Source organism: Triturus cristatus, chromosome 9, assembly GCF_964204655.1.
Source record: "Triturus cristatus chromosome 9, aTriCri1.1, whole genome shotgun sequence".
Lineage (NCBI taxonomy): Eukaryota > Metazoa > Chordata > Amphibia > Caudata > Salamandridae > Triturus > Triturus cristatus.
Genome location: NC_140592.1, coordinates 941,539,800 through 941,683,978, shown reverse-complemented (window position 1 = coordinate 941,683,978; position 144,179 = coordinate 941,539,800). Strand labels below are relative to the sequence as shown.

Genomic DNA, 144,179 nt, shown 5'->3' with positions numbered 1-144,179 from the left:
AAGGAGACTGCCTGGGTTAATCTTTTTAAGTTTTTGTGTTTTGGCGCAGTGAATAGATTAGTACATAGTGCCAGATGAGTCACTAGAGGTGTGCAAGTGGACTGAAAGAGTGTTTACTGGAGTTTATAGTTACTGACTGGGAAATTGAAGGTCTGAAAGACAATTGTGTAGGTGGTTAGAGGCCTCCATACATAGTGGATACACATTTGAATCAATCCATGTGCTAAGGTCTGCCTAACTCCATTACTACTTGGATATTAACTGAATGTATACAGTATTGCAAGGAGAGTTCCTGGGTGAATTTATAAGTGTTTAGGTTTTGGCGCAGTAAATGGATTACTACATGATGCTGAATGAGTCACTAAAAGAGTGTGAGAGGAGTGACAGGGTGTTTATAGGAACTGTATGAAGAATGTCTGGGGTATTGAAGATGTGAAAGACAAATGTGTAGGTGGTTAGAGGACTGCATGCATAGTGGATTTGCGTTTGAATCAATCCATATGCTAAAGCCTGCCTCACTCCATTACTACTTGGATATTAACTAAATCTGATTCTAGACAAGCAACACTATCCCTTGGAGTTTACCAAAACTCATTCACTACTCTGGAAGGGGTAAGGGGACTGCTCACAATCTACATATTTCAGTACGGCACTTTAGTGTCAAAGCCTGACTCATTTTGTGAATACATAAGCAATCACTAGCTTCTAATACTACTAAAACTTGACAACATGACAGGATTTTAAGCCATTATCTATCAGCAAATACATGATGTAACCAAATGCTTCTCTCACAATAGTTTCCCAAATGCACACAGACTCACGGTGTGATTCTAGACAAGCAACACTATCCCTTGGACTTTACCAGAACACATTCACTACTCTGGAAGGCATAAGGGGACTGCACACAATCTACACATTTCAGTACTGTACTTTAGTGTCAAAGCCGGACTCATTTTATCAATGCATAAGCAAAGACTGGCTTCTAATGCTACTTAAACTTGACAACATGACAGGTTTTAAAACAGTTATCTGTCAGCAAATACGATGTTACCAAATGCTTCTCTCACAATGGTTATCCAAATGCACACAGACTCACAGTGTGATTCTAGACAAGCAACACTATCGCTAGGAGTTTACCAAGTCATTCACTACTCTGGAAGGGGTAAGGTGACTGCACACATTCTACATATTTCAATACTGCACACTACTGTGAAAGCCTGACTTATTTTGCAATTGCATAAGCAATGACTGGCCTCTAATGCTACTCAAACTTGACAACAAAACAGATTTTTAAGCAGTAATCTGCCAGCAAATACATGATGTTACCAAATGCTTTTCTCACAATAATTGCCCATATGCACACAGACTCACAGTGTGATTGTAGACAGCCAACTATCCCTTGCACAAAATACATTTACTAGTCTACAAGATGTAAGGGGACTGCACACATTGCAGAAAATCTTCTACTACACATTACTACCAAAATGTTTCTCTCAAAATGATTCCTAAATGCACACAGACTCGCTGTGTGATTCTAGACAAACAACACTATCCATTGCACTGTACCAAAACACATTTCTTAATCTAGAAGGAGTACTACATTTTAGTGTAGATATGTTACTCATTTTGCAAATACATAAACAATGACTGGTTTCTAATTCTACCAAAACATAAAAACAGCACAGTTATCTGTATGCAAACACATTAAAAACACAAATGCTTATCACAGAATGGTTTCTACATGCACACACACTGACAATAAGTTTGTAGACAAAAAACAGTACACCATGCACTTTAGCAGGAGAAATACATTAGTCTGATTAAAATCAAAATACACCACATACATCCCCTCACAATTAAATAACTAACCTTTCAAGTTGTTTTGTAGATTAAGAAGTATGTCAGTCACACACCTGATTTTCTTATACAGAATCTCTGCACTGTGCACCTGTCAGCAAAACCAAAGAATGGCAAAGTTTCCCTCTCATTTTGCACATATATACATGTAAACATCAAATCACATTCCTTCCCACATTAATTCAAAAGCTAACACAAATTTCTATTGGTTAAACAATTCAACCCTTTCCAAATGACATACATTTGAACCCTACCCCCAATCTACCTTCTGCCTGTTACCATAGAAACAGTTCATGGAACACTGAACTGAGCACACAGGTCACAAGTTCAGCACACAATGTTGTTAATCAAAACAGCAAGTGTGCTTGACTTTTCAACATATCAGCTTATATATAATGTTCCTTTCAATCAGTTTTTGTTAACCAATAAGAATCATGCGTTTAAAAAACATAAACATGCACCCTAGTTATCAGTGTAGAAGGTTGTCAAACAACCAATGATTTATTTTCTTTTTTCAAAACTGCATCTTAGCCACCATTTTAGAAAAATCTTACTTTTCAAACTACCATTTCATTTACAGAGACCTTCTGAGTGCATCCAGACCTCCCTTCAAGATGCTTAGAGTGTGGATTGTGAGACACAGCTATATTTTCTGGAGCCAAAGGTATGCAGAAAACAAAGGCATTCACAAAGACCTAGGTTTGCCAAATGTAGACATTAAATGGATTTGACAGAGAGGGTTAAAGTGGCACCAATTGATGCCATTGGTAAAATCCTTTATGCATCTCCAACACCCTGACCTCATAATAGTGCACTGTGACTGGGGGAGGTCTGGAAATGCTTATGAAGGACACCTTTGCAGAATTGATTTCACTTTTTCCCAAAGCTGCTTTTGTGTATTCTAACATATGCCAAAGGCAGAAATGGAACTGGTCCAATCATTTTTGTCCACAGATTGAGAAAGCTAGGAAACATGTGAATAAATCTGTTTCTGCTTTTCTCCGAGACTATAGAATGGGGCGCATTTACACTACCAATCTGCGCTTTCATATGCAAGAGATGTATAGGAGAGATGCAGTACACTTTACTGATGAAGGAAACAGAGTCTTCCTCAACAACTTTAGACTCTGTATAGGTACTTACTTATAAGTACCAAAAACTCTCAATGAACACAACGGCTCTTTTTAGAGCCACTCAAGCACAAAACACTTAAGCTTGAGGTTTATCTCCCCAAAATTTCATTTTTTTTCCTTGGTGTCGCTCACCCAACGCGCTAGGAACTGCGCACCCTACGCAAGAGAAATCGCGCACCTGACGCATTAGGATGCGCGACTCCTAGTTTTACCGTTAAAAAAAAATAGCCCCAATCACTAATTTTTATTATCCCCCGGGACCCCATCCCCCAGGGCTTATAAAAAACATTGGGGACCGTGGGGGGAGCCCCAACGACCCCACGGTCCCAGCCGGCTCCCCGTGTCCTTCGGGAGCCAGCATTCCTTTTCCACATGGGGAGCTGCTGACATGCAGCTCCCCGTGTGGAAAAGCAATATGGTTTGGATTTTGAAAGAGAGCGCAGGTTTCCCTGCTCTCTCTTTCAAAATCCAAACGAAGTTTGCTATGGGAGGGCGGGAGACTCCCGCCCTCTCATAGCAAACAACAGTGTCCTGGGGGTGGCCACCCCAGGACACTGTAGGAGCCGGCCCTCGGGGGTGGCAGTCCCCAGGGCCCTCGAAGGCTCCAGGAGGGGGGCCACGCAGCCCCCCTCCCTCAATAAATCCCCCCCTGGGCCCCCCATTAATTTTTGACGCATTTTGCCCCCGGGATTTGGCCCCTCCGGGGGCTAAGTATTAAGGAAGCGCGAAAGTCCGCGCTTCGTTTTTCTTTTTTTTTACGGCCGTATCGGCGCACCCTGCGTGCATTTTGCCGTTAAAAAAAAAAGGGGGCCCTGTGAGTGCTTCTGGGACCCCCTAAGCAACTCTAGAGGGTCAGAGTATTTCTACCCTGCCCCCTTTATATCTTTCATACACTTATTTCCCTTACTTCTTCAGCCTCGCTTCTACCGAGGCACAAAATGGCTGCCAACAGTTCCTGCTTTCGAATGTTGACAGACACTTGACAGCCAATTAGCATTCAGCGCGTGATCGGGAGGGTGCGCGCACGGTTCGCAGAGGGTGCGCTCAGGGTGCGCATAGGGTGCGCGGATCCTCCGAGGCCATAGATATACATGTACTTTTAACTCTAATTTTCTCAGGAACTACTGAACAGATTTACACCATTTAAGTAAAAGGCACGAGTCCGCACTGAGGACTACCTTTTTGCCAAATTTGGTGTAATTCCGTTCAGCAGTTCGGGCTGTAGCTGCGTCTAAAGGTCCTATGGGAAAATGCATGGGGAAAACGCGTTTTCGAACCCCCCTTTTTTCTTGGCCCCGCTTGAGAATCACCCCGAAACTCTCAGGATAGGAGCGGACCGGAGCTGGCCAAAAGTTTGGAACATTTCGCAAAGATTCGTCAACTGGCGCCAGACTTATTGGGAATAGAATGTTGCGGATTTCCCATGGAAAATAGCCCCTAACTATAACTACCTACTGGCGACCGCCAGTAGGTAATATATATATGTGTATATACACACATACATATATATATATGTATATACACAGGTTGACCATGTATGCTAATGAGATTGTGTGACTGACTATGAAGGCTAACGAGATATTTGAAGTTTGTAATTGGGGAGTCGAGTGTTGTGTCACAGTTGGTATGGAGGGAGGTTGGTTGAAAGTTGAGTCTGTTTGGTGCTACTCAGGTAGTGAGAAGGGAGTGTGTGGGTTTTCTAAATATACCGATTGGATTGCACTGGAGAGATGGTGAAAAGAATGTATGATTAGGTGTGTCTTCTAGTAACTATATATACATTGGTTTACCCCAGCAGAAAGCATCCAAGAAGGCATGCACCCCCATAGCTATTAATTAACTGCCAACCTTTTTAGTCAACCGTGGGCATGCTTACTAGTGGTGTCCATAGCTGGAAAGTCAGGTGAGTTATGACCATGATTTTTTTCAAACAATATGAAAAGCTGTTTTTTGTAGGTCTCGCCTGCAGGCAGAGAGCATGCACTGTCACTTGGCAACGACTATGGTGCTTTAAAAAAAAAAAAACATCTAAAAAGGGTCTTTTAGCCTGCCCATTATTTACCATTTGTTGGCATCATTATCTCTCTTCTTTGTTGCTAGGCTTCACTTTTTGAATCACTTTCGTTTGTGTGTTGCATGGACAAGGCCGACGGACTGATGGTACCGGGCATAAGGTGTTTCTCGGCAGGCTGAAAGGATAGCGAGCTATTTTTGTATTTTTTTTTTTAAATAGTTTTTATTCATCAATAAACACATAAATTACAGGCCCCTGAAATCCCAGAGGTACCTGCCGAAGCATTACAACCATGATATCATTGACATTTTACATTAGTAGAATACTTGAAGATGAACTTCAGATGAAAAACTGACTCCTGACCACCTCCCCTCAACTCCCGGATCCCCCTCCAACCGCACCAAACCATGACCAACAAGCAACATCCTGTATGAGCATAGGCTAGACAGTTCCGACCCCGGGCCCAAGGTAAGCCCTCCCTCCCAGGGGGAACCAGAGGAACCCCTCTTCCGACCCATCCGGGACTGGCCCCAGGGGGATACCCCTGTAGTCTGCTCAACGCTTCCATATCTTATAATGTTTACGTGGACACCCCCGGGCTGCAAATATGGGAAGCTCCCATCCCATGCTAAAGTCCAGACCCCTCTTCCACACTCTTGGCCAGCGTGAGACCCAACAGTAGCAAGTGCCTCTTATATATGTTTCCTCCAATATCAGCCATGACGTGCAGAAGTGTCCGCTTAGGGTCTGTGGGAAGATCCCAACGCAACACCTTGGATAGGCAGGACAGCACCCCCTCTCCAAAACCAGGATAGTGACACACAAAGCCATACCGTGTGATACAAAGAGCGTTCCTCCCGCCTACATCGGAGACACTCCGGAGATGCGATCAGTCCAGCCCGCCACAGCCTCCTACATGTAAAATAAACCCTATGCAGATATTTAAATTGAATGAGGCGTAGTCGAATAGCTATGGCTGCCCCCCGGGGCGAGGCCAGCACCTCCATCCAGTCAGTCTCGTCGAGGGGACCAACATCTCCCTCCCATTTCCCCTTTAGATGCCGGAGAGAGGAGGAGCTGTGAATGACAAGCGTTCTGTATATCTTGGATATTTTCCGCTCTTGGAGGTCCCCCATGAAGAGCTTTGCTTCCACTGGGCTAAACTCAGCTATGGAGTCCAAACCCGCTAGGCTGGGGGGAAGTGCAAGGCGGAATTGGAGGTATCTATAGAACTGCGTGCGGGGCATGCTGAATTCTTGTTGTAGATCCTGGAAGGACTTCAAGGCGCACCCCCGTACCACATCGCCTATGGTGGAGATGCCTACCCAATCCCACCCCTCAAACCCGGACAGGGCCGCCATCTGTGGTAGTCGCTCATTGTGCCACAGGGGGGGGGTCTCCCGCGTGAGCACGTTTCACCACCCAATTCGTGTCAGCGCCTGGCGCCAAATCTGAAAAACTACCTGCGTCGCCGGTGGCAACCGTGCCCGGTGCGGGCGGAGTATAGTAGGGTATGTAGTGTATGTGGGTCCATGAGTCACCGTTCTACCGAGTAAGCCGGATCCCCCCTATCCCCATACCACCACTCGTTCAAAACTAACAGGTGGAAGGCCTCATAATAGGAAAGCATATCTGATGTGGCCAGCCCTCCCTCATAGGTTGAGAGGAAACACGTCCACAGGGCCACCAGAACCGCCCCACCCTCCCACAGAAACTGACCCAGGGTCAAATTCACCCGACGGAACCAGCCCAGTGGAATCGTATACGGATGACTCTGAAGCTGGTACAGAAGACGGGGAAGGGCCACCATCTTAAAAATCGCAGACCGGCCGAATATGGTAAGCGGCATGCGGGCCCACAATTTGATGTCTTGATCAACACGATCCCACACGGGCACCACATTACGCTCCCAGGAAATCGCCGGGGTAGTTGACAGAAACACCCCTAAATACTTGAGTCCCCCAGCCGCTATCTGCACCGTGGAGTCCCAACCCTGCATCTGAGTCGGACCCCCCAGAACCCACAGGGTAGATATACGGGGATTCATGAATAGACCCGAAGTCTCACCAAAGATCTGCATAATACGGAGTAGCCGGGGCCCCGTGCGGTCCAGATCTGTTAGAAAAAACAGGACGTCGTCCGCATAGAGACGGAAATTTGCGCGTTTATCTGCACCCAACCTGCCAACGGCTCCATGGCCAGGGCAAACAGATATGGGGACAGGGGGTACCCCTGGCATGTTCCACGTTGTACGGGGAAAGTCATTGAGGTCGCCCCGCTACCCTGACCGAGGCCGTAAGCTCCGTATATAGAAGCCGCACGTAGGATATGAACCGCGGACCAAAATTCAAACGCTGCAGCAGCAGGAACAGATATCGCCAGCTGAGGGAGTCAAATGCCCGGTCCATGTCCGCCAACAACAGGGCTGCCGGAACCCCCAGCCGCTGCACCTCGGTGATCGCAACGTGAGCCCACCGAATGTTATGCCGCGTAGCGCGGGATGGCATATAACCCGCCTGGTCCTGGTGAACCAACGAGGTGATGTATGGCAAGAGACGGTTGGCCAAGGCTGTCGCCAGGATTTTTGCCTCCACGTTGAGGAGGGAAATTGGGCGATACGAGGCGTGTTCCTCCGGGGGTCTGCCTGGTTTGTGGGACACCACAATCTCCGCATGCCTCCAGTCCCGAGGCAACAATCCACAGTCCAGAGCCTCCTCCACCACCGCTGTGTAGTGTGGACCTAATTGGAGGAAATACTTCTTGAAAAACTCATTCGGGAAACCATTTGGGCCCGGGGCCTTGCCCGGGTTGAGGCCACCCAGCGCCTCCCCAAATTCCTCCACCGTAAGCGGGAGATCCAGTTTGGTCCTCGCCGCCTCTGATAAAGCCGTGATAGGGTGATCACGTAAGAACCGCTCTACTTCCGCTTCCGTGAGGCATTCACTGGGACTATATAGGCCTGCATAGTATGCAGCAAAACTATTGGCGAGCGCACCTGGATCCGCCAGAGGTGTGCCCTCCGGGTCTACGATCCCCGGGAAATCCTGAGTATGATATACACCCTGACACAACCTGTGCAGCATTGCACCTGATTTATCCCCCCATTGGTATACTCGACTCCTGGTAGCTAACCAGGCCTGGCGTGCCTCGTCGAGCAAGAGAGATCCGTACGTCTGCTGTGCGTAGAGTAGCTGCCGGCGAGACACCTCACCCCCATCCTCCAATTCCGCGACTTTGGCCTCCGCTTGGGCCAACCCCGCTCGGCGCTCGCGGCGGGCTGCTGCGCAGTATGAGATATCCGCCCCACGTAATGTCGGCTTCCATGCCTCCCACAACATGTCGGCTCCGGACACGGACCCCACAATCAGTGTCAAGTATTGATCTAATGCCGTAGTCATATGTGCCCTATAGTCATTTTGTTGCAGGTGCCACACCGAGAGCCGCCAACTAAATGTCCGCCCCACGCCCCCCATCCGTTGAACAGCAGACACTGGTGAATAGTCCGAAAGCCCTCGCGGAAGAATCTCCGCTTCCTCCAAACGGGACACCGCGGCCCCAGAAAGGAAGATGTAGGCAAGGTGGGAGAAGGAACCATGTACCGCCGACAGATACGTGTATTCGCGGGCGGTGCTGTGGCGGCGCCTCCAGGCATCCACCCATGCTAGGCCACCAACCAGTGCATTTAGTTTCGTTGGCCTCCCCTCCCCCCTGCCCCCTCCCCCGGCCCGTCGGTCTCTAGAGAGGTCCATCACATCGTTCCAGTCCCCCCCCATAATCCCCAGAACCTTTGGGATGTCCGCCCAGAGCGCCATGAGTTGTTCTGCAAATGTCCAAGACAGGGGGGGGGGGCATACACACTGCCAAAAACTACCTGTTCCGCCCCTAAATGCCCCAGAGCGAAGATATATCTCCCATGTGTATCTGCCCAGGTTCGATGATGCATGAATGGGACCCGTTTGTGAACCAAGATACCTACACCCCTGGAGCCCTGAACAAACCCCGAATGAAACACTTGTGTGTAGCCATATCGCTGGAGGCATAGAATTTTCGTCCCAAATAAGTGCGTCTCCTGCAGGAGCAGTACATCAGCAACGGACCTCTTGGCGTATTGCAGGATAGCCCCCCTCTTGATTTTGTCCAGGGCGCCCCGGACATTCCAGCTCATCACTTTGATTGTGGCTAATCGCCCACTAGTCCCCCGGGAATCTGCCGCCATGGGAGGTATGGCAATAGTATGGTAGCAACGAAGAGACTACGATGTCTGTCTCTGCCGATGCCCAGCTCTGTACCCAAGTGCGGTCAACACCCAACCTAAAACCCCGACTAACCAACACCCCTCCCCAACCCCACCTCCCCCACCCCATACCTCACAAACACTGAAGTACCTGTTGCGGTGAGAGACATCCCAAGGCCCCTACCGTGGACCTCCGGAGTTCCCAACCAATGGATCCCCAACTTACCTCCCACAACTAACACACAGAAACCCCACCCGCAACCTGCTACGGTGGTATCTGCCCTTCACGCCATTCACCGGGGCCAAGGCAACCCCGCGCCCAAAGGAAGATGATGCAGCCAAAGGCTAGCCCATGAGGCAAAGCCAAACATAACTTGAGCCCAGGGAGCGCCTGGACCCTCAGGAGCCAGACGGCGGACGACCAGCCACCGGGCCAGCCCCACGCCAGGCCCCCCCAGACTTATTGGGACGGCGGGATGTGGAACGCCATTGTCTCTGTGATAACCCCTGCGAATTGTTGCCTGACGCCTCATTCTGGGACGAGTCCGATTCCCTACCAGGGGGTGTATGAGGACGCAGCTTTACTGTCTCATCCGTCCATTTGAATACCTCCTCCGGCGAATCGAAGAACAATGTTCGGGACTCGTAGACAACCCTCAGGCGAGCTGGATAGAGAAGAGCGTAGGGGAGATGAAGCTCTCGCAGTTGAGCCTTGGCCGCCAGGAATGACTGACGCTGCTGTTGGACCATGCGCGGGTAATCCGGGAAGACGAGGATGTGGGAATTTTCAAAGTGAAGAGGCTCCTTCTCTCTAGCTTGGCGGAGAACGACATCCCTGTCATGATAATTGAGGATTCTAGCAATGACTGGCCGCGGACGGGCCCCCACCGGCGGCTTCTGGATAAGTGCTCGATGCGCCCGCTCCACCACTAAGCAGCGGGACAGCGACTCAGGCGGGAGCCAGCCCTCCAGCCATTGGGAAAGAAAGCGCTCCATGTCACTCCCCTCGCAGCCTTCCGGAAAACCCACAAAACGCAAGTTGTTTCTGCGGGCCCGCCCTTCTGCATCTTCGACCCTGCCCGCTAGGCACCGCTGGGTCGACTCCAAGGTCGCAAACTGCTTCTTCAGTGTCGCCACCTCATCCTCCACTCCCGACACCCTGGTTTCAGTCTCAGTGATGCGGGCAACCGCATTGCACAGATCCTGGCACAGCAGCATCACATCCGACCCAACTGCCCCAATCTTGGCATCCAGCATGTCTCGAGATTGCGTTATCGCTGCCAGGAGGGCTGCGTTGTCCGGCGTCGCAGCCGAGGAGCCCCCCGCGGCTGTCCCCGCCAGGCCCGGGCACGTGAATTTATCAATCGGCCACTGTTTAGCCGCGCCTCCAACATGTTTGTCCTTGGTCATCGTCTCAGACCCCGCTCCAAGGCCACGGCCACGCGAAGCCAGACGGGCCCAATGGTACGTCCCCTCTGCCACCTACAACGCCACCTCCAGGATGGTGCCCCTGGGAAGAGTCCTAAGCGCCAATCATCTGGTGAAAACCGTAGGGATCAGGGTCCTGGCTTCCCCACCCCAGGCGCCCGGCTGCCGCCACCTAATCCGCGCACCACCGGCCTTCTCCGGACTAGGCCCAATCACCGTCAGCAGGACCCAGGCGCCACCTCTTGAATAATGCCCCGGGGAGGGCGCGCCGTCCGCACCAACCCAGCCGGCTGACTGAGTCAGGTCCCTCCGTCTCAGGGGTCAAGGATACTGCTGCCCGCCCTGTCCGGACCAGATTTCTGTCGGTCCGTCCGAGCAGCCCCCCACCGGTCTCCTCACCCCCTGTGGCCCGAATCGGCTGCCGAACCCCCGGATCTCTGGCGTAAGGGGGGAGGGGGGGGGGGGGGGAGGAGCGCGGCGCCCGGAGGCCCGGGGAGCGACGCTGATATGGGGCCCACTGCTCGGCCGGGACACTCACCGCACCTCACTGCCTCACGTGCCCCTCCGGGCCAGGGCGCTCCAGGATGCCTCCACAGGTCTCCTCCAGACTGGGCTGACTCTTTTTGCCCCAGGGCGCCACTCCGCTGTCAGCCACCTACGCCCGTCCTGGCGCTGCTGGGCTCGATGCGAGTCCCCTCCGCTGCTCCTCTCCCAAGGGCTGAGCCCCGCCGCCCCGCCCACCGGAGGCCGCGGCTTACCGCGCCGCACCAGGCCGGGAACGCCGCTCGATCGTCTGGCGGCACGCGGGGGACTCCAAACCTCAAAAATCGCTCCAGGATGCCTCCACAGGTCCACTCCAGGCTGGGCTGACTCTTTTTGCCCCAGGGCGCCGCTCCGCCATCAGCCACCTACGCCCCGTCCTGGCGCTGCTGGGCTCGATGCGGGTCCCCGCCGCTGCTCCTCTCCCGAAGTCCAGGCCCCGCCTCCCCGCTCACTAGAGGCCACGGCTCACCGCTCCACACTAGGGCGGGAACGCCGCTTGATCGTCTGGCGGCTCGCAGGGGACTCCAGACCTCCAGAATCGCTCGGGCTGCCACCGCTGCCCGTCACGCCCCACAGCTTCAAAGCAGGGCGCCTCAGCTCCGAGGAAAAGGATAATTTAGCAAGATAAATGTAACGGACGGGCAGGAGCCGGCTCAAAGCTCGACCACCATCTTGGCTCACCGAGCCACGCCCCCAGCGAGCTGGTTTTGTTAATGGGTCCACTTTTGTAGCAGTGCAGCAGTTTTAAAAGCACTGCAAAGTTCCGTTTATATCCAGCAGTTTTTGCGCAAAAATAAGTGTCAAGATAACTGGTGATTAATGTACCTGCTGAAGAGAGATGGGAGCTTTGTCTGGTGGCAGTTTTGACTCATCTACCGTAGGGCAGACGATTAATATGCTTGCTGCTAAGAAGGTATACCAGGCACATCAAAGAACAGTATTTTATGTGCCTAGCACAGTGGGTTACCGCTTCTGTCACAGATATTCTTTTGTTATTATGCAGTTCATTAGTTACAATCGTAATCTAGCACAGGGAGTTATGAACTGCCATCAGAGAGCTGCATGCAAACTGCATGGTACAGGCTAGAAAGTTATGTTTTCTCCCCAGTCTTTCATTATCCTGTTGTTGCTAAAAAAGGTTTGTTTGGGTAGAAATCTATGCTTATTATTAAAATCAACCCTAACCACTGTGTTATGTTCTGAATCCTGAGTTTGTGCTTCTCCAGACCAAGCACTCTTAAAAATGCCTACCAATATGAATGACACGTGAATCATACACCTTGTGGTCCCCTTTGTCTTATGTAACATTTTCTATACTCTGATTTACACGCGTATGATTCATTGTCTCTGTATGTATGTGATGTAAAGTGCTCCAACACCATACAATGATTGTTGTTTCCTGGTGCACTGTAGGGTCATCATTGACATACTATGCTGTAAACGCAAATACAATTGAATATATAATAGCAAATGTGTTGTAGAATGCACTGTTTTTCCCCAAATTGTCTTGGGGGTGGAGGGGGCCCCCCTGCCCTCCCCCCAAAGCCCCTCTTTAGTGTGGTCAGGCTCCCTCTGCACCATACGGGGGGCTGGTCTGACAAAATTTGCACTACATCCTTTTTCCACCCACCCCTTCTCCATTTTTAGTTCGAGCCTAGGCAGCATGCATGCGCTGCCTCTCGACATGCTTGATCTCTTCTGTGGGCTTTCAGCACACCCATTGCTTGTCATTCGTTGGTTAGTGTTACTTTCTAAAACCCATACTTTGCATTGGTAAATCGCGGCCATTTGTCCCTCCTTTTGGCGTGTCCTTACTTCCCATGGCTACTAGCCCTGTTACATGTCTTATTTTGCTTCTTGCTACTTGAGTTAGTTATGGTGCAGTATTTTTTTTTTTATTGCTTTGGCTCGTATGTTTAGAATGCTGTGTTTGTTGGCTTTCCGAGGCAAACTCAAGCAGCTGATGTTTTCAACCACACAGATTTTTTTGGTTTATTTGAGAAACACATTGGTTACATTGGCTCCACTAACAGCATTATTTTTTACATCGTACATGGTGTGACCAGGGATCGCACTTGAGTTTGTGTGGTTGTTGCATTGCCAGCACCGGCACGTCTCCCGCCTGTAAGTCGCAATTCACCTGGAAAGAAAACCTGATATCTGGCCTACAACACGCTGCAAACATTTTTAATGTCGCTGTTGGAAAGAATGATCAATCTCTAGCCACATGAGGTGAGCATGTTTGGTTGAAAGTGAGGAAGGGTCACGGTGGCCAGCTTCGCCTCTCTGCCAGCACTGGGCGGGCACAGATCTGACACTGTGTAAAAACAAGGAGAGGGGCTCAATAACGTCCAAAGGAACAGAGCACCAAAATATACTGTGAAGTAAAAGGTTTTCCCTTTGGACTGTCTCACATCAATAATAGAGGCACTACTCAGGTATCATGTCAAAGAGAGATATAACTTATGGAAATGTCTGCCAAGACAAAATCAGTGGCCATATGAAGTTCAGAACTCCCTAACAATATGCACAATAGAAACCAATAAATGAATGAAAATCGATCTTTCCAATAAAATATCACAAGGGTGATCCAATACACAGCAATGCAATTAAACAAAGAGCATACATAAAGGAAATTTAGTTAATCAATACATGTTTTATTAAAACAAATTTAAAAAAAAAGAGAGCGCGCATCATAGATACAAACAAAATAAATCTATACACAAAAAGTTCTATTTATAAAAAACAATTTCTTCATAAAAATATATACACAGATTTTTAAAAAAACAACAATCTACCTCACAAGTCTAAATCACACAAATTAGGTGGAAGGACACATTTTGTAATAAAAGCACCACAATTGTGCTTCAATAGTGTTGGTTTGTGTTCCCTTAGGACCAGTACCACTAAGCTCACTATACCCAGATATTTGGTAATTGGTCCCAGGACAAATACAACTCGGGTTTCAAGCGTCGACGCGTTTCGGTGGACAAGTTTATAGAACCACCTTCTTCAGGACGGGTAATTAAGGTCCTTCCTTCCGTAAATCGTACTTCTAACAATACCTAACAATAAAATGCATACAATACATAGTCAAATTTCAGAAATAATCAAATAAAAGCAACATATATACTTAAAAATTGTAAGCGAACATCTTAAAGACCTCATGTCTACAAATTTTAAAAACATTTCTTTGTATCACAATTCCCTTTTAGGCAACAAATTCATTCATAATGTTACTCATTGCTGTGGTAGGATCAGACCAGGAAAGACATATTTCCAATTTATTGAGAAAAAAAAGGGGGCCGAAGGAGACCATATATATTAAAGTGGCTATCAATAAGCTTATTATGGAATCTAAATATCAGGCGTAGTGTAGTATTTTAAACAAGCAGCCAGCGTAGTGAAGGTTCAGGCTAATAAACCTGACCTAAATAATTGTTTCATGACAAGGTAGAAATAAGTCGACATATAAAAATATGTACCTCAAGATTGAGAATTAAGGGGGATGCCTGTAGTCTGTAATGGTTAGTTGACCACTCGCCGTGTCCACATAATGATTCAGCTTATTCACAAGAGATAAAGAAATTGGTGTGGATATATCTGTCAAATGGCAGAGAAAACAAACTACACTGAGTAACACAAGGCTAACTAAGTTGTACTGAAATGTACCATAAGTAGTTAAAAGTAGTAAATACTCACTTTAATGTATTTCAACTCTCATCGTAGAAGAGTGGTACTTATTTACCCTCTTATAAAGTAACTACGACGAAGACACTGTAAGCTTCACACTCTAAAATAAGAAAACATCTAGATTAACATTATTTTAGATGAGTCATTATTGAGTTAGTCTCACGTGTATTAGGAAGATAGCATTCGCTTACCTCTCAGCACCACGTTTATTGATAAGCGGTAGTGGAGGAAGATGGGAGATGGTGGTTGGTAATCTATCTCCACTTATTAGGAAACTCGCCAGCATAGACTTTCATCTGTTTAAGACTGGTAGGCTATTGAGGGAAACAATGCCCCAGATTATTAAAGCCAGAGATAATCTAAACAACACATTGTTGTATGTTTTACCCAACTTAATTATCGAGTATCATTATGTTAGGGGTGAGTCTCCCCACATCCGGTAGGCTCAAGTGGGAGATAATGCCCTAATTTGTTAATCCCTAGTTGTCGTAAAGATTTTTTTAGAAATACATACTGTCCACATTCTTAGCACATCGTGTGGACAAAAGGATAACATGTGAGGTGCCTAACAGAGTCCACATATCCCCAAAGGACAACACTGAGGTAAAAATAACCTGAAAGACGAACATTCTACACTGCTAAATGCCCATCGATGCCCTGGTCTAATATCATCAAGGGTCAGAGGAATATTTACTTATATCGTATTACCCCTCACTTGCCTGTATAGCTCTACATAATCCGGCCTTCGTCACGCCACCTCGTTTTTCGCGGGTAAACACATAAGCCGTGGTTAGAATGCCTTAAGTACACGGCTCCGGCTCCATCTACGTCATATGGAAGGGACCACCCATGTCTAAATAGAGTGACTCTGTAGTGTCTGCACGGGCGCCATATTGGAGTGTTCTTATCATTAATCAAGGTGTTGAGTCCTCTATCTCGGCTACCCGTGCGGATGTCGAAGTGGGCGAGTGCTCACACTCGATCTAGTATCAAATCGAAGCAAACAATTAATTTGACTGACACACGCAGTGAGAGAAAAATATCTCACGGAGTGTTATAATGACCGATTTTTGAAGTATGAGGTTATGACAAAGGAATCCACTAATGGATATCCAAAAATAGTCGGGCAAGAATTATATAGAAATATATTGGAACAATGTCCAAAACTAGTTTAATTACGAGTTCCACTATATACACAAGTTTTAATTAATTAACTAACAAATCTTCCCAGGGGCGGAGAGGTGTACTCATTGTACGTCTATCGGCGGCGCCATGTTGGAATAGGTACCAAGTACTCGATAAGGATGGAAAAACAATTTGGCAATGCAACGCTGGTTGGATGATTGACCAGGTATCACATATAAGAGTATCTGGAACCAAATCGACATCAGGGCGTTTGTAAATGTCCAATGTATAATTAAACGATGCCGTTTTCAAACAAGGTTTATTGGAAGTCGCCCAGTGTCCTTAATTAGTATGGACGTGATAAAAGGTCATATTCACGTTACATGCCTCAGTGGACACAATACACCTGCCCAACTGAGATGGAGGTCGCTGAAATAGATCAAAATTCAAATATTGTATATAAACCTACACATCACCCAATTAATGTGTAATATATCCAATAGCACTGATGAACACCTAAACCACCAGAGCCAATGAGTTCATAAAAATACACAATGGTGATCTCTTTATTACCATTCTCACTACTGATTCCTGAATAGGTATGTTTCATAAGGACCAAAGAACTAATCGTACAGTGTCCAATGTGCCAGGTCGCATCGGTTATGGACTAAAGTTTCGATAGGTGAAATTGTATAAGTTACAAGATCATATCTAAAACAACTAATTTCATTCTCAATATCACTATGTCTACCACTGTTATTCAGTTGGAGTAATGTAGTCCAATAAACGGATATAGCACCAAGGAAAACAATTCATAAAGATAAGATGGAATTCTACATTACCAATCTCATCCAGTCCTCCTTCGTGTTTAGACCCCTATCTACACTGTCCAAAATAGATATGTACCATTGTTCCCTATTTTTCCGTTTCTTTTCCATATTGCCCCCTCTGATGTTTCCAATGATTTTCTCAATTACAAACCATTTGAAGTCTGTGTGTTTGTGTTTCAACAATTCATAGTGTTCTACAAGGGGGGCATTATGTTTCTTGGTTTTCAATGCCGATCTATGCTCCAACAGTCGCAGTCTCAGCTCTCTCCCAGTTTCACCCACGTAGACTAATTCACACGGGCAAACTAGGAGATATATCACGTTGCTACTCCTGCAGTTATTGAGGCTTTTGGAAGTGAGAGTAGAACCATTGTGTGACACTGATTTGGTGTTTAAGCAGTGTTCACAAATGCTGCATGACCCACATGGAAAGTTGCCTACAACTTTCTGCATGTGTACCGAAGCCTGTACTTGGGGTTTGTTGGATTTGTAGGTTGTAACTAGATTTTTCCGAATGTTATCATTCCGCTTAAAAGCAAACAACGGTTTCTGAAGTTTTATCTCCATACCTTCATTAAGAATCTTCCAGTTGGAGTTGATAACATTTTTCAGTTTATTACTGATATTTGAAAATTGTGTTACACACACAAGGCGTTTTTCTGATGTTGAATCCTTCTTCCTTCTATTCTCTTGGTTTTGTTCGAACATACTTTCACGGTTATAAAACCTAGCACGTTTAAAAGCTTGTTTTATAAGTTTCTTAGGGTACCCACGATCAAGAAGTTTACTCTTAAGTATCTCAGAGTGTTTATAAAAGTCTTCCAAAATTGTGCAGTCCCTACGTAAACGCAAGAACTGACCAAATGGTATATTATCCCTCTGGGCACGGGGGTGATAGCTTTTATAGTGTAAAAGTGTGTTCTTGTCCGTGGGTTTTGAAAAAAGTTCGACCATGAGGATACCTTCTGTGTTTTTGATGGTAATGTCTAAGAAGTTGACTGAAACATTGTCATATTGGGCTGTAAACTTAAGGTTGGAATCGCCCAAGTTGAGCCAGTCCAGGAATTCTAACAGTATTCTCTCTTCACCTTCCCAAATAAAGAATATATCATCAATAAAACGGAGCCATAAGGTGATATTTTGATATTTTCAAAAAAGGGCGCCGCCTCATTATAGATATGTGTATTCTCAAAATTTCCAACATATAGGCAGGCCAGGCTCGGCGCACAGGTAGCACCCATGCTACCTGTGCGCCCATGCACACTCACCGCACCTCACTGCCTCACGTGCCCCTCCGGGCCATGGCGCTCCAGGATGCCTCCACAGGTCTCCTCCAGACTGGGCTGACTCTTTTTGCCCCAGGGCGCCACTCCGCTGTCAGCCACCTACGCCCCGTCTTGGCGCTGCTGGGCTCGATGAGAGTCCCCTCCGCTGCTCCTCTCCCAAGGGCCGAGCCCCGCCACCCCGCTCACCGGAGGCCGCGGCTTACTGCGCCGCACCAGGCCGGGAACGCCGCTCGATCGTCTGGCGGCACGCGGAGGACTCCAAACCTCCAAAATCGCTCCAGGATGCCTCCACAGGTCCCCTCCAGGCTGGGCTGACTCTTTTTGCCCCAGGGCGCCGCTCCGCCATCAGCCACCTATGCCCCGTCCTGGCGCTGCTGGGCTCGATGCAGGTCCCCGCCGCTGCTCCTCTCCCGAAGTCCAGGCCCCGCCTCCACACTCACTAGAGGCCACGGCTCACCGCTCCACACTAGGCCGGGAACGCCGCTTGATCATCTGGCGGCTCGCGGGGGACTCCAGACCTCCAGAATCGCTCGGGCTGCCACCGCTGCCCGTCACGCCCCACAGCTTCAAAGCAGGGCGCCTCAGCTCCGGGGAAACGGATAATTTAGCAGGATAAATGTGGCTGCTTTCACCAAACAGTTGGACTCGGGGGCTTGGTGTTGATGTTTTAACATCGAACCCCAAAGGTGAGCATCGGAGTGCAGAACAGGTTTCCGTTTCCCAGCGGAAGTCCAGTGTTAAGGTGAGCTCAGCAGGCCCGTTTTTATTTTAATTATTGTACCAGCCGGGATTCTCAGAGCGGGACAGAGCAAGAGCAAAAAACTCCCGTGAGCCCTTGCTCCTCACCCCACTTCCGCCATCAGCGCGCCCGGAGGCGCTTGAAAAGCAGAAGCTCCCTCGGTGGAGCAGGGGGCTTTGTTGGAGCGCGAAGGCAGCGACAAGGCCGACAAAACACCAGGATCACCTGAGCGGAATCGCTGACCGGGGTGCCTCAGCAGTATCTCTCCCCCGCTGCCGGACAACGCTATTGCGAGGGGACCACAACTCCCGTGAGCCCTTGCTCCTCACCCCACTTCCGCCATCAGCGCGCCCGGAGGCGCTTGAAAAGCAGAAGCTCCATCGGCGGCGCGGGATGCGCGCGCGGGCGGCGCCGGGCTGAGCCCCCACCTCGTGAGTTATATAACTGGTGATATGCTTGTGTATGAAGTCGATTGTGATATAGGGTGCGCATAAAGCTTCATAGTGCCTTATTATTTAAGACTTTGAACTTGGGACTTGCTACTTTGCCAGCACTGTCTCAAGTGATAGCGGAGACAGGGGTGGTGGGGTACAAACGGCTGTCATTCCAAGTTGGGTGAGGTGGAGGTTTGGGGTTGGAGGAGGGTGATTAAATCTCCCCACGACATCTCTAAGGGTAGGGTCAAATTGGTGCTGGGAGTATGGCAGGTAAAACGGTCACACGCTCGATAAGGGCAAAACTGACATCTTCACCCGCCCCTCAGGCGCATAAAGCTGTCTCTAGTTCACCATTCCCCGTCATCATGCAGCCCACAGCTATCGCCCGTATGCTCAAAAGAGCACTAGGGGCAGTTTCCAGTGAAATCGAGCGCACAGAAAGGCGTCTTTCCATATACTCAGTACCTGACCCAATTGTAGGCACCCACGATGATGACCAGGAGGTCATGCTAATTACTTCTCCCAGACCTTCAGAGCTAAGTGTGCAAGATATCCCGTGTGCCCAACCGCCCACTACTAGGATCAGGGAGGCTGTAGGGAGGCTGTAGGTCCAGCCAAAAGCGCCACCACACAAAAGAAGAAGAAAGGCTGCCCAAGGAAGCAGAAGACTAAAAAAAGTATAGATAGCCCCTCCCACCTTGTGAGTAGCATGAACGCTGGGGTTGAGCGAGCAATACAGACAACCTCTCATACAGAGCCACCAACATGGTTGTTGCAAATCACGTCTGATCTACAATCTCAATTAGAAATTTTTATTATAAATCAGTTAAAACCATTGGCAAGCCAGTTTGATAAGATCATGACTGAATTAAAAAATAGGGAGAAAAAAGCCTGTATAGGTGGTGAACCAAGTATTCCAACTAGTACCCTAGCCTCTAATGCAGCTCCCCAAAGGGAGACGAACACCAGCAACAAAGGGATCACCCACTTAACAACTGCACAGATTCATAAAGCCCCGGTCTCCCACCCCCATGGGGAGAAGGCCACTGACACTAGAGATAGAGGCACGGACACCACTAATGGATTAGGTGTGTATCAACAGGAAAGGCTATCTCAACTCCCTGTGGTTTCCACAACGCGACCAGCACACAATATAGAGAGGGTTCCCACATCAAACTCCAGTAATGCACTTCCTACAATAAATTTGCCACCTGAATCATGTCCACTCGTGGTGGTATTCGCTGGGACCCCGGAATTAAAATATGGTCAGAGCGAAACACACCAGGAGTTAAAAAACAAACTCACCCACTGGTTGACTCGAAATAGACCACTAGCACCTAATCAAGAGGGGGAACTTTTATTGGTTAGGAGAGTGAACTGGATAGGACCTAGACACAAAAACATAGAAGGCAACTGTATCATCGCCAATTTTAGGGACAGGGGAGTGGCTGAGCACATTCTCAGACAGGGGCCACTAGGGTGTGCGAGTGATATAAAACCACTGTCTCTTAGTTATTTCTACCCAAGGCAGCAGGAAACCTATGAGGGACAGTGTGATATATGGAGAAGAGGGGAGGGCTTATACCCGACCCCAAAGAGGGTCCCAAACGGTACACGAGGAATGGCAGGGACCTGGGAAGGTGGATACCCATGTTGGGTAAATAGGTTTAATCCACTAAGGTCCTTAGATGAGAATGACTGACTAATGACCCCATATATCTCGTTAAAGCAGGTTGCCACTAACTATGCAAATGTCGACCCGGACACATCGAATGGGGGAGGTTTAGAAAACAGAGGGGGCACATCAGGTACTCTTTTTTTGGCCAATGAGTCTAGTCTGGCATCAGCAGAGGTGGGTAGGAGCAGGAGCCTAGTAAAGACTCCGGAAGCCTCGGACCACTCGCCCGAGGGTCGCTCGTATGCACTTCCAGGAGCAGGAGCTTTGGCCTCAAACCTAACACAGCAGAGCAAGTATCTGCAGAAGTCACCATATAGGACTAAAGTTGGGTTGCCTAATACCACTCAAGGTGTGCCTGGGCTAGGGCCTGATAATAGTGTGGAAGAGGGATTGAGAATAATTTCTTGGAATATAGCTAGCCTGGCAGGTAAATTCGACAACGTGGACTGGTGGCAATATATGGCCCATTTCCACATAATCTGCCTGCAAGAAACCTGGGCAACAGATAATTCCCAATTTCACATGGCAGGATATAAATGTTTTTTTATCCCAGCACAAAAAACCCCCTCAGGTTGTGCCAAAGGAGGTCTGTCCATATATGTAGACTTAAAAATACAAGGCAACTGGTCCAGCGCAGACTGGTTTGCTTGGAATATCCAAGCTTTGAGGCTTAGGAACAAAGGGTTAAGGCTGGTACTGTTTAACGTGTATAACACTGGCCCTTCCGGAAATGATATTTCCACCCTGGGGGAACTAGACCACAGATTGAGCCAAGAGTTGGCGCCCGTTAACGGTGCCCTGACCCCATTGACAAAAGTAGTGGGTGACCTGAACTGTCATTTATACCCCCTATTGTTTCCGATTAACGCAAGTTGGTCACAATGCCCAGTGGAAAAGGCCCCCACTTTAGCCACTCATCGAATGGTGCAGAACTGGGAAAGCTCCTCCTATCTCACGATTTGGAACATACTATTGACTTGACGTCACTGGGGTTAGACGGCACTCTCCCACCCACTTTTAAAGGGAGAGGGTGCTCTTCTTTTATAGATTATGTTTTTGTTTCCAGATGCTTAAAGCACCGGATTACTGAAGTGGGAATTGAGTGGAGTCCCTTCAGTGACCACAACCCCTTGGTTATGGAGTTTCTCTATCTGGCAAAACAAAAGTTGACTCCAGTCGAGGGTATCTCCGAGAGAGTAACGGACCAAGGCAGAAGACTTAGGTGGGCAAAACTAGACGGAGAAAGATTTTACCGGTCCTTAATGGATAAAGGTAAATCACTCATCGATAAGTGTCTAGATTTTTCAGTTGAAGGGGCCTGCTTAACAGACGCTTTTGGCCAAATAACTAATCTGGTGGATGGGCTATTGCGGACCAGGGCTCCAAAAAAAAACAACCCGAATTTTCTGAGGTGGTTTGATGGGGACTGCACACGAGCCCTGAGGAAGTTAAAAAAAGCCCTTAGTAGTAAACCCAGGGACCCATTAAAAGTCCACATGTATAGACTAAATTACAGGAAGGAGCTAAAAAGAAGGAAAGCAGCGCTGCAGGGGGAAGCGTGGGCGGCCTTGAGGGAGGCCTCCGAAAAAAGGGATATAACGGAATTCTGGAGAATAATAAATACCCCTTGTTTTCAAGATAAAAACTCACCCTCGGTTGCCACAAACATTTTACCAGAGCAGTGGACCGTGCATTTTGAGGGCCTGTATAATCACGGGGAGGCGGACAGTACAGAGGAGAGGAGGGTGGTCACGCAGGGACAGATTTTGGAGTTCACCCTGGAAGAAATAGGCTTGGGCATCGAGGGATTAACCAAAAATAAAGCCCCGGGCCCTGACGGGACCCCCCCGGATCTGTTCTTGAGTAATGTGGAATTATGGGCTCCCATTTTAACCAGAGTAATAAATGCGGTGTCGCGGTTACGCGAACACCGGCCAGGAACTACATTGCCCAGAACACCCTGGGGCTGGCGAACAGAACTCGCGTCAGCCAGGGTCGCATATCTCGCGCCAATAAAAGACCGCCTCCCCTAAGAGGAGGCGCTTGACAATCTCGCCCCCAGTTCCGGTATTGTTTCCGTGACCTTCGTCGCTACGAGCGCCGTGTGCGCGCTAACCCTTGGACTTCGCGGATACCACGAAACTGGAGAAACAATCCCTCGCCCCTACAACTGCAGGAGCCGTGTGGGAGAACTACGGCGTCCCGCTACATTCACCAGATCAACAGGAACCGGAGTAAGTATTCACAAAAGCCCCTAATTTCGGAGTCGGCTCCCGCGGTGACGGAACCGCGGAGAAGCAATCAGGCCTGACAGAGCTATATGGTTCCGAAAGAACAGAGCACGACTGCCGTGATAGCGCAACGGTGTGTGCCAGCAAAAGGAGAAGGGAATTCTCTCCTCGTGCCCAGGGTGCCCTGCTGTGACGTAACAGTGGAGAGCAACACATTCTTTTGATTTACGCCAGGACGTTGGGAGGGAAGGTAGACAAGACGCAGGATTGTAGGGGGTCAGCGAGCCCTCCCTTGTCTCCCTTCAGACAGTCACTCCGTATCTACTTTCACTGCGCAGGACAAAGAGTCAGAACCTACCCTTTCCACAGAAGACTCTGTGCGTGTGTGAGCTGACCCACAACCGACTACCCAGTACTCCCAGAGGATGATTACCAGATACCAGTTGTAGGACCACCCTCCTTGAAAACCGTGAGTTCCAGATAGTGGGGCAGGGGATGGGGATATTCATAGTAACGGTAGTGGCTTACGTGTCCTCTGTTTCCTTGTCCATAGTCTCCGACGCAAGAACCCTCATAGAACTTCTACCTGACCGACCTACTGGACAGTAGGCTGCCCTGCAACTCCTCCGGTGGGCATCTTTGGTTCCCTCCCCCTTCTCCCAACCGCTTTCTCTCCCTACTCTGGTGGCCTGTCTGGGGGGAGCGTTAGCGAAGGGGAGAAGAGGGGGGATTCTTATCGCAAGCATCGTTCCTGCTGGCTGGCTCAGGTTAGTGGGTAGTGTATCCTGCTGACACGCTGACGCTTCCGCGACATGCGGCCATCGTGGTAGGTTTGCCTAGGTCCTGGTCGCTGGCCATCATAGTACCCATTTTTAAAAAGGGTAACAGAGACAACCCCCAATGCTATCGCCCAATCTCCCTGATAGACGTTTCAGCCAAAATTTTAGGAAGAGTTATTCTGAACCGACTGACTGATTGGGCCGAGGATAACAACATCATCTCGGACGTTCAGTACGGTTTTCGGTCCGGTAGGTCCACTAGTGACCAATGCTTGAACCTCTATATGTTGGTCGCCAAGTACACGAAAACCAGTAAAGAAGCTATTTACTTGGGGTTCATGGACTTGGCCGCGGCATTCGACCACGTAAACCGGAACAAGCTCTGGGCGATGATGAGTCATCTAGGAATTGATCCAGGTATAATTTGTACTCTGAGGGAATTGCACAGAGAGACCTCTGCCAGAGTACGTTATAACATGGAAGGGGGGCTGACCGAGTCTTTTAGATGTACTAGCGGTGTTAGGCAAGGCTGCATATTGGCTCCTTTTCTATTCTCGTTATATATTAATAATCTAGAACAGTCTCTAACCAACTTAAAAACAGACTGCCCAAGGGTAGGAACACGCAATATCCCGGTGCTGCTGTACGCAGATGATGCGGTTCTTTTGGCGCGCACCCCTAAAAGTCTGCAGATTTTAATTGACGGGTTCGTCAAATTTATGGATGCGTTAGATCTGTCTGTGAATTTTAAAAAATCTTACGTAATGGCAGCAGGTCATAAACCACGGACTAGCTTTGCTTACAGAATTGGGAATCACACACTAGAAAGGGTGCAATCCTATTCGTATTTAGGTGTGCTCTTTGAAGAGTCCCTGAAATTTGCCCCTCTGGTACAGGAAAGGTGTGGAAAATTGGTCGCATCAACTGGGGCCATAGCAGGCTATGGGAGGAGAGTTGGTCGATGGTCCCCGGAACAATCAATGAACCTTTATGGCTCTATGTGTTGCCCCAAAGCCATGTATGGTTCAGAAGTGTGGAGGTTCATAAACCTTGACCTTTTGCAAAGGGAAGAAAATAAAATTTTCCGTTCAATCTTGAAAGTCCCCAACTGCACCCCTGCCGCCATAGCTCAGAGAATTAGGACGACCTTATCTAGAGGATTTGATTAAATTCAGACCAATCCTGGCCTGGCTGAAAATTTGGCTTAACCCTGAAGCTGCATTGAGTAGGCAGATCCTAACAGGTTGCCTAGGGAGGGATAAAAGCTTGAATATCCCATGGCTTATTTACGTGAAATCCAGTTTGGAAAGTATGGGTCGTAAGGAGCTGTACTCAAACCCTTCAGGGATTATCCCACAGGATAAGCAGACTCTTAAGAAAATTTTTGTGGACCAAAGATTTCTTGCAAGATCCACAGTGGAAGGGGCAAAACCCTCAGTGAGTATTTATAGTAGGCTTGAAACCACTGACGGGATGGAACCCTATCTTTGTGTCGTGTATAATGCCCAAGAAAGGTTTTTAATGTCACGTTTTAGGCTCAATTTTTTACCTTTTTTGTTAGCTGATCCAGTTGGTTTTAGTCAGTCAATTGAGCAGAAGGGTGCCTGCGGCTGCGACAATAAGTCTCCGCAGGACACCCTTCATTTTGTACTTCTATGTCCCTTGTATGCAATTCCAAGATGTAGATTTTTAAAGGAAATTTAAAAAAAGGCCAGGTTCACTCGAGCCAAAGAAGCACTGATCTTCCTACAAAGGGCCGGTGATCCGTTAACCTTGTGTTCTGTTATTAGTTTCCTGAAATTTTCACTAAGACTAAGGGTAACCAGAGGATAGCATTACCTGAGAACCCTGTAGGACTCCCCACCCCTCTACTGTGATTAAGTTTTTATGGTGCCCGTATTGTGAATAATGAATTATTTTATGTATATAGACTCAGTCAATGTTCTTGCATAATGATTTAATACTATTTTTACTTGTATATATATGTAATCTTTTATGACGGTTTTTAACCACCGAATAAAGAATTAATGGAAATGACAAGCGGACTGGCCAACTTGGATGCATTTGTACATAAAATGGCAGTCACTAGCAGAGGCTGTTAATAGAGGTGTAACGGCTAGAGCGGCCGACTTTGAAGCCAAGGAACCCGGTCCGTGTCTCAGCACGAGGCTCAACATCCTGTGAAGCTGGACAAATCACTCCGTGCCTAAAAATGAATGTGTCTGTAACGCAACTGGCGATCACATAGAGCGCCCCGATATCTGTGGGTCGAGTTTGCGCTATATAAAAAATACCTGCAAAAAAGCAAACAAAACAACAATGTACGTGACAACCAACCTGTGTATGTATTTATCGAGCAGTAGTGCAAAGAAAGCTTGAGAGTTCTACGGAGGAAGGATGCTTTCCATGGGTACAGAGTATTTTCATGTTTTTTAAACTGCGGTGTTCTGTAAGTTTCCCGGAAGGGTTTGAATGCCGGAAGGTTGGCGCAGCTGCGCCAAGCTGGAAGTCGCTGGCACAGAGGTTGCCCTGTTAGCACGTACTGCCACTGCACTTTCCCTTTCTCCTTGAATTCAGCAAAAAGCTTAAATGAAATAGTCTCCAAGTGCTCTAGCGCCCTGCCCCCCCCCCCCCCCGCCCAACAAGGCATCTGCTCATTTGATTCATTTATTTAATGCAGTTATATATAGCGCAAGCTTTATCCAAAGGTGTCAGGGCGCTTTACAATAGAACCAGAACCAGGGAAGTTAGAAAAGGTACACATGTGACATGATAGAATTTTCATCCAGTAAAGGGTTCAGACGATTTGCAGAGCGCTTCACAGACATTTTACTGTAGCAGGAGCCTCCAAAAAAAGAGGAGCTAATAAATGGAGTTGTATGGAGTATGCAGGCTCCACTTTAGAACAAATTACAGAAACACAGCAGGTGCAGTGGCACCGGGGCGCTGAAGCTTAAGGGGCCCACCACATCCTAATTATTGATATACTTAACAATTCAAACCGCAGCCAGAGCGCACGTTTTCATTACTGCCCTAGGGCCCATGGCACAATGGCTGCGCCACTGCAGAAATCTGGGTGTGACGCGTTCATCTTCAAGAATGGCTGACTCGCCTTTCATATTAGCGCCTTTATCTGTTCACATCTGACGAAAGCTAGGGTCCAGTCAGGCAGAATGCATTCGCGGAGTTAGTTCCTTTGCAGCGCTTGTGTTCAGCGGACATGTGGATTTTCTTTTATATATATATATATTTCCTGGAAGCTACATACATGTGCTTGTTTGTAGGAATACCTCACAGAGCGGGGGCTCGGATCGGCTCTCAGCAGTTAACTTGGGCAGGGGGGGGGGGGGGGGGAGGGTGTGTGTGTTTGTGTGTTTGTGTGTGTGTGTGTGTGTGTGTGTGTGTGTGTGTGTTCATAACAAAAGGCTCCTATGATCCCTGCAGGGGAGTCAGGCTGTTTGGGAAGGAGGCTGACATAGTACCCCCAGGGGCACCCCGCTGTCCCCCCTCCCCCATGGAAGGTTACCCAAATGACACACACAAGACAGTTGGTGTTGGGTAACAATGCTGCAGGTTTATTACATAATTCCAGAATATGTAATGGGTGGGTTATCTTACGGGCGATCCAAGGGCAGGCAACCAACTGGGTCGCCTGCCCGCCTGATGAGCCGGGCAGCGCGGCAGCGATGCCCGCTGATGCTGCCATCCATGTGATTCTTTCTACGATCACGTGCCGTTGGTAACTTCTACTCACGCCCCCCCTCTCGGGGCGGAGCGTCGCTTAGCAAGCCCCCGGTTGTTCAGGCCCACAACCGCCCGCAGGACTAGTGGGGCGCCGACACGGCTTCCAGGACCCTCCCATGAGGCTCCTCGGTTTTGGCTCAGGCACCCCCTATGGTGCCGCGCAGAGGTACCCTTTGTACCGGCCTGCTTCCAGATCGCCCTGTAACTTCGCCTGCAACAAAAAAAGAAAAACATTACAACGCTCATAAACCCCCCCCCCCACCCAACACCTACGCCGGGTAAGCGGTAGGGAAGGATGTGGCGAGGTGGGCGACAAAGAGGTCGCCAGGAGGGTGGGGGAAGGCTAAATAGCCTCCCCCTCACACCTGGGCCAGGAAGTGACACGCATTGCGCATCACTTCCGGCCCAACTCGAGGAGGGGGGCTCCGGTCGGCGTCTCCGCCCCCTCCCGTGGGAGGGGGTGGGGAGGGGTGACCGGTGCCCCTGGGGCACTAAGGCGCCGACCGCTGATTGGCCCCCTGCGGGGGCCGCGGTCAGCGGCATAGTACCCCCAGGGGCACCCCGCTGTCCCCCCTCCCCCATGGAAGGTTACTCAAATGACACACACAAGACAGTTGGTGTTGGGTAACAATGCTGCAGGTTTATTACATAATTCCAGAATATGTAATGGGTGGGTTATCTTACGGGCGATCCAAGGGCAGGCAACCAACTGGGTCGCCTGCCCGCCTGATGAGCCGGGCAGCGCGGGAGCGATGCCCGCTGATGCTGCCATCCATGTGATTCTTTCTACGATCACGTGCCGTTGGTAACTTCTACTCACGCCCCCCCCTCTTGGGGCGGAGCGTCGCTTAGCCAGCCCCCGGTTGTTCAGGCCCACAACCGCCCGCAGGACTAGTGGGGCGCCGACACGGCTTCCGGGACCCTCCCATGAGGCTCCTCGGTTTTGGCTCAGGCACTCCCTATGGTGCAGCGCAGAGGTACCCTTTGTACCGGCCTGCTTCCAGATCGCCCTGTAACTCCGCCACAGCCCTGGAGGCGGCTCACCATCGCAGCCAGGGCCCCCCACCAACCCGCTATAGTCTTACCTGCAACCTCTCCTGTCTAGGGCTTCCTGCAACTAGCTGGAAGGGAAACATCCCTGCAGAAAGGGGAGTTTGAAATGTTGCCCCCTTCTGACACTTTGACAGCGCTGGCGGGATTCAACCCTTGTCCGGTGGGATCCTTTACAACCTCAGGCACAAGACTTACCCGTGAGCTATAGATGGCCCCATCTATGTCCCCAAGCCCTAGACGCTATCCTGGGTCGGATAGGGTCTGCTGAATTAAAGGACCCGTTGGGCCTGTGAAAATGTGCCAAGACCTATTCTCCCCCATGCAGGAAAGTTACATCTCTTCACAATTCTGGGCGGGAGGAGGCCGGCACCCAGGCTCGCAAAGCCCCCTCAATTTGATGACCTCACCTAGCAGCCGCCCTCCGCACCGGGTGTGCCTGAACCTGCGTGCCCATCTCTGCGACAGCAGCCCACTCGCTGGGTGACCACTCGCCCACCCGCCTGCCTGCTTTGGCTATTGTGGCAAGAAGGGATTTACGTAACTTTTGGACAGTCCCCTCTGTATGCTAAACCTGGTGCACAGGAGTGCTCCTAGCTGACAGCGCGTGACCATGGGCAAGGGGCGACTCTTGCCCCTGCCCACCATCCCTTATTTCTCATGGGAATTATGCCCCTACAGATCCCTCAGTGATGAAACCCCCTAGGCATGCCAGCTTCGGGAATCTGTCTGGTTTGAGCAGTGCGCGCTGTCTGTATGGTTCAGGCCTTGAGGATTGACTAAGTCATATTATGCCCCTCCCATCATGCTCCCCGGTAGGAGGGTGGCAGGGGGGTACCCCCCGCCAACCCAGAGCATCACCTGCGGTGCCAAATTCCTGCTCCGTTGAAGTAGAGTTTTGGTGGCACCCTGGGCGTGCCAAATGTTCTATTGACACAATGTCCCCTTGTGTTTGGCCCGCTGACACCCCAGTTATTGGGACGGCAGCACCAAGTGTTGGCTGGCCGCATCCCCTAAGCGGGGAAAAGTGTCCGTGAACCAGGTTCCCATTTCCCTGCAGCTGCAGAACGCGACCTAGTAAAACAAGAGACATGGTTCACACTCATGGTTATTTAATCTACATTAACTTATCCATACAATAACAAAACCACTACAAATCACGGCACACCCAAACGGGGGGGGGGGGGGTGGTGGTTGGGGGCCGTTGGACATCGTTTCAAGGGTGAACATACGTTTGTAATAGTCCGACTCCCACCGCTCCCCCAATTCCACCTTGGCGGGTGCTAAAACAGCTGGGTGGGCCGCCGTGGCTGCTCCAATCCTAAATGAGTGGCTGGGGTATCACTTCACTGGCTGTCCCAGCCCTGCCCTGGACAAGCTGGCCCCTATCATTCGCTCAAACTGGTATCTGGGGTGGGTTGGCCAGGGCTGTCACGCTTTGAGCATGCGGTTGCGGCATGGGGGGCCCTGCATTTGCTGCAATTGTGAGTGAACCGGCATGCTTTGCCCCAGGAGCAAGACCCTGCGTTAAATAGCCTGCAGGGGCCGGAAGACTGTGCCCTAAAGCCCGGCTTGCGGCCCCCCCCTCGGCCGCCTCGAGAGGGCTTCCTATTCTGCGCTTTCCCTTCCTGCTTGTTTTCCTTGCTCTTCTCGCTATTCGTTGTGCTTGATTTTGTTGATGCCTCTATCGTGTGCTTGCCCATGTGCATCACCCATAATCTGACTTCCAACTGATCCCACTCTAGTTCTGGGCAAATAGCCCTCTTCTTCCGGAGGTCACAATCGTAACGGTACCACCCCATGCCCCCACACTTGGCAGCCTCCTCGGTGATGACGCTCGCGTAATGAAAGAGCCCTGGCCCTTCATCAGGGAATTTCTCCACTATCACAGCTGCCATGATGGCGAAAGCCTGACCCCAAGTGACAATATTTTTCTCAGGCCAGGTTTGGAAGCACACCTTCCTGTCCTCCTCCTTGGTGCCCATCCTTCTAGTATCTACCCCTTATGCCCCATGCATGAGAAGGGTGAATATATCTATGAACTCCCTACGCCATATACCTTCCTTGGCCACCAATGGAACCTGCCAAGCTAGGGAGCAGCGGCCAGATACTAGTGGAGCGGTGGTGACCAGCGGCTTGGGCACCACAGCCAGGGTCTGCGCCGCCGGGGGCCCCGCCGGTAAGTTGAGTGTGCTTGCCACAGCGCCTGACACTACATTCGTTGCGGGGGTGGACAGCGGGGGGGGGGTGCCACCACTGCAGCAGGCTGGCCACTCAAGGGTGAAACTTCGGGGGCCAGCAAACCCCCCGCCACCCCGGTAGGACATGGCTGGCTGGCCCTTTCCCCCCAGACTTGTGTGAACGCCCCCGACACCGGGGTCACGCTCGGTGGGGCTGTGGCGGACGGCCCAACCCCTGTGGGTGACCTGACTAGCATCAAACCTGATTTGACCTCCTCCATAAAGTTTCTCAAGGTGTCCGAGAGCTTACCCAGGTCATCCGATGTCGCGAATGTCACCTGGGATGTGCACAAGGGGAGGTTCGCCTGGGGGGCCAATGCGGCCCTGGGGGAAGCAGCGGCTCTGATCCGTGCCGGCGGTTGTTCAGCCGGAAAGTCCTTAATTGTGGGGCGGCGAATCCTCTTTGACCGCGAGGGGCCTGCGTCGTCTCCCAAGTCCCTGTCAGCGGGCGGAGCGTCACTGGCTATACCAGAGTCAGAGGGGTTATTTGCTTTCAACAGTTCCGTTGCCCAAGCCAAACCCTTGGTCTTTGCCAAATCTAAAAAGGCGGCAATACGGGCGTCCTCTGATGAGCCTGCCTGGGACTCCTCGACTTGGGGCCCTGTCGTAAACAGCGGGGGGAGGATCCTTGACTGTCCATCTTATTGCGGCGGCACTCTATCCCTCTGTAAGGAGGAAAAGAGATCATTTAACAATATGCTCCTCCTCTGCGGTACTCATCGCCATGCTCCTGGGACTAGGGATGCAACTCCAGGCCCCCCCCCACCAGCCCGTACTTACTATCTAAAGCGATGGGAATTGCAATGTGCGCCCACTGTCGTTCGCTGTTCCGTTAGTTGGCCGCGTCTAATCGTAATCTGGCCAGGGCGGAACTGTAAAACAAACCATAGTGAGACAAGGAACCCACTCATGCCCAAGAACACACATGGCCGGGGGGTGGGGGGGCAGGAGACAGGTGCAATATGCGCAACATCAATATATATAGAATAGCCATTAGCAGCAGCTCACGTGCATTTATTTGCAATACATTGATGGACACCCTTCACTACGTTGCATCCTCATTTATCATGCACAGTTTGATAACCGGGCACAGGCCATCGGTGTGTGTACCGCCGTGATACCGACCAATCCAAACCAGGGAGCCATGCGCTGGGCTCTTGCCTGCCAAAAGAGTTTTACCTGAACAGAATCGATAGGAATTGAGCATGTAACCTTGAGAGTAAGAGTCTCAGACCTTAACCATTAGGCCGCAGTGACTCTTATTGTCTAGCGCGGCACAGGTGTTGGAGCACTTCACAGGGCGCCATGCACCGGTGCTCTTACATGCATATTATCTAGCGCGTATTGGCGCGCTTTACACCGCACCGTGATTACATTACAGATTCAAGCACACGGTACAGAGCATGGCTCTTCATTGCCTACTACCTAGCGCGAGCCGAAGGTGTAGGAGCGCTTCCCCAGTACAGCGTTCGGAGAAATATTATCGAGCGCGATGCAGAAACGACCTACAATAAAGTAGTCCGTGGCAGTAGTCGCAAGCGCAGAGTGCTGAAAACAGTCCGTCCCGACTTGGCCGCAGTGCAAGCCTGGAAGCCCGATGGCGAGGAAGAATTTCCTCTTCCGACCACAACATAAATAAGGCAGCATCCCCGCAGACTTCACGCGGATCATACCTCTGTGTAGGCTTCTATGAATGTCCACACTATGGAACCGGAAACAACCCCAAGGCACCACGCCTTTGTTTTGTGGACCAGACAACCGGCAACAGTTATACAGCCTGCCTGATCTTGAGCACATGTTGCCCTGATTATCCCTGAGGGGGCCAAATTAAATGATCACCGAGCTGATGGTGACCCGACCACGAGGCTCGCACACGCATTCCCGCACTTCGGCGGCAGCGGACCACATCCTCCCGGCCCCAACTCGGCGCCAAGAGGGGGGTAAATTAATGACTCGCCCAGGAACACTGGATGATGAGCACCCCCCCAGGCTCGCAGCCTGCATCACCGCGCCCCTGGCAGCAGCGCAGCAGACGGCACACCTCCTCAAGGCCCTGGCCGGACCCGACCCAAAGCATAGGGGGGACGCAGTTAATTGTATAATCCTTTATACAACGTGAACTCGACCCGCAGGTCCTGGAGCGCTGTACCTAGCATCGTACTTACATTACATACTCAGGCCCGGGGAGATTAAGTGATTAGCCCCGAATCACCGGGCGTGGACGCGGCCACGGGGCTCGAACCCTGGTTTCCTGCACTGAGTCGGCAGTGCGGCCGGCGGACCACATCGCCCACGGAGATCTCGACCCGCGGGACCTGGAGCGCTGTACATAGCACTGCAATTACATTACATAACAGGCACGGGGTGATTAAGTTCTTTTGCCCAGAATCACCGGGTCTGGACGCGGCCACGAGGCTCGAACCCTGGTTTCCTGTACCGAGTCGGTGGTGCAGCCAACAGACCACATCGCCCACGGGATCTCGACACGCAGGTCCTGGAGCGCTGTACATAGCATCGTATTTACATTACGTATTCAGGCACGGGGAGATTAGGTGATTTGCCCAGAGTCCCCGGGTGTGGACGCGGCCACGGGGCTCGAACCCTGGTTACCTGCCCCGAGACGGCCGTGCCGCCGACGGACTGCATCGCCCACGGGGATCTCAACCCGCAATTCCTGGAGCGCTGTACATAGCCCGTATTCACATCACATATTCAGGTACGGGGGGATTAAGTGACTTCGGGGCTTTTAATTTACGCAACCCTTTCGCGCCTTTTCCCCCGCACCACAAGGGGCCCCCAGTAGTCGGGCTAAGTTCCTAACTACACTGATGATAACCGCGCTTTGCCGGCGCCGCTGACGGACCGCAGCAACCGCCTATCACGCCACCCATGCCCCCATCTTGCGCCCCCTCCGCCCGTGGCCGACCGCGCCACAGGGCCCCGTCGACCTGGTACTGCCCAGGGACAGGGCCGGGGCGGAGTGGGTGCAGCAAGACTCACCGTTGATCCTTTAACCAGCGACGAGAGACGACCGATGCGGCGTGGATCCGGGGACACAGCGACGAGACGAGCCTACGACCGTGGCGAGGTGGGCGACAAAGAGGTCGCCAGGAGGGTGGGGGAAGGCTAAATAGCCTCCCCCTCACACCTGGGCCAGGAAGTGACACTCATTGCGCATCACTTCCGGCCCAACTCGAGGAGGGGGGCTCCGGTCGGCGTCCCCGCCCCCTCCCGTGGGAGGGGGTGGGGAGGGGTGACCGGTGCCCCGGGGGCACTAAGGCGCCGACCGCTGATTGGCCCCCTGCGGGGGCCGCGGTCAGCGGCAGAGATGGTGTATGGGGTGTGGTGAGGCAACAGGACATGTTTTCTCTTTTTTTTTGGGACTGTTATTACATGGAAGTGCTTTTTTTTGTGACTGGAAGTGCGATAACTTGGTGTGAATACCTCAGCTTGAGGCTCAAAGGCTTTGTTCAGCTTGGCCAGTGTGTTTTGTGTGGAGGTGTTCTTTTCAAACATGGCGGCGCTCCGATCACAGGTTCTAAGCATGGTGAGTTGTTTGTCTGGCACTTGCTCGAAGAATTCTTTGAGGGATATTCACAAGGATCTATAGCCGAGTTAATGGCAATGTTGCAATAAACTTATTGCCCCAATCACAAGATGGTGTTAACATCCCACAGCACCAGTTTACCCACAATAGCAACCGCAAAAAACATTGCCACAGATGACCCCCGCAACTATCGCGAATGAGATGCAGAGTAGGCGTTCCTGTGCCAAAAGCTGCGACAACACCACTCCACAACATTCACAACGACCAGCCAGAACTAAGATAAGAAAACAAAACAGGCGATAAGGCGCATTAGCAGCAGGAAAATAAAACCTGCTCTGACCTGGTGCAAAGTCGGACCACAGCCTGCACCACAAAAGGGAGCACAGCCCAGAGCCACACCTGAAAAACAACAGATGCACCCGGGCAACAGAACATGCAGCCCGGAGGGCCGAAAGGGCAACAACACCCGCCGCTACCACCCCCAGGACCCCCCTCCCCGGCACCCCCGTGACCCAAGACATACCACATCAGCTACACCTAAACATGTACAAAATAATCTGCTTGATGTCGCACAGTCACAACTGGTGACATGCATGTGTCGTCACAAAAATGAGCATCACACATTCACTTTGGGAGCAACAAATGAAACTTTATTAAAATGAACACTGAAATGAAATGAAGACACATGGCGGCTCCCCTCGGGACAATCTGTAGGTCACAGCCTGCAAGACAAAAATCATGATGAGAAGGTGTGTCCTGCGCACATCAAAGGACAGAGAGATAAGAAGAGAGGGGGAAAGAAAGAGAGAGAGAGAGAAGAAGAGAGGGGGAGAGAGAGAAGAGAGTGAGAGAGAGAGAGAGAGAGAGAGAGAGAGAGAGAGAAGAAGAGAGGGGGGTAGAAAGAGAAAAGAAGAGAGGGGGGATAGAAAGAGAAAAGAAGAGGGGGAGAGAGAATAAGAGAGGGGGGAGAGAGAGAGAGAGAGAGAAGAAGAGAGGGGGGATAGAAAGAGAAAAGAAGACAGGGGGATAGAAAGAGAAAAGAAGAGAGGGGGAGAGAGAATAAGAGAGGGGGAGAGAGAGAAGAAGAGAGGGGGAGAGAGAGAGAAGAAGAGAGGGGGAGAGAGACAGAAGAAGAGAGGTGGAGAGAGAGAGAGAGAGAGAAGAGAGAGAGAAGAGAGAGAGAAGAGAGAGAGAAGAGAGAAGAGAGGGGGAGAGAGAGAGAGACAGAAGAAGAGGGGGGGGGAGAGAGAAAGGGGAGAGAGGGGGAGAGAGAGAGAGTGCCGCCCCTGGGCACCCAAGCCACACTGCTCACCTGCTGCCACCGGTGTGTCTCCAACCACTTGCCGGTATGTATAGCAGTTCACCAGGTCACACATCTGAAACAGAGTCCAGATACATGATTGGCACAGTACACACAATTGCACAAGACAACATCGCCTACCCGCCCGCCCGCGCACACCCAGACAGAGGCACCCCAGCCCCTCCCGCCGCCCATCGGAACATGTCCACCCATGCACACCGGCGTGCAGACAGGAGGTCCCACCACGTGCCGCTGCAAGCCACAAGCCCGCGGACATGGCACCCTCCACATCATGCAGCCCCGCAGGCCACCAGGTCTCACGTTTGGTGCTGGGTCTTGATTACTCCATGGCAGAGGACATACCCGCTCAGCCCAATAGGTACCACTAACTCTGGGATCCAGGAAGCGACGCCACGTGGCGGTAGGCCTGCGCTGCCCACTGGCTCTGGCCTACACTGCGGTCCAGCAGGGCACACAAAACCTGAGCTGTCTGGACTGCCGGGACGGGGCATCATCGTAGGCTGCACACCCGCTCAGCAGCTTATGGTGCCCCTACCTCAGTGCACCCAAAGTCACCGTCCCATAGTGGGGTGCCTGTGCCGGCCGCAATGCTCCGGGTGCCACTAACCCTGTGCAACCCCAGTGAGCGCCACGTGGTGCTAGGCCCGTGACGGCCGCAAGGCTTTGGGTGCCACTAACCCTGTGCACAACAACTCATGGGCCCTTTATGATTGAGAACTGTGGAGCGTCCGTCATCCAGTCACCACCGGCAGAGGGGAATGTGACATAGTCGGCCCCTTATGTTGGCGGAGTCACATGGCCTGTGACGCCTGTGCCGGATTGGTGTGCGTGCAAACCTGCCCTTAGGGAGTGGCTGTGACATGCTGACAAGACCAGTGACCTGCACACCACCAGCGAGTACGCCTGCGACGGGTAGCAATGAGGGCCTCCCTCAGAGCGTAAGCGGAGTGGTCTGGCCTGCCGTACGCCAGACCAGCGCAGGGCTTGCAACAATGACTCATGGGCTCTGGTTCAGTCCATGTCTGGACATGGAAGTGACTGATGCGTGTGACCCTGTCGTAGTGTCCACGGCACCCTGTACACAATATGCAATGTAGCACCTTCTGACTGGCATCCCACAGGATCAGCATCATTGATGCAAGGGAAATCACTGTCCCTACATTCATCCACACATTAATACATGAATGATGAAAGTCATAACACAGCAGTGCATCACTGGATGTTTATTGCACATCCAGTGCAGTTCTGCAGCTGGTAGCGGTACTGGGCAATGCCGAGCACACTACACAATAAGGGCCCGTGGAGGGCCAGCCAGAGTCCATCCGGGGATGACAAGTACTGCGGAAGAGGAAGGGTACAGTCCGCAGTCTGGTCGCTGTGTCATTGGTCATCAAACAGGATATGGCAGTCCATGTCGCTGTCCAAGGTGAGTGCATCGGAGTGTATCGGGGGTCAGTGGAAGGTCAAGGGGCCATGTGCAGCACCAAGCAGAAACAGGCAAGGTGGCGGAAATGAATGCTAGGGACTCCTGATCACAAACCCATCCACGTCCTCGCATGTCTGCTCTGCCCCACCTGTGGGTGTTACAGTACCGACTGAGGCACTGTGTGCCACTGACACATCAGGTGCCGGAGTGGATACGTCTGCCGCACTGTGATGCAATGGCACACCAGGGGGCAGAGATGTGGATGGTGTGGGGCCAGCAGCATTCATCGCCACGGCTTGTGGCAGCAATCCCATGATGAGGATGTACAGGGCATGGTAGATCCCAGCTACATTTCGCTGGTGTGCAGCGGTGGCTGCCATACTTTCCGCCTCCATCCGCACCATGTCCTCCATGAGCCTCCACATGTGTGCCAGCTCACGGCTGGTATCGCTGCAGCCCCTCTGAGCAGACGGGTGTTCTTCTCTCCGCGTCATGACTCCAGCGATGTCAGTCAGGGCTCGTTGGAGACCATGGAGCAGGCCTAGACACCCATGGATGGCGTCCAGTTTGGTAGCACCCGCACCTGCTCATCCGTCACCCTCTGGCCCTCCAGCACACGGCTTTGAAAGGCCGTGTGTTGTTCCTGGGGGTCTTGGGAGACTGCTGGGCCGTGGGTGGCTCCTGCTGGGTGGTTTGGGTGGTGGGTGGGGTCTCCTTGATGCAGCTGGGCAGCCCTGATCATGGAGGTGAGTCGCTGATGGCAATGATGTCTAGGAGGGCTTGTGCGTCGATGCTGGGGTTGTCCTCCTCGTCATCAGTGAAGAGTGGCTGGGACTGCTCTGCAGGGGGTGTTGGCGGTGGCCCTGCATTGTGAAGGGGAGATGGTGTATTGCTATGTGTCCACATGTATGTAGCCGCATGGTACATGTTGACATTCAGACAGCATGGCATTGTACATTGTGACAGTCTATAGATCTGGGGGATGACCCAGAGTCATTGAGGGTGTGCACTGTGCTCTGCTTGATTGTCCATGTGTGCCATCGTGGCCATCTCCACCCGTCTCCCCAGTACCTGGTGGTCACTCACCCTGTTGCGGTTGTGTTGTGTCCTGTCGAGCAGTGTCCGGTCCCCCAACTCCAGCCACAGTATCCACACTGATGACTGTCGACACCAGCTCCTCCATGTCATCCAGCACAAGCTGTGGTGCTGGGCCCCCACCTCCAGTCTGCATTGCTGCCTTCTGGTTGGCTGCGAGTTTCTCCTTGGTCTTTCGCTTGATGTCATTCCATCACCTCTTGACCTCGTCCATTGTCCTCTTGTGCTCTCCGACGACATTCACCTTGTCCACGATGTCCCACCATATTCCATTTTTGGTGCTGCCCAATGACACATTGGAGGTGACGAACAGTTGTTGATGGTGTTCCATCACCTCAGTGACTATGATCCTGTTCGCCTGCGGACTGAACTTAGTCTTCCTCGTCTTCTTGTCATTGCCCTTCCCTGTCGTCCCTGTGGAAGTTTAGCTCGCAAACTGAACATTATCTGCGCCATCTTGCCCCTCCCCAGCGCCACGCACAGCGAATGCACGGCCGCCATTTTAGGCACCCCACTCTCTCCCCGCTCACTCTCGACCGCCAGCGCTTTCCCCTGGCGCTGCGAGCATCCCCCCGCGCGCCGGCCACCCCCGCTCTCTCATGCAGGCCATAAACCCTCTCCTTCTGCGCGACCCTGCTACAGAACCACTTCCGACCGACAACCCATACATGGTCATGCCTCTCCTTTGATAACCCCCCTTCCCCTGCGCCCCATTGTCTGAACTGGTCCCAGGCCATCACCTAGCCCTGCGGATGCAGTTTATTGCCCCTACTGTAAGGGAAACACCCCACATCAAAGGGATTACAGTAGAATCAAAGCCCCTACCCCCTGAGACCCGGCCGGTTGCACACACCCCCGGGAATTAGCGGAATTCCCTGCTGCGCGATAGCCATCTCCCACTGCGGGTAGGGTGGGAACCTCTACTGTAACCATGTGTGGGATCGGATCTGAGCCGGGGCTTCAGGGGATATTTCCCCGCACATCAAGGGAATCTCAAGAATGTACTATGTATAATAAAGCAATAAACCAGTGTATAAGAGACCAGGTCTCAGAGATGCAGTTAGAGCACCTCGTGACGATACCTTGCTGTCTGATCTGATGTGTTCTGCTCCGACGGAATAAAACCTTGTTTCCTGCCTTCCAGTCTCCAGCGCCTGCCTCTTTTATTGGTAAATTATCGAGTGGTATGAGAGGCGATTACCGCCGGGCAAATACTTGAAAGGATACCGACTGAAACTGCCGCTACCATTTAACAATTGGCGTCCCAAACGTGGGGCCCATCAGCGACACGTGGATCCAGTGGGAGAGGTCCCGACGACAGATTGAACGACTGCAACGATCGGGAGAGCTCCTGCCCAATAGACCCTCGTCTGGCAGCCGATCATCCGAACTTCACTGGTTCCGAGCAGACCTCTCTCGAGTGATCTACGGTCCTGACTGGGAACCATCAGGAGTGCCGCGGCAAATACGGAGAGTAGAGGACGATCGGGCGCTGGAGGCGGAAGACGAGAAACTGTCCACGCGGTCCGGGTAAGGTCGTGATACACGACAAATTGAGAAATAATTGATTGATTGTTTAATGCTCTGGAAATACTAGTATTGCTCATTGATTGTGCTCATTGATTGTTCTCTTTGAGATATTCGCTGTCTACAAACGGGGAGGAGTAGAAATACTCTCTCTCTCTCCCTTTGCAGATAGTGAAGGGTAGGTAACGCAGACTTTTGTCCCCGTTGAAACCCGTCGTGCCTATCTTTATCTCCCCATTGATTGATTGTCCGAACATTGATTGTTTTGAAGAATAGTGCTTTTGAGATATTCTCTGTTTGCAAATAACGTAGAATAGGAATATTCTGTCTAGTCTTTGCAAATAGTGAAGGGTAGGTAACGCAGACTTTTGTCCCCGTTGAAACCCGTCGTGCCTATCTTTATCTCCCCATTGATTGATTGATTGATTGTCCGAACACTAGTTGTTCGATATTGGTTCTTTGGAGGTATTCTCTGCTTACAAATAACGAAGAATAGAGATATTCTGTCTAGTCTTTGCAAGCAGTGAAAAGATAGGTAGTGCTGACTTTTGTCCCCGTTGAAACCCGTCATGCCTATCTTCTCCCCACTGATTGGTAGTTGGTTCTGCCCGGACCGCTTATTAGAGGTGAACCATCCGGCTCCACTGGAAGGCACCCCTAATAAGGACATGTTCACTAAATATGGACTAGTCGCCGTAGCCTATAGCAAGCTGTGGCATAAATATACCAAGAAGGACCCCGAAAGTCAGTGGCCACTGATGGGATCCTTCGACGACCATAAGATAGAAGCGCTAGAAATAGCTCTGCGTAGCAATAAGACGACGCCTACTATGCTTGACAGTATCGGCATGTGGCGCAAAGAAGCAACGCAACGGAAAAAGAGGGAAGAAGTAAAAGCAGAAAAGGAATTACGAAAGGCAGCTCACCTTGCCGCTAGAAAGTTAGAAGAAGACATAAAAGAGAGAAGGGAAACTAAACTAAGACAGGAACCCGAAACCTCAGGCCAGTACGCTGTTAGGACCCCTTCTTTGCTCTACCCTGAGTTGTCCTCCAAGCAGCGAACGAATGACGAGTTACTGTTAGGTCCTCCGATCATTTACATGCCCCCTCCGTATGCACCCTCCCAATCAATAGTACAACACCCACAACCCCCGAACACGAGCGAAAGCAGTACAAGGGCCTCGGCCCTCACGGCCTCCGCGCCGGCTGAGCCTCTTGTGCCGAACCCAACGTCGACTACAACGCTAGACGACCATGAGATAGGAAAGAAAGAGTCCACCAGAATGAATCGATTAACTAAGGATGAACGAACAGGAATCGACAAGATAGTAAAGGCACTGGTAGGATCCTTTTTGACCTTACAAAAACTAAAATAACGCTAGGAGTTAGCCCTTTGTGGGACATATGAAACCAAGGGAACGAGTCAAGCTCACGGTCGAGACGACCGCGAGGTAGCCCGACTCCATTACTCTCGCTACCTAAACATGTCTGCCCTACTGCCCACCCCGCCCAATAAGCATGACAAAATCCCGCACAAACGGAAGCCTGCTGACACCCACCATCGACGTCACCAAACTAGGGCTAGATCGCGCACAATTGGGCTATGTTAATTTTCCGATTGCACAGTAACCTCCTTGTGCTCGTCATCAAACTACAAATATGTACAAACACTCCAACGAAGTAATGTAGTTATAACATTTTAATAACTTATAGGATATAACAAACACACCAACAGGGTAAACAGGCTAAAACACGTTTTAAAACAACTATTTACATGACAGTCTGCTGCAACCTCCATCCCAAAGCCTTAACGTCCACGTGACACCGTCCTCGCCTCTCCTTCCTCGAAATTGCAACATTGGCCTGTTTTGGGCGGTCCCTCTTAGTTGACTTTGGGCTATAAAAGCCATGCAAAAAATCCATTGACATCAGTGGCGAGCGATTGTGCGAATAGGCCGGAGGCTATACGAAGCGCCGAAGTTCTGGCAACACCAAGGCGGAGCCCGCCACGCTGTGCGGGCCTTTCCGCTTTCTCTTCTTCTTTCTTTAATGAGGGCTGGTGCCCTGGCGGAGGGAAGCGACGCGGACGGGCCTCCCCCACCTCCCCAGGTGGAGGCTCGCCGGGCCCCCCAACCGTCTTTGACTCTCCGGCCAGCTAAGCTGCACCCAACCGTCTTTCACTCACCGGCCAGCTAAGCTGCACCTAGCCATCTTTTTCATCGGCCTGCTGAATTTCACCCTGGCACGCTGTGCGGATCTTCCCAGTCACTTCTTCCTTCAATAACGGAGGGTGCCCTGGCGGGGGGAGGCGACGCGGACGGACCTCCCCCACCTCCCCAGGTGGAGGCTCGCCAGCAGATGAGGGCACCCCAAACCACACCTTTCACACGTCGGCCAGCTGAGTTGCGCCCTGCCACTTCATTCGCCGTTCGGCTGAGCTGGCACCCCTGCACGCGGCCGCCAGGCAACCACCCAAGCACCGGGTTCACCAGGACTGCCGCTAGCGCCCGACGTGAGGAGTGGGCCCCCGCAGCAAGGTAATCGGGGACCCACCCCGGTGGTGATACCATCCAAACTGCTGTCGTCACTGCTACTGGAATCACCCCGGTGGCAGCACCACCCGAACTGCTGCTGTTACTGCTGCTGGCTCCTCTCCGGTGACTGTACCGAAGAGCTGCTGCTACTGCTGCCCTTGAACTCCGGCGGTTGACCCCTCCGGTTCCAGGCCTGGCCCACCGTGAGACAATTCTGGACTCGAAAGCTTGTTTGCTAGGGCATGGGCCCCACCCTTGACAGAACGCTCCCCTCAGCCTTGCAGAATTGGTTGGAGTCATTTGACGTTCGACTCCTGCGGACTTCCGGTAAGGACAAAACCACCACCATTGCTCTTTTTGCCCCCGGGCGGCAGCCACCTTGCCTCCGCTTGATACAGTGAGACAGTAAAGCGTCGGCGGAAGAACCCGCCTGCTGCCCCGCCCTAAGAACAAACCGTGGCATTGCTACAAGGTTGCAGTGACGCCATGCTGACGCAAAGTTGACGCTAACGAAAGTTCTCGAACCACCGAAAGGAATTCTGGTTCAACTGCTAATTCATGGAAAAACTTAGACTGTGCACTGGCCCGACCCCGCCCTAAGATGGCGCTGATGTAGGAGTGGCCTACAACTCCTTGTGGCGTTCCAGTCACATGACATTCGTGTTAAAAAGAGATATATATACATGTATGCGATGCTTTCACACACGACGATGGGGGAGAGGGGGGAACCGACTTTTATGTTAATCTAGTGTTGCTCATGTTGCTCGACGCCTCTTGCACCGTGGCCGGCCTATAGCGGCTGTAGGCCCGTATTTCTACACTGACATTGTTTTAAATAAAGGGCTTCTTAAAAAGGAATTACGGAATCAGTGTCATGACTAATCATCTGGGTTGTTGAAGGTTTTTCTCTTAAATAAATGATTGTTACTCCTAAGCGAAAGCATACAGATAATACAGACCCAATTTGCCAAAAAAAAAATCTTTTTGTTTAACGAAATTTGTACCCATCATGCCTGCCCTTTTTCCAAGAATTGTCGAATCAATAATGAACTATAACTTAAGGTATATGTCGCAAGCAAGGTATGGTATCCTGCACCATAATACACGACCAATTGAGAAATACATGCACGACCAGGGAACCCGAATTTAGGAAATGAATGAACTAGAGCATCTTTGCCTCGAACTAAAGAATAATAGGTCCGTGGTATTACCCACCCCTGCGGCTAGCCTGGTACATGGTAGGTAGAACCTTTCGTGTCTGCGCGCGCTGGGGTATTTTGAATACTGCACCTCCCCTCCCCTCCCCTCTTATTTTCCCCTCTATAGGTCACGACGAAGTTCCGACTGAAGAGTGGAGTGGACATGGACCGAACCAAGTTCAATATCAGGGAAAACATAGACAAACGTTGTGAGATAGTGCGTAAAATTACAGACCACCATTGGGAACATGAAAAACTGTATGATATGATTGTGCGTGTGTACTACGATTATACGATATGAATGTGTATGCATTTCATGTTCGGGTCACTTGAAGAGAGCGTCATCGTATGATTGAGGTGCTCGTCCACCGATCAAAGGGAGGAAGAATAAAGGGTCAGACAACCCATAAGATAAACTACAAAATGCTAAAGGTACGCAGCATACATAGGAATAGAGGACAGGAAAGGAGAGGTCCCCGTGCTCGACGCAGCCCTGAGTCTCCGTCTTGATGCATGTACTGTCACACCCTATCCGGCATTTGTGTGTACGTGGTCACCGAATTTATGTCTTTTCCCCGCTTGTGTTTTCTTATATGGAACAGACCCATGCTACTCCATGTTGTGTGTGCACCAAGTGGCCTATTATCTTACCCATCTCTCTCTCTCTTGTTTTGTGTCGTATGTACGCCAAGGTAGCCTACTTGATGCACACGTCTCTCTCTCTCTCTCTCTCTCTCTCTCTCTCTCTCTCTCACTCTCTCTCCCCCTCCCTCGCAAAAGGCTCTTTTTTGTCCTCCTTCTTCTTGAATAAATTAACGACATACACCTCTTTGGTAAGTGTATAATTGGCCCGAACACGGTGGTGTTCGAACAAAATTGACAGAAACAAAAACGACCATACTTTACCACGATTACTACCTCTCCTTTCTGCAAACGTTAAGCCTAATCGGCTGAGAAAGAAAGGACAGGTAAGACGACTGATGTCTCCCAATTTGACCCTCAACACGGGGACTATATGTCCGTGGTTTTTGTTCTTAAAGGACACCATCTCCACCACCCAGAATCACTCCTGACCAATTAGCCCGAAATAGAATGTCTAAAGCACCCTGTTCTCCCAGAAATAACTCCAGCCCTATACTAAGCCGTCTCAGAGTATCCCGAACGAAACAACTGATGGCCCTGTTTTAAGCTGATAAAGGGTCACCTACTGTATGAAAAGGATACTCATGAACGCATGACAGTAGCACCTCGCACTTACGGGTACTACCAAACCTTGTATTATAAGGCGCAGAAACCGACACCTAGAAGGCCAGACGATGGACAGGGACACCCACAGAACCCTGCACCACAGCAGTAATTAATAGATTAGTAACACGCACATTAACATCAGAGTTAATAGGCACCAATCATGTAGTAACAGATAAGAGCATTTCCGCAACTACTCAGTGGTTGGGAGAGAGAATGAAGTATGTAAATGTCTTCCCTGCCAAGATCTCTAAGACTTTCGTTTCTTATAACCTATTCAAGGATAACCTGCAGCCATCGGAAGAGAGGGGTCGGATGTGACGCACAGTCTGGCTGCGGATCATAAAACATCTATGACATCGACCAAGGGGGAAGCGACGAAGCAACAAGAGTGTGAGACGAGGCACCATTATCAGAACGATGAGCGCGAAGGGCTACATCGAGGCCCCTGCTCACTGACCAGCGTGCCTGAAGTCTCAACCCGTCGGGCCCAATTGATGGGCCCAGTGCTGAAAAGATTCTGCTCTCCTTGGTCCGCATTTTTGATCCGATCCCATGCCACCCCATTCTCTCTTCCTCTTTCATTTGGACTATGACTTTGACCTACTACCGAGGAACAAAGGCCGGCACCCTGTCTCAAAAGTACCTGTGGTGAACTGTGTTAGGAAACAGGACTGGAATCAAAGAACAGTGAGTGGTCGCACCCTGCCACGTGAAGAAATCGGATTTGAGCTGGACCTTAGTTCCACCGCCGGTGCTCAACAGTGCCAACGAAAGAAGAACAACAATGAGCGCTTACCAGTGATAGCTCTTTATGAAACAAGGACACTGGAAAGAAGAACCCATGTCAAAGTTGAAAATCCTCTCCCAACCACCTTATTATATTAACTATCTTCTTATCAAGTTTTCATGATGTTGCATCAATCACTTCCGACTGTAAACTGAGAAGTTAAAAAAAAAAAAATGTAACTTTGTATAGTAACATTCATACAACACCAGCCATGTACACGACTATACTGCAACTTTGAATGTACTTCCTCCTCGCCTACTTTATCAAACTGTATGAGACAATGTACAAATGTGTCAGATTACTCCTGCCTACCCTAAACGACTCTGTATCTTTAAAATGTGTGACGAACATTGACGATACTGTAACTAAAAGGCTAACAAAGGCGAATATTGGCCGGACAAGCTGGCGAGATATGTTAAAAGGGAGGACTGTGGAAGTTTAGCTCGCAAACTGAACATTATCTGCGCCATCTTGCCCCTCCCCAGCGCCACGCACAGCGAATGCACGGCCGCCATTTTATGCACCCCACTCTCTCCCCGCTCACTCTCGACCGCCAGCGCTTTCCCCTGGCGCTGCGAGCATCCCCCCGCGCGCCGGCCACCCCCGCTCTCTCATGCAGGCCATAAACCCTCTCCTTCTGCGCGACCCTGCTACAGAACCACTTCCGACCGACAACCCATACATGGTCATGCCTCTCCTTTGATAACCCCCCTTCCCCTGCGCCCCATTGTCTGAACTGGTCCCAGGCCATCACCTAGCCCTGCGGATGCAGTTTATTGCCCCTACTGTAAGGGAAACACCCCACATCAAAGGGATTACAGTAGAATCAAAGCCCCTACCCCCTGAGACCCGGCCGGTTGCACACACCCCCGGGAATTAGCGGAATTCCCTGCTGCGCGATAGCCATCTCCCACTGCGGGTAGGGTGGGAACCTCTACTGTAACCATGTGTGGGATCGGATCTGAGCCGGGGCTTCAGGGGATATTTCCCCGCACATCAAGGGAATCTCAAGAATGTACTATGGATAATAAAGCAATAAACCAGTGTATAAGAGACCAGGTCTCAGAGATGCAGTTAGAGCACCTCGTGACGATACCTTGCTGTCTGATCTGATGTGTTCTGCTCCGACGGAATAAAACCTTGTTTCCTGCCTTCCAGTCTCCAGCGCCTGCCTCTTTTATTGGTAAATTATCGAGTGGTATGAGAGGCGATTACCGCCGGGCAAATACTTGAAAGGATACCGACTGAAACTGCCGCTACCATTTAACAGTCCCGGCCTGGTCGTCTGGGGTGCTTGTGGGGTTGCGTCTGCTCTGGCTGCCTCCATGGTGCTTGGGTGTTGGTCAGTTTGTGTTTGGGTGTTTTTTCTACTTTTATGGTGATTTTTCCTGCCTGCCAGGTGTGTGTTGCAGGCCTGGTGCTGCTTATTGCCGATTTCCTCATCGCGCTTAGGCCCATCGCAGGTTTTTTCGCGTTGGAGTTTGTGTTTTTATCTCCGTCGAGGTGGTTGTATTGCGGGCATTTGCCACGGTTTTGGCAAACTATTGCATGGGGCCGCCTTGGTATGAATTCCACGTTGACAGGGGGTTATTTTCCCGCGATAGGCTGCGATGTGTAAAGTTGCGTTCACATTCTTTGGTGATGTTTAGCACACGTTCTCGTGCATATACCCCTTTGTTGGAAGATCACAGCTGCTAGAACAGAATCTAATGTACTCTGAAAGGTTTCTCAGATTGACCACATGAGCAGTCTGTCAGCATCTGCGTCAGTGTGTTCTCCCTCGCCCTTCGGTTCAAGCCCTCTTATCTCCCTTTGCACCCCTGTTCTTCCTAACCAACGAATAAGTGCACGCCACTGTTGTTTTGCTTAATTATTTCTTTCTTTTCCTCCGTCTAAAACAAAAAGCATTGAAAATGCAATAGGTCTCGCCTTTGATTTAAATTAAAGCCATTTGCTTTGCTAATGGTATTGTATTCTAGCTTTGCATTATTTGGTGTATATTTGTGATATGTTGTAGTTGTATGTAGTTAGAACTGTTTTGTTAACTGTGTCGTAGATTAAAGCATAGCCTTAGTAGGAAAAGAGCAGTGTTTCAGATTTGGGAGGTGAATGAATAGAAGAATAGTAGGTGTGTTAATTTCCTATAGTGAGGATTAAAATAGCATGAGGCAGACGAAAGGGGCGAGGGGAGAGCAAATATATGCACCTATCACAAATATACACTAAATAATGCAAAGCTAGAATACAATACCATTAGCAAAGCAAATGGCTTTAACTTAATCAAAGGCGAGACCTATTGCATTTTCAATGCTTGTTTACAGTGTGCCCCCACCCGAAGGCAGATTAAGTCCCCGGAGCCCGCGTGTTGCGGCATGTGATGTTTACAAGCACAGCTGTGTGCTACCCTCAGACAGCATTGTTGCTATCCAAAGATAGGATTTCTGGGGTCTCTGAATCCACTGCATTTTGCAATACTAGGTTTTATTTGCAGTTACTGTAACATAGAGTTTCATTACAGGATGTAAAGTGTGCACAACGGCTTGTGTTGCCTCACACAGTGTATGGTTTTGGACACCCCACCTGTGGCCACATTCAGTGTTTCCTAGAGGAACAGCAGGATCCTGCCATGTGATCCACGGCTTTAACCCAATGAATGACACACGTGTAGCTTTAACCCCTTGAGGGCGAATGAATCAGTGGGCAGGGTTCGGACAGTCCCTGGCCGTCCTCTGCACACGCCCACCATGACGTCGGACGGCTGGCGGCCGTCCAAAGCATGCAAGGGGTTAATGAGACTCTACGCCAAGACTGAGCTGTTTACTCCCTCTCGGTTTAATTTTAGCTTGACACCCAGGCTGTTCTGCCGTGGGTGCAACTTGTGATGCAGCTCTGTCATGATGGGCTAGCTAGGACAGTTTTAGGAAACTATAATGACAGGAATTCAGGGCATAGGTATCAGTCGTGCAGCAGGTGCAGTGACACCGAGGTCCGCCATTCCCTTTTATAATTCTATTTTATTACAGACTCGTTCATGAGCGGGAACATTAACTCTGTTTGCATTAGGTCTAGTGGTTCCCTAGCTAGTGACGGGCGTTGGATGATAGAAGCAGGAGGAGGCTGTCCCCTTAACACTTAGCCCTGTCTGGAGTCGAGGTTCATGACCTGGCCCACATCGGTGAAGCGCCCTAGGACTTCCCTTTAACAGGTTTGCAGCCACCACTTGGAAGCCTGTGCAACCTTGCCACTGCTCGTGTTTACATTAAGAGCCGTATGCACTCAGACGTACGTCCCACTTCTCTCTGATCAGGAGTAACCTTCCTCTTTGGTCAAACTTTTTCTAGACTTTTCCTCTTAGCCTTCCTACTGCTCTGGTGTTCAGGATTTTAATCTTAATATGCTTTTTTTTTTCTTAGAGATTGTACTTTACATTGTATTCTAGTTTATCATGTTGAGTATCTTATGAACACCATTCTGGGACGATAGGACAACTGCAGCCCTGGGATTTATTGCCGGAAGTGGTTTCATGCTGCAGTTTTGCCACGTGAAAATACCGTTCTGCGGACTCGGTCAGCCTCTTCTTTTCCACCCGACCAGGTTGCCACGCGTGTGTATTTTGAGTAGCTTCCTCTCTTTGTTTACCCACGCTTCCAGGCACACGCACCGCAAGTGTAAAGCAACTGATTATGAAGCATTGTGGCAAGGAGTATGGGTGAGCGAAAACAAAAGGCAACTGCACAAGCTTAGTGTGGGATCTAACAGTGGATTGATCTTTAGTAGCCCGGATATGAAAAAGACGTGACCCTATAACTAGTCAACTGTGTAATAAACACTGCTTCTTATCCTAACTGCCAAGTTTTGCCATGCGATCCTGGGTGCATCAAATAATGCATGTATTCAAAAGCTGCTTTACCTGCCAAAAAATGACAACATTTACAAACTGCTATATGTGGAGATGGAGATTTCCACTCACTCGTCTGCAAGCTCAGGCAACACTCGTGCTCTTCAAGGCTCCTAGTCATACCAGTGTACGTCACATATACCTAAACGTGAACCTGCATATTTGACACTTTTCACAGCACGTGGCTAAACCTCCAGTGATCACACCTCTGCTAACTGTCACAATACAGCACACACACACACCTCTCTTGTGGTACTGGCCATTTACATCACTTCAGTAATGTCTCTCTTTTTCACAGCACTACACAGCCAAGAAAATGGGCAAACGCGCTATATAGACGTTTCCTTACAAAAAGGCTGTTGGGTGACCCCCCCCCCCTCCCTTGGTATACATAGAAAGGACAACCAACTCTGCCCATTATTCAAATTAATTTGTCCTACATCTAGGCTGCAAAAAGCATGGAATGTACTTGCTCAAGTGCTCTGCTTCTGTGTGCTGTAGATGTTCTGGCAATACTTGGAAGTCTAAAAAGCAAGTACTTGGTGATAAATGGGTAGGTCTATGCCTTCAATGCAACATGAGGATGATAGAACACTGAAGCAAATCTGCCCTGGTTCGATGCCTTCTCGCAATTAATTTGACAAAACTAATTATTACTAATGTGCTTACATTTTCATTTATTTGATCGCTCGGTTTTCAACAGCATATTAATTACGTCTCCCATCATTAATGTACCACAAACCTTGATGTCCTTAATGGCTAATGTAATGAATAATGTGCTGCATGGCTAAACACTTATAAGGTCCCAAAGGCGAGACCTATTGCCAATGCTTGTACTTCTTAGGACTACTGCATCAGGTTAGGAAATAAGCACTGGCAAAGCCTATGTGAGATCTATTGGCTTTGTCAATGTTTTTTTAGCTGTGTTGTACAGAAAGCCCACCTGCTGTGCATCATGGCTGAAAGAGTAAAACAAAAAAAAAAGTGCATTAAACTCGGCCTATGTCATAGTGCTTTTTTTAAGGTCTCGCCTAGGCAGTGCTTGCGCTGTCCCTTCAAGACATGCTGTATTAGGATATGGGCATGAAGTGTCGCACACTTTCCGCTTGGCTCCTACCACTATCCTTTGTAAATGGTGGCTTTTTATGGTCAATAGGCTTAGTAGTCCCTCCTTGGTACTGCCTTTTCTTGTAACCTCCCATGAGGACACCTCCAGTTACATACAATGTGTTTTAATTGCAGCCCCAGAGCTCTATTTTCTTACATGGCTTTCTCCTGCCAGCTTTTGCAGGCACGACAGGCTCTCCCCCCAAATTTTTTTGCAGTGCAGCACGCCGTGCTTGGACTTTAACAATGGCAGCTGCGTGACTTTGTCTTCCTTGTGTGCGGCTCGCCCAACTCTATTTTTACATTGTAGGTTTTCTTCTCTGCGCTGCATTGTTAGTAGCAATGGTGGCTGCGCATGATATTTTCAAAATGCACGGCTCGCCTGACTTGCAACTTTTGATTTGTAAAACGTTTTTGTTTGGCAGCATGGCATGCTTTAAACATTAGTGGCTGCACACCTTTCTTTTCCAAAAGCGTGCCTTGCCCCACTTGCACCTCTGCTCAAGGCGAGGATTAATCGTGTCACGGAAGCGCTCAGACGATCCTTCCTGTGGTGTTATTGTATCGCACTGTCCTGCCCTGCCACTGCAGCAGTGGCGGCTGAGACTGACACCAAGCGGGTATGCGAGCAAGGACATCGCTGGTAGGCACCGAGCTGCCTTGATTTACATGAAATCTCAGCTGGCACCTCTACATGTGGATGTCGAGGTGCATGACAGACAGTAGGGGCTTCTGAGTAACTTGCTGAGCTACACTCTGGTATAAGCACACCGCTGTGGTGCAATCTACATTTCACACACTAATCTTGAAGCTTCTCTGATAGAGATGAGAATTTTGCGTGATGCACAACAAGCCTCTATAGACTGTATGCGGATTAATTCTAAAATGAATTTTAGGATGAATGTGCTTGTAACTGCAATTCGACTGTGGCTTATGGTAGACTCCTACATTTTAAAGACCCCCTTGATTTTGCACTTATGTGAGAAGTGTTTATATGCTATGTGTGAGGTCCACTGAGGTGTGGTTATTGTGTTATGGAACACAGCACTTAACAGTGTGATGGATTAAGAGGTGTGAGATGCGTACGAGGCTCATGGGTTTTAGGTTAAAGCAGGTGTGCCTGTGCCTTTTGGTACTTCTTTCATCTGTCTGTCATTGTGAGAGGACAAGAATTGGCCGTATCTAGCTAGAAGTGCCCTGCAGTGGTGGACTAAATTAGAGTCCTCCGTTGGCCAGCGGTACGTGTCAGTTCACTTGTTCTTCCACGCCTGTTCAAACGGCAATGGGTGCTTCATTGTTATGGACTAGTACACAATTGGGTGATGGATAAGACCCTCAACAGTTTTGTCTCATCTAATATGTGTAAGAGAGTCAAGCAATAAAGGGAATTATTAGGCAGCCTGTATGAACTACAACCGACTGACTGCTGAGTGTTACAATATTAGTTTTAGTGAGGGGTATATACACTATATTGTGATTGCATTACGTAGCACTTACTAACCCCAAGGAGGCATTGCTGTACTTTATGCTAGGCAGCATGCTGCTTCAGGGTCAGTGTGTTTATAGTTATTGTTGAATATTGAAAATAGTCTTGTGCTCTACAGGAGCCATTTCATGCATTTACCCTAGTTTCTATGTGGTATATATTTGAAGGAAATTAGGTGCGATATTTAGTGGGAGTGGGGGGTGTGGCAACCAATGCTAATAGACTATCTACAGGAGATTAGGTATTGTTAAGGTGCAGGGGTATGACTTTTAAAGGAGAGGTTGTAATCTTTGAAATAAAGTTGGGGCAATTTGCAGTCCAGTTATAGGGATTAAGACAATCAAGCACGTGACAGTAGGCTGTGCTCAGAAAGAGGTATGCAGAGAATGAAATGGGAGTAGAGGGTCATTTGAAGGAAAAAGGAGGCGAAGGTCATTTGAAGGAAAAAGGAGAGTCGACAATTGGAAGTTTTAAGTGAATGTTGGTTTTTCGTGCAAGGCTTTTTGGAATGTTATGGAGACTTTCTGCGATCGCATACAGAACCTGTAAAAGGAAACATTATTTTAATGTGTTACAATACCACCGTAAGCCATGAGAACCCCAGTGTGCGCACACGGTCACCGACCAGGTAAATATAATTTAATAATTTTTGGTTTCATTTTCCCATAAAACAAATGGAAGGAAACCCCAAAACAGGGATGTCATGCTTCAAATATTTGTGCTTGTGATTCTCTGCCACTTTAAATCTGGAAAATAGGGGGCACGGGGGTTGAAGGATAAGTTTGTTTTAGTGATTTTGTGTAAAAGTAATACTTCTCAGCACTGGGCCGTCTCCCGTCAGAAGCACCCACAACATACGCACAATGAAGTGCCTGCATCTGGCTATCATTCAGCCTCACTGTAGCAGTAATCAGAAACACAAAAGGAAAGGCTCTGCCTAGAAACCTCCTCACTTGAGCAATAGACTGCAACCCTGACCTTCACACTACCCAAAACATCCAGTGCTCAGCAAGAACAAGAAAAAGCCCCTTCCAACGAGACCCTCTCTGAATTTAAAGGGGAGCCGTGTCTCAAGTCCTTCCCAACTCATTTTCTTGTAAACCATAGGAATGGATGTAAATGCTAAATTAACACTTGTTTTACCTTTGTTTAGCGCTTCCGCTTTATAAAATGCAGAAATAAATATAGGCAATGAGTCCTCATCCATAAAGCCATAGAGCTGTGTTATGTATTTGTTGTTTAGTTAATTGCTTTTCAGATTTATGCCTGGAGCCAGGCCTAAGTTATATGTGCACTAACGGCCTAAGTCGGAAGTAGGTTATTGAAAACCCTGTGCGAGGCGTTAAACATATAGGCGCTTGAAAAGAAGAAGTTTACTTAACACAAAGCGAGAAAGGTATCTGCATTTTAAACTTGCACTTTATCTACAGTAACACACTTCTGAAATATCAGTGGCTGCGCATAGAAGTGCGGACCTTTTAAAATTGTATTGTTTTAAAAAGGTGGGTGCTGTCTGTCAATGGTTGGCTCATAAATAAGTAACCTTAAACATTGAGAGAGAAGTATATGTATGTGTGAGCAGAAGTTTTTCAGTTTTACGCTTTTGGCACAACAAAGTTAGTCCTCTGCTCTGTTAATACCAGAAAAACTCCGAATACCAGAATGTAAGGCATAAAACATCCTGGAATAACTACTCATACCCGACATGGGGAAATGTGGAATCTCTGCTTTGTGGCACTGTGGCAAATCCGGTGAATTCCGGGTGCTGTAGTTCAGCTGCCAGCAGTGTGAGTCCGAGGCAGGTTCACTGGGATATGCCAGGGGACTTCCAGGCAGAAAGACCAGAGTGTGCATCGCCACTGAGCAGGCTAACCAGTGTGGATTAAACAGAGGGTGGTGGACTTTATCAACGGTGTTGATCCACCATTTTATTGCTTTCGCTTTCCCCTTGGGGGCTTGAGGACGTAACATGGAAAAGTGACAATTTTGGAACAGATCAAGGGTGTGAACCTTGAGTAGCAGATCGCTGTAAATTAAATAGCATAACAATCGCAGACTGTGGCATCAATTACTAAGATCTGGTGCAGGAAATATCCTTGGTCTGATCCTTGCTGCTTCTATAGTGGTATATCAGGATAGATTATCCATTATAGACTCGTGCATATTTTGGATTACACAGTGGCTACTATCATTTCAAACATGCAGCCATCTGGAATCACAATGCAGATTTACTGTAGTGTAAATCAGCATTTTGTTTAACTTTGGCACTTGCTGATTCACAACATTCTATACATTGTTTGAGAATATTTTGCAACTATTTAGAATTCATGTCTAGGCAGAATGTTTAAAATAGCATTGCTGACCACTGAACGCGAGACATACACACCAGCTATTCTAGGTCTTTCATGAATTTGGTTATTGAAGGCATGGCGTGTTCTTATTGTGGTTTTCGCATGAAATAATGTTGTAGGATCTTCCAGAAATAAACTACTGATTATTTCCAAACCGTTAGTTATATTTAATATAGAAGTTTCGGGAAATACATTTACACTGGTTACAATGGCAGGAAGATGCATAGCATGTGATCTACAGCTCACATGCCTCAAACAAATGTATTACAGATACCAGATATCGATCCAACATTTCAATAGTTCTTCCCCGTTCTTTGGATCCCATGTGGAACCTCTCTGCCGCTTTCAGTAGCTCACTTGCAAAGGTAAAGAGATTGTTTGGAGCAGAAGATCAGGGGGTTGTCCATTTTTTCAAAGGTCTCAGTTCAGTACTCATTCCATAAGCTCATTTCATGCAGTGTCCTGATCTCTTTCTCTGATAAGCACTGCTCCACCTCCGTAGCCAATGACTGAGGTATTTATGTGAAAGTATATCCCAATCCAATGTCGTACAGGGCAGGGGGCCTTGCTTGAGAGTTTTGTATTTAGAACCCTAGTGATATTAGGCTTTAGCACGTACGATGCAGAATCCAGGTCTTCTAAAGTCATTCTGATCTATGTTGGCGCTGAAGTCTTTGGTGCATTCATTTTCAATGTCAAAAACCGAATATCATGTTCGCGAGTACAGCTCTCAAAGTGTATCTAGGGTGAAGATAGCTTCAATTTACCCGTATATATAAATATAGGGTATTGTTCTTATGATCGAGAAGTCACAATACTTTCCATAGCGATCAATGCACTGTTTTCTTCCACGCCCTATTGCGCTGTTTTCCCCTAGTCCAAATAATTGTTATGGTATCAAACAAAGTCACCTGTAATCCTTAAAGCTGAAGGTGCTTATGTGTCTAAAACACTAAATATAATGGTGGTTTTCAGTAGCGTGGGTGGGTTGCATCATATTCTCCTCCAAGGTGGAAGTACTTCCCATTAAATGAACGTTAGATCCTTTGGTGTCTTAAGTAAAGTTGGTCTTGCAAATAATGCATCTATGCCACTCTTGAAGGCTTTGAGTTTGAGGAGATCACTGGTTTAGGGATGAGGATTTTCACACTGGGCACAGAAGTAACTGTTTTTAGTGTTGGCATCAAAGAGTTCTTCCCTTTCTTAGCAGCCATAATTAAGTTACATCTTAGGAGGAGGAGCCTAGCGCGCACCCAAGATGGCCGCGTAGGTGCGAGGCTCCCGAGGACCTCCGCGACCTCCTGCATAAATCCTGACCGAATCCTGTCCTAGATGAGGGGACTGTGTTTGTGAACCAGAGTGGAGGTGACGCCCGTTTTCCGTTTTCAATTCGGACCTCGGACACCGGCGGGAGCACCGATTAAGGTTTGCGGCCTTCTCCACGCCGGCCCCCCGTACTGGAGTTGTGGGGCGATCCGGCGACAAAGTGAATAACAGCGGCGGGCGAGGCTGGGCGACTCGCGCACCCCGCACTTTCACTTTCGCGCCCTCCTTGCTGCCAGGCGAGGTAGGGTCGCGAAGCGGTGTGCGGTGGTGTGGCCTCGTTGGGGTGCCCTGCCGGCCCGCCGGCTGCGGTCCGTCCTGCGGAGCGGTGGTCGCCCCCCCCCCCCCGGAGCCCGTGAACGGGATTGTCTACCCCCTTTTTGAGGAGATTGGTTCGATTTGGGACCGCGACCATGGCCACAAAACAAGATGGCGACCGGGCTAAGGTGAAGTCGACCCGTCGTGGCGCGGCCCATCAATCCAACAATATGGACCGCTACACCCTCCAGAAGGGATCTCCAGAGGCGCTGCGTAGATCCCCTATGGGCCCGACTGACGCTCCTGCTCTGCCCACGGACCTGACCCTCCGAGACGTCATGGGCGCCATCGCCGAGATGAAGGCCTCGGTGGACCAGCGCTTTGATACTCTGGCGCAGAAGATCGACTCGGTCCTCGTGGACGTGGGCCTCGTGAGAGCCGATCTCTCAAAAACAAATGACCGGGTCGATTCTTTGGCCCACTCTACCTCGGGCCTCACGTCCGACGTGGCGGCCCTCCAACAGGAGGTGCGCAGGCTCGGCCAGGCGAGCGCCCTGATGCATCGTCGACTGGAGGATTCCGAGGGTCGGGCCCGGAGGAATAACGTCCGCATTATCGGGGTGCCGGAGGGACGCGAGGCAGAGGCAGCGGATCTGTTTGTGGAGGACTTGGTCCTCACCCATCTCCAGCCTCGGGGGCTGAGTAAATTCTTTGCAGTGGAACGTGCCCACAGGGTCCCCGGGGGTAGGCCTAAGACCGGAGCCCCCCCGAGGCCTCTCATCGCCCGGATTTTCAATTTTCGGGACAGGGACGCTATCCTGCAGACCTCCAGGCTACAAGGGCCGGTCAGACTTGACAATATGGATATCAATTTCTATCCTGACTTTACTCCGGCGGTCCAAAAGCAGCGACTGAGTTTTCTCGGTGTCAAACGTCGCCTACGGGACCTGAATCTCAAATATGCGATGCTTTTTCCGGCTAAGCTGAGGGTGGATGGCCGCACGCACTTTTTTGATCGTCCCGAGGCGGCCGGGGACTGGCTGGACACTCTGCCCGGAGATCGGGGCCGGGGGGGTGGGGGGGGAGCGGTTGGTGGGGAGGGCCCGCCGGATCAGGACTGAGGGACTAATGGTAGGCCTTGCTCTGGACTGTGTTATTGTCACCATTGACTGTTAGGGTAAGTTCCCCTCCTGCGGAGGTCGTGTGGGGTCTCTTGGGGGATCTCCCTCCTCCTCTGGGGGACTAGTTAGTTTTCTTCCATGGGGCGACAGGCACACTGCACTTTGGGGGGGCTGTTCGGGCTCATGCAGGGGTGCAGGGTGGGGGGAGTTCTGTTGGGATGGGTGGGTTGGGGTGGGGTGTGGTTCGTTTCTACCGCAAGGCAAACCCTTTATTGTATTGGATTTTTTGAGATGCTCTCGGGGGGACAAATGATGGCTTCTGTATGTGATGGGGGGTAGGGACCTGACGTTGTTGTCCTGGAACGTTAACGGACTGGGTGATAGGATTAAGCGGGGTGTGGTCCTGCAATATCTGAAACGGATTTCGCCTGATGTGGTCTTTTTGCAGGAGACACACCTCATTGGTAACTCCTATTGTGCCATGAACCGACGTGGTTATCGTTTGGTGGCCCACTCGGGCTTCACATCAGGCTCACGAGGGGTGGGCATTATGGTCAAGACCTCGCTCCCGCTAGAAATAGACGAGGTGCGCCATGATGAGAGGGGACGCTACACTGTCTTGGTGGGGAGAATGGAGGGCAAGGTAGTCGTTTTTGTCTCAGTGTACGTCCCACCGGGGTTACAGTCCACCACCTTTGCGGACCTGGGACGCCTCCTGCTTGACCTTCCGGGGGGGCTTCTGGTGGTTGGGGGGGACTTCAATGCGGTGGCTTCTGGGACTCTGGATCGCTATCCCCCTAGGGACCTCCCCCGGGCACAAGCGTGGCTGTCTGGCCTTTTGGACACGCTGGGATTGGTGGACTGTTGGCGTCTAAGGCATCCCACTCAGCTGCAGTACACCTTCCATTCGGGGGCCCATGGTAGCCTTTCGCGGCTTGATCATGTCCTTGTCCCTGCGGCCTATGCCGGGAGAGTGGGGGAGGTGCGCCATCTGGCGCGGGGTATCTCAGATCATTCCCCACTCCTGTTGCACTTTGATGTCTTCCCGAGGGGGAGGGCAGGGTAGCTCCAATCAATGCCTGGTACCTGCGCGACCCCACTATTCGTGCTGACTTGATTAAATCCTTGCAACGGTATTTTGAGGAGAATGTGGGGTCTGTCCCGTCTGCCATTTCCCTGTGGGAGGCTTTCAAGACTGTGCTTAGAGGGGAGGCCCTCTCCTTTATTTCCCATGCCCGGAGGCGCGCACAGGAGGAGGTGACCCGGGTGGAGGCCGAAATCACTGAACTGGAGGGTGATCTGGGGAGTGGGGTGACTGACGCTGCGCTGCACGTTCTACACCTTAAGCAGGCGGCCTATAAGTCCCTCGTCACGGAGGCGGCCAGGGGCCTCAGCAGAGAGCAACAGGGGCGATTGTATGATGTGGGTGATAAGGCTGGTAAGCTGATTGCGTGGTTGGATAAGAAGGAGAGAGCTAGTCGTGTGGTCCCGCTGATTGAAAGAATGGATGGTGTACGTGTCACTGAGCCGGAAGGCATTGTCTCTTGCTTCGCGGATTATTTCCGCGAGGTATATTCCCCGGTTTCTCCCTGCCCGGAGGATTCCCATGCCCTGCTGCGTGACATCGCGCTGCCCTCCCTTTCAATGGAGGGCAGGGAGTTGATGGATGCCGCCCCCACCTCGGACGAAATTGCCCTCGCCATCCGCTCGGTTGCTTCTGGCAAGGCCATGGGCCCGAACGGCATTCCTATCGAGTTGTATAAATTGCGACCGGACGTACTGGCACCCCACCTCCGCGCTATGTTCCTTGCGGCTCACTCGCGGGGCTCCCTCCCGCCGGACCAGCGTCTGGCTACCATCGTGGTTATCCACAAGGAGGGCAGACCGCGGGACCGGGTTACATCCTACCGGCCTATCTCGTTCTTGAACGCGGAGCCTAAAATCCTCGCCAAGGTGCTTGCTAACCGGCTGGTCGGCGTGGTGGGCGATTTGGTCCACCAGGACCAAATCCCCAAATTCCCCATCGCAATACGGCCCTTAATCTGCGGCGCTTGCACGGGGTGCTCGCGCGTGTTCCGTTCGTGCGGGAGCCGGCCATCTTGGCGTCCCTGGACGCCACCATGGCGTTCGACACGCTCGAGAGGCCCTACATCTGGGCGATGTTGGCGAAATTTGGATTTGGCCCGGGATTCATCAGTTGGGTCAAATTGTTGTACTCTGACCCATTGGCACAGGTGGTGGTGAATGGTCGAGTCTCGGCCCCATTCGTGCTGGGACGGGGCACGCGACAGGGTTGTCCCCTGTCGCCGCTCCTTTTTGCATTGGCCCTGGAACCCCTGGCGGAGTGGCTGCGGTGGCACCCTTCTATCCGAGGTCTCCGTTGGACCCCCGAGTATGAGGACCGCGTGTCCCTCTACGCTGACGATATCCTTTTGTACTTAGCCTCCCCGCGCAAATCACTGATTGTCCTGGTCGATGTTCTGCGCTCCTTTGGCCGTAATTCAGGCCTTGTCATCAACTGGGCTAAATCCTGTGTCTATGTGCTTTCCGGGGAGGCTCCTGTCCTCCCTCGGGGCTGTCCGATCCAGATTGCCTCGCAGGGATTTCGATACCTGGGGGTCTATATTACGCTGGACCCGGTGGCCCGCTACAAGCAAAACTTGCTTCCCCCCCTCCAGCGCTTGAAGGAGGACGTCGCGCGCTGGCGGCGCTTGCCGCTTTCGCCGCTCGGCCGGGCGGCATTGTTCAAGATGATGTCATTGCCGCGCTTTTTGTACGCTCTCCAGAACGCTATGGACTTGGTCCCGGCGCGCTACTTCCGTGAGGTGGAAAGCTTACAGCGCCGTCTGTTTTGGGACGGGAGGCCGCGTATAGCCCTGGCAAAATTGACGCTCCCGTGGTACGACGGAGGGATTGCCCTCCCGGATATTAAGCGGTATTCCTGGGCCTCCCAGTTAGCTGCAATTAATCACGGCTTCTATGGGCCCGCCCTCAACCCGGCATTTGAAATGGACAAAATGCTCCTGCCCGGTGGCGACTACAATCGAGCGCTCTACACTAGCGTGCCCGATTCCCGCTTGACGGGACCCACGCGTGTCATGGTGCGAGTATGGCACGCGGCTAATGCAGCTATGGGATGGAAGGACCGTTTGACCCGGGCGTCACCGTTGTATGCGTCGGAGAGGCTTGGCTCTTTGTGGACCTCGAAGGGCTTCGAGAGGTGGGACATGATAGGCATCAGTACAGTGGGAGATCTCTGGACGAGGGGAGGATTCAAGACATTCGAGACGCTGCAGGCGGAGTTTCAGCTGCAGGGCAGTGAATACTTTCGCTACCTGCAGGTCCGTCACGCACTGGGTTCCGTCTTCCCAGACGTGGCCTCCATCCCGGAGTCCTCCCCCCTGGAGGATAGAGTGCTGGACGGCCACGTTCCGGACAGCACGATCTCCCTCATTTATAAGAAATTGATAAATGACCGCTCGGGCTTACTGACTGGCCTCCGCGAGGCTTGGGTTGCCGATGGGCTGGAGTTGGACGACGAGGACTGGATTTCCGCGGTGGCCTCTCCGAAGGAGGTGGCCATCCCGGCTCGCCTTCGCTTCGTCCAGCTTAAGATACTCCACCGGGTGTATATGACGGGGCCAAGGCTTCAGCGTATGGGCTATGCCGAGGATGGATCGTGTAAGCGTGGGTGTGGTGCTTTGGCGACTTTTTTACACATTCTGTGGGAATGTCCGAGGGTGGAGCGATTCTGGCGTGGTGTGCATGAGGTCCTGCGAGCGGTTACACATGTCGCGCTGTTGCCTGAAGCGAGGAGATGCCTGCTGAATGTGTGGGAACCGACTGATTACTCTGTTCCGCAGACGCGATGGGTGACTCTGGGATATATGATAGCTAAACGTGACATCGCTCAGCTGTGGGGATCTCAGAGACCCCGGCGGTGTCGGCTTGGAAAGAACATATGGATTGGTGCATGTTCCGAGAAAAGGTGGTATATGTGGCGCGGGGTAAGCCTGGGGCATGGGTGAAGATATGGGGCCCCTGGAACGCTTACCGCGGGGGTATTTGCGAGCCGCCGTTGTTGCCTCCCGCTTCACCAGCTCCATCCCCATAGTTGACCCCCTCCCTCAGCCCTGGGCACATTGTTCTCCCAGTCCCGGATCAGTTTCCCTCCCCCTCTCTGGATTTCTTTGGATGGTTGGGGTTCCCCACTTGAGGAGCACGTGTTGTCATTTTCGATCGTGGGTTGCCTTGCGGGTGTGGTTTTATGTTGTTGTGTTGTATAAAACGAAACCGTATTGTGGGTTCAGAGTTATGAGGCCCACGTTGTTGATACCCCCTGCTTTATCGTCTATGCAAAGCCAAGTGCCTTATTGTATGTATGTCATTTGCTTTTGTCACTTTAGCGGCCGGCCGGAAGGTTGTAGGCCCATACTTGTATATATTTGAGATTGCAATAAACGGTTTCAACAAAAAAAAAAACCAAAAGTTACATCTTAAGTTGCAACCTCCTCCTATTCTGAGTATTTCCTTCAGCCACTTCTGCTGTACCCACCTCAGCAACCCCATCAGAGAACATAGCCTAGAGCACCTAGTATTCCAAATTTCAAACTCGGCACTTGGGGTTCAATTTCCGCAAGCAGAAAACCTATCTTTTATCTATCCAAGGAGATATAGATGGATAGAAAGCTAGAAAGTATTTTCCATAACTGAAAGTCAAATTTGATTTTGGAACTGATCCTTTTTTAACAGTGCTAAAACATTCTTCTGAACCACATCCGGTGTCATTTCGTGTTGAAAAGCTTTCGCATTAAAGTATTTTCTGCAGCCAGAGCCCAATCCTTCAGGTTTGTCTTCAGCAACCAACCTGTAAATGGAATAACCTATCCTAAGATGGCAAAACACACATGTGCTACTGTGGAGTGCTGTTAAACCCCAAGCTGGAAGCTCATTAAAAATCATACTATAGAGGTTTATGCTCTAAAAAAAATAACAAGTTATCCAAAACCAGTCAGACATATTAGTGTAAAATCTCAGAATTTGGAATTCTCTTTTTTGGGCTGTCTAATCACACTATCAAAGGAAATGAAAGTGTCACCAATTAAATGTAAAGTCGGAAAGCATGCTCATTTAAGCGTAGGTAATAAGTATTGCCTAGAGCAAATTGTATTAAATATTGCTCATATTTATTTCAAGCGGTGTCGAGATTACGAAATGTAACATTAGTGGTGTCAAATCTGAAACAATGCTTTAGTCGGAGGCAAGGAGCCTTTTCCAGAAGAAGGACGAATGCCAACCAAGGCCCAAGCAAGTGCTTGAAGAAATAAGTAGATAAATGTTGTTTGAGTCCCAAGACCGAAAACATTTATTTTCCCCTTTAGCAAAAAAGACAAACTCTCCACAAAACAGAACAGGCATATTTAAAGATACAGTCCCTCCGGTGTGCCTTCTTGTTTCTTATAAAGAACATTTTCTTTTGATTTTTTGAAGTCTTCATTTGTCACTTTCATTCGTCGTTCCCTTAAAGCCATTAATCCTGCTTCTGTGCAAATTGCCTAGAAAGATGAACAAAGAAGGCCATTAGAATGCAGGTTACAAAGTTTTATAGGTGCAGCAGAAATTGATTCTACCAGCAAGGTAATTGGAAATAGCAGTAAAGTAGGCTGAACGTGTGTTTTGAACCATATGTTCCAACGTACAGCATTCCATAAGGTCTACAATTACGGATAGCTTGCCCCTGGAAGCGCAAAATGTGACAATGGTGGAATGACAAATTATATAGGGGCTAACAGATAAAAACTGAGCAGGAGAAATTTACTGTGATAATTTACAAGCCACGGTTGAGAACTTTACATCTTTACACAATGGTCGACAGTGCCTGCTATTCAAGATTGTGCCCCATCATGCATTTTAAGCATTACAATACAGTAACAAGACTTACCTTAATATCTGCTCCAGACAGATCATCTTTAGCCATTATAAGCTCATCTAATGTAACATCCAAGGCCAAAGTCATTCGGCTTGTGTGGATCTGGAATATTCGTTTCTTGGTCTTTTCATCTGGCAGGGGGAACTCAATCTTTCGGTCAATACGACCTAAAGTTAAAAACAAACAAAACAATGTTTTGTTTTTATAATAGAAAGGATGTTCTAATGAATTCATAAAGAACACGCTCATTCAGTTTCAACATGTGCAACATGCATTAAATTTTTTTTTTTAAAAAGGCCAAGGCCTTCAGTTCTAAGAAATACCTCTAAAATGACGAAGCTAGGGCCCCGAGATATTAAAAGGAATTAGAATTCTGCCACAGGCGACAAAATGGGCTTATTCAAGCAAACACAAAGTTCTGCGAATATCCCGGTAATTCAAACATTAAAGAAAACAACTTGATCTTAAGGCGCACTCATCTTTATACTTGAATACATATGTAGTGATAAAAATAAGCATACACAGCTTACTAAAGGAAACTGCCACAGGTGTGAGGTGGTGTTATGAAAGCACCAACTGCTCAAAAAGCAAATGAGAGGTTGGAGGTTAAAACCCTCTCTAAATGAAGGAGTTTGCATAGACTCTGGACTAAAAATAATCCGTGGGAAATTCTGAAAATATATTGGTATCCTATATATGTGACAAACTACAGTTATATGCAAAAATGATTTACTAAAAATATTAATAAATTGGGACATATGAATTGCACAGTCACAGAAAGGAGTTGCGTATCCAGTTGTAAGAAATACATAAAGTACATACTTTTCGTTCAGAAACTCTAAGAGGTAGTGCATGATCTGCAAAGTACAGCTTGAAAACAGTAATTTGCGGTTACCACAACCTGCCTGTACAGCATAAATGTCTAGAAGGAGGATTGCGGTGATTGACAAGTTTTTCACAGAATGGGACAATTATTTATCAATTTTTTTTTTGCTCATGTTTTTCTTTTGGTAAGTTTACAATATGTTGCCAAATAACGAGGATTAAAAATGTTATGTGGAGATTAAAATTCTAACTCACCATTAATTCATTTTCAGTAGTAATGTACTATAACGTATGGTGCAACAGCGACATCTAGTGTGCTTTTCGCCTTTTATGTGTGGTTAGAAATCAATGGTTTCTTTCAATGTGGTCAAGAAGGAATAATGCAGTGTGAACACAATCAATGACGCTTGAATGTGCTATTTAGAAGCAAGGAGCTCTGGGAATATCACACACAGGGCTCTTCACTGGATTGCTACTTGCTGTGTGTGATGGCATGAAAATGTTATGACGGTTTTTAGTAATTCTTTGCAATGTGCAAGGGCGAATATGAGTTATATGTATACAGACTGGTGGAATTGCCACATGTTTAACAGAGGTACCAGAACCTGGATGTAGAATGGGTTTAATAAAAGGGGGGGTGCACATATTCGTTTTTGCCTCAAGCATGAACCGTGCAGTTCGATGCACGTAGGGGTCTTGAACATGCCCACCTTACTGTGTAGCATTAACTCCTTCAGTGCCCATGACGAGATGGTCTCGTCATGGAGCACGGTTGCGCTGTGCCCATGACGAGACTATCTCGTCATGAACCCCGCCCGCTAATGAAAGGGCCGGCACAGGGCGGGGAAAGGGCGGGGCACTGAAGGGGTTAAAGAGTAAAGAACAGACAAATAACATACCCACAAATGCGGCTCGTCTGTGTGTTAGTTATGATTCCGTTTAACTCATATTCGAAATAGACTGTTTGCTCTGCTATTACCAAGTAATTTCTAAGAGATTTGCATTACACAATAAACAACGGACGTGACTTCTGGAGGTTTAACCTCCCTATATTTCTTGCAACTTGGATTTGTGAAAAGTTCCAATGTTGTTTTCTTGTCAACTTGAATTTATAAACTTGGGATTAATTTGCCAATTTAGCATTAAGGAACAGAATTGTATGGGGCATATGAGCATTTAAGACGAACTATGGGAGAGAGGAAACTTTGCAACGTCATCTTTTGCCCAGGAAAACGCTATTTCTGCTGGACTATGCGGTTTAAATTGGAAAGGTGTTTTTGAACCAGCAGGTGGCGGAATATTGTCCTTTAGCCATGCAGCAAGACTGTCCAAGAACGAATACACTACTTTGCTGCACCAATAATACATTTCTGCAGAAAAATCAAAATTCTCCATATAATTTTTTGGAGAAGTAGATATTTAGTATCTTGCAAAATCCCTTGGGAATGTCAAAGAAGGCAATCCACGTGTCCTGCTAGGTAGGCAGTAAAAATACAGAACCTTACGTGACATATGGTGATGTGCTTGTACAGGGGGTGGCTCTCCGAATTCAGTAGTTTAGAAACGTCATCCAGGCCAGCGTGCTGTTCGGGCAGTTTCAAATCATCAAGAAAAAGTTTGTACAAAAACTCTTTACTAATGCACCTTCCTCACAAAGTCTGTAACCAAACTGGAGCAGTACACATTTCAGGTTTCATGGAATAAAGCACATAACCATTTTTACCAGCAAGCACAAAACAAGAACTGTTGGACTTGGCCCTTTTTGCACGGTCATCCCTGAACTTTTTGACTTCCTCCTGCATTGTTTCTGGCCTGTTTCTGTTGGTTTTAGGACTCTGGGCACTTTACTACTGCTGATCAGTGCCAAAGTGCATATGCTCTCTGTGTAAAGTATTATGGTAATTGGTTGTCCATAATTGGTATGTTTGCCTTACTAGTAAAATTGCACTATGTGTGCCAAGGCTGGTAATGCAAATGTTACTAGTGGGCCTGCAGCACTAATTGTGCCAACCACATAAGTAGCCCTCAAAATAGAACTCAGACCTGCCACTGCAGTGCCTGTGCGCAGTTTGCTAACTGCCATGTTGTCCTGACGAGGGCACCCACTTGCCAGGCCTTACCCTTCCCTTTCCATGCACATCAGACACCCCTATAGTAGGCCCAAGGTACTCCCCCCCCCCCCCCCCCGGGTAGGGTGCAGTGCCTGTTAAAGGTAGGACATGTACTGAGGTGTGTACCATGTTCTGACAGAGTAATACTCTCCATTTCGTTTTTCACTGTTGCAAGGCCATCTTGCCCATAGGACAGAATGGGGAAGGCTGTGTAATATGTTTCCAGCCTATCTTCTCATAGGCTTAAGTTGGGGAGGTGAAGTTAAGTGTGCCTGATCTCACAATTTATCAACACATCTTTTTGTGAAGGGGGTTTTTGAATTGTATGTTTAGAAACCACGCTTTTAGAATTGGCTGGCTTTTTGTTCTAACAATTCTGCATCTTTGCCTGGTTGTGGATTGACTGTCTGGATTTGAATGTAATAGGATCTGGAAAATGTCTTGACCCAAGGGAGGAGTAGGGGAGACAGCCACGGTTGATCTGCAACTAGAGTGTAGGGGGGAGGAGTAGCCCCTGGAGGTGAAGAAGCCTGGGCTGCTGCCATAAAACAATGGCTCCATCTCCTACTGAGTGATTGAGGATCCAGACACCCACTATCAAAGGAACAGTTTGTCACCGGCAGGGAGACACCCAGAACTGGTTTGGACAGTGCCCCCTAAACACAAAGACATTAAGGGGTATAACTATGAGAGCTGAAACCCCTGTACTTTAGACTGATCCCATCTTTGCAGCACGAGCCTCCGCTAAAGTCCGAATCGCGCCCCGTACTTGCCGGGGAGTGGCAGTACCGGGGCTGGAGTGTGAAGCTGCACTTTGTATTCCATCATAACAGTGTTGGAGGCATATTTTGGCAGTAGCTGACCGTAAGTCAGTAAGAGTGGCATAGAGACCGTCCAGAGCACCGCGATCGGTGCCGAAGTACATTATTTTTGCATTACGAACTGCCTGATTGTTGCATTACGAACTGCATTATTTTTGCATTACGAACTGCCTGATTGTTGCATTACGAATTACATTATTTTTACATTACTGAGTGCCTGATTTTTGCATTACTAACTGCATAGCATTGCATTAGGACTGCATTGGATCATCGGAAATTGCTCATTAATACTGCAAGAACCTACAAGTGCTTGCTGGCCTAATAACCGGCAAGGTGAAATATTACAAATACGCATATGTTGGATTTTTATCATGTGGTCTCATCGTATATCTTTAATATAAACATATAATTGCTTTTATGAAACTCGTGTGGAGTCCATTTGTGGTGTTATCACTGTGTTACTGAGAGCGTGGTTGCAAATACTTTACACATTTGTCTTGGACATAAGCCTGGCTGCTCGTGCCAAGCTACCGAGGGGGTGAGCAGGGGCTATCTGAGAAGGTGTCCTTCCTTCCCCAGACTTAGAAGCAAGGGTCCCTATTTGCACTAAGGTACCTACCTCAGCCAACTAGAGACCCCCAGTTCTAACAAGAACTATAACCAGGCCCACTGCATTATGTGATTCCTTGGCTGTGACGTTTTCGGCATAATTATGGATTTGCCACATTTTGCTACATAATACATCGTCTGATGCATAATCTGCAGATTAACCAAAAAAAACAATTTCCAGTTCAAAAGTATCAAAAGTTACTAAAATTGCAGCAACAGGTGTTGCCGAATAGTGGAAGGTCCTACGCAAAGTTTGACTGGTCACTTTTCAGTTGCTTATTGCTGTATTTGGGTGTTAAACTGGTACAAATGGTTTTACCTCTGTCTAGACAGTGTCAATGTGCGTAAAAAAATAATTTGTGACGCAATGATTTCACGAAATGTGCAGCATTAACCTATTTAGCTTGCCTTTTATTGCCGTATAATTTAGTCAACCCTGCTGCAGAATTCCAGTGGGCCGGACTATAACCAAGTGACTGCATTAAAGAAGTAACATTACAAATCGTGACAATCTCACCTGGCCTGATTAATGCAGGGTCCAGTGTTTCTATCCGGTTTGTAGCCATGATAACCTTCACGTCTCCTCGGGAATCGAACCCATCCAGCTGGTTTAGCAGCTCCAACATAGTACGCTGGATCTCTCGCTCCCCACCTGAATTAGAATCGTACCTGGAATAATCAGAAGAAGAAGTGATCAATCAAATCCTGCAGGGGTGAAGCTAGAGGGGAGCCATGTACCTATTTCAGTGTAAAACATTTAACAGGCATATTCATGCTGTACCGGCATACCTTGCACACTATGCATGATATTAAATTAACTGGATGGAAAGGCGAGGAGGGGCAAAGTGGTAAGTGCTTTAACAATTATGTGGGGCTGCCATTTAATCTTCAAGCATGCTAGGAATTGGTATGAAGGAGGCAGAAGTCTCATTAAAACATTTAAGTTGAAAACAGTGTAATATTGTGTAGAGGTGCTGGCTACAACGAAGTTTTAAAACCAAAATAAATCAGACCAGAAAGCGTGCTTAGCTATACCATAGCTGCCAAGGTTTCAGATAGCTTATGAGTGAAAATTCATAATTTCAGTGCAGTTATGAGTGACATTCAATGACTATGAGTGACACTTTCTCGCAAGCAAAATTCAAGCAATGAAGACGAGGGAAACACATAAATATCAGAAATTACACCCATGTGAGCAAAAAAAAAAAAAAACCGACGTGTTGCACAATTCTATTAAAAGCCTCTAAAAACAACCATTTATTGCTATCCTTAGTAGCACAACAAAATCAAGTCACATCCAGTACCCTTACCCCTCTCCCTCACATTAAAGGCACATGTTAATGTCCAATAAACAAATTTGCATCTAACGTGTCCTGTCTTTAATCTAATCAACTTTTGTTGGCCTTTTTGCCCTGCCTTGATTGCATCAAGCATGGTTGTGTAATGCGAGCGATACACCGTTCGTTAAAGGCATAAATACAAATATGTTTCTTTCATAGATAGTCTTCCTGGAGCTTTGAAGCTATTTATCTGAAAGGCAGTTTCAGGGAGTGTTGGATTTGTAGCCAGCATACAGTATCAAAAGCAAAACTACAATTGTGAATGCGATGTCATATTCCCTATAAAATAGAAAAAAAGAGGGAGTTCCCCTAGTGCTAAGAAAAGGGACGGGGTAGAAAGTTAGAAAAAACAAGACATATGTCTGGTTATAACGCATGATCCATCTTTGAGGCACACTCTTAAATATGGAGATTTTTGCCCAAAAAGATTGATTCTGGATCAGGGACTCCTTGTTTTTTCTAATATTCCCTATAAAAGCCAGCACAGGCTGAAGGGTACCATAAAATATGGAGCAGAAAGTGTCATACATAAGGCACCGATTGAAGTGTTACTCATATGTTTGCTGAAACTTGTAAAATATGAAACACAAGCCAGTTGATGAACTTGGCAGCTATGCCATGCTCTGATTGTGCATGCACCGCAACACACAGCACGATGTTCAGAATACACTTATTTTCTCTCAGTAAATTAATAAAGGTCACCTTTTCCGAGAGTACGCCTCCTGCTCCCTGCCTCAGCCTGGCAGCTGAGGTGACTCCGTCCTCGCAGTTCCGCTTGCGGTTGGCAGGAAAGGGATGGGGAAGGGTGTGTCTACTGTCCTCCTCCCCTTCAGGTGCAGTGAGAGGGTGAATGCGCAAGGTGTCGTTCGGTTACAGGTCTCTGCGGAGGTGCACCAAGTGCAAGTCGAGCAGGACCAAAGCGGGTGTCTGGCAGGCAGACGCTTGGCTTCTGCTGGGAAATCACTGGACTACTCCTGAGTGATTGATGAAGCCTTCTCTAGTCTACTTGTAAGAACAACATGAGTATAACCCATAGACCAGGTTGAGATCTGGGTATGTATGCAAAAAGAAACAATATCTCAACTGGTATCATTAAGGGAGTCGATTAAACAAGTATGTGCAATACATTACAAGGAAAGAGGAAGGGAGACTCGATACGTTTTTGAAATGTGCACATGGCATCATATATTTGAAGTAACAAATGAAAACGGTACAGTTGTAATAGCACTGTAGGCATAGAATGCAAAGGCAGCCCGAATTGGACTTGGTGCACAATTGTGCTCGTGACGCAAATAAGTGGCGACGGTGACAAACATGTGAAATGTGTACAGTGAACTTTGTGATTCAAAGGAACGATTTACAATGGTTGGGTAGGTAATGACTGTACGATTTAATTGAACCACAAGTGGTTTTGCGCTGTCAATTGCGCTGAGGAGATGACGACGTTTCGATCCTAGTGAATCAGGATCATCTTCAGGACCGGGTAGCCGGATGGGCAGTGCTGAGGGTCAGGCTGGGTGGAGAGAACAAGGTGGAAGGGGGTTCAGAGGTGGGGCAGCGAATGTCTGCGTGAGGGCAAGCCGGTGGCTGAGATGGACGTGGGGCGGGGTGATGCGTGGAGGCTCCGACTGAGTACAGTGAGTCCTTAGGAGGGGAACACAAGTGCCACAGGGTCGGGGCTTCCAACCTCTGGGCTGGGATGCCGTGAGCGAGGATCAGCGTAGACAGCACTTGGAGGCGTGTGATTCTGGAGCCTCGGCGTGCCCCAGGAATTGGGTGCAGTAGGGAGAATCGTGTGCAGTTTGGGGGAACACAACTGTGGCGGTTCTACGCTGACCGGAGCGTCGCCCTACATGCTGGATTAACTCCATACTTAACGATCAAGAACCTCCCTTCCTCTTTCCTTGTAATGTATTGCACATACTTCCTCTAGCCTACAGCACCGTAGATCACGGCAAGCTCCTGTGTTTTGCCTTGTTTTTACTCTCAAATGAGAGACTGAGTCAGACGCTGTGCACTCACTTGAGAGAGTGACACTTACTTGTCTGTGCGAGCCCCAGGAATAGGCCAGCCAGCCGTGATGATGGATTCCCCCCTGCCCTGGACGGGCAGTGCATGGGCCGCGCACGGGCCAGGACTCTCCACTCACTACTGCATAATGGCTGTGCACTGCCTGACTGCAGTTCAGGCACCACTCCGGCGGGTCCAAAAACAGTAGTAGGACATTACGCTGCTCGATGTGAGCAGCGACGGGAGCAGCCTGTGCAGTTTAAAACATATGTACTGCAGTGTCTCGATCTAGCGCAGCCCGCCTATAGGTGAGGGTCTGATTGACACGAGTCTGTTCTTGCTCTCTTATTGGGCAAAATCAAAACGGACTCTCCTGACGTCAGTGCTAATGCCGCTCTGGTGTGGGGTGAATAGGTTACTTTGTAGCCTATGCCAGAAGAGCTCAACTAAGCCAGCCCCCAAGCCCGTCCCAAGAAGAACAGACCGCGCGCTGCCACTCCCTTGCTCACGCTACTCGCACAGTGGTAATTTAGAGCACTCCAGACAGCTGAGGAGGTGCTATAAATGCGTGATTTTGTATTTCAGTGCGGTGATGCGGATCACCACACAAATGCGTTAGTCTAATGCATGATGCATGATACTTGGCAGGGATGCTATACGGAAGATCTTTTAAAGCAATTCCAAATCTAATCCGCTTTTAAGAATAGTGGGTATGGTAAGAGTGGCGGGGAAGGTGGAGAAGAATAGTATTACACAATCTAAGGGGTGCAAAATGGTAGTGGTTCTTTTCGAGTCACTAATCCAGAAGAGGGAATCTCGAGTCAATGGAGATAGCAGGGTTCTGTTTGGCACATAAATAACTATTTAGTCTAAATCATTGCAGGCCACCAGAGGCAGACAGACATTTAACAGCCGGGGAGTTTTAACATCAACTAAGTATTGATAGCTGCTTGGGGTGAACAACTGAATGGTAAATAAGGATACCGATTTTGACACATGAATGTAGACAAAAAAAAACAATCTTTTGCTTTTCTGTATTGATTTTTCAAACAACAAAATTGAGATTTTTTAAAAGACTTTCCATGCGTTTAGTCATGACTGGCAGGACAAGAGCGTGCACCATTTTCGAATTAAGATTACATTGTTGCAGATATGAATGTGCTAGGGCTACAGTGCCAATTTTGTAAGGCGAATATTGTGTTTATTTGTACATGGTTACTCTGCACGCTAATAACAAACAGACATTAAAGAGGAGTGAGCGCCTTTGTCAGTTAAAGAAAAAGGAAAATATACTAGTTAAAACTTTTTCACTTAAAAAAATAAATATCAAATACCATAGAAAACCTAAGTACGAATATACAAGGAAATGTAATTTTTTTTTACTTTTGCCTCTTTGGAAAGATATGCAAGTTTTGGGGCAGGCTGGGGGGAGAGTGACTGAGTGGAGTGGTAGACGCACTCCCTTCACTGTGCATGTCGGTTTGGTCGGCCGTATCAGGCCGGCTAAACCGTCATGCTCAGTGAAAGCTCTCTCCAAACCAGCAACGCAACTGGGTTGGCGAGAACCGGCACAGACTCACAGTCTGTCCTAGAGAGGCAATTGAGGGTGCTCAGGCCAATCCTGCAGCTGCTCTTATGCGTGAGAGCAGCTTCAGGATTGGCCGTAGGGCATTCTGGAAGCCTGTGTCGACAAGAGGAGAAGAGCGGGACGCAGCCAGCTACAGGTACGTTTTTAAAATTTATTAATTTTTCCCACCCGTGACATCTACGCCCGCCAGCCCTGCCCACCCCGCCGCTTGTCCAGCACATCGGCCATGCCTGTATGTGCGTGGACTGGCGGTGTGACTTGTGTGGATTCCCCCAGTGTTTTTTTACCCAGAATCCCGTGCAAACCTCACATTTAGCAGAAAAGTCATATTTTCCTGACATTCGTGTGTGGGAAAGTTGTAGGATCACCGTACCAGTACAAATTCCCTAACATCTAGTGTTCGCCTTGGCCTATCGATCAAAATGATACCTCACTTCTGTGGGTGCCCAAAGCAGAATCAGCCTAAAAACGTATAAAGAAACTACCCTTTTGGACCCACTTTGGTTCCCCCTCAATCTCTACAGGTTTTTGGCCCTTCCCTGTCGCAGGCAATTGGCCCACCCACACAAGCAAGGTATCATTTTTATCGGGAGACCATGGAGAAGGCTGAGTGGTAGGAAATTTGTGCCGTTGCTGTGATCCCACAACCTTCTCACAGAAGATGTAAATTTGAGGTTTGCAGGGGATTCTGGGTACGAAAATGCAAGGGGATCCACGCAAGTCAAACCTCCCTTGTCTCCTCCGGGTGTCTAGTTTTCAGAAAAGTCTGGGTTTGGTAGGTTTCTCAATATGACTGCCAAGCCCAGGACCAAAAACACAGATGCACCGCTATCTAGCATAAAACGACCTGGTTTTGCAAAGCGGTCATCCGTGTTTTTGGTCCCGCGCTCAGCGGCCATCCAGGGAAACCTAATAAACCCAGACATATCTGAAAACTAGATAACCAGGGAAGTCCAGGGAGGTGCAGCTTGCGTGGATCTCCCAACATTTTCTGATCCAGAATCCCCTGCAAACCTCAAATTTAGCTTAAAAAAAATATATAATGTTTCCCTCACTTTACTGTGTGGGAAAGTTGTGGGATCACCGGGCTGCTACAAATCTCCTACCAACCAGCGTTCCTCCAGGTCTCCCAATAAAAAAAATGGTACCTTACTTGTGTGGGTAGGCCTAGTGCCCGCAACAAGAAATGGGCCATAAACGTACTGTGGAGACTTCATAATTATCAATTGCAAAACTACCTGGTTTTGCGAGGGAGTCACCAGCTTGTTTGGTCCCAAGCACAGCGGCCATCTAGGGAAAACTACCAAACCCAGAAATTTCTGAAAACTAGACATCTGGGGGAGTCTAGGAAGGTGTGGCTTGTGTGGATTCCCCAACATTTTCCTACCCAGAACTCTCTGCAAGCCTCAAATTTACCTAAAAAAAAAAAGAAGAAAGAAATCACATTTTCCGCTCTTTTCTGGGTGGGAATGTTGTGGGATCAACGGGCCGCCACAAATTTTCTACCACCTAGCATTCCCCCAGGTCTGCCGATAAAAATGGTACCTCACTTGTGTGGGTGAGTCTAGTGCAACAGCAAATGGCCCAAAATGTAGTGTGGAGACCTCAAAATTATCGATCACAAAACTACCTGGTTTTTCGAGGGAGTCACCTGCATTACTGATCCCAGGCTCGCCGGCCATCTAGGGAAACCTACCAAACCCAGCCTGCAGCGAAGGGGTTAACAAAGGAATATGCTGGAAAATAGGAATACACAAAACATCCTGGAAAGTAGCTAGACTGGTAGTGTAGAATGCAGCACTTTACCTCTTGGTACCAATGGCATCAATCTCATCAATAAAGACTATCGATGGTGCGTGCTCCTCTGCCACACGGAATAACTCGCGCACCAACTTTGGTCCATCACCCAGGTACTTCTGTATGAGCTCTGACCCAACCACGCGGAGGAAGGTAGCTGATGTCTGATTTGCCACAGCTTTGGCCAATAACGTTTTACCTGTTTTTGGCATTTAGAAAGATATGTCAGGAAAAAAAAAAATCACACTTAAGTCTGCAGAACGTTACGAACAGGTGCTACGTAATCAGCTTTAAAGAAACTCAAAATAAACCCTAAAGTTCACACTCACTTTCTTCACCACAATGTAAACTAGAAGCTATTTTTATACTGTGCTTCTGACTTCGTAAACCAATGCACTTACAGTCTCATATCTGTATCCTTAAGACACATTTAACCCCTAGTGACAAAGCATTGTACTTAAAATATATTCTGTTTCTCAGAGAAGGTATCACATTTTCAAGAACAATCCTACTTAACTTCCAAATCACTTACCACAATAACTCTGCTTGAACTCAGTCTCAGCTGACACCTCATTCAGACAGTATGATGTACTATGATTAAAAGGTTAGCATTGCTTTAAATTCTTCTGAACGTAAACAGTTCAATCATGAACTTTACCCCAAAACTCTTTCCACACGTCCTCACCTTCCAAAAGAATTACCCCAGCCACTGAGACTAGACTTCAGTCTCCTTGAAGTAGACAAAACTGATCTTGTCTCATGCATTTATTTATTTATTTGTAAAGCGCCCGAATCACCCCTAAAGGGGTATTTCCGTGCTACGGAGGTGTACCAGTTGGGGAGAGGAAAGGTTTAAAAAAAAGCTTAGTTTTAAGGAGCTTTCGGAATAGTAGATAGTCTAAGCATTTCCGGAGGTGGCTGAGAAGTTGGTTCCATTAGGAAATGGCTAGGTAATAGAATGTTTTCCCACCTATGCGGGATTTCTTAACACGAAGCACAAGAAGTAGCGACTTAGAGCCTGAACGGAGTGTTCTAGAAGGCTGATAATGGGTAAGTCTATCTGCTAAGTAGCTAGGGCTGTTGCAGTTTAGTGCCTTGTGCACAATGCAACAGATCTCAATTCTGATCCGCTTGTGGATTGATAGCCAGTGTAGTCCTTGTAGTAGCAGAAGAGAGGTGGTCCTGGCAGGAGAGTTGGAAACAAGACAGGCCGCGGTGTTTTGAACCACCTGAAGTCTATTAAGGGAAGACTTGTTATCTGAAATCAGGAGGGCATTACAGTAGTGTAGGTGGCTTATTACTAATGCTTGGAGGAGTGATTTACGTACAACTAGAGGGAGAAAAGGGCAAACCCTCCGGAAAAGGCTTAGCATATGGAAGCATGAGCCTACGGTGGTAGTGACTTGCTCCTTCATCGTATGTTTTTGGTCCAGATGTACGCCTTTTTTACCACGGCTATGGGGACCGGGGCGACACCAATTTGGGTAGGCCACCATTCTGGGGACCAGAGCAGAGGGGCTTCTCTGAATAGCATAATCTCCGTTTCCCCCTCATTTAACTGCTGGAAGTTGTTCCTCATCCAAGCAGCAAAGGCTGTCATGCCTTCTGAGAAGGTTGACTGGGTATCAGGAGAGTTTTTATCAAAAGACATTAAAAGCTGGGTGTCATCAGAGATTGGAGTAAAGCCCAGTTCCCCAAGTAAGTCCGCTAAAGGAGCCACATAAATATTTAACAGTGTGGGACTAAGACAAGATCTCTGTGGAACTTCTTTGGTCAACTCCAAAGTTTGAGATCGGAAGGACCAGAGGTTGATAGTTTGGGTACAGTGAGTTAGAAAACATGATAAGCACTGAAAGGCTAGGTCGTCGATTCCAATATCTCTCAGTCTGTTAAGTAGGATGGAATGGGATATCATATCAAACGCCGCTGAGAAATCCAGCAGCACGAATAGTGTTGCTTGTCTGTTGTCCAGGGAGTGTCTTAAGTTGTCAGTAACGACAATCAATGCTGACTCCGTACTAAACTTAGGTCGAAACCCAGACTGAGGGGAGTATAGGCATCCTGCTGCTTCAATATACTCTGAAAGATGTTTATTGATGTGTTTTTCCAAGAGTTTGCACAGAAGAGGTAACTGAGAAATTGGGCGGTAGTTGGACAGATCTTCCCGCAGGGCATTTGGTTTAATCCGGATGGGAATTATTTGGGAGGCCTTCCATTCGGGTGGTAAATGGCCCTTGCTTCTGGAAAGATTGAGAATTGAGCAGATAGCAGGTGATAACTTTTTATAAAGTAATGAAAATGAAGATACTTTAGTAGGTAGAATATCCTGAGGAGAGCCTGATTTGACAGATTTCAGCAGAGTCTCCACAGTATGTGTTGTGAAAGGGGGAAGCTTTCCAGTGAATGCGCATTGGGTAAGAATAAGGGACAGAGGATTAAAGTGTCATTCAGAGGGTTCCTATCTTTAGTGATTTTATCGTAGATAATCTCAATTTTCTGTACGAAGTGACTGGCAATCTTCTCACAGAGTTCTTGTGATGGAGTCACTTCATTGTGACAGGTCTTGGGATTCATAAAGGAGTTAAGGATGTGATATAGTTCTTTAGAGGATTTCCCTGCCTGGTTAAGTTGTGACTCAATATGGGCTCTACGCGCATTCTTGACGTTCTTATGATAATGGGCTAGAGAGATCTTTTACCTTCCTCTATCGCTTGCGTCATGGGAGAGACACCAGCGTCTTTCCAGCTTTTTGCAGGGCTTTTGGCCAAATTGGGGTATAATTTTAATGGGGCCAACTGTTCTAAAGTTTTTTCTACTATGGTGTTATAGCTGGACAAACAATCCTCGCTGTTTCCTAATGCCAGATTGACATTGGCCGGAAATGTGTCCGCGAAGCGATCTGGCGTGGTTTAATGCCATTTTCTTCGAAGACTACAGGAAGCTTTGGCGGAAGCTGGAGTGGCCCTTGATCCCTTTATTTGAAAGCCAAGTAGGGACTGATCAGACCATGTGAGCGGGCAAGGAGCTTCGAAGCACATGTTAGAAGAGTTGGTCAAGATAAGATCTAAAGTGTGCCCCGCAAGATGTGTTGGGCCTATAGTGATCTTTTCTAGTCCATAGGCAGCTAGGTCCACCAAAAGCATTGAGGTATCCACATTAGAGATGATCTCGCTATGTACTTTAAAGTTCCCTAATAGTATAGAGATGATCTCGCTATGTACTTTAAAGTTCCCTAATAGTAAAGTGTTTAGTGGAGATAATATGGGGGGCAATTAGTTCCATGAGATGCAGCGAGAAATCCTGGAGGCCGGTATATGAGTGCGCCTTTCCAGCAATAATGGGATTGGAAGTCAGTTCTAAAGCCAAGGATTCTATTTTATTGCCACTACATTATTCAAGTATAGATACCTTAATAGTGTCTTTATGAACAATGGGTGCACACAGGAGAGCTGCTTACAGGTGCCAGAGAGCTACCAGTAGCTCACAAGCTACTCCTTGGAGAAGTCTGCACTAAAGCCATGCTAATGGAATGCCCCTTCACACAGCTGTTCACCTCTTTAACATGCCAACTGAAACTAAACTCTTTCATGCCCTTGGGTGTCCTGGCACTTACACTTGTATCAAGCACGCACATTCACACCTCCACAAGCTACAACAATGAAAGGTTAAGCAAAACAATTTGCTCGCTCTTCAAAAACAATTAAATATTTAAGCTAAAACCACACCCTTTGACTTCTGGAGTCCTAATAGAAGTCTGATGTCAGAACTCAAAATCCATCCTCTCCAAATAACACCAATCTATAAGAAGATCTTTAAAAACTCTTGGCAAAAGGTAGAAGGGGGTAAGAGCTTATTTGTGAAATTAAGCTGTTTGTTAATGCACCATAGTAATCAAAGTCATCCCAGAAAGGTTTTTCGTCACCTGAAGAGGATTGTGTATCTTACCTGTGCCTGGAGCACCATACAGAATTACTCCTTTGGGGGGTTTTATGCCCATCTCCTCATAGTACTCTGGATGTGTGAGAGGAAGTTCTACAGATTCCTGTAATGATAAACATAGACCAAATGATAAAAAAGTAATAGTTTGAAACAACCCATTAAAATATTAACTGAGCCATCTACAACGTTATAGCCTACCAGTTAAGTATTCACAGTGGATAATCAATTTAAATTGGTACCACAAGATATGTTATTCCATCTCCCTCCAAATGCTAGGAACATGAGGCCATAATTAAACAAAAATCTAAACACATAAATAAATTTTATGTGTTGAATGCATATCCATATGACAGCTTAAAATGTGCTTTGAAAACATCTGTATATACAGAAAAAATTATCAAGACACTGGCTACGTGGCTATTTTGGGTTCAGCAGAGCAAGAAGCACAGTTAGTAGCTGTCATCTGAAGAGGCCCGTTCGACATAAAAAGCACATTTAATACTAATAATTAAGACTAATAAAGAAGTATACAAACCTTCTCTACAGGTCTTTACAATACATACATTAATTTAGGGCAGACTATTTCCAGCTCCTGCTGACAAACCTTTATAAAAACGAGGTGCTCCTCTAGAAAGCCTGAAGCTTTGTAAAAAGGACAAAAACACCAGTCTATGGACACTACACCTCTGGAGCACCCAGCCTTGCATACTATTATAGGCAGGGCTACTGGAATTATGTGATTGTGCGGCTGCCGCGTTTTTCACATAATTAGGGACCTGGCACATTTGCCACATAATCCATCATCTGCTGTATAATCAATGGATTTGAACAAAAATGTTTTTTGCCAGCTCAAGCATTTCAAAAGGTATTTAAAATGCAGTGTCATGTCTTGCCTTGCAGTAAAAGGCCCTTTGCAAAGGTTGACTGGTCATCTTTCTGTTGCTTAGTGCTATGTACGGGTGATACATTGGTACTTAGGAAGTGCAGCCTTTGCCCAGACAATGCTAACAAGTGTACAAATGGCAAATAATGAATTAATACTATCAGAAAATGTGCCGCATTATATGCCTTTTGTAGCTCCATAATTTAGTCAGCCCTGCTGTATAATTTGGCTTTCTCCTGGTGCATAATTCCAGCGGCCCTGATTATAGGGCACACTGGAAGAAAGTATAACAGAATACCAAAGAGTAGAGTGACACGTTTACAGTTTTTATGAAGTACCTTAATTTCTTGAATCTGATTGTCCAGCCCTCCAATATCAGCATAGGTTTCCTGCGGTGCTTTCTCCACCTTCATCACAGTAACGAGAGGATCAGTGTCATCCATCAAGACTCCTATGACAGCATGAACCTAACCAATGTGATGAATAATACCAAACGTAAGTATTGAGGTACATAAAGTCCACAGATTTAAAAAGATTAAACACCTAGAGGAGGGCACAGGTTGCACAGGAATGAATACTTCTTGTAAGATTTTAAGTTTTATTGGACTCTGCTTGGGAACTCTGCTGGCGACTAGGATACTGCGGCTCCTCCAGATTACTGTTGCTATCTGGACTTTTAGTATATATCATTTATACAGTAAATTGTTACGGCTAAGTGAAGGGAAGCATTCAGTGCAAGGGAAAGGAGTGTTGGACTGATACTTCGCTTTAACAAATAGAAAGACTTTCTCAAGCTCTTTGGTCTCATTTGAATACCTAACAAAGTCATACACAAAATGCCATTCAGATATTTCATGGCTAAAACAAATTCCTAAAGAAATGCTCTGAAGGTAAGCAACACAGCATGCAGAGAGGAACATACATACAGAAATTGCTTGTTGTACATACTTTATGATTGAGTAGAACAGAGCATCCTGGTTCCAGCAAGTCTTTGTCCACAAATGACAAAATACTGACATAATGCTCCGATCCTACAGATGTGGAAACAATTGCATGGTTATCGTCAATAATCTCCTCTAATGTACCAACGGACATCGGTGTGCCCCTAAGATCATCCACCTTTGATCGCTCTTCCTAGAAGGAAAAAAAACACCTATTTTTGATGCATTTGGTGTCAACCAGTTGTCAACAATATTTTGTTTGGTTTGACAGAGGACATTTCTTCAATATTCAACGATCACAATATAATAAAATATTAGAAAATTGTATTTGCTCGCAACAGGTATCACACTTTTCATCCCATAAATGTGCTGTAAATACTACATTATAACATATGATGCAATATTAGCAGGGCATTATCATTTGCAGTACACCCTAACAATAGAACTGGATGACCCTTTTCTACTGAAGTGTGTGCTAGTCACAAACTAACTAGTTCATAAGGCTGTCTCTAACATGGATTACATTCCTGGCAGCTTTAACTGGACCATGCACATATATGCCCTGTATCAGGATCCATATCTAACACGGTTCTCTAGTTCTAAACAAACTGATTTCTAGAACAAGGTTATTAGCAGAACCAGGATTCCATAAGCAAACACTTAAACCACGAAGAGTGACTCAGAACAAAAATCTAGTAAGCACACAGGTTGCAGGCAAAAAAAAAGACCTTTCCAAATCCCCTTTTCAGTCAAAGTAGCACCTTTGAGACCCATAGGTGTGTGCATTTGACCTACCTCTTGTTTTTCCTCCAGGGGTTTCATTTGTTCTTGATTTCTGATAAATTCCTCCTCCATTAGGAGGTAATCTTTGATTCGTTCCAATTTCAGCAGTTTTAGCCTGCACTGGGTGTGAGGTGTCACTGGAGAAAATGAGAAATAAACAGTTACGACAACCCCACAAAAAGGTCCTCAGCTTTCTGTCTTTGTTTCTGTGCAGACTGTACTTGAAAGAATCTCTTTCCTGTCTGAAAACAGCCTTTGCGGAACTTTGAGGTGTGAATTTATCCATGTAGTTTAAACTTTCACCCATTTCAAAAGTCTGCACAATGGGTATGACGCCATAAAAAAAGCACATTTCACAAGATAAAAGTAAACAGAATTATACTGGTAACATCAGATATGGTGGAATGTTGAAACAGATTCCCATAATTAAATCTCCAGGATCTCCTAGATGTTAATAGTTAGAGTAACCTCAAGATAAACTAATGACTGTACCCACCTCACATCCTGGTAAGATTTACATTTCATAACAGTACAGTTTCAGAGGCTGTATCACTTCTGATAGTTTAAGAGATTGAATAAAGGGTTTTATATATAGCACAAATAACAGAGGGGAGAGAGGGCACACCCGTCAGGTACCGCAGAGAACAGAGATGGATTCTGATAATAGACCAGCACTACAGATCCTTGACTTAAGGCCAGAGTACCGGTGCCTAACTTTGGAGACAAAGATTGTGCTTAAGCCAGCGGACTCCAGGACCTCCTAAAGGGAAGGGCCAGGAGACTGTCAAAGGCCTTCTCTGCATCCAGACATATCATGCCGACTGCACCACCACCGGAAGAGGCCACCTCCAGAGCAGAGATTGCCGTATTAACATGCAATGTTGTGTCCCAGCCTGAGATGAAACCATGCTGGTTTGGATCCACCAACTTTGAAATGATCACCAACAGCCGATTAGCAAGGATGTACATACAGATCTTAGCATCGCCATTAATTAAGGAGATTGGGTGGTATGATATGCAAAGTGTGTGGTCTTTCCCTCTTTTTTTGGAAAGATAACATTTGTCTCCCTTCATGACTCGGGGTCCGGATCAAAAGGCTCAAAAGAGTTAAACAGATCCCTTAACACCGAAGCCTAAGTCTGCAAAAATAAAAAATAAAATAGAACGTTATCTGGTTGGGACCGGAAGCCTTCCTGCTTGCAAGGGAACCAATGGCATTTCTGACCTACAGAAGAGTGATAGGTGTCCCTAATTCGGAACCGCAGCATAGGAGTCATCTTATGGTCAAAATGTTGGCCAGTACAGTTTCAGAGGCTGTATCACTTCTGATAGTTTAAGAGATTGAATAAAGGGTTTTATATATAGCACAAATAACAGAGGGGAGAGAGGGCACACCCGTCAGGTACCGCAGAGAACAGAGATGGATTCTGATAATAGACCAGCACTACAGATCCTTGACTTAAGGCCAGAGTACCGGTGCCTAACTTTGGAGACAAAGATTGTGCTTAAGCCAGCGGACTCCAGGACCTCCTAAAGGGAATGGCCAGGAGACTGTCAAAGGCCTTCTCTGCATCCAGACATATCATGCCGACTGCACCACCACCGGAAGAGGCCACCTCCAGAGCAGAGATTGCCGTATTAACATGCAATGTTGTGTCCCAGCCTGAGATGAAACCATGCTGGTTTGGATCCACCAACTTTGAAATGATCACCAACAGCCGATTAGCAAGGATGTACATACAGATCTTAGCATCGCCATTAATTAAGGAGATTGGGTGGTATGATATGCAAAGTGTGTGGTCTTTCCCTCTTTTTTTGGAAAGATAACATTTGTCTCCCTTCATGACTCGGGGTCCGGATCAAAAGGCTCAAAAGAGTTAAACAGATCCCTTAACACCGAAGCCTAAGTCTGCAAAAATAAAAAATAAAATAGAACGTTATCTGGTTGGGACCGGAAGCCTTCCTGCTTGCAAGGGAACCAATGGCATTTCTGACCTACAGAAGAGTGATAGGTGTCCCTAATTCGGAACCGCAGCATAGGAGTCATCTTATGGTCAAAATGTTGGCCAGTACAGTTTCAGAGGCTGTATCACTTCTGATAGTTTAAGAGATTGAATAAAGGGTTTTATATATAGCACAAATAACAGAGGGGAGAGAGGGCACACCCGTCAGGTACCGCAGAGAACAGAGATGGATTCTGATAATAGACCAGCACTACAGATCCTTGACTTAAGGCCAGAGTACCGGTGCCTAACTTTGGAGACCAAGATTGTGCTTAAGCCAGCGGACTCCAGGACCTCCTAAAGGGAATGGCCAGGAGACTGTCAAAGGCCTTCTCTGCATCCAGACATATCATGCCGACTGCACCACCACCGGAAGAGGCCACCTCCAGAGCAGAGATTGCCGTATTAACATGCAATGTTGTGTCCCAGCCTGAGATGAAACCATGCTGGTTTGGATCCACCAACTTTGAAATGATCACCAACAGCCGATTAGCAAGGATGTACATACAGATCTTAGCATCGCCATTAATTAAGGAGATTGGGTGGTATGATATGCAAAGTGTGTGGTCTTTCCCTCTTTTTTTGGAAAGATAACATTTGTCTCCCTTCATGACTCGGGGTCCGGATCAAAAGGCTCAAAAGAGTTAAACAGATCCCTTAACACCGAAGCCTAAGTCTGCAAAAATAAAAAATAAAATAGAACGTTATCTGGTTGGGACCGGAAGCCTTCCTGCTTGCAAGGGAACCAATGGCATTTCTGACCTACAGAAGAGTGATAGGTGTCCCTAATTCGGAACCGCAGCATAGGAGTCATCTTATGGTCAAAATGTTGGCCAATAAATCGAAAAATCTCCTCGGCGGAAGCAGAAAAGTCCCCACTATAGAGGTTCTGATAGAACGGACGAAAGACCTCACAGATTGCCTCTGGATCTGCAGTGAGACCCCTGTCTGGACCCGATAAGAACAGCTCCTTTAAAGAGAAACATGGGCTTGGTCTATAAGGCAATTTATCTGTCATCCCATGGCAACGTGGCAGATCCTTTCCAGCTGAGGGCAAATAAGTGGAGCGCTTTGCTCAATACTATAGTAAAGGCTGCGGACCTCTGGCGCATCAATTTGCTGTTTCACTCAGCCTTGAATGTATCAAGCATTAAGGTACATCATTTGAAATGTATCAATGATTGGTATTATACCCTGCATTGTCTTTTTGTTATGAAGTTACGACCGGAAAACGGATGTTCTGCTGTGGATTGAGAGGAGCCACTGTGGCTTATATTTTTGCATCTTGTTCTGCGCTGCGTTTGTACTGGGAATTTGTCTTCGGTAAGCTCGTGTTGTTATCTCAAACCTAGAGGTCATGGCCGAACCAAAGCTGATTATGTTTGGACATTCCACAATTATTTCCCCCTACCTATCGGGCTAATAATTTTTTCTATTTCGCTAGTAAGATTGGTTGTGGCACGATTCTGGCTTTCTAGTTAGTCTCCTGATCCATGGAACAGGCGGCGGGAATTCCTGAACATAATTAGATTGGAGAGGATTATAATAGAGAACCATCCTCTGAGGAGAAAGCTGGGGCGGATATGGGACCCTGTCCCGGGCTGGTTGGCCGAGTTGGCTGCTCCACAGGACTTGCCCGCCTAGCCATATTTTCTTAAGTTACCCTCCCCGGTGCTCTCCTCCACCTTTCAACTGCTATGTATTATATTGTTTTTTTCCTTTTCTGCTCTATTTTCAACCATGGAAAAAATTTATTCGGCTTAGCTAATTATTATTATTATTTTTTTAAATCAAGGTTATCGGTTTTGCTTTTCACTAATTATGCTCTTATATGCCAGATAAGCAATGTATTAGGTTCCCTTGCTTCTGTTTTCTTGATTAGTCAGAATAAATAAATAATCTCTTTTTTATTTTTAAAGAGTATTCTCCTGGGTAATGCTGCTGACCCGAATGGGATCCGTGGGGACAGTTTAAACGCTGAATCCAAAAGTGGGCAGTATTTTTTTAATATGCCTGCAAATGCAGTAATAGAGGGTGCAAAGATTCCCACATCTTGGAAATCTGCAGGGATTGTACTCATCCACTAAAAGGGCTCATAAAATGTACCTTTAAACTATAGGCCCATAAGACTAATAGAAGTTTCCTAAAAAATATACTATAGGCAGTTATGGAGTTCACTTGAAACATGGACTGAAGCTGCTAATGCACTATCACCCTTGCAGGTAGGGTTTAGGAAACAAGATTTAGATTTATGTCTATCTACTGGAAAACAGTGAATATAAAGAAAGCCCACTTGTATGTCATTTTTGTGGAATTAAAACCCACCTATTAGTCCCTTGAGACAAGCAGTGGGAGAAGCTTAAAAATAAGGAGATGCCCATACCACTGCTTGACACACTAATTCAGCTACACACAGACACTGATGCCCAAGTAAGGTGAGGCGAGCAAGGCGAGCTCACTGAGCGAATTAAGGTTAAGAGAGGGGTCCGCCAGGGATGTGTGCTTACTCGCACACTTTTCTCTATATTTGAAAGATGTGGTGGATGCAATGGAGCTGTGTAGAAATGACGCCCCAAGGATTGCAGGGCGCAGGACTCCTATTCTTTTATTTGCAGTAGACACCCTGTTGGTGTAGAAAACTCCAGCAGCATTCAGCTTCTCTTAGACCGGTTTGCCAACTTTTGTAAAAATCAGGGATTGGAAATAAATTTGAGCAAAACCAAGTTTATGGCCATTAACCCTCATAGGGCCTTTAAAGGGTCCATTATTTTGAGCGCAAGCACCCTGAATAGGGTGTCTGATTTTGATTACTTGGGCATCAGGCTCACTTCAACAATGTCCTGGGTTCCTGAAATTAGGAAAGGTGGCCGTAGTTTGTGTCACTTTTTCTCAGGGATCCTAAGTAAGTACAATTCCTCCATAACGCGCCAGATCTCCTACACTTAACATCTACTACGCAAAGGCGGTAGGAAGTGTCCTATACGGAGCCGAAATCTAGGGACACATAGGACTATCATCTTTGTCCTCAGTCGAGAATAATCTTCTTAAAACATTATTGAACCTACCTAAGAGTACTTTAACACTCCCTTTACTGTGGGATACTAGTGTAAACTGTATTGGGAGCAAGGCTAAACTTAGACCTATAACATGCTGGCAGAGTTTGAGGTCAACGCCGGCTCTGGAAGACCATTATAGAGCTTTTAAGGAGATCGTTGAGCTGGATACGGGTGACAAAATTAAATGGCTAAGCAACCTTAGGGCATCACTGACACAAGTGGGCTTAGAAGATTACTGGGGTAATGAGCCCCACATGAAATCCCTAGCCAAGGTCTGTGTAAAGGAACTGTTATGGACCCATGAATACGCCTCAGAAGTTAGAGGCAAAAATCTTGAAACCCTCTCTGTTGAGTTCATGGATTTTAAGAATCAGTGTAAGTTTGAAGACTTTATTTGATTATATCCTGATCCCCCTAGTGAGGAAACTTTATATTAAGCTCAGGCTTGGAACCCTTCCTGTTAAGTCTTTTGGTAACAAGTGAAAGGTTTCCCATGACTAGAGTATTTTATGCCCCACCTGCCTACGAACAGATGAAACACTCACATTATTTTTAATTCTGCCTGGACTATGTTCGCCCAAGGAAACAGTGGTGTGTCCCAATTTGTAGGCAACTTGGAACCAGAGTGCCACGCTGCAATTAGATTGCTGCGTGTTGAAACTGTGGAGAAGATTGTGTGTGTGGCTGCCAAGCTCCTGCCTTGGAGTTTATTAGGGAAGACATGGCTTGGCAGTCCGGGCTGGACTGTTCCCATGCAGCACAGGGTCAGACTGATTTGCATATGGCCATGTCTGAACTGGGGTGGTGGAGTGAGCTAAAGAATGACGATGGATTAAACCAAGATCAGTTGACTGGGGGTGAGTGTTTGATTTGCTCAAACGCTCCGTCCATCATCCCCTTTGGTATAGCTTTGGAGTTTATTAGGGCAAACAACATGAACAAAATGTAAGAAGTTATTTTTATATACAGGGGATTTTTAAGGTTTTGTCCATCATATGGTTTTTCCTGCACAGAAATGAAATGAACCCATAGACACTATACCGATACTTGCACTTTACACCTCTCCCTTTATAGTTATGAATGGGCTGCTTATATTGTTTGTATAAACATCAACAGTACTTTTTTCCCAAGCATCTTAATACCTTGAACTCCCTTTTCCCTCCGTTCTAATGATACTAAGCCTTTTGAAAATGGTTTATGACTCTTGTACTCTGAGGAAGACGCACCATGATACCAGAGATTTAGTGCTCGCTAAGGATACGCCAATCAATGCAATGACCTCGAGCAATTACCATCCTTATGGACATTATTTAAAATGATGTTTTAAAGGTGCCAGCTGTTTTTCTCAATATTTTGTATAATTATATGCAGTTCTTGAAAAGGATATGTACACCCAATGTTATGATCACCGACAATTACCATCTTTGCTGACACCATTTCAGGAACTGGTTGTGCATAATGTACGAGATACTCGAGCACACTTGTGCAGACAGTTATTTGACTACGTTGTGCCCTTCTGGATTTTAAACCTTAACTATAATTACACTGCTGGTTTTACGTTGATTACAGGCACTGTCATGTTTTTGACGTTGATTCCAAATGGTATGTATTTTTTAATGTTCTACGATTGTTTTATGCTTTTAGCCGCAATAAAGTATTTGATTGATTAACCCAAATACAGATAACCCTGGGAGAGGGCATCGTTTACCCTATTTATACACACTGCATGATACTGAAATAAAGAGCACTCAAGCATGAACTTAGCAACATAGCAATCCGTTTTTAAATTCAAATATTATTTTATGTAAAATAGTAACCCGACATTGAGTACTTTAGCATGCCAAGACTTTTTTCTTGACAAATTTTTGCAGGTTTCAGAATGGATATAGCCATACACCAAAATTGAACAAGTACAACTGACAATAACTACCAGAATACTAAGACCTAAATATTTAAGCTTGTTGGTCGTAAATTGTATTATTTTATTACAGTAGGCCCTCCAACCTGGTGTCAGTGATTAAAGTGCAAAACAGACATTGACAAATTTCTCCATTATAGCGTTAAAAAAATCAGAACTATCCTTCATAAAAAAATAGATATAGTGAGTTTTTGATTACGAGATTAGATTAACTAAAACAATTATCATTGATTTTTGTGATTGTTTAATATGAACTGCAAAGGCATCTACTTTGAGAGCCACATTTGAGAGGAAAAATTAGCCCTGCTACATTCCTAGATAGAGATGATGTGCCCTTGATGGATTCAAGCTTGGGGAACAGAAGAAATGTGAGGCGGAGGGGTTTAGATCTTTCCTGTTGATGGGGGTCCCAAAAGTCTAACATCTAGCATGTCTTGGTCTCTAATCTCAAAATATTAACAAACCAAGTGGTAACCCCCCACTCCCAGCTGTCACTATGTTCTTTCACAACGAAAACTCTACAGTTAGAAACATGGCTGAGGCCACAAGTTTCTTGAACCTTGGCCTCCCAGCTCATAAACAACTGGAACATATGATTATGATGGACCTGTGTTGGAGCTGATCTGGAGACTGGAAATAAAATCATTTCTAATCACTCTATAATTTGTTGAGGTGTCCACAGCTTCAAAGTGTTCCTTTCATTGAGAAAGGTCTATGAATGCCAGACGCTGCTTGCAAAGAATACTCTGAAAAGGCTACTAAAATTATCCACTGGACTCAGATTTTGAAATGTTAGCACCTTTGGCAGACTGTTTATGAAAGCATAGTTCTTACCAAGGGGAAGCTTGCTAGCCGCATCCGGACCCTTAGTTTTCTTCTTCTTTTTGCCTACTCTGGTGGGAACTGGAGGTTCATATTTTTTCTTCTTATCCTTTAAAATAAACAAAGCAGTACATGTTTCCGATTATTGTCATTACCACACCTTTTTCGGTAGAAGAAATCTTAAGCACAAGAACCATTTCATAGGTTTCAAATACCATTAACACTCACCCCAAGTACAGCACTCAATAAGATGATCTCCAAAAAGCATAATTTAATCTGCTTAAAAAAACTATGCTCGGTCAATGTTTTGTTAGTTTTCAAAACAATATTGTGATTACCTTGAGAATGGCATAAAAACAAGGGCTGTAACAGGATAGCCCAATGATACTAAGCTGCAGACTGTTTATGTGACAAAAACGAATTTCTAAATGTACGTACATATAAAAGTTTATAGATATGCTGTTTTTATATAGTTTGCATCCTGTTTACGCCAGAGTACATTTAACTACTTGTATATGATTTTTTTGTTTGCTCTTGTTGTATTGCTGCAGATTTGAAGTATTTGACAACTATTCAAGTAGTAGTATTTTCTGGTATCTACAAATTGTTTCCTGCTTCCCAAAAACACTCAATTACACACTGATCCCTCATTGCGTTTCTAAATGAACAAATAATTATTCAAGAAAAATCAAATTTTAATTTATAATGCATCAATATCTTTGCAACATTGATTCCGACATTGCTAGTTGGCCATGTTTAAGAAATAATACACACAAATGGAGCCGCTCCTATTGGAATGACCCGGACAAACAACTGAGTAGTGTCAAGTGACTGAGTGTGGACATCTCACTAAAAATTAAAAATTACGGACTGGCCTCACACACCACCTGGTGTTATGCTTCATCATCGGCCAGTCCTCGCCCTCTAAAAACTTGGTTTGATAGAGGGCGGGCATACACCCGACGACAGGGATGCACTTCTAACTAAGTGGGGCCCAAAGTGGATAAGTGAGATTAAAAGCCATTATAGTAACCTCATTCTCCATTTAATGATTTAGGAGACTATATGGTTTATAAAAACAAGTGTACGGCGCAATTGGGAAAATTATTATCCCCTCGCCGTATAATCATTGGTCTGAAAATGGGTCGACATGTTTCTGCCTAATGTCAACAGCGGTACTCGGCATTCATCAGGACCTTAGATTTTACCAAGAAACGGGCTCCACTCTTACCAAAATTATGGTTAACTGGAATCAGCGGTGGAGGGACCGTGGTCACTCTCTGCTGTATATATATGGGTCACAAAAGTACCCTACAGCCTAAACTCCATATACTCCATGGGAGGGGGGAGTAAAGGAGAACCCCTGTAGTCAAACTTTCATCAAGGTGCGTTCTCCACGGGATCACCTAGCTGTGTACCGCACTCCTCCCCGGTGTTTAAGAAATGCCAGACACTGCTCGTTGTAGAAGCATTTTCAGGCTTTCAGGGACAGTTGCGCTGCAATCTGTCTTCAATCAGAAGCAGTAATCAATAGTGCATTAGGATCTTTGTTTGTTCCCCGTGTGTGAACTCCAGATGGACAATCCCCATTGGAGATTTGACTTGCTCCATGCTACAGCTGTAAGACTGAAACTTGATGGCCTGCGCGCCTCAATGCATATTGATACGGTCGCTTTGAAATTCTCCATTTTGGCACTCGTATTGACTATCTTTAATGCACTTACCCTGTCAAGGGTGACTAAAGGGACCACAAGACATTGCAGCAATACCCCCATCGGCTGGCTGGTGTTGGCGCTATATAGCGGGAGTCTTCCTTCTGCTGTGTGGACGCACTTGCTCTGCTTACAAGGACCACAGGACCTTGCAGCAAAGTGGAAAAGTCGCAATACCCTCATTGGGCAGCTAGTGTTAGGGCAATATAGCATGACTATTCATCCCGCTGCACGGGGTGCACTTGCCCAGTCTAGGGGGCCTACATGGGCCACAAGACCTTGCAGCAAGGGGAGGAACCTCACCCCCCCCTCCCCCCCCCCCATCGGCAGGCTGGCGTTGGCGCTATGTAGTGAGTCTTCAATTCCGATCTTTTAGGGTTAACCGTATCTAATCCTAGCAGGTGATATTAACACAATTTTTAGGTGAACTGGTTGTATCACGTCAGTCACTGAGCAGGAAGAGGAGACCCTAGGCAAGTCGCCTAAAGTGGTCTGTAGCCGCTATGCAACTAGCATCACAAACTATCTGAAGTACTGCTAAGAGATGATGCTCCCTTGGATGCAACCCCAGGCATTGAACCATTAGTTGGGAACAACCGGAGGGCGATCAAGTGGCCCAAAATAAAAAAACAACACTTCTACCCTTACAAGAATATATAATCTTCTTAGTATATATAATCTTCTTAGTTCAGCCCTAGAGCCATACCTGGCTTTACTTCATAATGAACTTACTATTGCCAAAATTAATCACTCCCTTTTGATGCTCTAAAGGGTAAATTTATGGGGAGGGGGCCCCTAAAGCCAACAAGCCAGGAAAAATAAGGTACAATCCTTGGTACACTGGAGTGTGTCAGAAGTTGGATTGGATATGATCCAATCTATCACACCTTGTCGCAAGAGGACGATATAAGCATACAGTTCAAACATGAAAAATTAAATAGAACAACAATTGTAATGATCATCTAGAAGAGATAACAGGTCGTTCTGGCAGATCATGGCCCATGGCAGCCTAGAAGGGTGCACATCATTTTATCATTTTATCCAGCCTCACGTTTGGGTTACTAATTTTTCTAAATTGTACTTCACATATATTAAGAAAGAGTATGGATATTTGTGATATCCAAGACCAGCAAAACATCCTTAAAAGTAGTGCGGAGATTATATTTTCCATTAAAGACTCGATGGAAGCCAGAGAATCACTTTGTACAAGAAAGGCACATTGGTCCTGATAAAGTTCTGGGAGATCTTTACCAGATTCCTCGGGCGAGGCTAAAATCATCAAGGTTTACAAAAAAGGCGACAGGAGTAACCTATCTACTATAGGCTTATTAGTCTGCTAGACAACATACAGAAGGTGTTCTGTAAACAGGTTCTGGTAAAATTGCAGGAATGGATATGCAAGGCAGAGATCTTATCTTTTCAGGCTGGCTTTTGAACCAATGTACAGTGGATCAGGTTTTTAAACTGGCCCTAACCTTATGGAAATACCTCAAGTTAGCCAAAGTTCACTTGTATGTATCCTTCTTGAACCTGAGGACAGCCTTTGATCTTGTTCCCAGGGCCAACCTCTGGGACCCTCTCAAATTAATGGGCATCCCCACACAGCCTAGTTTTCATCATCATTAGGCTAAACGATAAGAACTGCACTAAAACGATATGGGGAAAACAGGGACAACTAATTGTTAGAATTCCCATAGAGAAGTGTACGCCAAGGATGTGTCCCTACGCCTACCCTATTTTACTTATTTATCAACGATGCATTTAGGTACCTGTCTCAATGCACCCGTGATGCTCCAAAATTACTTGGTAATTCAATTCTTAGGTTATTTGTGGATGACAACTCGTTAATCTCAAGAACTCCAGCAGAATCTGCTAAACAGATTCCAAGCTTTTTGCAAATTAAAACGTTTGGAGATGAATACCTAAAACAACAAAGCTTAGGATCTTTAGACCCCATAAATCTTTCTGCAATAACTTGAGATTGGGAGATACCACTTTAAAAGATGTTGACCACTTTGCCTACCTAGGAATAAAGATAGATCATGCTCTAACTTGGTACCCACAAGTTCAGACATAGGACAACTACTGTACATAGAGCCACAGCCTAGATCAATATCACCAGCTTTAGGGATTATAGAGCCACCAATCAATCAGCAGCATACTATGCGGCAGTAACCTAGGGTATGGCTAACATCACAGACCACTCCTCGTGCAAAAACAATTGTCAAATCTCTTTCTAATTTACCACAGAGCACCCCAGCTCTCTAGCTAGTTTTTAATGTTTCTTTGAAAAGAGTTGCAAATTTTGCATAACTCGGACCATTATTGTATTGGGTCAGGCTGTGGACAACACCAGAGCTTGAGTCGTATTGGGATGGCACAAGAGATTTTATAGCTAGATAAGGGTCTCTTCTTGAACTGGCTGTGTCACATTAAGCTTTGACTAATAGATTTAGGGTTGGAGAGAATGAGGACCGACCCTATGTCTATTAATCGATCAGCAAGAGAGGTCTTAAAAATATCTTATTGGGCCTAAGTTGTAGAGAAATGGCAGACAAACGTTGAACCTGGTATTTTGACTGATACATTTTTGGATAGAAAATCATTACCAAGTTTCGAAGTTTTCTTGGACGAAATTGTTTCCCAAAGGACCAAAACATTACATATGAAAATTAGATTTGGCACCCTTATGCTCAATTGCATTACATGTAGGTGGGACAGCAGGAGGTAGAACAGCAATTTGTGCATGACATGTGACACAGGGAAAGAAAATAATGAACAGGTCTTGTTCTTTTACCCCAGATATTCAGCGAAAAGAATGAAATGGATTCTGCGGTTGTGCCGCAATCGACAATTACAACCAGTCTTAAGAGTTTTGAAGTCTGACACGAACACCGTTATTATTTACAGTAGCAGTAAGTTATTACTTTCTGTGTGGTTCCGACAGTAAAGATTAGAGCTTTCTTTTGAATTGTTTTAACATTTGCCTTCTCTCTTTGTATTTTTAACAGTGCAATTTGCACACAGTATACAATTGTTGCATGAATCTTGAATGATTCTAAATTGCTTTATGTTGTACGGGGTATCATCCCTGAAATAAACATTTTACTACTCCTAACGACTATCTTCAATCATCCCATTTTCGGCATTCAAAAAGGCTCCACGCTTTCAATATACACATATTTGCTGTACCAACTGATGGCATTTATAGTTGTAATCGCTCTTGAAGCTGGGTCTGGGTAAGTCACACTACAATTTAAGATTGCTGTCTTTTAAGAGCAATGTCTCTTTCATGGTCCTACTAATTATTTCATACTGCCAATAGATATGAATTTATACTCATATTAGCAGTGGAGTGATTAATATTTGCTTACCTATGTGGAATTTTAACTAACAGATCCCACTTGTTTTGCAGCTTGCCCCACTCAAGAGTGATTTTTTTAGTATCCCTTCAGACTGCATAGGTATATGGCACCTCTGCATCGTTTTAAACTTGGTGATGGTATTCAGTAGTCAGTCATATTAGCTTTATTCGACAATTGTGTCAAAGCAGATGCACAAGAGCTTAAAAAACATGACCGTTGGTTAGTAGGACATTAAAATAATTTTTTCCAGTAAGAAATGTAAAATCCATTAAAACAGTTAAAAGCATTAAACAATTAAGCACTTATGAGTACTAATTACATTTAAATTTAAGATGGGTATTACCACTATTTTGCCATGTACAAAGATATTCATTAATGTCAGCCTGTGCCATGCCATAAGATATCTTGGTGACAGTATGAGAAAATTGCTCCGAAAGTGTCAAATGGAACCAAGGAACTAGAAACATGTAATATACACATAATCAATAATCAGACAACTACCCAACAGAAATTGCGTGAGATCTAATAGACCATGCCCAGCCTAAAAACTTTGCCAGGGCAATGACAATAGGTGTAATTGTTTCTGAGCGCAGTCATCTGAGCGCTGTCATTACTTCTAGTTCCCAACAATCTGCAGATTGGGGATAGCCACATACGACGCGGGCCGTATAAGCTGGGCAGGCAAATAGTAGATGGGCCAAAGACTCCGGGTGTGCATGGCAAACAGGACAAGAAACGTCAGCTTGCATTTCCCATCTAGCCGAAAAAGACCTTACTGGCAATGAGCCAACTCTAAATTGGAAATATAGCTTCCTGTCATGTGGCTTTGTTATAATATCCCAGTAAACTTCCAGCTTATGTAGTGGCTTATGTAGTGGCTTCACGTTTAGAAAGTGCTCCGTTAGTCTTGAAGAATCACTATTTCTGACGATGTGATCGGTCACCCAGCTCCAATATCTTTGCTTCAACAGAGCTTTGGCTGGAAACGGGGTACTTTCTGGGTTCTCCCATAATGTAGCCAAGCCAATACTTAATAAAATTAGTCTAATTTCCTGCAACCATACGATTTTTTTTATGGCAAATTGCTTGCTTGGTATTCAGTAAATAAGACCGGATTCCTCACCCAAGATGAAGGAGTATATAAATCGAGGGCACGATTCTAAACTTGCTTTTGCCGCTTTCAGGACCAGGCACTAATTATCTGGCTTTTTCCAGCTGTTCCATAACTTTATTAGTCCTTATGATAACCGTAATACTGCAGAATAAGTTGAAACGTCATTGATACCTCAACAAACAGACTTACCCTATTTTACAATAGATCAAAAGACCCTGTAGGAACAGATTCCGAGATACACTCAGCATATCGTCTCTTTGGTCATTTGTTTTTGTGGTGCACACACGGTCACTTTTATTATCTGTTTTATGTACGCAAAAGGGACATCAAACACCTGCCACTTTGTATGATGTAAAGATTTTAAAGCAATTATTGCTATACACACAAGTCGCTAGCTACATGCCAATTTCTGCTTCTAAACCACGAGTTGACAAATAGAAGCATACATCTGCAAATGTAGCATATTATTTCTAATTGATGACACTGACAGACCTTTTAAAGTCCAACAGAAATGTTCACCTTTTTTTTTTTTTTAAAGAAAAAGTGGTAGCATACACATATCCAGTAAGAAAATGTTTCATTTTTACAAAAGGGGTGACAGTCGACCCACAATCAAACATGTAGAATACAGAATTTAAACAAGCAGTTAACACCTGACGGTATTATAAATTAAATGCAACTGATATGTATTTTACAGATTACGTACCTTATCATCCTTCTTCCCACCCCCTGGACCATGACCACCACTTTGACTTTGCCCCTGTAAAAAGAAATAAAGGTTATCATGAAATCGACCAGTCTTGTTACGACGCAGCATTCACATAGAAGTATTCCACACAAGTATGTTTAGAAAGCCTATTAAGAATACAGCCGTAAAGGGTATCATGCTAATTTCAAGTGCAAAATAATATAAACCCACTGGAATATTTTACTTCAATAAGCTATATAAGTGACAACACTGTTGATGTGCTAGAAGTCTCACATAGTGCCATATGTTTTGGGACTGCAATTGTTCTGTAAAGACTATATATTTATCCAGTTATGTTTCAAATGGGGAGTCCATAGGAAATACTATTTGTTTTCTCTTAAAACGTCAGTGTAACGAATCTACACCAAATTTGTCAGTGACCTGACCCAAATATCTATGATTTTTCCTTCAAAATTTAAAGCAGATCTGTCATGGGGTATTTTCATTTTTAAATCCCTGCATTTTTTTTTTTGTTTACTGAGTCATCTGCACAGAGTGTAGAAAATACGGGCATTACCTCTTGCAGAACAAAGGAATAGTTGTTAGTCTGCTAGATCACCTGTAAAATGCCAGTAGGGGTGGTGAAAGGTCAGGCAGAGACAGATTTTCTTGTGAAGGATGGCAGTATCAGCATCACATGATGAAAATTAAGCATAAAACAATCTACCGGAGGAATCTGTTCCCAGAGAGTGAATATGTGAATAACCAACTTTATTCAGTTATTTCTAACCATAAAGGGCATAACTTGAATAAATACAAACATTAAGACACCCAACAAAACAGAATCACACTTTCTATGAACAAGGAAGATCTTTCTTTTATTTTGTTTGATTTGATAAAATGTTAAAATTATGAAGGGAATAGCAGCATTAAACTAAAATAAAATCACTCATAAAATACTATTATGTTCCATGATGTTATCCCTTTTACGATTGTCATGTCCTGGGTTTCCGGGTTAACCGCCTCTTATTTTGTGTAGTGACACAGGTTAAAATTATACATGTTGCCAGGTGGGTGCTTAAAAAACATGTAACTAGTAAGTCCATTTTCTTTTTGATGCCCATGGGTTGACTTGACTTTGTACTGAAATTTATTGGTGTTGGTCAGCTGTAAGGAGTAGCTTATTTACCATGGTAACAAATTTTACTCCTCCTCATACCAGTGGAATAGATGAGCCGCCCAACCAACTAAGGACCGCTTGCATGAAGGTACATATTTTTAGCTCTAGAAAGAGCAACTTAAAGAGTATCTTCCTCTGTGCCATGACTTTTGGGCATGTGCACGAGATGACTTATCGATTCCAATTTGTAGCCGCATAATCGGCAATTTGTGTTTTGGTACCCACCCTTCCATGTGGGGCAAAGGTCTTTGAAGTCAAAATGAAAGAGCACACAACTCTGTTTGATTGCTGGATGAAAGGGTGCAGTGACATATGCTTGAGGCCTCAAGTTGTTATAAGAGTTTCTCACTGCCCATGCGTTCCCCCGCTGTTCTAGAATGTTTTTATCTGAAAGGAATGACAGCTTTTTTTATGTGAAATTACTTATCTCGGCAAATGCAGCTAGGCCCATCTCGCTGCCCCATGCTTTTTGTAACTCAAGGTGTACCAGAGTTTTCTCAAGATGAGCACCCCATGAGTTGGCTTGTTTTCTCTCCACTTGAGCCTTTTTTCAAGCCAACATGGATTATTTAAGGTGCCACTATCCGCGGCACGAAGTCCCCCACACAGTTTCACAAAGGTTTTTATTTGTTGATATTTCTGGTTATGGACACTGAAATCCAAGCGTACCTAGGCTGGGGAGGACGCTTAGGGAAGACTGAAGACTGCTTTATAGACCTTTGTTTGGAGGTGATTTGAGATTTCTATCTCCTTGCCATGACATATTTCTAGACCGTAAGTCAGGGTGGGTGAAGTTGTGAAGCCACCATGGTCAAGAGGTGGCCATGTGACGGACCTCTCAGTTTCTTTTTCAGAACCCTGAAGGCATATATTAAAGAATGGGCTTTTGCTTGTAAAGTCGTAATCTGGTTGGTAAACGACAGCTGGCATCCCAAGGTGATTCTCTGGTGTTTATATGAATGTTCTGACTCTGACTCAACCTGCTTGCCTTTAATGAACCACTTGTGCTTATTATATTTGAAGTCCACTAGACGCACCACTTGTTTTCCACACGTTCAGCTCTAGCCCTTGTTGCTTGATATAAACTTGTCAGTGTGTTGATCAATCTTCGAAAGCAGATTCGTGTTTGGCTTAAGACGACAATGTTATCAGCATATGATTTTTTTTATTTGCCAGAATAGGTGGATGGCTATCAACATTTGACAATAAGAGAGGTTTATTGTTACCCAACCCTTAAAAATGTGAAAAGCTGAAACTGTATGGTAACTCACTCTAACAGGCAAGGGCCTCTGAAAGGCCAGTATGATTATGGTACAGGTAATCACACTGGTTTGTCATACATGTGATTGGTTGCCTATACTTCTGTTTTTTATGTGGTTCAGATAGCTCCTGCCTAAAAGAATGAAAGGCAGTGGAAGACCTCTGGGTACAAATTTATATGGTATTTTTTTTTCTTTTTTTAATGTTTCATTTAGTGCCAGCAGGCAGCATCTGCATGTGTAATATGGACAAATCATGACGAACATTGGCAATAGCTATGCAACAAAAATATTTATACATGGGTCTGTATTTTTCCAAATCTGTTAACAGAGTGTAAGAAAGGGAAATACTTATACAAAGAGTTGGGGTATATATGTTCAACAAGTTAAAGCTCCAATAGTAGGCTCAAGACAAGATACAAATATACAGAATATTTGTATTGTTTAAATTATCTTATTAGTACATACATTCTTGAGCTTGATCCACAAGAGATTATCGAAATGGGCACCAATACATGGTTATAATTTATTTAGCAGGCCTCTACAAATTTACTTGCCTAATCGCTATTGTAATTCCGGTTTTATCAGGGCGAGCTAAATTTCTTCTGGTGAGGTAACAAACAATAGGTGTTCTGTTCACTCACAAAGTGAAGGAGTATTAAAGATACCTTTAAATCTTGTTTTTACATTGTCACATTTAATCTGTGTTCAGAGAAAGAGGTCAAAAGTCAGTTTGCATCTACAATTACTTGCAAAGTTCGAGGGTTTTGTAAAATGAACTGTTTCACAAAAGTGCTGTGCAAAAAAGTGTGAAATGAAAGGCTGTTGGATGGAAAGTTTTCTTATAACATTTGAATAGCTAAAAAATGAACTGTACAAACATTTCAAAATAAGTTTCAGTAGTTATGAAAGCCCTTGTGTTTTAATTCTGTGTACTGAGCAAAATATTTTAATAGGAGGAGGACAAATCAGAACACATTACTTGGTGATGCGCAAATGATAAATGTTTGCTGAAACACAATTACCACAGATTGTTTATACGTAAAACCACGTGTTAGTGGGAACATTTTTGATCATTTCAATGGAAAATGTGCTGTCTGTAAATGACAGTGCACTACCACCTCATGCTGTAGTTATATATTTACTAAAAGGGAGTTTTTGAAGATGAACTGAGAAACATTCCTTCCCCTGCCCTGATGGCAATGCGATTAGTGAACTAGGGGTCAAGTGAGGGGTCAAGTGTACCCTATATGTGGGCTAGATTCTTATTATGCATGGAGCAAACATTAGTCTATTAATAAAAAACAAATGGGCTTTTTGTACAGCAGGAATGCTAAACTCCTCTACTGGAAGCTGCTTTTATATGTAATAATTTAAAAAAAAAGGCAGATCTGCAAAATAAAATATTTGCCTAGGATGACATAATGAGACCAGTTTATGGGTCAAGTACATTGCATTTAGGTCGAGTAGCTCATTCAAGTTACTAGACCTGCAGGTCCAGTAACATTTATGAATTTTTTTAGGCCTGTTTAGGGCTGCATGTGAGCAAGGCTTGTGTTTAGGTAGTTTCCTGTCCTGTTTCTGAAGTGCTATACATGTCTGAGAGGGGCCAGTACACTGCTGCGTTTAATGTTCCTTTCCAGCTTATATGGAAGTAAGCTTCCACTACCATGTATAACTTGAGAAATAAACTGCTCTACTGCTACCTGTACTATAGGCATTCCGTGTCTGAGGGAAGCTTGCGCTATAACTTCACATGCTGTCTCTATTCTCTATGTGTTAGTGAATATTTAGAAACATTTTAAATACACAACAAACTAAAACTACTGGATATCAATGTCTGTTGAGCTATGGAGTCTTCTTCAAACAACTTAAATGGACTTGGAGACTGGCATGTGTTTTCAAAGAAGCTGCTAAAAATGACTGATAGATAAGAGACAGCTGTGTGCATATGGCTGTTAGACATCTGCAAAATGTTATACCCGGTCTTGAAATAGTAGGTTGTCTGCCAGAGGGAAGCACTCCTGCAGCAATGGTCCCTGAAGACATATTTGTAAGATATAAGTAGGAAAACTAAAATATATAGTTTCCGACATGGATGAGGAGGTGTGGTTCTTCTATCTATTAATTGGTCGCCCTGCACCTACCACATCACAACACTAAATGGGGAGATTATCACCAACCACAAACGATATTTAGTATCCATACTTTGATGTCCTGATGGAGACCTCTGACCCTTTGGCCGAAACTAAACATGTTGGCTTGTGTGAGGACGAGATGGTGATTGATAACCCTACAGTATCATCCATTCATCTGTTTTTATTGCTATCAGGGCACCCTATAATAAACCTTTTGGATAGTTTTAACATTTCTTTTATTCTGGTGACTGTTAATCCTTTACAGGAACAGTTTTACAAAAAACTCCTGCTCCCACACATAGTGGTAGAGCCCACCAGGGACTTAATTGAGCCCTGGGAGTGGGAAACCCAATGATGAAGCATGACACATTTGATGTGGGTGGGACTCACAATTCCCAGAGATCACTCTATCGGCGTAGATATGTTAATGATCATATAGAGCCTAGCCTTTCAATTGTATGTGTAGTCTTGGTTGGGAGGACAAAGCTTTAGGCATTTTCCGCTCTCCCCTCAATTATGAATGAGTTGGAATGTTTACAGAACACCACCAGGTACATCTTCTACAGAGTCTGCTGTGTGGGGTTCCTCTGGGCCCTTCCTTGAGCCCTACATCATTTAACTTCTATGTTTCCCCGCTGCCGAAATGTATAAGGGCCTTTGGGCTTTAGGCACTGTCCTACACCGATGATACACAAATAGTTGTGTCTATCACTAAGGACACCAACTTTAAAAACTGCATTTAGGCAGTTGCAATTCGGATGGGGAAAAAACTACCTCAGGTTTAATGGAGGCAATATGACTGTCTTGATCTTTGGCAGTCAGTCATCCATATGGACCCATCTGTGGCGGCCAGATATGCTAGGTACATTACCCACTCCAAAGATTCCACAAAGAACCTTGGAGTACTGTTTGACAAAAACATAATTTGACCTTCGGGTTAACCAGGGGGGTTTCGACCTGTTTTTGGATGATCTGGACTCTTAGAAAAGTGTACCCTTACATTCCCCTGCTGGCGCATATGGCTTTGGCACCAAACTCCTCCAGGTTAGACTACTGCAATGCACTCTATCTAGATATAAACAAGACTGTATAGCCAAACTGAAGTTGGTCCAAAATGAGGTGGCAAGTTTGATTCTTGATGTTCCTAAATCGCTATCAGTTTCTGCAGGGATTCTGAAGCTGCACGGGCTACGTGTGCACAAACTTATTACCTTAAAAGCTTTATGCATCGTTCAAAAGGCACTGCATAACATCGGGCCTAGAGAAATTAAAGACGTTTCAATGGTGTATTCCCTCTAGATACCTTCGATCCTCAAGTCAGAATCGTTTAATGGTTCCTAAATACCAAAAGGCAAGGTGGGGAGGCGGAGCCTTTTCGGTGGCCACATTCAAGCTAGTGAACTTCCTTCCTTGTTTCATCTCCAGTTTTCAGGCTCACACCCCATTCCGTGACGCCTTAAAAACCAGACTTTTTATTCAGTAACAGATGCTTTTGGGGCTTGAGATCATGGAATTTCTAGTTGTCTTCTTTTCCTTCTTTAGGACTAACTGCTATAAGCGCCTTGATGCCTTTGGACATTTGTTTGCGCTATATAAATCTTTTTCATTTAATTCTCTGATATAACTATTCTGTAGCATTTCAGTAGGAGATTCTCATGAAAGAAATGTATCTAAATACAAAAGCAATATATGTTTTATTAGTCACAGATTTTCATTGTGTGCTCAGGTTAATACTGTTCCTCCGTCACTAACAGTACAAAATATGGTTTAGCACAGTTGTATCATGAAATGCTTTTTACATTTTCACTTGCCTTAAAATGACCGCCTTTCATCAATGAGCTGAAAGTGATGTGCTCTTCGTTCCGGTTGATAATGTATCACAAATCGTTTACTTTGAATGGATGCCAAAACGTAGCATTGGTGATTAATAAGGATGCTAGCAGCCATTACTAAGCAAGAAGATAGGGATGGACTGGCAGGGCAGGCAGTCGGGGACTAGGCCAGAGGCCTACAGATAGGCCCACCTGTGCGCCATTTTTAGGTCTCGTCTAGAGCTCAGCGCGCAAACTCTGCTCTAGGAGACGACTCTTGGAATCACTTCAGACTTCCAAGAGCCTTCTCCTTGTGGGTGTGCCTCCTCCTACACATCCCATTGGCCTTTGCGTGCGGCTTTCAATAATTGAAAGCACGCAAATGGCCAAAGACGGGTGCTTGTCCTGCCTCTCCTCAAAACTTGCACTCCCATGGCCTAGGGGTCTCAGGAGAGCGCAGGGTGTCATCTGTTCTGGATCAGGTTTCGATGGCAGCTGCATTCCTTACAGCGCGCACCACTCCCGGGCTTGTTCTTAACATCTTCCTGAAATGCAATCTGAAATCTTATTTTAATATTAACGTTGATAGTGGTAGTTTTGCAGGTCACGAGGTTTGTCAGCCGGTTTCCTGGTCCCATCAAGTCAATAAATGTCACAGACACTCCTGGACGGGGCGGAGGTTGTGTCCTCACGCACTGGTCTTGTGTGATACAGCAGGGGGCCCATTTTCACCAAGCCCACTCGCACAAAGCCAGCTTTAAGGCACGTTTTGCACACTGGTGGCAGATTCCTCACTATCTTTGCAGCTTGCTTTAGTTGCACTCTAACTGTGGCCTTTAATTTAAATGGGGATGCTGTGCAAGTTGAAGGCAATTAAAGGGAGATGGAGGTAATTAATAGTTGTGTCTTCGGCGGTGAAGAATCTGGTGGGGCTGCGTGTCCGTTCGCACATCAAATAAACTAACAGGATCTGTGTTGCGAAGGGCACGTAGGCTGCCAACCAAGCGTTCATACTAATGGCTGAGCGGAAATCTGAGAAGCCGACACTTTAGCAGAATAAACCGTGGTCGTTTCTCGAAGGCAGCGGACTGCTGCAAGGACTGACTACTACAGAGGTTGAAACATGTCTTGGACCTGTCCCAGCTCCGCCTGCCGTACTAATATCTGCCAGTAGCGTCTATCTGACGCGCTTGTTACCAGGACCTTTCCGGCTTGTGCCTTACAGAAGTTAAAAGCAGTGCTTAATTTGAGCCGGGCGTGCCACGGCACTTATTTTTGGGACTGGCACTTATTTCCCGTGTCAGATGTTTCCTGGGTGCAAGAAAGGGGAGATATGCACAGATCGGAAAGACTGAGGGAGGGAAAGGCTTCAAAACCATCACAAAGGGAAAAACTTGTAAGAGCAAGAAACCTGCCTGGGAGTGTGTGGTAGTGGATGAGACTACCAGCCTTGGTATTCCCCGTGCCTATGTTGAATTCCGCCGGCTTCTGAGCAGAGCTTCGGTTACCGGCACTTTCTTTCACAAATTAAGTACTGCCTAGAAGTATACCCATGCTGAGAAGTGTCCTGTCATTACCCTTATCTGTGGCCTCTATGTGCATGGATAGGGCCTCGTGTGGCACCACCCTGGTACTCTCCGCCCTCTTATTCCCTGGCTGCGCTTTCATCTGTCTGGCGGAGAATCATGGTGCTGGACTGTGCCGACGGGCACTTATCGCCCCCACCCACCCATTTCTGATGTCCCAACTTCGAACAAGAGCACAGGCGCCCCCTACGGGTACTGTAACCAGAGGCAACTGCTGGGCCAGGTGAAGCAGGCCAGGTTTCACTGCCCGGAGCAGTGTTCAGAGGCGCCACCCCCTTCCTGCCTAGAGTTGGCACCCTGAACTGTCACCAGGAAGTATGATGTGCGCGGCACTGCCCGTCGCTGGCACAGCGATGATCCCACATCCACGCAAACACTTGTACATGTAATTTTCGCCTTGGTCTGCAGTTTCTGTTGGTCAGTGCGAGACATATTGTGCTGTGAAACGTCCACAAATCCCATTCCTAACCACCATGTGGGCAAACACTACTGGCCAGCTGCTCCCCTCCGCCTCTGGCCATACGCCCAGCGTCGGTCTTTGTTCGATAGTGGCCTGGTTTGGGCGGAAGTGTATTTAGCTCCCTCGTTATCGCTGGTGAAGACAATTCGGAAGCAGGGGCCCCCTTTTTATGTCCATAAGGCAGTCTCCCTAGCAGAACAGCGTTGGGCATCTCGACAGACACCATAGCACCTCCCACAACTCTCCTGAATCACCCACTGAATATCTCCATCACCCTGGTGGAGTATTGGGGCTAGTGGGAGGTGAGTGTGGGGGGGGGGGGCTGCATGGGGTAGGTGAGCAGGCTAGAAGGGGGCGTACGGCGTTATAAACAGCGCTTGTGGCGTTAATCAGCGATTAAAACCACTTTACACAGAAGCACTGGAGCTAGTTGAGAATGGTACTGCTTGTGGCATGGCATTACTGAAAACTGCTTCATGCGCCCCTCTGTAGATTGGTGTTAGAAATTGGGTTTTTGGTTACACACCCAGGATAACCCCTACTCACCCCTTGGTAGCTTGTCGGAGCAATCAGGATTATCCCAGAGGCAATGTGTAAAGAGTCTCTCTTTCACTCTCTTACACTCTCTCTCATGAGTTCCCTTCTTGTTAATTTAAATTATAGGTCGAGGCAGCAGGGTGAGCGAGACTTGTTACTAGGTCCTGCACTTTGCCAAAAGCTGGTAGCTTCTGTGGTGTGCTGCATTTGACAAGTTAATGTTGATTATCCACACAATTCAACTCGTCACATTTCCAATCCACACCACAAAATTTGACACCAAACCACATAATGCAACTCAACACAACTACACAACACACCACATAAATCCAATCCACACCACAAAACTCCACATCATGCCACAAAATTCAACAGCGCACCACATAATTAAACTACACCACATACCACTCCACAAAATGCCAATCCACATAATTACACTATATAACACAATCCCACTCCACATATTTTCAGTACACTCAATACCACACAATTACTATCAACATATTTCCACTGCATACTATGCCACATAATTCCACTACACAAATCCACTTCACACCACAAAATTCTACACCACACAATTGCCCAACTAAAAATTCCTATCCAACCCACATAATTCCATTACACACCACATACATAACACATAGGTAAAACAAAATTGTCATTTACAGCGCCAATAGCTCTAACTCAAGCAAATGCAAAACCTATTGTTTTTCTAATGCTTGTTTAATAGGGTGGTTCAGTTGTACATAATGCCTTCCTGGTTATATATAAGGTAACAAAAATGCTTATAACACTTTTCTATTATAACTTTCCAACATGCTGCACAGCAGGCACACTGCTTTACACCATGGCTTAAAGACATTGGGAAAGCCAATAGCTCCGGCTAAACACTTACAAGGTCCCAAAGGCGAGACCTATTGGCTATGCCAAATGCTTGTTTTATCTACCTGCCTGGGCCATCTCACGTTGCACAAGGAAAAGCTGGCGCAGTCTTAGAAAGGTGCATGCATTTTGCCAGCCCACTGCCATACACAGAATGGTGTCAGGATGAAAGGTAACAGAAAATAATAAAGATGAAGAAGGAAAAAAAGGGGGGGGGGGGGGGGGGGGGAAGCAGAAATCAGCCTAGAACTGAAGGGAAACAAACCAAAAAGATGAAGACAAAAGGAAACAAAAGTGTGTAAAGCAGGGGAGAGAGGGAAAGGGAATGAAAATATTAAGAGGAATTGGAGTTCAGCGAGAGTCTGTGGACGTTTTGAAGCTCGACAAGCAGAGGAAGATGGAGAGTAAGACTAGGGTGGAACTTATGGGCTACGAAGTCAGAAAAAGGGTGAGCAGCTACAGTGAAAGCGAGTTATAGTAGAGGCTGGGTGTAAAGAATAGAGAGAGGGGAAGATGCCAGGGTAAGTAGCTCAGGTTCGTGAGGTGGGAAAGAAGAAGAGGCTGTGGTTCAGGTAGAGAGTCAGCAGTGGCGGCGATGTTCGGATTGTGCAAAAACTGCCAAATGGAAGAGGCCAGGGTCAAGGAAAACCAGGCTCAGAATGGAGTGTCACGAACTGTCAGAAGGGCCATAAATACAGGGCAGTTCTAGTGGACGACAGTGCCGCATAGTTGACAGTGGGTATTGAGCATGGAATAGACACACACGAGAGAACACAGATGTTAAGACCAGGAGCACATACTAACACTCAGTGGACCAGACGGGTCGACACATGAGCTAGCCCATTGTGTGTGATACATGACAAAAAGCTGTGTATCTTAAACCTTGATCTACTGCGATCTATAAAACAAAAGCCATGCAATTTCTACTAATGCCTTGACTCCTGTATGAAGTGTGCATTCTTCACTTTACTTGCGGCAAATGTACAAACGAGAGAGGTTCGTAATAAAGGTAAGTAAACAATGCGGTCATCTTGAAATGGTGATGCAGCCCGCAGGCAATTAACATAGTTATGACCGATATGTGTTGAAATGGTCAAAGGATTTGATAATGCATCTCATTTTTAATGCTGAGCCCTGTGGTTACAGATGTAAACGCATTATAAAAGAAAATATATATATATATATATATATATATATATACACACACACACACACACACACACACAAAAACAGTTTTTGTTTTTCAACTTCGAGGAACATGTGGGCACTCGCTAACAACGCAAAACTCCACAGTTGAATATATTGCACAATTTCTATTCAATTCCCAATCTGATAATGGCAGCCGACGCGCTGAGAGAAAGGGAACAAGCAGCATGTTCCCTATGTTTAATGACGAGACAATACCTAACATTGACTCAATTACCCATAATCCATCTAGTAATCCGAGAAATCCTGGCATAAAGGACAAAAGCAAACAACTAGAGAAAGCTATGCGTGCAGAACAGAAAAATGGTGGGAAGCCAAATCCCTGCAGCACTATATTGATGTTGGTCGGATACCAAGGGGTCTAAGAATTTTATTGGCCCCCAGTTATGAAGCCCCTGATCGTGAAATGATGAAGGAATGGGCGGAAACAAACTTGGACTAGTCCCGTAAGCTTTTGTTTATTATTGCGGAAAAAGACTGTCAAGCTATCTGAGGAAATTGACAAGCTAAACAAGGAGCTTGAGGTCAAACTGAGGAAGTGGAAAAAATAAAAAAACTATATGAAAAAAAGATTGAAAAAGGAGGAAGATATAATAAGGGAACGCAAGGCGTTCAAATTTCATCGAGACAGATGCGACTATGAGTGTGGTAGGGTGTTTACTTTTGCGCGCAAACAGAACACCTTAAAAGCAGATAAATCAGGCGCACGTCAGAAAGACACCTTGGAAGTAACAATAACAAACATGCAGCCGGATTTAACATCAGCATCAGATGTCAGTTCCGCAGCTGATAGTGATCCGGAATTGGAGCAACGCAGAAAGGCAAGAGACCAAGCCTCAAGGAAATGTTCCCAAAATGAGGAAGTTGATGTTTTATGCAAGGAACATCTACAATCCCTCCGCCCACGAAAACAATAGGGCAACCAGGGAGCAACAGGAGTAGAAAACGCAGGGAGAGGAGCCAAGCAAGTAGACGGCGCAAGCAACAAAGAGCAGCAAAAACGTCAACAAAAGCAATATTGGAGGAAATAGCACCCAGTATGTCTGATGCAAAACACAGGACAGTCATCAATCTAACAGACACTGTACTAAATAAAGCAGAGCAACAACTTTTGACTTTGGGTCTCTTCTTCTGTCCTGAAAGCTCCTTTAATTACGCCACCACACGAGTCGACATTTACAAGAGTGTTCGGAAACTTAAGCTACAAAAATATTTCAGACAATCTAAATGGTCAAAACCTGGGGCCCCAAATAAAACCGATGATGATACTCTAACGCAGGAGGAAGAAACTACAAGAACGCCCAACAGTGGTTCAGAAAGCAAGTTGGTCGATGTATTGCAAGACTTACTAAATGAAGGAGACACTTGGAGCACAAGTCAAAATAGTTTGTCGTCTCCTACAAATATTCTGTTTCCGTTTTATTAACTTAATTCAACAATGAGTCATAAAAGTATCACAATATACATAAAACATGTTACAGGTCATAAAAACAAATTTGTAAATAGCTAAAATTGTAAAAATCAATTAAACTACATATAATTAATTTCGAGTACGTTTTTTTTTTGTTTTTTAAAAAGGGGATGGAGAAAAGATCACCATAGCTCAATTAATTATACCTGGGACAAGCCTTCATGTCCTGATACTATTTGAGTTTCAAATACCTAGCGATCTTCCTTGACTCGAATTAACCATGCCCATTTCAGGAATTTTGCCATGGCCAATGCAATTGGAAGGCTAGAATCAGTGCATAGTATTCTTAATGCCTCTTCATGTTTCCGTAAGCCAATAAGGCGGCATATTGGTTTAACCCATTTGTTTCTTGGGGCTGCATATAATGGGCAAAAAAACAAGAAATGACTCATCGACTCTATCTTATCCTTACATTTAGGGCATTTATCATCATCAATCCCCACCCATCTAGACGTAAATGCCCTAATAGGAAGGGTTCCTATCCTAAATTGAAAATAAAGCTTCCGATCTAATGGTTTCTCTATTATATACCAGTAGGGTTCCAATAGTGGGTAAGGTTTAAATTCAAGGAAACGCTCTGCGAGGTGGGCAGAAACATTTACATAACACTTTTCGGTAAAAATCATCTCTCAATATATCTTAATAATTTCTGCCTTAGAGGGGAAAACAGTGTTAATCGGGTCATCCCACAGATCCCTCAACCCCATTCTCCCTAAAAGAGATCCAATTGATTTCAACCACTTAATTTTATGAAAGCTATCCTTCTCAATTACTTCCTTGAGTCCCCTTGCATAATGATACAGTTCCTCCGTAGTCCATAGCCTACGCCAATACAATACTGGACGCAGCATGGCAAGATCATACACAGTCTTCTTGCCAAGATCACAAAAGCAAGGGAACTAAAGGGGTGCTTTGGGGGACACAAGTAACTTTCCTCAAAAACTCATTTTCGAAGGTAGTCAGTTGCTTGATGTTAGAAACCCCCCACAACTCAGCACCATAAAGAACAGAACCCAAAACGTTCATCCCATAAATCTCTAGAACTGATCTAATTGGCTTAGTAAAGGAAGACTTGAATCTTTTGAGTAATGCGCCTGCTTGTTGTTTAAACTTCAACATGCCTGTGTCTAACTGCATATTCCAGCTCATATCACTCTGAAGGTTAACCCCTAAATAAGTGAAGGCTTCAATCCGCTCTAGCCGACAATTGCCCATATATATACTTCCTTTTGGCAACTAGGTTCAGTAAGGACCATAAATTTAGTTTTTGCACTATTAATTTCTAGCCCTCGCATGTCACAAAAATCCATAAAACGCTGGAATTATTAGAGTGTCGTCCGCGAACATAAGGACCGGGACACACTCACCTGCAAGCACAGGGGCATCGGTTGGAACCAGGGAGAGGTATTTAGCCACTCCATTTATAAAAAGTGAGAACAGGGTAGGCGCCATAACGCAACCCTGTCTCACACCTCTCCCTACTGAAAAAGCATCTGTAACTTCACCCTGCCTGCCCCATCTAACTCTTGCATAAGTATCCTCATGAAGGCGAGCAATCAAAGATAGCAATTCCAGTGGCATTTCCTCCAATACTTGCCAATGCTTCCCTCGCGGAACAAGATCGAATGCTGCCCTTAAATCTACAAAAACTGCATATACCGCACCTTTTCCCAAAACCACCACATGCCAGTATAAGACAATGAATCTAAAAACCTGATCTATCGTACTAGTCCTTGAACGGAACCCAGCTTGCAACGGGCTGAGGATATCCCCCTCTACCATCCAGTCCTGGATCTTTCCCAGGACCAGTCGCCCCATTAATTTTTGCAATGAATCGATCAGGCTAATAGGCCTATAATTACTCGCTAAAGACTTATCACCTTTATTGTAAATGGGCACAATTTCTGCTCCTTTCCATGAATGAGGGACAGCCATCCCCTGGGCAATAGCATTAGATAAATAGCTTATGTATAATCTCCATCTCTCTTTATCGCTAAGGAATAAGTCCACAGGTATACAATCCATCCCTGGAGCATGCCCTGCAATTACAGCGTTCAGTGCCATATCCACATCCCCTAGGCTAAAAACATAACCTTCATAACATTTAGGAACGAAAGCCGTCCCACTTAGGTTGCCTTCGATGTTTGCATACGGAGACTTAAAAAACTTCAACCCATGAATTTTGGGGTACATTATTTTGGGGACTATCCGTAAGCCCACCTCCTTCCCATTTATAAATATCCCAAAAAAGTGCCTGGTTCTTTGATAGACATGCGTCTTTAAGATTCAGCTACACTTGGTCGTCCCACTCTCTTTTAGCCCTGCAAATTATTTTCCTATAGTTGCAACGGGCTGCTCTAATTGTATCCAAATTCCTAGTTTTTAATGCTAAACTCAGGCCAGGCCGGCCCGGGCATCCCTACAGGATTTGTTATACCACCTCTCGGGCTTTTTACTCACCACTAGCTTGGTAGTACCAACTTTACAAAAATGAGCTTTGAGATTGATAAACAAATTATTATGATCATGCTCAAAACGGCGGAACTTCACCCCAGGATATGCACCGTCTCCCATCTTACCCAATACTTTATCAAGCTGAACATTAATATCAGTAAGTATATCAGCTTGTTTACTCACTTTAGTCCACTTAAGATGCCGCTCATCATTTGATAAGATGGTCTGGGGGACAGGTAAGTCATCACAAGAGTTAACCATTCCCTCCTGCCCTAACCTAAATAATGCTACAAGAGGGTTATGATCACTCTCGACACGAGTCCTAACTTCCATGTCCAACAGGGTATGCCAGAGCTTCAAATGTACGAGTAAATAGTCAATATTGCTAGACCTTATCCCATTATCATAAGTTTTTACTCGCTTCCTATCAGACAATGTCCGACCATTTGCAGCTCTTAATTGATTGCCTAAACAAAGCCCATTTAGATACAGCGCTGCCTCAGTCCATTTGACTGATGGCCCTGCCTCCAATTCAGGAACACCCCATCTGATATCCTCTGCTTCCAACATGTTAGTATTTCCCAAACCTAACGGTTCGAAAGTTGTGTTAAAGTCACCCATAATTAATGGTAAAACCCCGTCTGGCAGAGATTCTATTAAGGATTCTAAGACCGTAAATACCTCCGATTTTTTCCCCCCTGGAACTCCTCGAGCATACACATTGATAATGACAATTTTTAGGTCACCCATCACATCAAGCCTGATAGCAATTATATCGCGGTGCCCAGATGAAATCAGTTGGATTCTAAAGCTTAAGTGCTGTTTAATCCAGATTATCAATCCTCCCATAGGGCGTCCCCTCAGTCCTCTCACTGCAGGAACATAAAAGTTCAAATAGCCTGGGTTAAAGACTGGTTCAACAGACCAAGTCTCTTGAAAAAGACAAATATCAAATTTAATAATAAATTCAAGCCAACATGGTAAAGCAGCCTTAGACCCAATACCAGCTAGGTTCCACGATACCACTGAGGTCAGGCTAGATGTAATCTGCGTACCTTCTTTCGTTGCTATCCTATCCATAGTAGGGCACGGATATGTTGTCATATACGCAGCTATAGTTAGTGGTTCCTTACTTGGTGCATTCTGGCCTAAGGTAGAACAAGGGTGTGTCATTAGACAATCACCTGTGGTATATGGTTCCTCATTTAATACATCCCTAGTTATAATAGTGCTAGAGTGAAACTTCTTACACTTAACCGTAATCGGTGAATAAACTGCCCTATATAGGCGAGAATGGAGGGGGCTACTAGCACCTAGTCGTAGGGTTGGGCCAATGCTGCCATTTGCCCAAGGCCTTAACCCTCCCTCAACTATACCTATACCATCAAACATTTGTCCTTCACCTTCCATAAGGTTTTGGTCCAGAGATCTTTTTATGCCACTTAAACTTAAGGGCTCACCCCCTACCTCCATTTGCTGTCAGTCACATTCCTCCAATCCTGACAAAACAGAAAACCTGTTATATTGACTTAAATTCCGTGCAAATCGGGTAGCTAGATCGATCGTTCCTTAAAAGCATTTCTCTGCATAGAACTTGCACAGGAACATAAAAATAGGTTAGGGGAAGTGATTGGATCCGATATCTGGGGTCAATTTGTGGCCAATAACAAATGTGTTCAACACATCTCCTGTCTCTGAAATTGATAATCACACAATCCCCCCCAATTGTTTTTACACTTCTACCTACCCAATTTACTCTTCTTACGGACAAAATCTCAGCCCTATTATGCACGGGCAACGGCCTATTTGCGTTAAGCCAAAATATACACTTATTTTTTAGCTCAGTGTGTCTCCCCCTCCTACCCGGCCCTAATGATGGTACCCCCGCCAATATAACAACATAAGGGGCAGATTCAGGGGGGAGATCCACAGTAGGTAGGTTTGGTATCACAGCCTCTAAGGGTTTGGTTGGTATAATGCCCACATTAGGTGCCAATTTACTTATCCCCACACTTTTATCCTTAGATCCCTGCTCAAGTTGACTAACCTCAGCAACATTTTCCAGTGGGATAGTAGCACAAATAGACTCAGACGTGTTTACAACAGCAGTACTACCACTATTTATGGTTTGAGACGGAGCTCGCGCCAACTGTCAGTGGGCTGCGTCACACGGAGGAGGAGGAGGAGGAGTTTCGCTTTGATTCGGTGCTCGGTGCTTGAGCCGCGGCTGGCTGGAGCTGCCAACGCCAACCTCAACAACAACGCAGGAGACCGGGTTCTCTTTTTGGAGACTGGGGCCAGACCGGCGAGATCAGCAACCGAAGCAGGAGCCAGAGTTAGAGCGGGTCCGCCATTGAGGGCAAGCGCTCGCTCACACACTGCACATCGTCTGCCCGCGTTCTCTCCCTCTGAGGGGAGGTGCCGGGGAAGAAGCCCTTGAGTAGAGCAGAGCCTGGTGCCTGGTGCCTGAGCCGCGATTGTTCCGGAGACCGGCAACTGGTTACTGGGTACCGGATACTGGATTCCGGATACTGGTGAGACTGATACTGGTGAGACTGATAACCGGTAACCAGAGCTTGAGCTTGAGCTTGAGCTTGAGCGAGATTCCCGATAGTAGGCACACACTCGCTCGCTCGCTCACTTATGCACATTTTGTTCACCTTTGCTTGTGCATTTGGTCCCTCCCTCTCCCTTTTGCCCGCAACAGTTACTACAGTTATGAACAGTCATTATAGAACCCTGTTTTAGCCGCGTGTGATCGCTTGAGTCAATTGCTGTCTTGTGTGAAACGCGTTGCTGCAGGCAGTAGCGGAAAGGTTGCCGGACTTCAAGCCCCAGAGGTTTAAGGGGGCTGCCTCACCTGTTGCCAGTCCTGACTCTGACCCAGAGCCTTCAAAACTACCTAGCGCTTCCCGCTTCGCGGGAAACGCGTCGCGGCAGGCAGAAGCGGAAAGGTTGCAAATCTTGCTATTGTATGTAACCATGTCACTCGCCACGGTCAAAGAGGGGAAACGTTGCCTTACACCTGCCATAGCAAGCGGAAGGACCACCGGTACTCTTGACGACTTTTTCCTGAAAGCAGCCGATGTTGTAGGAAGGGAGATTGCCCGGACTGAAAAACGCTTGTCTATGGAACTCCTTAGCAACAGACGCTCCTCTCTAGGTGATTTAAATCGTGTGGTGTCACCAGTAAGGGTAGATTTGACTTCCGCATGCCCATATAGTTCTTCGTACTCTGACTACCCTGTTGTCGTGGATTCTGTGTCTAAGAGTAATGATTCCTTCAGCAGCCTTGATTCATCTGAGGGTTTCTATTCAATTGAGCCTAGAAAAAGCTTGCAGCCAGAAGATCATGTAGCTCCTGAAGCTGTAGCTCCTGAAGCCAATATAGTAGCGGCTCTCCCTAGTTTGGCTAAGGAAGGGATGAAGAAAAGGAAAAGGGGTGGTAACAGCCAAACAGGCAGGAAATCCAAAATTTCAAAATTAACTGGTACACATAGTGTCACTTGTTCTAAAAACTACACCAAAAAACCTAAGAAGAATTCCCAAATATTGTTAGACCCTGTCCTGTTGTCTTCTGCTTTACACAATAGAGATATGATTAGTGAAAAGGTCGAGGACACAACAGTATCTCTTTCCAACATAGTCCATCTTCTACGTTCCTTCACCCTCCCACTAATAGAGAGATTGAAAAACATTAATAATAAGTTAGATACCTTGGGGGAGCTCGTCAATATCAACAAATGTAGGCTTGAGAATTTAACACCGCCCAACACGATCACCTGTACTGAAACAATATTTAACAATAACCCAGTCCCTCAAGGTCCAAATACCCAGGTAGCTGGTGATAATTGCTTACCTCTGATGCCCCCGATAACTACAAGTGTCAACTTTACTGAACCCACCCGACCTATTACTACTTATTTACAACCTAGTGATAAAAGTTCGAGGGAGAAAGAGCGGGATGATCAGGACGAACGGGTTTCTTTACCAGTTATTAACCTTCCACCAGCGTGCTCACCTTTAGTAGTAGTGCTCGCAAATGTCCCTTCATTGAATAAAGGCGTCAGTGAGGACTTTGGTCAACTAAAAAACAAGGTGCTTCACTGGCTTACCAAGAATACCACGGCGGGCAATAACATTTGGAATGATTTAATAATGGTGCGAAGAGTGGCATGGATTGGCAGATCCAAGAAGTCAATTGATGGAGATTGCATTATACTTAATTTTAAAAATTCTTTTTTGGTTAGACGAATTATCAACGAATCATTATTTAATGTGAAACCTCAATCGAGGGGTATCCAGATTCTCCCACTCGATTATTTTTATAGAGAGCTGAATAGACCAAACCCCGGTATGCTCCCTGAGCTAGGGGGGAGGACGAGCCATCACACCCCACTTAACTCAGGCTGGGAATACCCAAGGAAAACATTTCCTAACAGGACCTGGCGTGGGAACGACAGCTGCCACCGTAGTTTCTCAGGGGTCAACCGCTTCTCAGTTTTGAGCGGACTTGAAGGAGTGGACTGACGCCCATCTACGGAGGCCGCTGTTATTCCAGTTACGACTGATTTATGTGTACCAATCGCGATACCCTGCGAAACCAATGTGGAGTTGGTAACCTTACCATTGCACCAAACAGAGCAAATAAAAAACAAAGGTACCAGGATTGCGTTCTGGAATGTAGCTGGTCTCCGTTCCAAGATTGATAATCCCATATGGATTGATTATATCAAGAATATAGACATCGTATGTTTGCAAGAGACCTGGTCCTTGGAAGCCATCCACATTACCAGATATAGAACCTTCCATCAACCTGCTAGTCCTTCTACCTCTGGGAGAAATAAAGGGGGCCTGATTATTTATTTATCTAATCTGATGGAGACCCTGTCAGTAAAAGTGGTGGGCCAATGTGATTACTATCAGATTATTTTAATCCAGGTAGCCCCCAAAGTGGAGATGCTCATTGTAAATTTATACAATAGTATTGAGAAAGGTCTTGTAAATGGTTTGATAAATACTCTCACTAAAGATCTAGGAGTTTTGCTAGCCTCTTCACACCGGGATTCCATTATTATTTGGGGAGGTGACTTTAATCACCACCTCTGTAAACATTTTCTAAGCGGTTGTGGTGATCAAGAAAAATATAAATCTGAATATCAACCACATTTCGATCATAATAGCGGGGGTGATTCTTTTAATGAAATGATGGCGACTTTTGATCTTGGCTTTGTCAACTTGCTCTGCAGACCTCCAGTGGAGTTTAGATCAACGTATGTGGGGAGAGGGTATAGTACGTTGATTGACTTCATTACAATCACCAATTCCCACTCCAGCTGGTTAACTGATTTTGCCACACATACTCTTGGGGTGAGTGATCATCTTCCCTTGAGTTTCAGCATACATCTCCCCTGCAAATCAGCCCGTTCTGTGGTGGAGAAATTGGCCTGGACTACCGACTGCTCCCTATATAGAACGAACGGGTTTGCCCTTAGATGGTCACAGTGTAATCAAGTGGAGTTGAATAGGAATATCATTAAACAGGCATTAACCTCCATTAATGTGTGCCTTCAGGATGAAGTATCCCACTTAGACATTATGGAATCTTTTGCCTCTATTACTAAGATTATTAAGGATGTCCTACATGGCCCCCCTAAAGTGGGGAAAGTAGCTAGAAAAGGGTGGTTTGATTCTGCGTGTACTAAGGCCCACACTGCTTTAAAGATAGCCTTGGGGAAAAATCCAAGGAACCAAACGGAAATTACTCACCTTAGGCGTGTGTACAATCAGGCCCGGAAGGCTCGAAAACGCGCGCTTAAGAACGACGCGTGGGATTGTTTATACAATGCGTCCTTGGAAAAGGATTGCTCTGCCTTCTGGCTGGCGGTTAGGGCTCCCTTCCTCAATACAGGGGAAATCGACAGAATGGACGTGGCCATCACTGAAGATTCTTGGGTCGACTTTTTCGCTGAGGTCTATAATCCGGGAGGGAAAGACAAATTGGTAGTTATGAAGTCTACTTCCCAGGGGCAATTGGCGGACGATTTCGTCCCGATCAATTTAGACGTTACTGTTGATGAACTCTCGGTCGCAATCACCCAGAGTAAAGGTAACAAAGCGCCAGGAGCAGATGGCGTCCCAATTGATTTATTTAAAATTCAGCCGGGACTTTGGTCGCCTCTACTCAAGCGCGCTCTAGAGGCTAGTTGTGCGCGGGGTTTCATCGATACCTGGGCAGACTCGGTAATTATACCAATATTCAAAAAAGGGGACCGAGATAAACCTTCTTGCTACCGTCCCATATCCCTTCTGGATTCTTTCTTAAAAGTCACTGGGCGAGTTATCCTGAATCGGTTGCAACTTTGGGCAGATGAGTTTAACATCTTATCGCCGGTTCAATACGGCTTTCGTAAGGGCTGCGGTACTGTAGAACAGGTACTCAACTTTACGTCTTTAGTTGGCAAATATACACAGGCCAAAGAGGGCAAACTTTTTGTCGTGTTCGTCGACCTAAGTGCGGCTTTCGATTGTGTTATTCACAATCGATTGTGGCAGATTTTGAGTGATATGAAGGTTGACGAAGTAATTATCTCCTTTCTAAGACAGCTGTATGCTGGCGCTAGGGCAAAGGTTAGATACGGTTTAAATGGGGAATGCACTAAGCCCTTTTACGTAAAAAGGGGCGTGAGACAAGGGTGTGTACTCGCCCCACTGCTGTTTAACCTGTATACCAACGACTTAGAAAAAGTCCTGATTGCTACAGTACGCGATTCCCCCCAGGCCAATCAGCACCAAATTGCATCCCTCCTATATGCTGATGATGCAGTGATCATGTCCCGGACGCAAAGAGGCCTTCAAACTGCTCTGGACACTTATATAAACTTTATGGATAACAGGGGGTTAAAACTGAATGTTTCTAAATCATTTGTAATGTCCTGTGGCAGCGGCAAGAAAAGAGCGTGTCGTTTGTTTGTGGGGAAAGAGGAACTTGCCACATCTAAAATATTTTCCTATCTGGGAATAGTTCTCGAGGAAAAGGGGTCCTGGGGTCCTGCTATTAGAAATAGGACATTATCATTTAAGAAAGCAACTGCTGCACTTATGATCTTCTCAAAAAAGCTGGGGAAGAGGCCGCCTGCAATACTGCTAAAAATCTATCAAGCCAAGTGCATCAGTATAGCCATTTATGGGGCAGGCATTTGGGGGATCAATAATAATTTCTCCACGATACAAAGGGTAGAGAATGCATTCTTAAGATTTATCTTGGCAACCCCTGCTAGCTCCCCTGTTTTTAACTGTCACGCAGAGTTAGGTATGCGCTATGTGAGCGATTTGATTAGTATTCAACCAGTTCTGCTTTGGTACAGGGTATGGACTTCTCCAGCTCTAACGTTAAATAGAGACATCCTCAAAGATTGCATGGGATTGGATAAAGCACTTAGGATACCCTGGTTGAAATATATTTGCCAATTTACAAGGGATCTGGGCAGACCAGAGTTTTATTTTCAACCGGAGACCATGTGCAGTCTAACAAGAAAGGACTTGAAGGAGCTATGCTGGTCCCATGTTGAATCACTTAGATTAGGCGTTGAATTTAATAAGAACCTTGTATTACAACATCAACTTACATTGGTTTCTAATGATATTCAGCCATATTTAAAATGGTGTCAGGTGGGCTTTGACCGTTTTTTGCTCACTAGGCTAAGGTTCGACGTCTTTTTCCGCTTAGTCTCCTTCCCTGCAGTTAATGATTGGTCAAGAAAATTATGCAATTGCCCGTGCGATAATTTGTCTATCCAATCTACTTTGCATGTTATTTGTTTTTGTAAATTTTATTCAACGGAAAGATCTAGATGGATTAAGCCATTTTTTAAAAAGCATGGCTCATGGAGACACTGTCGGCCCGCCTTATTGTTTTTAGTATCTTTACAAGATGAATACTGTGTGTCAACAATGTTGGGCTTTTTAAAAAGTATTTTAAGGAAAAGGAAATGTTTAATCAATTCTTAGGTAACTTATTTATGTTCTGTGTAACATTGTTTTTATTGTTCTTAATGTCGTTTACCTTTGTCTGTACATGAACATGTTACTTTTATGATTTCGTGAATCTTGAAATCGAATAAAGTATTATCTATCTATCTATCTACCACTATTTGTCAATCCATTTTGGCTATTACTCACGACATTTTGGTATTGAGATATTAATAACATCTGTTTACTGTTTAGCTCGCTAATCCGATTACCCAAAGACTTCTGGACTGATGCAAGCGAAAGTTCAAGACATGACAATCTAGACTCAATAGGGTCCAGTCTTTCATGAAATGGATGAGTCGTTTTTTAGGTCGAGGACTACCGGTCTGCCGAAGGCAGAACCGGAAGTCGGAAGATTTAATGTTTCCTAGAGTGGCTATTTAGCCCGCCTCTCTTTTTGCTTCTCCTCCATTGGCTGGCTTCCTAAACGGAGGCCAGCCATTGGAGGAGAGAGCCGTCCCTCCAAATAGGCTCCGTCTTTTTCAGATTCGGGGGCGTGTTCGTTGCTGTTCTTTCCACTTTTTAGCCACGCCCTTTTAGAACAGTAGGAACACGCCCCCGAATGCGAAAAAGTTTCGATTCTTCCATCCGCCATTTTTATGCTGTTCTCTGGCCGTGAGGATCCATCCGTCCGGCGCCGTGTTGTTGTGCTGGTGGCGGCGCTGCTGGGGCAGGCTCCAGTTCCACGAGCAGGGATCCGCACCGTGCTTTGGACGTCTTTCCCCCTTGTGCCACCGGATCGGGTTTGTGTAAATCCGGGAGGGAGCTCCTGAGTTCCGAGTTTGCTTTCCGCGGTCACGAGATTACACAGTTGGCGGGAGGGAAGCGCTGTTCTTTCCGTGCGGCCGTAGCCCTTTGGCCCTCCACCTCTCCCGGTTACTCAATTAATGGGGCTGTGTGATGTAACTCCAGGCAGCGCGCGAATCCCCGGCCCGTCAGCATTCCATGTCCCTCCGATCCCGGCGCAGCCTGCACGCGGCTCCCATGCCAGGGAGAAGGCGCATTTACATTAAGCCTGGCACACGCTGCCAGCAGGCTGCAATTGCATTAGGACTTGTGTCCTGCAAAGAGAGGTGAAAATGTGAGTGGCGCAGTGAGGAGTGCTGCAGCAGGCAGGGTGTTAGAACTTCGGCTGCAAACAGTCGACATTGGAAAAACCTTGAAGTGAGCGCAGTAGTCCCCATACAGCTCCACTTGAGCCCATGAGACATACGCCCGATGCTTATTATTACAGAACGACATAACTCAGTGTTGTAATTCCCTAACTCCTCTACTATGCCCCTTGGTGTGCACGTTGTGCGACGGAGCGATGCACAGCAGTCTTAAAACGAGCGGCATTTGTCCTATATGCTACGGCTGATGCAGTCCGCAGAGTGGTGTCATGAGCCCTGGTTTTGAAGCAGGGGTCGACTCAGCGAATCGTGAAATAATTCTGCTCTGTGTTTCTGTCAGCCCCAGAGAGAGGGAGCACATGGACTGCCATACCATGACGCTGCTTTAACCCCCCCCCCCCCCCCCCCCCCCCCAGTTCCAAGAAGAATAAAAAACACGAGTTAAAACCCTGTATTTTTAAAGCGCGAACTAATCTCCCCCAAGGCACTGGGGGCCGTCGAGAAGACTAAACGAGCTACTACCCAGAGTCACTTGGTGCTGGCTGAGCTGCCGCCGGGATCCAACCGTGAGCCCCGTGCTCTGGAGTCAGCCGCCTGGTCGCTGCGCCACACCTCTTCGCAAGCGAAGGGGTGTAACTTCAGATGGTACAGCAGGTGCAGTGTCACCGGGGCCTAGAGGCCATAGTACATCACTAAACCCTGATTATTGCAAGTTCAAACCGAGTGTATCAAAAGCAGATTGCACAGGGCTGATGTCCGGGGAGTAAAGAGTAAGCTTTCTTTCCAAGACTAAGCCAACAGGAGCTCGCTGCACATGGCCTACACATGCATGTTTATTGCGACCTCGACATAAATAAACATCACTTTGCACCGGAGGAATATAAAGGGAGTCCTTATCAACTCAAATCCTATCGTTAGTTTACATTGTCCATTTTAAACACAGACCATTACTGTTTCAAAAACATAGGGCCTGACGCCAGGGTTCTCAGTCACAAAACTGTCAGTGGGCATGAAGGTACCCATTATATATTGTAATTGTAAATATCCAGTTTTGGACAAACGGCAACCAAGCATTTAGTCTAATTCTAAACGCTCACAATCGTTAAAGGCCCAAGATCACACAACCTGATCTCCCGTATACATGTCCACACACACACACTGCATCTCTTGCCTGTTTGTGCTGCTGCCTTTTGGTTGGATGTGATACCTGTTGTTGTGTTACGTTCAGATATATTTTTTGTACATAGTTTTATATAGCGTGAACTTGACCCGAATCGGGTTTCAGAGCGCTTTACATAGCACCAGTTGCATTACATGAGGACACATTCATTTTTGTCTCTGGGAGATTAAGTGATTTGCCCAGAATCACAGGATGTTCTGCGTCATTGCCAAGACTCGAACCCAGTTCCCCAGATTCGAGGTCGGACGCCCTAGCCAACGCTTTATAGGGCGCTACAAGCAGCACTAGTGCCATTTCTAAGCACTGCAAATGAAAGATGTCACTATTCTGTATTGCAATACATTTAAAGTTGAAAGGCTGAGTCTGCCTTCCCGGATTCGAAATCTTGATCTTCAGAACACCGCATTTGTCAGCAGGGAGCGCTCTGCTCACCGAGCCTTCCTGCAGGCTTTTTGCAAAGATGTTGTGTATTGTGGTGATGTTATGATGGTCCAGATTTGTCACGAGATATCGTGCTATTTGTGTATTTGAGTTAAAAAAAAAAAATCTTTGACAGTTGGTGTGGCACTGGCGCGCGGTGAAACCATTGAGAGCATATGAGTCCTTCAGTTTGTGAGCGTTCCATATATAGGAGGCGCGTGGCTTCTAGACTCCTACACAGCCGTACTGCAGACCGTGAGCATTGTATCGCAGTGTGTGATCTGCAATATTTGCCACACACACATGCAGCGGATCACACATGCGGTGGAAGCTCTTTTGATCCTATTGGAATATAGGATGCACAACCCAGGGTGTCAAGCGCAGGCCCGATCCACTGTATAGTTTCTGGATAATGTAATATGCAGTAGTTCAATATAGATTGTATATTATACGTTAGTGCTAGGTTTCCAGAGCCTGTGTTGACGGTGTTATATAGTCATTCTAGAAAAAAATTTGAGAATGTGCGTTTCATCTTCACGTGAAACACCGTTCTGTGTGCCAGTGGGCTGGGGCTGTACTCCAGGGGTGACTGCCCTTTTACAGGTGACCATCAAGGGACGCTGACGAGCCCACCCTTTGGACTCAATTGGCTGTTGCGGAAATCCATTATAACGATGGAATGTTCACATAAACAAATAGATGGATGCCACGCCGTGCCAACTGTGCCCACCCCAGCAGTGTGGATGACTCCACGTCCGTGGCATTCAGTTTGTGAAGTGTGTTTGTATAGCGGGCCGATCTTGCAGGCACCCAGCATTGGCACCGGATTCGCCAGGATAGGATTTCATGTACCAGTTTATCCTTTGGGGAAAAAAAGCTTTTAAACTATCACCCTGCAGACACAACATCGGCAGTCAGCACAGCTTCCCTCTGGTGTTTAATCATTCATTCATTCAAATGAGGGGAAGATGCCCAGGATACAATACGCCCCTAACCTGCGCATGCCCTGCTAAATCTGGAAGGCAGGAGTAAATCAAGTGCACGCCTGTGTCATCCCCTCAGAGGAGGAGTAAGTGCGCACCCGTCTCACCCCCTCAGAGAGGAGTAAGTGCACGTCTGCCTAACCCCCACCCCCTTGAAGAGGAGTGCATGCCCGTCTCATCCCCCCTCAGAGAGAAGTAAGGGTAAGTGTACGCCCGTTTTACCCCCTCAGATAGGAGTAAGTACACTCCTGGTACATTTGATCCCCTCAGCAAAGAGTAACTGCACGTCTGCCTCACCCCCTCGAAGAGGAGTAAGTGCATGTTAGTCTCATTCCCCCAGACAGGAGTAAGTGCAGCCTGCTGCTGCGCTCCGGTCTCACCAGAACACTCAGATAAGCATGTCGGTGCTTGGGTGCGGCGTGGGATATGCTGGGCGAATGGGAGTGACGTGGAGCTACAATAACAAAGGACGTCACAACGCAATCTGACAGGGCAAGGTTAGTGGGAGGGGGTGAGAACTGATTATTTGGAAGGGTGGCAAATTATACTGTTAGCACGCTGCTTTTTGTTTCCCACAGCTATTCTCTTTGTATTGGTTTTATTTTTCAATGCACTGAAAAAGAGGCAGCACAACTGATGGGAGAGGTTTGTGTATTTCCAAAACCCCGTGTTATCTATCGTTCTGTTTTACATATGACCACAGTTGCCTTATTTCACTAGAACACTTTTATTAAATAGCGATATGACCGCACTGTACAGTATGAAAAGGTACACGTAATACATTTCAAAAGTATGCGTACTGGGGTTGCAGCAATGGCTACAAAGCACAGCATCCAGGTGTACGCATATTATGCACGGGCAGCCAGTACACCCTGTCTGCTGAGCCTCATCGCTCCAGATGTACTCATGAACTGATATTAAAATCTGTGGGCTTCATACTACACTCAAGTCATTCTGAAAGATAAGATGAGCAATTAGTAGCTGGCATATATTCATAGTGAATAATAGGTTAGTTGTAAAATGTAATATCCAACGTGAAATAGGATTGAGTCCAACCACAAGAAAGGCCAGTCACAACATCACTATGCTTATATATCACTACCTCACAACATCCCTCTCCCTCACTACCTCACTCTTTCACTACCTCACTCTCTATCTACCTCACTCTCTATCTCACTACCTCACTCTCTATCTACCTCACTCTCCCTCACTACCTCACTCTTTCACTACCTCACTCTCTCTATCTCACTACCTCACTCTCTATCTACCTCACTCTCTATCTCACTACCTCACTCTCTATCTACCTCACTCTCTATCTCACTACCTCACTCTCTATCTACCTCACTCTCTCTCACTACCTCACTCTCTATTTCAATACCTCACTCTCTCTCTCTCTCTCTCTCTCTCACTACCTCAATCTCTCTCTGCTAATGCAATAAGTATCACATATGCAAAAAAAAGCTAATGCCAATAGAAATGAAAATGCCATTTATTTAGGGATACAATAATGATAAAAAAATAATGTGCAATACCAATAGCTCTACCTATAATATTGCCGAGACCATTGCATTGTAAATGCTTGTTTAAGCATATCTTCCAATTTTTCCCCAAAACAAAGTACCCGGCTCCTCTAGAGAGTCTCTCTCAACCCCCAGCATGGGGGATATTTCTTTCCTTACTGGACAAAATGGACCAGAACAATCTTTAGTTATGGTACTCTCCTTAGTTAGTCGTTCATTTCCCAGCTGCCTTTTTTCCCCTTGGGTTTTGATTGAATTAAAGTCTTATCGCCCAGACATTTGCTTTCCCCAGACATGCCCTTAGGTTGGTTCATCATTCCCTTTTTAGCTATACGCGCTGATCTTGTTTTAATAATAGGAGAACTCAAAGGTTTCTGGATGGTATTTTTATTATTCTTTCCCGTGGTGGCTATAAGCTGTTGATCCGGAACCACATTAAGGTCTTTTGGAGAAACATGTGGGCTACTTACAACTTCATCCAAGGAGCATAATGTGCAGTCTAGCTCTGTAACGATAGGAACTGGAGATTTGATCCCTGCCAGGCTTCCCATAGATGACCGTTTATCAAAAACAGTATCTAGGGATAGCCTTTTTTCTGTCAGTTCGATATCTTTAGCCAGAGCTGACGACACCCTTATGAGAAAGTTATCCAGGGTGCCCATCATTGACCCACCTGTACTAGCATAGGTCACACTAGTATCTCGTAGGGATGTTGTAGTAGCAGATGCCATAGTGGGTGCTTTGTGACCACAACTGTGTCCGCAATAGATCTTAAAAAGATATCCGGGTTGTTTTTAATATGGAAACTAGGGTAGTGCGAGATGACGATAACCCTCACCTTGTGTTAGGCGTTCGAGAGGTGGTCCGTCCCGACCTTGACCGGGCTTAAACGGAGGCGATTATGCGCTAAGTAGGTGCCGACTGGCAAGTTGGTTCAGGTGAGGCACACCAAGCCCCCTGGGACACGTAGTCCTAGTCCCGCTGCTCTGCTCTGCAACAACGATGCGGCTCCCGCGCCAGCGGGAGCGGCGAGGCGCTAAGTAGGCGCCGACTGGCAAGTTGGTTCAGGTGAGGCACACCAAGCCCCCTGGGACACGTAGTCCTAGTCCCGCTGCTCTGCTCTGCAACAACGATGCGGCTACAAATATTCAAAAAGCAGGTCATACACCATTTAGGCCTCCCTCTACCTTTTACCCCATGATGTTAAAAGACTCGATTGATATTTTCCAGGAGCAAGTTGTCAATGATTTAAAGAATCTCAATCGCGAAGTTCAAAGTGTAAAGACAGGTGGCAATACATGGAGCAGACAAAAAACACAAAAGAGAACTGCAGTACCAACAACTTATGACGAAACTCAAAAATATCAGTGATATAGTCGTGAGGTGTGCGGATAAAGGTGCGAACGTGGTCCTATGGAAGCGTGAGGACTACATCAGTGAGGCCATGAGCCAACTCAATGATCCTACCTGTTATTGCCGGAGCAATAAACAAACTTTGAATACCATTCATGGGGTATACAATATGAAATTGGCGGCCTGGAGGAACACAGAGCTTATATCCATAGATGAATATAAGTACTTGAGGAACAACAACCCGATAACACCGATACTATATTTTATTCCTAAAATTTATAAGCATGCAAGTAAACCGCTGGGGAGGCCGATCATTTCCGCCAGAAACAGCATTTTTGAAAAAACATCAATTTACATTGACTTCTTCCTCTAGGAACATGTCCAAAAATTGGCATCATATATCAGAGATACGGAGGGATTTTCTGGAGAAGATGCTTGATTTTCATTGGAACAATGATCATTTACTAATCACACGATGTGACCTCCTTATATACCTCGATTAGACATAAAGATGGCCTTAGAGCCTTACAGTATTACCTAACACGCAGGGGTCCTGATTACACTGAGCATACCAATATGTTAATGAATATGGTTGAAAGTTGTCTAACCAACAATATCTTTAGGTTCCAGAATGCTTATTTCCAGCAGGCAAGAGGTGTTGCCATGGGAGCCAGCTTCTCCCCCAGCTATGCATGTTTGCATATGGGCTGGTGGGAGGAGCTGGTTCTCATGAAAGAGCACGGTGAGGCTTTGAGCAACCATGTTGAGGCATGGTGGAGGTTCATTGATGACCTCTTCCTGGTTTGGCATGGCATGCAGGATGAAGCGGAGGATTTAGTTTCACGTATTAACAAAAATCTGCTTAATTTACATTTCAATGCCTGTATCAGTAACACAACAGTGAAGTATATGTTGAATGTGACAAACTGGAAACAAGACTACATAGAAAACCAACAGCTGGTAACGCCATTTTACATGCCACTAGTGCCCATCCTGGGCACCTGGTACAAAGTATACCTTATGGCGAGCTGTTGCGCCTGAAACGTATTTGCAGTAATGATCAGGACCTACACAAGGCCCAGAGTGAATGGCTAACTAGATTTAGGGAGAGAGGGTATAGCAAAATAAAATTGGAAACTGCCCTTACAAAAAGTGACCAGGAATCCAGAGTGTCCCTCTTTAAATCCAAACCAAAGGTGAAAGAGATCATAGATACACCCGAAACATTCAGATTTATCTTGAAATTCAACCAACAGGAAGGTGCCATAAGAAAAATAATAAAGAGAAATTGGCACCTGGTAAAACAGGATCCTGTTATCGGAGCCCTAGTCCCCAAACAATCTGCAATATCATACAGAAGGGGCAAGTCCATGAAGGATACCGTGGTCAAAAATGACCCAGGTGGCCCTCCAACGAAAAGTACATGGCTATCACAAATACTGGGGTTCCACAAATGTAAAATCTGTAAAGCATGCCAACATGGGGTATCAACGAGGGGATACAAAACCGCATTTGGGGAACAGGACATAATGATTAATTAAGCATTAAATTGTAAAACTGACCATGTGGTGTATGTGCTGGAGTGCCCTTGTAAATTGAAATATGTAGGCAGTACTATCCTACAAGGCCACAAAAGGGTGCTCCAGCACATACGAGCCATCAAAAACAATGATCCCACATATCCGGTGGCTCGCCACTTTAATGAGAAACATGCAGGCAATCCCAAGGAATTGCAATACTATTTAATAGAGTGCATTCCAATTACCAAAAGGGGAGGTGATCGAGAAAGGGCACTCCGTAATTTGGAGATGCAATACATTTTAAACCTCGACACCGATACCCCAAAGGGTTAAATGCCACAGAAGAATTGCATGCTAGTTTGTACAATTAGAACATTCAGGGCTCTGAATTTCTAAATGAAGAAAAAATCTCTATTTTTGTACTGATTAAACTAAACTTTCTCTACTTTTAATGATTTTTCTTATAAACAGATGTATTTAAACATATATTGGAATATCTTTTCTCTATCTATAAAAGAACCTCAAAAAATATATATCTTTAAACAGCCCTGCTGCCCAACCCATCCCCATTGTTTTAATCGTATTTATCTAGTCTTTGAACAGTTGAGACATTAGTTTGCACAGCACAAATCACTTTTTTGCACATGGGTTCAAGGTTTAACAACTTTTGCTAATGGAATCAGAGATCGTAGGGTGATCACTGTTAGGTTCAATGAAGTCATCACTTCCTTCATTACCAGCACTCATGATACTGTTATGCATTGAAGCATTGGTTTAGGTATTAAAACTAAGATTTTGATCAGCTAACAAACATGATACATTTATACATCTATTTATACAGTCTGCTGCTTTGACAAAATGAATTCATGCATATATTTATTTTTGATCATGTACTGTATCAATATCAATGAACATAGTGGGCAAATAATGCTGATGTCACCCGCCTTTGGTAGATCAAATGAATGTGGCTACCAACTTTATATATTATTATATTCCGTTACCCTCTTCAAATTGCACTGGTCACTTTAAGAAAACAATCACATGGTATAAAATTCAAAAAAGAAAAAGAGTGTACAGTATTTAAGGAAACTGTCATGGCTAACAGCACGTCATGTGATCAAGTCCCCCCCTGAGGGACGAAACGAGTCATGGCTGTTGCTTCATTTTGGGAATTTAAATAAAAGACAGCAACCGACAAAATTTGGTGGTCCGCGCTCTTTCTTTGTGCCTTCGAGCAACGGCCAAACGAGAAGGAGTCTGTTCGGATATTTATAACAAACATGGGGAGTAATGTTAGTTTATTCCATGCCTCAACGTTGGTTCAGAAACAAAAACAAATTGCAGAATGTGCGTGATAGACCTGCCACAATCTGAAGAATAACGCCGCAGAAAGCAGGGGGCTGATCATGCCTCACAGATACCTTTACGTTTATGATTTCACAGCCGTAATGGCCATTCCAGTCTTGTCAGATGTTAGTGGCCCTAAAAGCTTCTAAACATTTACTTTTCAAATACCTCAAAGTACAGGTTGCTGACAATAAGCAAATGTTTCATGATCCGTTAATGTGGGAAACTTTTAAGGGGTGCTAAAGCCCGTTTCATCTGGTCACTGCAACAAGATGACACAGCGCAATGTGCAAAATCCCCTGCATTCAAAAAGGATACACATGTGTTCAAACATGAGACATCCAAATGAGCTTCACTTATAGAAAGTGCAATTCTTAGTTTTGTAGTACAGCTGCCCAAGAAAATTGGCATCTCAGTCAGCACAAACTCCATGAACTGCAAAATACAATAAACCTAACCTGCAGTAACGATCTAGTTTACGTTTCACTCCCCATCTCCCTCCCCAACACCGACTTGGAAGTCTTCCTTAAATCTAAATTCTTGAAATTTATCCAATGTAATCTCCGCAAATATAAGGCATCTCACAATTTCAGCGAACAATACGAATAAGTATGGGAGTCACTACAGAGTGGAGAGCTTTATTCCCTAATGACAAAGGTCCGCCTAACAAGTGGATGGGTTAATGGTATGAGCCCCTCAGCGAATGCAGAAATGGAACTACCGGTTAGGGAGAGAATGAGGGAAGAGCTACGGTAACGTGGTAAATTAACAGCAGGTGAAAAGAGGGATATGACAGTTCATTGTGTGAAGTGGATGACCAAATCATCTTTCAAGTGGTGGGCAGAATAGACGTGGAGTACTAACCCATAGGCCTAGCATGAGTTGACATATCTCTCCAATGTACACCTTTTACACTGGAGGCAGCAACTCAAAATCTGTCTCTTGCCGATAGGCGCTGGTTTACCCTCCCCGTATCCTGGCACGCACAGGGCAACCTTCATACCACAAGCAAATCACTTTGTCACAACCTAGAAACGCCAAGCGCTCACTCACCATCCTTTTCCCTTCTATATGGCCGGTGACTCTGCGCGCCGGATGTTCGTCACTTCACACGCCACAACAAAGCGGCCGTGACACTGCAGGAGAAACGTACATAGACAGAAAAGAGGGACGACCTCAATGAAGGTAAGTAACTAGTGCGGCCATCTTAGAGTGGTGTACATCGACAGACGGAAACCAGAGCAAATAATGGAAACGACATATGGGGTCATTATGTTGTTAACAGCTGAAAACGTCTGACCAGTCACTCTTTATTTATTCTTTAAGTTGCGTTTTGGTTTTGCCACGATTGTAAATATGTTTTACAAGTATATCATTTTACGAACATTGGCAGCAACTGTTAGTTGATTGGAATTGCCCCACTGTGCCTCAGACGTTCTGTAAACCTAAAAAACACTTTAAAAAGTTCCATACCCTTGGCTGTGTTTAGCTCAGAAACGTTCTCTATAAATAGACTTTATGCTTTCAGAGAGGTGCAAGCTATGATGAGCGCCATGCTGCTGCTTGTGACCAACTGTTGGTATACTTTTCGTTCCGCCAAAACTATTTTTTTTGGTGAGCTAGTTATAGAAGGATATCCTTTTGCAGCAATACAATTGCTTGTTAGCCATAGCTGCGAATGTTTCAGATTGCTTATGTGTGACATTTTCATAATTTCAGTGTAATTACGAGTGACATTCAACGACTAAGAGTGACACTTTCTGGCAAGCAAAATCAAGCAATGAAGTGAGAGGGAAACTGTTACGTTTAACCTATTGTCCTTCTTTGGACACCGTTCATGCTACGCGTTGTAGTGTCCCTGCGCGGACACCATACCCTCAGTAAAGTCACCAGCTGTTAACTGTCCGCTGACAACATGACGTTCATTGCTCCTGTTCCTGTAGGAGCATGTGTTGGCGCATAAGATGAAAAGAACTTATTGAAACCACTTCGTGCTAGAGTTCTTAACAATGTGGTGACGAGCGCCAACACGGAACCCACGGAATTCAATATAAAATTTTTTATGGCGAAGTCAGTCTGGTGAATAATCGAATTAAAGTGAGGAAACTGATAAAGTCTGAAGTTGCAAGGTAAAAAAAAAAAAAAAAAGAAAACGAAAAAATGAAAGACTTCACGAAAAAGTATGTCGAGTTGTAAGGAAAAAAACGAAGATATACGTCAGTGAATTATCCTACTTCTATCTACCTTCGCACTGCACATCTGTGATGGAGTAAATAAGGTACATGTGAAGAAATTTAATGTGACTATACAACTACTGAGGAATTTGACAGAGCGAAAAAATAGTCGTTAGTATTATCTCAACTGTCATTCCATCGTGAGGATTATTCCAACTGTCATTCCATCGGAATTCACCGTTTCTCTCAGCTGTGACACACGTCACCGCGTTGTGACGTCATCAACGTTCCTCCATTTTGAATGCTGACTCTCTCATAATAGTGTGCAGTCTAGTTGTTGAAACAAAGTCACAGCGCCATCTTGAATACTACGTGTTTAAAAAAAAAAGAAAACAATATAACGCGACTCCTGTGTCGAAGAGACAACGGACGGCACGCTACGGGGGACAAAGCAGTAGCGCCGAGTGGAACATTAATAAAAAAGTAAGAAATAACCTCCGTGACGTATTATCATCCTAGCAAACAAAAGTAGCAATTGTTGACTTCAGGATCACAAGTATCGATTGGAGGTGTCTAATTAGTTGTTACACAAGCATTCTGAAGATTTTGAAAAGGCTATTCATATATGCACATAGGCGCATATAAGTTCTGCAGAAACTACTACCAGCATATTCTACATTCATTCAGTGAACATACTTACACACTCTTTTTTTTGGGGTCTATTCATTAAACTAATTTATAGGAAATCCACTGTAAAATATGGCATCAGGGTGTGTGTGGAATCTTTCGCCTCCTGAAACTTTCCTACGTACAGGAGGAGAGCCTGCCCTCAAGTGGGAAGAATGGAGGGAATATTTTTTTAATTATATTTCCACATTAGAAGAGGATGATGAGGTGAAAGCAGAAAGGAAGTATAAAATGCTCATGCATTGTTTAGGAGCTGGTGGTATAAAAGTTTACAATGCAATCAACAAGAAAATCAGAGTGGAAAATGAAGGTGACATATTCACCAACGCAATTGATGATCTTAACACGTATTATAAACTGACAGTTTGCGTCGGAGTGGACCGTTATAAATGTTTCCATCGGAAGCAAGGAGAATGCGAATCTATTGATGATTACGTGTCTGCGCTAAAAAATCTGGCAATAAATTGTCGATTTGGAGCTCTTCATGACGAGTTCATTCGAGATCAAATAGTGATGCAGGGCTCAAACTCAAATATACAGGATAATTTGTGGGCGAAGGGTGAGTACCCCTTACAAAACATAATAGACATTGCAAGGAAGGCTGAACTTACGGGACGATGTGCTAAAGCAGTTCTTTCTGAGACAAAAGAGAAGAAAGAAAGCGACACTGTAAGCAGACAGAAAACACTTTAACAGGCAAAATGTGAATCAAAGAAATTATAAAACTTCATACAAGAAAAATGAAACGAAAAACTGGGGCCACTGTTACCGGTGTTTGAGTGCATCACATTTAGCGAATGACCCGAAAGGCCCAGCAAGAGAAGTAAAGTGCACACATTGTGGTGTAAAAGGACATTATGTCAAAGCCTGCAACAAGAGGAAACCACAAAGGGTCAAGGTGGTTGAATACAATGAAGAATTAAATGAGAATGAAACAGACAACGATGACATCAATATGTTCGTGCTTAACATAGATGATGAACAAGATGAAAATGTGAACAACATAAGTACAACAAAGTCGATTACTAAAACAAAGAAACCAATATGCAGTATGTCGATAGGTGGTGTGAACATTGACATTGTCGCAGACTCAGGTTCACCTTACACTATAGTCAACGAGGATGTTTGGAAAGAAAAATTTGAACAAACACTTGGAAGTAAATTAGAAAGACCAGATATAAAAATCAGATCATTCACAGGAGAACCCATTGATGTCTGTGGATATAAAAAATTGAATTTTATTTTCAAAGGCCGTGAAGCAGAAGGCAATTTATATGTTTCTAAAGTGGGACCATCAGTACTAGGATGGATGGATCAGGGAAATCTGGGCATCATCCTAGACCCAAGCAAAGTGGAACCCGTGTTAAGCCTGTTTGATTACAAGGATTATGCGGATTCTCTGCTTAAAAAATATCCCAATGTGTTTAGTGGAACAGTGGGTGAGCTCAAAGGTTATCAACACAAGATCAAACTCAAATCCGTGACTACTCCCGTAGTACACAAAGCAAGGAACATTCCGTTTGCGATCAAGGATGATGTTAAGGCCCAGATAGACCAGCTTTTGGACGACGGAATAATTGAGAAAATTGATGCTTCAGAATGGGTTGCTCCCCTTGTTATTGCCAAGCGACCCAACGGCAAGTTGAGGCTCTGTGTTGACCTACGAGACTTAAATCAGAACATTATTGTGGAGCAGTACCCTCTACTAAAATTAATGAAATGTTAGCCTCAACTAAGGGTGTTAAGTGGTTCTCTACAGTTGATCTTAAATCTGCATATCACCAGGTACCCTTACATCGCGACAGCAGATCCCTGACTACATTCATCACACCTTATGGGTGTTTTAGATTTACCAGAGTGCCATTCGGTTTAGCCTCAGCGGCAGCAATGTTCCAGCAACTCATGAATAACATTTGTGAGGGAGTTCCTGGAATTCTGCTCTTTCAGGACGACATCTTAATTATGGGCAAAACTAAAGAAGAGCATGACAGTAGAGTGGAACAAGTATTGGAGATACTGAACAGAAAGGGTCTCACCGCAGAGCATGCTAAATGAAAGTTTGCGAGCAATTCCATGAATTATCTGGGACATCAAATAACCGGAAACGGTATCAGTCCAAAAACAGAACTCATACAGGCAATAAAAGACTAGCCTGTGCCAGCAAAGAAGGATGAGTTGAGATCATTCTTGGGATTGGTAGAGTTCTACTCAAAGTTCATCAGGGATTTCGCATTAAAAACGTATGCACTTAGCAACTAAAAATGATGAACAAGTTTGAATGGAGTGAAGACTGCGAGGAAGCCTTCCAAAACTTAAAGACAGATATGTGCACAGCTTTACCCCTACAAGGCTATGATCCTGCATTACAAAATTACGTAACGACAGACGCTAGCAATAGGGGTTTAGGCGCAGTTCTCACTCAAAAAGACACCAAAGGGAATTTATATACAGTAGCTTTTGCCTCACGCTCGCTTACACAGGCAGAAGAGAAATTTTCTGTAATTGAACGGGAAGCACTAGCTTGTGTGTGGGCACTGGAGCACTTCAGGCAATACATTTGGGCAGAATGGTACATTTGTGCACTGATCATAAGCCTTTAACCAAGGTACTCACTACAAAGGGTTTATACACCGCTTCGCCAAGATTGGCTAGACTGTCAGTACGCCTATTTGATTTTGTGTACAAAGTACAATATGTTCCGGGTGTGAAAAATGTGGTTGCGGACTATCTAAGCAGGATGCTCGTTAAGACAAAAGAAATCACTCACAGCGAAAAAGAAGAACCGTGTATAGCGAATGTCCTAGAACGCTCCAGCGGTATTGATAAAGAAGAGTGGTTCAATGAGCAGAAAAAGGATGACATAATCAGTCAAGTCTTAAAAAAAATCAATGAGGGATGGTCTGCTAAAAACAAACTACCGGAACCCCTCAAACACTTCTGGGAAGTCAAGGACGAATTGTCCCTAGAAGACGGATTCCTACTGAGAAGTGGAAGGTTTGTGCCACCGAAGTCAATACGATCTAAAATAAATACTAAAAATATGCCATGAAGGGCACCTCGGAATCGCAAAGACTAAAAGCAGGATCAAGAATATGTATTGGTGGCCTGGGGTCAGTATTGATGTCGAGAAAACGGTCAGAGAATGTAAATTGTGCATGGATGCTGATAAAACACAGGTGGCTTTTAGACCGCCCTTGCAACCCATTCCCTGCCCCTCGATGCCTTGGGAAAGAATAGGTATCGACATAATGGGACCAGTGTCTGAAGATCTTGATCAATGGTATATAGTTGTAATCAAAGATCACTTCACTAAATGGCCTGAAGTTAAAATTACTAACAAACCAGATGCACAAAGTATTGTAAAATTAATGGATGAAACTTTTGCACGTGAAGGCCTTCCCAAACAGATCGTAAGTGACAATGGTGCGCAATTCATGTCAGAATTGTTTAAGAACTACATTCTCAGACATAACATCAAACATAAGACTACGTCAGTCTACCATCCCGAAGGTAATGGCGTTGTTGAAAGATTCAACAGAGTTTTAAAGGGTACCATCAAGCTTGCAATAAATAGCAATCTCAACTGGAAGCAAGAAATTTTCAGAACGGTGTGGGCGTACAGAAACACACCTTGTGAAACGACGGGACAAAGTCCTTTTGAACTTATGCGGGGTAGGACACCTCTTTCAAGAGACAATGTTGGCTGGATTAAAGCAGCTAAAAGAGTACACTGGTCAACAAGACAAGTCAGGGAGAGACTTACACAATCCCAGCTCAAATCTAAGAAAAACTACGACGAAAAACATGGATGTAAATATGTGGAACTCAAGGTAGGAGACCTGGTCAAAGTGAGGAGAAGTGGTCATGTAGGTAAGACACAGGACAGGTATACCACTCCCTTGACCGTGCAAAATGTGTTTTGTAATTCAGCACTCCTGAGTAATGGTAGAGTATGGCACTTCTCCGCACTTTCAGCATACAAAAAGCCAACTAAGGAAAAAGATGACTCCGTAAAGACAGAATCCATGGAGAAGTCTCCTCTTACAACTAAAAGCAATAGGGCCACCAGTTACTCTTCAGACTGTGAGTCCGACTACGAGTTCCCTGCATCATCGGCACTGGCAGTGTGCAGCCAATCAAGATCCATCTTCACACCAACTACTGGAACTATCTATCAGCCAATTACTACGAGAACCAGGCGCATGTTGCCACCTACGCCGTCTAGTGATACTTCACCGCAAATTAGCAGGAGCCGTGCTGGAAGGTTGTTGGGTCCACCGGTCAAACTAAAAGACTATGTCTGTGAGTGATTGTCACAGTGCCTAGGGATGAACTTATACTACCTTTATTTTGTTATTGTGTTTCTCATTTTCAAAGGGGGAAGATGAGTTACGTTTAACCTATTGTCCTTCTTTGGACACCGTTCATGCTACGCGTTGTAGTGTCCCTGCGCAGACACCATACCCTCAGTGAAGTCACCAGCTGTTAACTGTCCGATGACAGTTGACAGCTGATCACCGAACTGACATGACGTTCATTGCGCCAGTTCCTGTAGGAGCATGTGTTGGAGCATAAGATTAAAAGAACTTATTGAAACCACTTCGTGCTGGAGTTCTTAACAGAAACATACATAAATATCAGAAGTTACACCCATTTGAGCAACAAGAAACTCTGAGATGATCTTAAAACTGCTGGAAAGCACCAGAAAGGGAAGGGCACTAGTGCCTGTAACCTGATCATAGTTATCATAGTTAAATGTGTAATCATGATATTAACAGCCTACAGGATTGGCGATGTGAGCAAAAGTAGTAGGAAAAAAGCTCTTCTAAAAATGCAAATATGAATTGTAGCATGAAGTACAAACATAGTTGCTTTGCTGAATTTGATTCCCTAGATGGTTTCAATTACGTTCGGGAGCCGGGTGCAAACTTGTGAAGGTCAGGTAGTGTGACCTGAGCTGATGGCTGTAGAGCAACATTAAGTCATGCCAAGACAGGTAAACTACCTTCCAAAAGTAGCCCAATAATATGTTACATTTTCAGCCAGTTATGACGTGTTATCCAATATAAAGTTGCATTCTGGGATATATAGTTTAACTTTTTGGAATACTGTTGAATACAAAGCCAGACCTTCCTGAAGATGTTTGATACAACAGATTTGGCAATGATAAATAAAAGCTTCTTTTAAGACAAGAAAACATGGAATGTATTCTGTTATTGAAACACAGTGCTCCACATGTTGTGCACTCACCAGAGAGCCTATTTGTACATGTTGCTGACACCATGTGTGCAGGGCAAAAATACGTATTCAGAGCAAGCAGACAATACCATATCTGTACACCTGGAAGGCAGGAGCACCCTTGCATGGCACAGGAGCACCCTTGCATGTCTGTATCGGCAAAGCATGCCAGGTTATGGTCTCTGCGATGATTACCATATGGCACAGTACCTACTGGCGAGGCTTGGGAGAAACAAAAAGTGAAAGCAGCCTTAAGTGAGGCATGGGGAAACGCCATGTAGTCTATTATTAGTAAACGAATAAATTACCAATAGCATTGTAATGTTCGCTCAACAAGACAAAAATACACAATTACAACATGAGAAGGTGTGGGATTATTACATTCTTCCAATAAGGGACTTATACATAAAATGGTATGTAACACTGGAGCATTCTGAAGCTCTGTTGTCTGTTGACAACAGCGGGACACAGCAACAGCAACCTCAAGCAGGCACCACCTGTTCCTGTCCCAGCCCATTCAAGTCCCAGGTGTTATTTCCTGGCACACGAAGGAGCTGCAGGAAGGCAGCAGGCTTTCCTTCCCATTTCACCCAAGGCTGTCACTGACCAGCCAGGAAATGACACCACTAGTTACTTAAGCAGTTGTAGCACAGACATAGCTGGCAGCCAGATCCTTATACATTTACTGTCTCCAAACATCCATGGCAGAAACACGCACACAATTTAAACGTTTTTTCCCACTTGTGCAATTCTTAGGAAGTTAGGTTTTCCCCTTTCCTCTTGCTTCAACTTTTGAGAGCTCTTATGCGCAAGTCACAGTTCCAGTTTGTAACTATGACAACCACCTCTCTTCGCTTTCTGGGCATGAGTGAAATGCTAGTCAAGTTCAGCATAGGATTAAGTTAACGCCTAAGGGGCTAGCACCGGCCTACATCCACTCTTAAGTATCTTTATCAATCAGCCGGTCCTCTTAAGGAAGACTGTAATATGTGTGAAAATTCTGTCAGGTGTTGGGATGCGGGGACATTGCTAAATTGGCATTAGTATAACAGCTGATGAGTGACGCTTGACGGGACTGCTTAGTCGCTGATCCACAATTTCGCTCTGTGTTATTCTAAACAGCATAATCATCAATGCATTACCAGAAACATTTGTAAAATTACAAATTTCCAGCTCTCACCTTCTTCCAATAGAGAGTAGTAAGTTTGATTGGAAGAATATCATATAAACCATTATAATAATAATATAAAAAGAAAAAAGAAAATTCTGTTTTCAAAAGTGCTATACATTAAAAAAGAATATATTGAGGCAATAAAGAACTAGGTATGCATAGAGCAGTAACAGTAGGCAGCAGATTTGTACTTACAGAACAATAGTCGAAGTGGGGGGTGGAGGGTTCGAGGGGCACAACATGTCCGCACGTTTTAATTTAGAAAAACAGTTCCCCTATTTTTTGGGAAAGACAACTCTCCTGGGTCGATTAATTTCAACTGCTGAAATTCTTTAGCTGAAGTGTAAGGCAGGACGTTTCCTGTGCTGTGAAACTAAGGCCAGAGGTAGAAATCTTAACAAACCTTGCCTGGGTGCTTGCTTGCCTGAAAGAAATGTAAATGTGCATAACTGCAAACGCAAATGGTGCTTAGAAGCCGGTATTGGCTTTAATTGACGGAATAACTTAAGGCTTTCTGATGACTCGTTTTGAGTAGTATTTAAAGAAAACTACCTGTTGTGAAGTGTGTGCTTTTAAAAAACAGTTATAAAAAAAAATTGTATTACGTAAAGTCTGGGTATTACTAAAACCTATATTATGGGAGCACTTTTTTTATTTTAACTCTTTTTGCACATTTTGTAGCATCATATCTTATTCTGTGTGTAACACAAGTTTAAAATACTGACTTGCATGTTCACAGTTCACATTTTGTCTCACACTGAGACCTTGTAGCGCTAAACATACACAGGTCACTATTCCACTGAACCAATCAGGATTCATTTCTGTGGCTGTCTGGGTACAGGAACAGACCTCAGCAGTCCATTAACTAATAGAGGTTTCATAATGTACAATAACGCATTTCCCACTGATTAACATAACTTTCATTTAATTTTAATTTAGCTGTGCAGTATTTTATATGTAGTTACCTGAAGGTGAAAGACTAAAAAAAAGTTGCTGAATATTTTGTTTTTTAGCCAGGCTTTTATCCACTCCCCCAGGCTCACTCACCTTACCCCCATTGCACGCAGCATCACAGTTACCAAACTTTTTTAATGCACTTTGATCACTGTTACAGAATGACAAGTGTTCAGATCTGTCGGTGTGCAAATCCGCCTCACATTAACTCACCAAGAGGGTGCCAACAGCTCGGACTGGGAGCAGCTTAGTTCCCATTCGTGCTTTTGTGCTCCCCGATTGGACCTATCTCTAATGGATAAAAGCTTCAATGTAAGAATAAAGCAATAGCATTCTCAATAAGAATGACAGGCACAGACCAACGTTTCAAGGGTGTAAATAAAGAATTATATAAAGAATTATAAAGACAAAATAGATGAAACATACATGCTAGCATCAAAGTATTCAGATTATAATTTCAAAGAACTCAGTAAAGCTCAATAGTAAATCCAGCATAGATTTGCTTTTAAGAGTGGGAAAGGGATTTCGTTAAGCAAATGGAAAAACAGGTCCTTTTATAGGACTTTAGACAAAGGATTTTACAAATTACTATACACATACATGGTTCCCAGGATACGCACCAATGAGGAACAGGCAACAAGAAACATTTTTACTACAAAATACGTTCAAAGATTATTTCATAAAACAATTACATTGGATTCAGAGGTTTCCAGAGTCTATTCAGGTGGTGTGAGCTGTAACACTGTATACAGAGTTTTTTGGGATACAGCTGAGTTGTCCTTGGTTAGGTACAACTTAATCCCAAATTCTGGGAAATCTCTAGTCTTTCATGTAAAGCTCCCAATTCTTTATTGGAGCCAAGGCAATAACAACTGTCATGTGCTGTAGCTCAACATCATTTTAAAATGTAAGACAGCACAATCAGGGTTTTATATTAAGCCAGCATGATTTCAAACATATTAGATGCATAAAAAAGGAAAAACAACATTCACAGGATAGCAGCATATTGTAGGTTCCAGAAAAAGAACATGGGATTTAGGTAGCAGCCTATTGTAGGTTATCCAGTTCAACCTTGAGCTTGTTCATGTAGTTAATGAGTTTATTATTAAACTAACCTTCAGCATGGGGATGGGGGGTGGCGGCATGTCCTACTGCGCGCTGCGTTTCAGTCAAACAGCCAGGTCTTGAGAGCCTTCCTGAATTGGGTCAGCGACGGGTATAGCCTGAGGTGGAGAGGCACAGTGTTCCAGGTTTTGGTGGCAAGGTAGGAAAAGCATTTTCCTCCGGTCCTGGTCTTGCGGATCCGAGGGACGGTGGCAAGGGCCAGTTCGGCGGAGCAGAGGTGTCTGGTGAGTACGTGGATTGAGAGGCGGTGGGTCAGGTATGCTGGTCCGGCGTAGTGGAGGGCTTTGTAAACGTGTGTGAGGAGCTTGACTGGGAGCCAGCGGAGTTATCACAGGTGTTCAGAGATGTGGCTGAGGCGGGGGAGGCTGAGGACCAGTCTGGCTGTGGCATTCTGTAGTTTCCTGAAGAGTATTTGGGTGATGCCTGCGTAGAGTGTGTTGCCATAATCGAGTCTGCTGCTGATGAATGTGTGGGTGACCGCCCTTCTGGCCTCAGTGAGGATTCATCTGAAGATCTTCCAAAGCAGGCAAAGAGTGTGTAAGCATGATGAGGAGACAGCGTTGATCTGGCAGTTCATCGTGAGTGAGGAGTCCAGAATGATGGCGAGGTTTCGCGGGGGTGGGGGTGGGGGGGGGTGTCCTAACGCTGCCGGCCTCCAGGAGTTTTCCCAAGCAGAGTTGTTGGGTCCCAGGATGAGGACTTCGGTCTTGTCCGAGGTAGTCTGACTCGCTGTGTTCTACAGGTGAGGAAGTAACAGATTCAGTCTAGGACTTTATCGCAGATGCCGGCATCGTGGAGTCTGGTGCTTATGGTCCAGTGGCAGACGGTGTTGAAGGCGGCCGAGAGGTCCAGGAGGCTGAGGGCTGCTGTCTCTCTCGAGGAGGGAGCGGATGTCATCGGTGTGGGTGAGGAGGGTGGTCTTGGTACTGTGGTTTCTTCAGACACTGGATTGAGAGGAGTCCAGGACGTGGTTGGTTTTGATGAACTCGAAAGGTTGGGCTTTGATGGCCTTCTCGATTTCCTTGGCTGGGAAGGTGATCAGGGAGATAAGAGTGACATTCTTGATGTCTGTTGGGTGGGCAGACAGTTTCTTCAGCAGGGGGTTGATCTCAGCATGTTTCCAGTCATTGGGGAAGGTGCCGTTTTCGATGGAGCCGTTGATGGTGCGGTGTAATTCGGAGGTGATGGATGTGGTGGCTCTGTGGAAAATGTGGTGAGGGCAGGGGTTCGAGGGTGCTCCGGAGTGAATGCTCTTCATGGTCTTGAGAGTGTTGTTCATGGTGAGCGGGGTCCAGCTAAGCAGGATCTGTTGGGGGGGGGCGTCGTCATCGTGTGTGGTGGTGGTGGGAGTGATGGGCTGGTTTTGGGTGTCGAAGCTGTCGTAGATCTGCTTGATCTTGTTGTGGAAGTAGGTGCCAAGTTTGTTGCAGAGGTCGTGGGAGGGTGGGACTTCTGTGGTCTCGCTGTATAGTTTGGTGAACTCTTTGACGAGGGCAAAGAGTTCTTTGCTGTTGTGTGTGTTGGCATTGATTCTGTTTTGAAGGGCCTTTTTTTTGTAATTTTGAGAAGGAGGTGGTGTGCGGTGATGGCGGCTTTGAAGGCTACGCGGGCTTCCGAGGTTTTGCTGTTCCTCCATCTCTTTTCGAACTGTCTACAGGTGCCTCCGGATTCGTGGAGGGTGGCAGCGAACCAACTGGCTTTCTTGGAGTGTTGCTTGCCGGGTGCTTTCTTGAGGGGCGCCAGTGTATCGGAACAATTGGAGATCCATCGGTGGAGGTTGCGTGCTGCGGTATTGGTGTCGGTGGATGTCGGCGGTGTGGTTGTGCTGAGGGAGGCAGTGAGATGTTTTTCGGAAACCTTGTTCCAGTTACGGTGGTGTACGGTGGGGTTGGTGAAGGCGAAGTGAACGCAAGAAATGGGTACTAACATTTTACAATATTACATTGTTGTTTCTGATTTGTCAATGCAACGCTACCTATGATCATACCATGCTGAATTTGTAGAATCTATTATTAGCTTGTGTGATTTGTCTATAAAATCTTTGGGATTCTGGGGCACATGTATTAAGGTAATCATTTGCGATTACCAAATAGCGAATTTAAAGGATTTGCTATTTGGTAATCGCAAATGCCTATTCATGAAGGATTCGCAATTAATCTTGCGAATCCTTAACATTCCCTAATAACGATTCGCAAATTGCGAATCGCTATTAGGGAATGTTTTCGCAATTTGCGATTAGCAAATTTGTAATCACAATTTGCGAATGCAAATCCAAGGGTGCCTGGGGGCATAAAGCCCCCCTGAGGCACCCCCCAAAAAAGGTAAGTATGCTAATGTGTAGCACACACATGCCCTAAGGGCTTGTGTGCGCTACATAGCGCATTGAAAAAATGCTTTTTTTTGCATTTTCCAATGCATGCACAAATTACCATCAACTTCAAGTTGATGGTAATTAGCGTTTCCTAAATGCACACTCGCATTTAGGAAATGCTACATGCATCTCAAATAGGGAATCACAAATTGTGATTCCCTAAATGCATTCGCAATTTAGGTAATATCAAAAAATTGCGATTACCTATTTTGCGAATGCTAAAAGGTACATGCATCGGAAAAGGCTTTTTTCAAGTCGCAAACGGTAAAGTGTTTGATGCATATGCCCCTCTGTCTTTTGTTGGATTCTTTCACTTTTTTACTGCAGGCAATTTTTACTATTGACCTTGTAGGAGACTTTTCATGCTCCTGTTCATTTGTCATTTACTCTGGCAATTAGGACACTGTCAGTACTCTTTATGAGTTTGAAATCACATTAGGGAGAGGGAGGACAAAAACCTAAGCATAACTTCCCTACTGTCACAAGAAATCACTGAAGATGTGTCTGTTCCCCACACCTAGGCCCACTATGTTTCTTTTAATCATACCAGAGGTACCCAACAATAAAGGAAAATCCTTTGGTTTACCTTTAGTTATCTTTATCATTTATCTGGCTCTCTGCGAATAATCCAGCAAGTATTCATATAAGAACTCCCAGCAAAAGTTGAGTACAACAAAGTGGTATTTACCTACCAATGTGTGGGGAACTGCCAATGATGAAGCATACCACGATAAGATGTGAGTGATGCGTCTTCCCCAAAATCTTTTAGATTCCTGTAGGTTCATTAGGACAGTGTTTCACACAACCCATGCAGCTTCACTGATTTCTGTTAATTAGTTTGACACTTAGAATTTTGCTTGGATTCTGCCTAACTTGGAATTATTAAGTTTTATGAAACAGTATTTATCTGTACTTCTGTATTTGCGCCTTCATGCCCGTGTATGGTGGCTCAGTGGTGACTCATGCATCCACTGCAGGGGCCTGTGTTCGACCTAATGGTCAGAGGTTAAAATTCGGACAGGTCCACTCACCCTTTCATCCATCTAAGGTAGATAACATTTTTCCTCTGTACCACATTTTGACTATCTAGTAATAAAGCTACCTTTTGCTTTACATTTGATCTATAATGCAGTCTTTTATGCTCCCAATATTTTATCCCATTTAACTCTGCTAAATTGTGTTTTCCTTCTGAGGAGTGTTGTCTCTAACCGCTAGATCAACTAGAGCTACCGGAGCCAAATCCTTTAGGTAAAAACCGGGGATGACCAAATATTGGGGTTCAGGTGATTATTGGGGTTCAGCTCCCGCAAAGGTTTGGTAGCAGAAGATGGTTTGTTTTAGAGCACCTCCTCTTTAAGTGTTCCCTAAAAGAGTTTTTTTGGGCATTTGGTGCCTGAATAATTAAAGATGTTTTGAGGGTTTTTCCAACTTCCCAGTGCTGGAGCCTCCCGCGGGGTGACAAGATGTATTGCTGTGTGGTCCTGAGTGAATTTGGCATGTAAGTATGAATAGGGAGAATTTGAATACATGAGTTTGTGTTTTTCGTGATGATGGATTTATGTTTTTGTGGTGAGCTGTTTGGGTATGCACTGTTGATTGTGGTCTCACTTGGTGGGCAGATCACTATTTTGATGCTGTATTATTGGTATTTTTGAACCCATTTGACGTTGCTTTGTTAGTAGGAGCGAATTGATTTGGTTATCAGATTTCAATGAAAATCCGAGCTATTATTACCATGTCTGTATTGTGGTGTGTAGAGAGAGGCAACGCTTACACATCTGTATGGACCTGTAGTAATGGATTTTCTTTTTTCAGGTTTGAGAGACTAATTTGAGTTACTTTGCTTGCCCTGAGTCCACGGGGTGTAGTACATTAAATAGGGGTGGGTGAAACGGTCGGAGTTACATAAAAACTTCGTAAGATTCCGCAGAGTTCTGCCACGGGGCAGAAAGAGAAATGCTGCATGATTTGCGTTGTGATTTAGACCCAGTAGCATGTTCCATGCTGAAAAATCAGCAGGAACAGCAGCCCACAGTGCACAAGAGCACTTACAACTGAAGTTGATTTTGCTGCCGCTCAAGAAGAAAATGTATTCGCGAAGCAGACCTATGACTGCAACTGCTTGTGACCACCCGCGTAAAAAAATCTTGTTTGAAGTCCTCCTAGCAATCGTAAATCACACTTGGGGATGCCAAATCTTGCTCACACTTACCAGTGGAGCCTTGCAGGAGATGAAAATTTCACCACGCGGTAATTGCCGGAATTTGGCCAGTACTCCGCGTTACAAGAGTAATCACCCAAGTCTGCCAATTCCATGAGTGGAATGAAACTTTTCACCCAGGCTACCATTAACTCAAGGGGATGGAATTCTGCTGGTCAGACATTTGCCTAGCTAGAACTTTGTAGGCTGTTTCTGATTCAATTTTGACTTCTGGTATTGTTTGCTTCATGTGCTCGAAACATGAAATACTGATTTAATTTCCTTT

General features: G+C 46.0%; 1 protein-coding gene across 2 annotated transcripts; it reads right to left on the bottom strand.

The window, feature by feature from the left end:
- Window positions 1-62,607: 62,607 nt before the first annotated feature.
- On the bottom strand, window positions 62,608-129,121 carry PSMC1 (proteasome 26S subunit, ATPase 1). Of its 2 annotated transcripts, none has more exons than XM_085626523.1 (11): window positions 129,027-129,121; window positions 95,542-95,595; window positions 88,657-88,753; window positions 80,858-80,982; window positions 80,070-80,255; window positions 79,460-79,588; window positions 78,245-78,341; window positions 74,309-74,498; window positions 68,082-68,233; window positions 63,211-63,365; window positions 62,608-62,824 (listed from the first exon to the last, which is right to left on the bottom strand). In XM_085626523.1, the coding sequence occupies exons 1-11, from the start codon at window positions 129,027-129,029 to the stop codon at window positions 62,690-62,692; spliced, it is 1,323 nt and encodes a 440-aa protein (XP_085482649.1). In that variant the 5' UTR covers window positions 129,030-129,121; the 3' UTR covers window positions 62,608-62,689. The 2 variants fall into 2 exon arrangements, with proteins under 2 accessions (XP_085482649.1, XP_085482650.1); XM_085626524.1 differs by having other exon boundaries at window positions 88,657-88,823; window positions 95,516-95,595; window positions 129,027-129,059.
- Between the last annotated feature and the right edge of the window lie 15,058 nt (window positions 129,122-144,179).

Bases quoted from the DNA above. Each gene is read 5' to 3' on its own strand.
- PSMC1 (XM_085626523.1), bottom strand. The intron at 79,589-80,069 runs GTATGTACAACA...CACATTGGTTAG, and splicing joins CTGTTCTACTCAATCATAAA to GTTCATGCTGTCATAGGAGT. The intron at 74,499-78,244 runs GTAAGATACACA...TGCCAAAAACAG, and splicing joins GTATGGTGCTCCAGGCACAG to GTAAAACGTTATTGGCCAAA.